Raw genomic sequence first — 142,300 nt, 5'->3', positions numbered from 1 at the left:
GTTGATGTTTTGGGTTTCATGCCCTGATGTCTCTCTCTCTCTGGGGTTGATGTTTTGGGGTTCATGCCCTGATGTCTCTCTCTCTCTCTGGGGTTGATGTTTTGGGGTTCATGCCCTGATCTCTCTCTCTGGGGTTGATGTTTTGGGGTTCATGCCCTGATGTCTCTCTCTGGGGTTGATGTTTTGGGGTTCACGCCCTGATCTCTCTCTCTGGGGCTGATGTTTTGGGGTTCATTCCCTGATGTCTCTCTCTTTGGGGTTGATGTTTTGGGGTTCATGCCCTGATGTCTCTCTCTTTGGGGTTGATGTTTTAGGGTTCATGCCCTGATGTCTCTCTCTCTGGGGTTGATGTTTTGGGGTTCATGCCCTGATGTCTCTCTCTTTGGGGTTGATGTTTTGGGGTTCAAGCCCTGATGTCTCTCTCTTTGGGGTTGATGTTTTGGGGTTTATGCCCTGATGTCTCTCTCTCTCTCTTTGGGGTTGATGTTTTGGGGTTCATGCCCTGATGTCTCTCTCTTTGGGGTTGATGTTTTGGGTTCATGCCCTGATGTCTCTCTCTGTGGGGTTGATGTTTTGGGGTTCATGCCCTGATGTCTCTCTCTTTGGGGTTGATGTTTCGGGGTTCATGCCCTGATGTCTCTCTCTTTGGGGTTGATGTTTTGGGGTTCATGCCCTGATCTCTCTCTCTCTGGGGTTGATGTTTTGGGTTCATGCCCTGATCTCTCTCTCTCTGGGGTTGATGTTTTGGGGTTCATGCCCTGATGTCTCTCTCTCTGTGGGGTTGATGTTTTGGGGTTCATGCCCTGATGTCTCTCTCTTTGGGGTTGATGTTTTGGGGTTCATGCCCTGATGTCTCTCTCTTTGGGTTGATGTTTTGGGGTTCATGCCCTGATGTCTCTCTCTTTGGGGTTGATGTTTTGGGGTTCATACCCTGATCTCTCTCTCTTTGGGGTTGATGTTTTGGGGTTCATGCCCTGATCTCTCTCTCTCTGGGGTTGATGTTTTGGGTTCATGCCCTGATCTCTCTCTCTGGGGTTGATGTTTTGGGGTTCATGCCCTGATGTCACTCTCTCGTTGGGGTTGATGTTTTGGGGTTCATGCCCTGATGTCTCTCTCTCTCTGGGGATGATGTTTTGGGGTTCATGCCCTGATGTCTCTCTCTCTCTCTCTGTGGGGTTGATGTTTTGGGGTTCATGCCCTGATGTCTCTCTCTCTCTGGGGTTGATGTTTTGGGGTTCATGCCCTGATGTCCCTCTCTTTGGGGTTGATGTTTTGGGGTTCATGCCCTGATGTCTCTCTCTTTGGGGTTGATGTTTTGGGGTTCATGCCCTGATGTCTCTCTCTTTGGGGTTGATGTTTTGGGGTTCATGCCCTGATCTCTCTCTCTTTGGGGTTGATGTTTTGGGGTTCATGCCCTGATCTCTCTCTCTCTGGGGTTGATGTTTTGGGTTCATGCCCTGATGTCTCTCTCTCTGGGGTTGATGTTTTGGGGTTCATGCCTTGATGTCTCTCTCTCGTTGGGGTTGATGTTTTGGGGTTCATGCCCTGATGTCTCTCTCTCTGTGGGGTTAATGTTTTGGGGTTCATGCCCTGATGTCTCTCTCTCTGGGGTTGATGTTTTGGGGTTCATGCCCTGATGTCTCTCTCTCTGTGGGGTTAATGTTTTGGGGTTCATGCCCTGATGTCTCTCTCTCTGGGGTTGATGTTTTGGGGTTCATGCCCTGATGTCTCTCTCTCTCTCTGGGGTTGATGTTTTGGGGTTCATGCCCTGATGTCTCTCTCTCTGGGGTTGATGTTTTGAGGTTCATGCCCTGATCTCCCTCTCTGTGGGGTTGATGTTTTGGGGTTCATGCCCTGATCTCTCTCTCTCTGTGGAGTTGATGTTTTGGGGTTCATGCCCTGATGTATCTCTCTTTCTCTGGGGCTGATGTTTTGGGGTTCATGCCCTGATGTCTCTCTCTCTCTGTGGGGTTGATGTTTTGGGGTTCATGCCCTGATCTCTCTCTCTGGGGTTGATGTTTTGGGGTTCATGCCCTGATGTCTCTCTCTCTGGGGTTGATGTTTTGAGGTTCATGCCCTGATGTCTCTCTCTCTCTGGGATTGATGTTTTGGGGTTCATGCCCTGATGTCTCTCTCTCTCTCTGGGGTTGATGTTTTGGGGTTCATGCCCTGATGTCTCTCTCTCTCTCTGGGGTTGATGTTTTGGGGTTCATGCCCTGATGTCTCTCTCTCTGGGGTTGATGTTTTGGGGTTCATGCCCTGATCTCTCTCTCTGTGGGGTTGATGTTTTGGGGTTCATGCCCTGATGTCTCTCTCTGGGGTTGATGTTTTGGGGTTCATGCCCTGATGTCTCTCTCTCTGGGGTTGATGTTTTGGGGTTCATGCCCTGATCTCTCTCTCTGTGGGGTTGATGTTTTGGGGTTCATGCTGTGATCTCTCTCTCTGGGGTTGATGTTTTGGTGTTCATGCCCTGATCTCTCTCTGTGGGGTTGATGTTTTGTGGTTCATGCCCTGATGTCTCTCTCTTTGGGGTTGATGTTTTGGGGTTCATGCCCTGATGTCTCTCTCTCTGGGGTTGATGTTTTGGGGTTCATGCCTTGATGTCTCTCTCTCGTTGGGGTTGATGTTTTGGGGTTCATGCCCTGATGTCTCTCTCTCTGTGGGGTTAATGTTTTGGGGTTCATGCCCTGATGTCTCTCTCTCTGGGGTTGATGTTTTGGGGTTCATGCCCTGATGTCTCTCTCTCTGTGGGGTTAATGTTTTGGGGTTCATGCCCTGATGTCTCTCTCTCTGGGGTTGATGTTTTGGGGTTCATGCCCTGATGTCTCTCTCTCTCTGGGGTTGATGTTTTGGGGTTCATGCCCTGATGTCTCTCTCTCTGGGGTTGATGTTTTGAGGTTCATGCCCTGATCTCCCTCTCTGTGGGGTTGATGTTTTGGGGTTCATGCCCTGATCTCTCTCTCTGTGGAGTTGATGTTTTGGGGTTCATGCCCTGATGTATCTCTCTTTCTCTGGGGTTGATGTTTTGGGGTTCATGCCCTGATGTCTCTCTCTCTCTGTGGGGTTGATGTTTTGGGGTTCATGCCCTGATCTCTCTCTCTGGGGTTGATGTTTTGGGGTTCATGCCCTGATGTCTCTCTCTCTGGGGTTGATGTTTTGAGGTTCATGCCCTGATGTCTCTCTCTCTCTGGGATTGATGTTTTGGGGTTCATGCCCTGATGTCTCTCTCTCTCTCTGGGGTTGATGTTTTGGGGTTCATGCCCTGATGTCTCTCTCTCTCTCTGGGGTTGATGTTTTGGGGTTCATGCCCTGATGCCTCTCTCTCTGGGGTTGATGTTTTGGGGTTCATGCCCTGATCTCTCTCTCTGTGGGGTTGATGTTTTGGGGTTCATGCCCTGATGTCTCTCTCTGGGGTTGATGTTTTGGGGTTCATGCCCTGATGTCTCTCTCTCTGGGGTTGATGTTTTGGGGTTCATGCCCTGATCTCTCTCTCTGTGGGGTTGATGTTTTGGGGTTCATGCTGTGATCTCTCTCTCTGGGGTTGATGTTTTGGTGTTCATGCCCTGATCTCTCTCTGTGGGGTTGATGTTTTGTGGTTCATGCCCTGATGTCTCTCTCTTTGGGGTTGATGTTTTGGGGTTCATGCCCTGATGTCTCTCTCTCTGGGGTTGATGTTTTGGGGTTCATGCCCTGATCTCTCTCTCTGTGGGGTTGATGTTTTGGGGTTCATGCCCTGATCTCTCTCTCTGTGGGGTTGATGTTTTGGGGTTCATGCCCTGATGTCCCTCTCTCTCTCTGGGGTTGATGTTTTGGGGTTCATGCCCTGATCTCTCTCTCTGTGGGGTTGATGTTTTGGGGTTCATGCCCTGATCTCTCTCTGTGGGGTTGATGTTTTGGGGTTCATGCCCTGATGTCTCTCTCTCTCAGGGGTTGATGTTTTGGGGTTCATGCCCTGATCTCTCTCTCTGTGGGGTTGATGTTTTGGGGTTCATGCCCTGATCTCTCTCTCTGTGGGGTTGATGTTTGGGGTTCATGCCCTGATGTCCCTCTCTCTGTCTGGGGTTGATGTTTTGGGGTTCATGCCCTGATCTCTCTCTCTGGGGTTGATGTTTCGGGGTTCATGCCCTGATCTCTCTCTCTCTCTGGTGTTGATGTTTTGGGGTTCATGCCCTGATCTCTATCTCTCTCTCTGGGGTTGATGTTTTGGGGTTCATGCCCTGATCTCTCTCTGTGGGGTTGATGTTTTGGGGTTCATGCCCTGATGTCCCTCTCTCTCTCTGGGGTTGATGTTTTGGGGTTCATGCCCTGATCTCTCTCTCTGTGGGGTTGATGTTTTGGTGTTCATGCCCTGATCTCTCTCTCTGTGGGGTTGATGTTTGGGGTTCATGCCCTGATGTCCCTCTCTCTCTCTCTGGGGTTGATGTTTTGGGGTTCATGCCCTGATCTCTCTCTCTGGGGTTGATGTTTCGGGGTTCATGCCCTGATCTCTCTCTCTCTCTGGGGTTGATGTTTTGGGGTTCATGCCCTGATCTCTATCTCTCTCTCTGGGGTTGATGTTTTGGGGTTCATGCCCTGATCTCTCTCTCTCTGGGGTTGATGTTTTGGGGTTCATGCCCTGATGTCTCTCTCTCTGGGGTTGATGTTTTGGGGTTCATGCCCTGATGTCTCTCTCTCTCTGGGATTGATGTTTTGGGGTTCATGCCCTGATGTCTCTCTCTCTCTGGGGTTGATGTTTTGGATTTCATGCCCTGATGTCTCTCTCTTTGGGGTTGATGTTTTGGGGTTCATGCCCTGATCTCTCTCTCTCTGGGGTTGATGTTTTGGGGTTCATGCCCTGATCTTTCTCTCTGTGGGGTTGATGTTTTGGGGTTCATGCCCTGATCTCTCTCTCTGTGGGGTTGATGTTTTGGGGTTCATGCCCTGATGTCCCTCTCTCTCCCTGGGGTTGATGTTTTGGGGTTCATGCCCTGATGTCTCTCTCTCTCTGGGGTTGATGTTTTGGGGTTCATGCCCTGATGTCTCTCTCTCTGTGGGGTTGATGTTTTGGGGTCCATGCCCTGATGTCTCTCTCTCTGGGGTTGATGTTTTGGGGTTCATGCCCTGATGTCTCTCTCTCTCTCTGGGGTTGATGTTTTGGGGTTCAAGCCCTGATGTCTCTCTCTTTGGGGTTGATGTTTTGGGGTTTATGCCCTGATGTCTCTCTCTCTCTCTTTGGGGTTGATGTTTTGGGGTTCATGCCCTGATGTCTCTCTCTTTGGGGTAGATGTTTCGGGGTTCATGCCCTGATGTCTCTCTCTTTGGGGTTGATGTTTCGGGGTTCATGCCCTGATGTCTCTCTCTTTGGGGTTGATGTTTTGGGGTTCATGCCCTGATCTCTCTCTCTCTCTGGGGTTGATGTTTTGGGTTCATGCCCTGATCTCTCTCTCTCTGGGGTTGATGTTTTGGGGTTCATGCCCTGATGTCTCTCTCTCTCTGGGGTTGATGTTTTGGGGTTCATGCCCTGATGTCTCTCTCTTTGGGGTTGATGTTTTGGGTTCATGCCCTGATGTCTCTCTCTGTGGGGTTGATGTTTTGGGGTTCATGCCCTGATGTCTCTCTCTTTGGGGTTGATGTTTCGGGGTTCATGCCCTGATGTCTCTCTCTTTGGGGTTGATGTTTTGGGGTTCATGCCCTGATCTCTCTCTCTCTGGGGTTGATGTTTTGGGTTCATGCCCTGATCTCTCTCTCTCTGGGGTTGATGTTTTGGGGTTCATGCCCTGATGTCTCTCTCTCTCTGGGGTTGATGTTTTGGGGTTCATGCCCTGATGTCTCTCTCTTTGGGGTTGATGTTTTGGGGTTCATGCCCTGATGTCTCTCTCTTTGGGTTGATGTTTTGGGGTTCATGCCCTGATGTCTCTCTCTTTGGGGTTGATGTTTTGGGGTTCATACCCTGATCTCTCTCTCTTTGGGGTTGATGTTTTGGGGTTCATGCCCTGATCTCTCTCTCTCTGGGGTTGATGTTTTGGGTTCATGCCCTGATCTCTCTCTCTGGGGTTGATGTTTTGGGGTTCATGCCCTGATGTCTCTCTCTCGTTGGGATTGATGTTTTGGGGTTCATGCCCTGATGTCTCTCTCTCTCTGGGGATGATGTTTTGGGGTTCATGCCCTGATGTCTCTCTCTCTCTCTGTGGGGTTGATGTTTTGGGGTTCATGCCCTGATGTCTCTCTCTCTCTGGGGTTGATGTTTTGGGGTTCATGCCCTGATGTCCCTCTCTTTGGGGTTGATGTTTTGGGGTTCATGCCCTGATGTCTCTCTCTTTGGGGTTGATGTTTTGGGGTTCATGCCCTGATCTCTCTCTCTTTGGGGTTGATGTTTTGGGGTTCATGCCCTGATCTCTCTCTCTCTCTGGGGTTGATGTTTTGGGGTTCATGCCCTGATGTCTCTCTCTTTGGGGTTGATGTTTTGGGGTTCATGCCCTGATCTCTCTCTCTTTGGGGTTGATGTTTTGGGGTTCATGCCCTGATCTCTCTCTCTTTGGGGTTGATGTTTTGGGGTTCATGCCCTGATCTCTCTCTCTCTGGGGTTGATGTTTTGGGTTCATGCCCTGATGTACCTCTCTTTGGGGTTGATGTTTTGGGGTTCATGCCTTGATGTCTCTCTCTCGTTGGGGTTGATGTTTTGGGGTTCATGCCCTGATGTCTCTCTCTTTGGGGTTGATGTTTTGGGGTTCATGCCCTGATGTCTCTCTCTTTGGGGTTGATGTTTTGGGGTTAATGCCCTGATCTCTCTCTCTTTGGGGTTGATGTTTTGGGGTTCATGCCCTGATGTCTCTCTCTCTGGGGTTGATGTTTTGGGTTCATGCCCTGATGTCTCTCTCTCTGGGGTTGATGTTTTGGTGTTCATGCCTTGATGTCTCTCTCTCGTTGGGGTTGATGTTTTGGGGTTCATGCACTGATGTCTCTCTCTCTGTGGGGTTAATGTTTTGGGGTTCATGCCCTGATGTCTCTCTCTCTGGGGTTGATGTTTTGGGGTTCATGCCCTGATGTCTCTCTCTCTGTGGGGTTAATGTTTTGGGGTTCATGCCCTGATGTCTCTCTCTCTGGGGTTGATGTTTTGGGGTTCATGCCCTGATGTCTCTCTCTCTCTCTGGGGTTGATGTTTTGGGGTTCATGCCCTGATGTCTCTCTCTCTGGGGTTGATGTTTTGAGGTTCATGCCCTGATCTCCCTCTCTGTGGGGTTGATGTTTTGGGGTTCATGCCCTGATCTCTCTCTCTGTGGAGTTGATGTTTTGGGGTTCATGCCCTGATGTATCTCTCTTTCTCTGGGGTTGACGTTTTGGGGTTCATGCCCTGATGTCTCTCTCTCTCTGTGGGTTTGATGTTTTGGGGTTCATGCCCTGATCTCTCTCTCTGGGGTTGATGTTTTGGGGTTCATGCCCTGATGTCTCTCTCTCTGGGGTTGATGTATTGAGGTTCATGCCCTGATGTCTCTCTCTCTCTGGGATTGATGTTTTGGGGTTCATGCCCTGATGTCTCTCTCTCTCTCTGGGGTTGATGTTTTGGGGTTCATGCCCTGATGTCTCTCTCTCTCTCTGGGGTTGATGTTTTGGGGTTCATGCCCTGATGTCTCTCTCTCTGGGGTTGATGTTTTGGGGTTCATGCCCTGATCTCTCTCTCTGTGGGGTTGATGTTTTGGGGTTCATGCCCTGATGTCTCTCTCTGGGGTTGATGTTTTGGGGTTCATGCCCTGATGTCTCTCTCTCTGGGGTTGATGTTTTGGGGTTCATGCCCTGATCTCTCTCTCTGTGGGGTTGATGTTTAGGGGTTCATGCTGTGATCTCTCTCTCTGGGGTTGATGTTTTGGTGTTCATGCCCTGATCTCTCTCTGTGGGGTTGATGTTTTGTGGTTCATGCCCTGATGTCTCTCTCTTTGGGGTTGATGTTTTGGGGTTCATGCCCTGATGTCTCTCTCTCTGGGGTTGATGTTTTGGGGTTCATGCCCTGATCTCTCTCTCTGTGGGGTTGATGTTTTGGGGTTCATGCCCTGATCTCTCTCTCTGTGGGTTGATGTTTTGGGGTTCATGCCCTGATGTCCCTCTCTCTCTCTGGGGTTGATGTTTTGGGGTTCATGCCCTGATCTCTCTCTCTGTGGGGTTGATGTTTTGGGGTTCATGCCCTGATCTCTCTCTCTGTGGGGTTGATGTTTTGGGGTTCATGCCCTGATGTCCCTCTCTCTCTCTGGGGTTGATGTTTTGGGGTTCATGCCCTGATCTCTCTCTCTGTGGGGTTGATGTTTTGGGGTTCATGCCCTGATCTCTCTCTCTGTGGGGTTGATGTTTGGGGTTCATGCCCTGATGTCCCTCTCTCTCTCTGGGGTTGATGTTTTGAGGTTCATGCACTGATCTCTCTCTCTGGGGTTGATGTTTCGGGGTTCATGCCCTGATCTCTCTCTCTCTCTGGGGTTGATGTTTTGGGGTTCATGCCCTGATCTCTCTCTCTCTCTGGGGTTGATGGTTCGGGGTTCATGCCCTGATCTCTCTCTCTCTCTGGGGTTGATGTTTTGGGGTTCATGCCCTGATCTCTCTCTCTCTGGGGTTGATGTTTTGGGGTTCATGCCCTGATCTCTCTCTCTCTGGGGTTGATGTTTTGGGGTTCATGCCCTGATGTCTCTCTCTCTGGGGTTGATGTTTTGGGGTTCATGCACTGATGTCTCTCTCTCTCTGGGATTGCTGTTTTGGGGTTCATGCCCTGATGTCTCTCTCTCTCTCTGGGGTTGATGTTTTGGGGTTCATGCCCTGATGTCTCTCTCTTTGGGGTTGATGTTTTGGGGTTCATGCCCTGATCTCTCTCTCTCTCTGGGGTTGAAGTTTTGGGGTTCATGCCCTGATCTCTCTCTCTGTGGGGTTGATGTTTTGGGGTTCATGCCCTGATCTCTCTCTCTGTGGGGTTGATATTTTGGGGTTCATGCCCTGATGTCTCTCTCTCTCTCTGGGGTTGATGTTTTGGGGTTCATGCCCTGATGTCTCTCTCTTTGGGGTTGATGTTTTGGGGTTCATGCCCTGATCTCTCTCTCTCTCTGGGGTTGAAGTTTTGGGGTTCATGCCCTGATCTCTCTCTCTGTGGGGTTGATGTTTTGGGGTTCATGCCCTGATCTCTCTCTCTGTGGGGTTGATGTTTTGGGGTTCATGCCCTGATGTCCCTCTCTCTCCCTGGGGTTGATGTTTTGGGGTTCATGCCCTGATGTCTCTCTCTCTCTGGGGTTGATGTTTTGGGGTTCATGCCCTGATGTCTCTCTCTCTGTGGGGTTGATGTTTTGGGGTTCATGCCCTGATGTCTCTCTCTCTGGGGTTGATGTTTTGGGGTTCATGCCCTGATGTCTCTCTCTCTCTCTGGGGTTGATGTTTTGGGGTTTATGCCCTGATGTCTCTCTCTTTGGGGTTGATGTTTTGGGGTTTATGCCCTGATGTCTCTCTCTCTGTCTTTGGGGTTGATGTTTTGGGGTTCATGCCCTGATGTCTCTCTCTTTGGGGTTGATGTTTTGGGTTCATGCCCTGATGTCTCTCTCTTTGGGGTTGATGTTTCGGGGTTCATGCCCTGATGTCTCTCTCTTTGGGGTTGATGTTTTGGGGTTCATGCCCTGATCTCTCTCTCTGTGGGGTTGATGTTTTGGGGTTCATGCCCTGATGTCTCTCTCTGGGGTTGATGTTTTGGGGTTCATGCCCTGATGTCTCTCTCTTTGGGGTTGATGTTTCGGGGTTCATGCCCTGATGTCTCTCTCTTTGGGGTTGATGTTTTGGGGTTCATGCCCTGATCTCTCTCTCTCTCTGGGGTTGATGTTTTGGGTTCATGCCCTGATCTCTCTCTCTCTGGGGTTGATGTTTTGGGGTTCATGCCCTGATGTCTCTCTCTCTCTGGAGTTGATGTTTTGGGGTTCATGCCCTGATGTCTCTCTCTCTGTGGGGTTAATGTTTTGGGGTTCATGCCCTGATCTCTCTCTCTCTGGGGTTGATGTTTTGGGGTTCATGCCCTGATGTCTCTCTCTCTGTGGGGTTAATGTTTTGGGGTTCATGCCCTGATCTCTCTCTCTCTGGGGTTGATGTTTTGGGGTTCATGCCCTGATGTCTCTCTCTCTCTCTGGGGTTGATGTTTTGGGGTTCATGCCCTGATGTCTCTCTCTCTGGGGTTGATGTTTTGAGGTTCATGCCCTGATCTCCCTCTCTGTGGGGTTGATGTTTTGGGGTTCATGCCCTGATCTCTCTCTCTGTGGAGTTGATGTTTTGGGGTTCATGCCCTGATGTATCTCTCTTTCTCTGGGGTTGATGTTTTGGGGTTCATGCCCTGATGTCTCTCTCTCTCTGTGGGGTTGATGTTTTGGGGTTCATGCCCTGATCTCTCTCTCTGGGGTTGATGTTTTGGGGTTCATGCCCTGATGTCTCTCTCTCTGGGGTTGATGTTTTGGGGTTCATGCCCTGATGTCTCTCTCTCTCTGGGATTGATGTTTTGGGGTTCATGCCCTGATGTCTCTCTCTCTCTCTGGGGTTGATGTTTTGGGGTTCATGCCCTGATGTCTCTCTCTCTCTCTGGGGTTGATGTTTTGGGGTTCATGCCCTGATGTCTCTCTCTCTGGGGTTGATGTTTTGGGGTTCATGCCCTGTTCTCTCTCTCTGTGGGGTTGATGTTTTGGGGTTCATGCCCTGATCTCTCTCTCTGGGGTTGATGTTTCGGGGTTCATGCCCTGATCTCTCTCTCTCTCTGGGGTTGATGTTTTGGGGTTCAAGCCCTGATGTCTCTCTCTTTGGGGTTGATGTTTTGGGGTTTATGCCCAGATGTCTCGCTCTCTCTCTTTGGGGTTGATGTTTTGGGGTTCATGCCCTGATGTCTCTCTCTTTGATGTTGATGTTTTGGGTTCATGCCCTGATGTCTCTCTCTGTGGGGTTGATGTTTTGGGGTTCATGCCCTGATGTCTCTCTCTTTGGGGTTGATGTTTCGGGGTTCATGCCCTGATGTCTCTCTCTTTGGGGTTGATGTTTTGGGGTTCATGCCCTGATCTCTCTCTCTCTGGGGTTGATGTTTTGGGTTCATGCCCTGATCTCTCTCTCTCTGGGGTTGATGTTTTGGGGTTCATGCCCTGATGTTTCTCTCTCTCTGGGGTTGATGTTTTGGGGTTCATGCCCTGATGTCTCTCTCTTTGGGGTTGATGTTTTGGGGTTCATGCCCTGATGTCTCTCTCTTTGGGTTGATGTTTTGGGGTTCATGCCCTGATGTCTCTCTCTTTGGGGTTGATGTTTTGGGGTTCATGCCCTGATCTCTCTCTCTTTGGGGTTGATGTTTTGGGGTTCATGCCCTGATCTCTCTCTCTCTGGGGTTGATGTTTTGGGTTCATGCCCTGATCTCTCTCTCTGGGGTTGATGTTTTGGGGTTCATGCCCTGATGTCTCTCTCTCGTTGGGGTTGATGTTTTGGGGTTCATGCCCTGATGTCTCTCTCTCTCTGGGGATGATGTTTTGGGGCTCATGCCCTGATGTCTCTCTCTCTCTCTCTGTGGGGTTGATGTTTTGGGGTTCATGCCCTGATGTCTCTCTCTTTGGGGTTGATGTTTTGGGGTTCATGCCCTGATCTCTCTCTCTTTGGGGTTGATGTTTTGGGGTTCATGCCCTGATCTCTCTCTCTCTGGGGTTGATGTTTTGGGTTCATGCCCTGATGTCTCTCTCTCTGGGGTTGATGTTTTGGGGTTCATGCCCTGATGTCTCTCTCTTGTTGGGGTTGATGTTTTGGGGTTCATGCCCTGATGTCTCTCTCTCTGTGGGGTTAATGTTTTGGGGTTCATGCCCTGATGTCTCTCTCTTTGGGTTGATGTTTTGGGGTTCATGCCCTGATGTCTCTCTCTCTGTGGGGTTACTGTTTTGGGGTTCATGCCCTGATGTCTCTCTCTGGGGTTGATGTTTTGGGGTTCATGCCCTGATGTCTCTCTCTCTCTCTGGGGTTGATGTTTTGGGGTTCATGCCCTGATGTCTCTCTCTCTGGGGTTGATGTTTTGAGGTTCATGCCCTGATCTCCCTCTCTGTGGGGTTGATGTTTTGGGGTTCATGCCCTGATCTCTGTCTCTGTGGAGTTGATGTTTTGGGGTTCATGCCCTGATGTATCTCTCTTTCTCTGGGGTTGATGTTTTGGGGTTCATGCCCTGATGTCTCTCTCTCTCTGTGGGGTTGATGTTTTGGGGTTCATGCCCTGATCTCTCTCGCTGGGGTTGATGTTTTGGGGTTCATGCCCTGATGTCTCTCTCTCTGGGGTTGATGTTTTGGGGTTCATGCCCTGATGTCTCTCTCTCTCTGGGATTGATGTTTTGGAGTTCATGCCCTGATGTCTCTCTCTGGGGTTGATGTTTTGGGGTTCATGCCCTGATCTCTCTCTCTGTGGGGTTGATGTTTTGGGGTTCATGCCCTGACGTCTCTCTCTGGGGTTGATGTTTTGGGGTTCATGCCCTGATGTCTCTCTCTCTGGGGTTGATGTTTTGGGGTTCATGCCCTGATCTCTCTCTCTGTGGGGTTGATGTTTTGGGGTTCATGCTGTGATCTCTCTCTCTGGGGTTGATGTTTTGGTGTTCATGCCCTGATCTCTCTCTGTGGGGTTGATGTTTTGTGGTTCATGCCCTGATGTCTCTCTCTTTGGGGTTGATGTTTTGGGGTTCATGCCCTGATGTCTCTCTCTCTGGGGTTGATGTTTTGGGGTTCATGCCCTGATCTCTCTCTCTGTGGGGTTGATGTTTTGGGGTTCATGCCCTGATGTCCCTCTCTCTCTCTGGGGTTGATGTTTTGGGGTTCATGCCCTGATCTCTCTCTCTGTGGGGTTGATGTTTTGGGGTTCATGCTCTGATGTCTCTCTCTCTGGGGTTGATGTTTTGGGGTTCATGCCCTGATCTCTCTCTCTGTGGGGTTGATGTTTTGGGGTTCATGCCCTGATCTCTCTCTCTGTGGGGTTGATGTTTTGGGGTTCATGCCCTGATCTCTCTCTCTGTGGGGTTGATGTTTTGGGGTTCATGCCCTGATGTCCCTCTCTCTCTCTGGGGTTGATGTTTTGGGGTTCATGCCCTGATCTCTCTCTCTGTGGGGTTGATGTTTTGGGGTTCATGCCCTGATCTCTCTCTCTGTGGGGTTGATGTTTGGGGTTCATGCCCTGATGTCCCTCTCTCTCTCTGGGGTTGATGTTTTGGGGTTCATGCCCTGATCTCTCTCTCTGGGGTTGATGTTTCGGGGTTCATGCCCTGATCTCTCTCTCTCTCTGGGGTTGATGTTTTGGGGTTCATGCCCTGATCTCTCTCTCTCTCTGGGGTTGATGGTTCGGGGTTCATGCCCTGATCTCTTTCTCTCTCTGGGGTTGATGTTTTGGGGTTCATGCCCTGATCTCTCTCTCTCTGGGGTTGATGTTTTGGGTTTCATGCCCTGATCTCTCTCTCTCTGGGGTTGATGTTTTGGGGTTCATGCCCTGATGTCTCTCTCTCTGGGGTTGATGTTTTGGGGTTCATGCCCTGATGTCTCTCTCTCTCTGGGGTTGATGTTTTGGGGTTCATGCCCTGATGTCTCTCTCTTTGGGGTTGATGTTTTGGGGTTCATGCCCTGATGTCTCTCTCTCTGGGGTTGATGTTTTGGGGTTCATGCCCTGATCTCTCTCTCTGTGGGGTTGATGTTTTGGGGTTCATGCCCTGATCTCTCTCTCTGTGGGGTTGATGTTTTGGGGTTGATGCCCTGATGTCCCTCTCTCTCTATGGGGTTGATGTCTTGGGGTTCATGCCCTGATCTCTCTCTCTGGGGTTGATGTTTCGGGGTTCATGCCCTGATCTCTCTCTCTGGGGTTGATTGTTCGGGGTTCATGCCCTGATCTCTCTAACTCTCTGGGGTTGATGTTTTGGGGTTCATGCCCTGATCTCTCTCTCTCTCTCTGGGTTTGATGTTTTGGGGTTCATGCCCTGATGTCTCTCTCTCTGGGGTTGATGTTTTGGGGTTCATGCCCTGATGTCTCTCTCTCTCTGGGATTGATGTTTTGGGGTTCATGCCCTGATGTCTCTCTCTCTCTGGGATTGATGTTTTGGGGTTCATGCCCTGATGTCTCTCTCTCTCTCTGGGGTTGATGTTTTGGGGTTCATGCCCTGATGTCTCTCTCTCTCTCTGGGGTTGATGTTTTGGGGTTCATGCCCTGATGTCTCTCTCTCTGGGGTTGATGTTTTGGGGTTCATGCCCTGATCTCTCTCTCTGTGGGGTTGATGTTTTGGGGTTCATGCCCTGATCTCTCTCTCTCTGGGGTTGATGTTTTGGGGTTCATGCCCTGATGTCTCTCTCTGGGGTTGATGTTTTGGGGTTCATGCCCTGATGTCTCTCTCTCTGGGGTTGATGTTTTGGGGTTCAAACCCTGATCTCTCTCTCTGTGGGGTTGATGTTTTGGGGTTCATGCTGTGATCTCTCTCTCTGGGGTTGATGTTTTGGTGTTCATGCCCTGATCTCTCTCTCTTTGGGGTTGATGTTTTGGGGTTCATGCCCTGATGTACCTCTCTCTCTCTGGGGTTGATGTTTTGGGGTTCATGCCCTGATCTCTCTCTCTGGGGTTGATGTTTTGGGGTTCATGCCCTGATCTCTCTCTCTGTGGGGTTGATGTTTTGGTGTTCATGCCCTGATGTCCCTCTCTCTCTCTGGGGTTGATGTTTTGGGGTTCATGCCCTGATCTCTCTCTGGGGTTGATGTTTTGGGGTTCATGCCCTGATCTCTCTCTCTCTCTGGGGTTGATGTTTTGGGGTTCATGCCCTGATCTCTCTCTCTCTGGGGTTGATGTTTCGGGGTTCATGCCCTGATCTCTCTCTCTCTCTGGGGTTGATGTTTTGGGGTTCATGCCCTGATCTCTCTCTCTCTCTGGGGTTGATGTTTCGGGGTTCATGCCCTGATCTCTCTCTCTCTGGGGTTGATGTTTTGGGGTTCATGCCCTGATCTCTCTCTCTCTGGGGTTGATGTTTTGGGGTTCATGCCCTGATGTCTCTCTCTGGGGTTGATGTTTTGGGGTTCATGCCCTGATGTCTCTCTCTGGGGTTGATGTTTTGGGGTTCATGCCCTGATCTCTCTCTCTGTGGGGTTGATGTTTTGGGGTTCATGCTGTGATCTCTCTCTCTGGGGTTGATGTTTTGGTGTTCATGCCCTGATCTCTCTCTCTTTGGGGTTGATGTTTTGGGGTTCATGCCCTGATGTACCCCTCTCTCTCTGGGGTTGATGTTTTGGGGTTCATGCCCTGATCTCTCTCTCTGAGGTTGATGTTTTGGGGTTCATGCCCTAATCTCTCTCTCTGTGGGGTTGATGTTTTGGGGTTCATGCCCTGATGTCCCTCTCTCTCTCTGGGGTTGATGTTTTGGGGTTCATGCCCTGATCTCTCTCTCTGGGGTTGATGATTCGGGGTTCATGCCCTGATCTCTCTCTCTCTCTGGGGTTGATGTTTTGGGGTTCATGCCCTGATCTCTCTCTCTCTCTGGGGTTGATGTTTCGGGGTTCATGCCCTGATCTCTCTCTCTCTCTGGGGTTGATGTTTTGGGGTTCATGCCCTGACCTCTCTCTCTCTCTGGGGTTGATGTTTCGGGGTTCATGCCCTGATCTCTCTCTCTCTGGGGTTGATGTTTTGGGGTTCATGCCCTGATGTCTGTCTCTTTGGGGTTGATGTTTTGGGGTTCATGCCCTGATATCTCTCTCTCTGGGGTTGATGTTTTTGGGTTCATGCCCTGATCTCTCTCTCTGTGGGGTTGATGTTTTGGGGTTCATGCCCTGATGTCTCTCTCTCTGGGGTTGATGTTTTGGGGTTCATGCCCTGATCTCTCTCTCTGTAGGGTTGATGTTTTGGGGTTCATGCCCTGATGTCTCTCTCTCTGGGGTTGATGTTTTGGGGTTCATGCCCTGATCTCTCTCTCTGGGGTTGATGTTTTGGGGTTCATGCCCTGATCTCTCTCTTTCTGGGGTTGATGTTTTGGGGTTCATGCCCTGATGTCTCTCTCTCTCGGGGATGATGTTTTGGGGTTCATGCCCTGATGTCTCTCTCTCTCTCTGTGGGGTTGATGTTTTGGGGTTCATGCCCTGATGTCTCTCTCTCTCTGGGGTTGATGTTTTGGGGTTCATGCCCTGATGTCTCTCTCTTTGGGGTTGATGTTTTGGGGTTCATGCCCTGATGTCTCTCTCTTTGGGGTTGATGTTTTGGGGTTCATGCCCTGATGTCTCTCTCTTTGGGGTTGATGTTTTGGGGTTCATGCCCTGATGTCTCTCTCTTTGGGGTTGATGTTTTGGGGTTCATGCCCTGATGTCTCTCTCTCGTTGGGGTTGATGTTTTGGGGTTCATGCCCTGATGTCTCTCTCTCTCTGGGGATGATGTTTTGGGGCTCATGCCCTGATGTCTCTCTCTCTCTCTCTGTGGGGTTGATGTTTTGGGGTTCATGCCCTGATGTCTCTCTCTTTGGGGTTGATGTTTTGGGGTTCATGCCCTGATGTCTCTCTCTCTGGGGTTGATGTTTTGGGGTTCATGCCCTGATGTCTCTCTCTCTCTGGGATTGATGTTTTGGGGTTCATGCCCTGATGTCTCTCTCTGGGGTTGATGTTTTGGGGTTCATGCCCTGATCTCTCTCTCTGTGGGGTTGATGTTTTGGGGTTCATGCCCTGATGTCTCTCTCTGGGGTTGATGTTTTGGGGTTCATGCCCTGATGTCTCTCTCTCTGGGGTTGATGTTTTGGGGTTCATGCCCTGATCTCTCTCTCTGTGGGGTTGATGTTTTGGGGTTCATGTGTGATCTCTCTCTCTGGGGTTGATGTTTTGGTGTTCATGCCCTGATCTCTCTCTGTGGGGTTGATGTTTTGTGGTTCATGCCCTGATGTCTCTCTCTTTGGGGTTGATGTTTTGGGGTTCATGCCCTGATGTCTCTCTCTCTGGGGTTGATGTTTTGGGGTTCATGCCCTGATCTCTCTCTCTGTGGGGTTGATGTTTTGGGGTTCATGCCCTGATGTCCCTCTCTCTATCTGGGGTTGATGTTTTGGGGTTCATGCCCTGATCTCTCTCTCTGTGGGGTTGATGTTTTGGGGTTCATGCTCTGATGTCTCTCTCTCTGGGGTTGATGTTTTGGGGTTCATGCCCTGATCTCTCTCTCTGTGGGGTTGATGTTTTGGGGTTCATGCCCTGATCTCTCTCTCTGTGGGGTTGATGTTTTGGGGTTCATGCCCTGATCTCTCTCTCTCTGTGGGGTTGATGTTTTGGGGTTCATGCCCTGATGTCCCTCTCTCTCTCTGGGGTTGAAGTTTTGGGGTTCATGCCCTGATCTCTCTCTCTGTGGGGTTGATGTTTTGGGGTTCATGCCCTGATCTCTCTCTCTGTGGGGTTGATGTTTGGGGTTCATGCCCTGATGTCCCTCTCTCTCTCTGGGGTTGATGTTTTGGGGTTCATGCCCTGATCTCTCTCTCTGGGGTTGATGTTTCGGGGTTCATGCCCTGATCTCTCTCTCTCTCTGGGGTTGATGTTTTGGGGTTCATGCCCTGATCTCTCTCTCTCTCTGGGGTTGATGGTTCGGGGTTCATGCCCTGATCTCTTTCTCTCTCTGGGGTTGATGTTTTGGGGTTCATGCCCTGATCTCTCTCTCTCTGGGGTTGATGTTTTGGGGTTCATGCCCTGATGTCTCTCTCTCTGGGGTTGATGTTTTGGGGTTCATGCCCTGATGTCTCTCTCTCTCTGGGGTTGATGTTTTGGGGTTCATGCCCTGATGTCTCTCTCTTTGGGGTTGATGTTTTGGGGTTCATGCCCTGATGTCTCTCTCTCTGGGGTTGATGTTTTGGGGTTCATGCCCTGATCTCTCTCTCTGTGGGGTTGATGTTTTGGGGTTCATGCCCTGATCTCTCTCTCTGTGGGGTTGATGTTTTGGGGTTCATGCCCTGATGTCCCTCTCTCTCTCTGGGGTTGATGTTTTGGGGTTCATGCCCTGATCTCTCTCTCTGGGGTTGATGTTTCGGGGTTCATGCCCTGATCTCTCTCTCTGGGGTTGATTGTTCGGGGTTCATGCCCTGATCTCTCTAACTCTCTGGGGTTGATGTTTTGGGGTTCATGCCCTGATCTCTCTCTCTCTCTCTGGGGTTGATGTTTTGGGGTTCATGCCCTGATGTCTCTCTCTCTGGGGTTGATGTTTTGGGGTTCATGCCCTGATGTCTCTCTCTCTCTGGGATTGATGTTTTGGGATTCATGCCCTGATGTCTCTCTCTCTCTGGGATTGATGTTTTGGGGTTCATGCCCTGATGTCTCTCTCTCTCTCTGGGGTTGATGTTTTGGGGTTCATGCCCTGATGTCTCTCTCTCTCTCTGGGGTTGATGTTTTGGGGTTCATGACCTGATGTCTCTCTCTCTGGGGTTGATGTTTTGGGGTTCATGCCCTGATCTCTCTCTCTGTGGGGTTGATGTTTTGGGGTTCATGCCCAGATCTCTCTCTCTCTGGGGTTGATGTTTTGGGGTTCATGCCCTGATGTCTCTCTCTGGGGTTGATGTTTTGGGGTTCATGCCCTGATGTCTCTCTCTCTGGGGTTGATGTTTTGGGGTTCATGCCCTGATCTCTCTCTCTGTGGGGTTGATGTTTTGGGGTTCATGCTGTGATCTCTCTCTCTGGGGTTGATGTTTTGGTGTTCATGCCCTGATCTCTCTCTCTTTGGGGTTGATGTTTTGGGGTTCATGCCCTGATGTACCTCTCTCTCTCTGGGGTTGATGTTTTGGGGTTCATGCCCTGATCTCTCTCTCTGGGGTTGATGTTTTGGGGTTCATGCCCTGATCTCTCTCTCTGTGGGGTTGATGTTTTGGTGTTAATGCCCTGATGTCCCTCTCTCTCTCTGGGGTTGTTGTTTTGGGGTTCATGCCCTGATCTCTCTCTGGGGTTGATGTTTTGGGGTTCATGCCCTGATCTCTCTCTCTCTCTGGGGTTGATGTTTTGGGGTTCATGCCCTGATCTCTCTCTCTCTCTGGGGTTGATGTTTCGGGGTTCATGCCCTGATCTCTCTCTCTCTCTGGGGTTGATGTTTTGGGGTTCATGCCCTGATGTCTCTCTCTCTGGGGTTGATGTTTCGGGGTTCATGCCCTGATCTCTCTCTCTCTGGGGTTGATGTTTTGGGGTTCATGCCCTGATCTCTCTCTCTCTGGGGTTGATGTTTTGGGGTTCATGCCCTGATGTCTCTCTCTGGGGTTGATGTTTTGGGGTTCATGCCCTGATGTCTCTCTCTGGTGTTGATGTTTTGGGGTTCATGCCCTGATCTCTCTCTCTGTGGGGTTGATGTTTTGGGGTTCATGCTGTGATCTCTCTCTCTGGGGTTGATGTTTTGGTGTTCATGCCCTGATCTCTCTCTCTTTGGGGTTGATGTTTTGGGGTTCATGCCCTGATGTACCCCTCTCTCTCTGGGGTTGATGTTTTGGGGTTCATGCCCTGATCTCTCTCTCTGAGGTTGATGTTTTGGGGTTCATGCCCTGATCTCTCTCTCTGTGGGGTTGATGTTTTGGGGTTCATGCCCTGATGTCCCTCTCTCTCTCTGGGGTTGATGTTTTGGGGTTCATGCCCTGATCTCTCTCTCTGGGGTTGATGTTTCGGGGTTCATGCCCTGATCTCTCTCTCTCTCTGGGGTTGATGTTTTGGGGTTCATGCCCTGATCTCTCTCTCTCTCTGGGGTTGATGTTTCGGGGTTCATGCCCTGATCTCTCTCTCTCTCTGGGGTTGATGTTTTGGGGTTCATGCCCTGATCTCTCTCTCTCTCTGGGGTTGATGTTTCGGGGTTCATGCCCTGATCTCTCTCTCTCTGGGGTTGATGTTTTGGGGTTCATGCCCTGATGTCTGTCTCTTTGGGGTTGATGTTTTGGGGTTCATGCCCTGATATCTCTCTCTCTGGGGTTGATGTTTTGGGGTTCATGCCCTGATCTCTCTCTCTGTGGGGTTGATGTTTTGGGGTTCATGCCCTGATGTCTCTCTCTCTGGGGTTGATGTTTTGGGGTTCATGCCCTGATCTCTCTCTCTGTAGGGTTGATGTTTTGGGGTTCATGCCCTGATGTCTCTCTCTCTGGGGTTGATGTTTTGGGGTTCATGCCCTGATCTCTCTCTCTGGGGTTGATGTTTCGGGGTTCATGCCCTGATCTCTCTCTTTCTGGGGTTGATGTTTTGGGGTTCATGCCCTGATGTCTCTCTCTCTCTGGGGATGATGTTTTGGGGTTCATGCCCTGATGTCTCTCTCTCTCTCTGTGGGGTTGATGTTTTGGGGTTCATGCCCTGATGTCTCTCTCTCTCTGGGGTTGATGTTTTGGGGTTCATGCCCTGATGTCTCTCTCTTTGGGGTTGATGTTTTGGGGTTCATGCCCTGATGTCTCTCTCTTTGGGGTTGATGTTTTGGGGTTCATGCCCTGATGTCTCTCTCTTTGGGGTTGATGTTTTGGGGTTCATGCCCTGATGTCTCTCTCTTTGGGGTTGATGTTTTGGGGTTCATGCCCTGATGTCTCTCTCTTTGGGGTTGATGTTTTGGGGTTCATGCCCTGATCTCTCTCTCTTTGGGGTTGATGTTTTGGGGTTCATGCCCTGATCTCTCTCTCTCTGGGGTTGATGTTTTGGGTTCATGCCCTGATGTCTCTCTCTCTGGGGTTGATGTTTTGGGGTTCATGCCCTGATCTCTCTCTCTGTAGTGTTGATGTTTTGGGGTTCATGCCCTGATGTCTCTCTCTCTGGGGTTGATGTTTTGGGGTTCATGCCCTGATCTCTCTCTCTGGGGTTGATGTTTTGGGGTTCATGCCCTGATCTCTCTCTTTCTGGGGTTGATGTTTTGGGGTTCATGCCCTGATGTCTCTCTCTCTCTGGGGATGATGTTTTGGGGTTCATGCCCTGATGTCTCTCTCTCTCTCTGTGGGGTTGATGTTTTGGGGTTCATGCCCTGATGTCTCTCTCTCTGGGGTGGATGTTTTGGGGTTCATGCCCTGATGTCTCTCTCTTTGGGGTTGATGTTTTGGGGTTCATGCCCTGATGTCTCTCTCTTTGGGGTTGATGTTTTGGGGTTCATGCCCTGATGTCTCTCTCTTTGGGGTTGATGTTTTGGGGTTCATGCCCTGATGTCTCTCTCTTTGGGGTTGATGTTTTGGGGTTCATGCCCTGATGTCTCTCTCTTTGGGGTTGATGTTTTGGGGTTCATGCCCTGATCTCTCTCTCTTTGGGGTTGATGTTTTGGGGTTCATGCCCTGATCTCTCTCTCTCTGGGGTTGATGTTTTGGGTTCATGCCCTGATGTCTCTCTCGTTGGGGTTGATGTTTTGGGGTTCATGCCCTGATGTCTCTCTCTCTGTGGGATTGATGTTTTTGGGTTCATGCCCTGATGTCTCTCTCTCTGTGGGGTTAATGTTTTGGGGTTCATGCCCTGATGTCTCTCTCTCTGTGGGGTTAATCTTTTGGGGTTCATGCCCTGATGTCTCTCTCTCTCTGTGGTGTTAATGTTTTGGGGTTCATGCCCTGATGTCTCTCTCTCTGTGGGGTTAATGTTTTGGGGTTCATGCCCTGATGTCTCTCTCTCTGGGGTTGATGTTTTGGGGTTCATGCCCTGATGTCTCTCTCTCTCTCTGGGGTTGATGTTTTGGGGTTCATGCCCTGATGTCTCTCTCTCTGGGGTTGATGTTTTGGGGTTCATGCCCTGATCTCTCTCTCTGTGGGGTTGATGTTTTGGGGTTCATGCCCAGATCTCTCTCTCTGTGGGGTTGATGTTTTGGGGTTCATGCCCTGATCTCTCTCTCTGGGGTTGATGTTTCGGGGTTCATGCCCTGATCTCTCTCTCTCTCTGGGGTTGATGTTTTGGGGTTCATGCCCTGATCTCTCTCTCTCTCTGGGGTTGATGGTTCGGGGTTCATGCCCTGATCTCTCTCTCTCTCTGGGGTTGATGTTTTGGGGTTCATGCCCTGATCTCTCTCTCTCTCTGGGGTTGATGTTTTGGGGTTCATGCCCTGATCTCTCTCTGTCTGGGGTTGATGTTTTGGGGTTCATGCCCTGATGTCTCTCTCTCTGGGGTTGATGTTTTGGGGTTCATGCCCTGATGTCTCTCTCTCTCTGGGATTGATGTTTTGGGGTTCATGCCCTGATGTCTCTCTCTCTCTGGGGTTGATGTTTTGGGGTTCATGCCCTGATGTCTCTCTCTTTGGGGTTGATGTTTTGGGGTTCATGCCCTGATGTCTCTCTCTCTGGGGTTGATGTTTTGGGGTTCATGCCCTGATCTCTCTCTCTGTGGGGTTGATGTTTCGGGGTTCATGCCCTGATCTCTCTCTCTGTGGGGTTGATGTTTTGGGGTTCATGCCCTGATGTCCCTCTCTCTCTCTGGGGTTGATGTTTTGGGGTACATGCCCTGATCTCTCTCTCTGGGGTTGATGTTTCGGGGTTCATGCCCTGATCTCTCTCTCTCTCTGGGGTTGATGTTTTGGGGTTCATGCCCTGATCTCTCTCTCTCTCTGGGGTTGATGGTTCGGGGTTCATGCCCTGATCTCTCTCTCTCTCTGGGGTTGATGTTTTGGGGTTCATGCCCTGATCTCTCTCTCTCTGGGGTTGATGTTTTGGGGTTCATGCCCTTATCTCTCTCTCTGTGGGGTTGATGTTTTGGGGTTCATGCCCTGATGTCTCTCTCTGGGGTTGATGTTTTGGGGTTCATGCCCTGATGTCTCTCTCTCTCTGGGATTGATGTTTTGGGGTTCATGCCCTGATGTCTCTCTCTCTCTGGGATTGATGTTTTGGGGTTCATGCCCTGATGTCTCTCTCTCTCTCTGGGGTTGATGTTTTGGGGTTCATGCCCGGATGTCTCTCTCTCTCTCTGGGGTTGATGTTTTGGGGTTCATGCCCTGATCTCTCTCTCTGTAGGGTTGATGTTTTGGGGTTCATGCCCTGATGTCTCTCTCTCTGGGGTTGATGTTTTGGGGTTCATGCCCTGATCTCTCTCTCTGGGGTTGATGTTTCGGGGTTCATGCCCTGATCTCTCTCTTTCTGGGGTTGATGTTTTGGGGTTCATGCCCTGATGTCTCTCTCTCTCTGGGGATGATGTTTTGGGGTTCATGCCCTGATGTCTCTCTCTCTCTCTGTGGGGTTGATGTTTTGGGGTTCATGCCCTGATGTCTCTCTCTCTCTGGGGTTGATGTTTTGGGGTTCATGCCCTGATGTCTCTCTCTTTGGGGTTGATGTTTTGGGGTTCATGCCCTGATGTCTCTCTCTTTGGGGTTGATGTTTTGGGGTTCATGCCCTGATGTCTCTCTCTTTGGGGTTGATGTTTTGGGGTTCATGCCCTGATGTCTCTCTCTTTGGGGTTGATGTTTTGGGGTTCATGCCCTGATGTCTCTCTCTTTGGGGTTGATGTTTTGGGGTTCATGCCCTGATCTCTCTCTCTTTGGGGTTGATGTTTTGGGGTTCATGCCCTGATCTCTCTCTCTCTGGGGTTGATGTTTTGGGTTCATGCCCTGATGTCTCTCTCTCTGGGGTTGATGTTTTGGGGTTCATGCCCTGATCTCTCTCTCTGTAGGGTTGATGTTTTGGGGTTCATGCCCTGATGTCTCTCTCTCTGGGGTTGATGTTTTGGGGTTCATGCCCTGATCTCTCTCTCTGGGGTTGATGTTTTGGGGTTCATGCCCTGATCTCTCTCTTTCTGGGGTTGATGTTTTGGGGTTCATGCCCTGATGTCTCTCTCTCTCTGGGGATGATGTTTTGGGGTTCATGCCCTGATGTCTCTCTCTCTCTCTGTGGGGTTGATGTTTTGGGGTTCATGCCCTGATGTCTCTCTCTCTGGGGTTGATGTTTTGGGGTTCATGCCCTGATGTCTCTCTCTTTGGGGTTGATGTTTTGGGGTTCATGCCCTGATGTCTCTCTCTTTGGGGTTGATGTTTTGGGGTTCATGCCCTGATGTCTCTCTCTTTGGGGTTGATGTTTTGGGGTTCATGCCCTGATGTCTCTCTCTTTGGGGTTGATGTTTTGGGGTTCATGCCCTGATGTCTCTCTCTTTGGGGTTGATGTTTTGGGGTTCATGCCCTGATCTCTCTCTCTTTGGGGTTGATGTTTTGGGGTTCATGCCCTGATCTCTCTCTCTCTGGGGTTGATGTTTTGGGTTCATGCCCTGATGTCTCTCTCGTTGGGGTTGATGTTTTGGGGTTCATGCCCTGATGTCTCTCTCTCTGTGGGATTGATGTTTTTGGGTTCATGCCCTGATGTCTCTCTCTCTGTGGGGTTAATGTTTTGGGGTTCATGCCCTGATGTCTCTCTCTCTGTGGGGTTAATGTTTTGGGGTTCATGCCCTGATGTCTCTCTCTCTGTGGTGTTAATGTTTTGGGGTTCATGCCCTGATGTCTCTCTCTCTGTGGGGTTAATGTTTTGGGGTTCATGCCCTGATGTCTCTCTCTCTGGGGTTGATGTTTTGGGGTTCATGCCCTGATGTCTCTCTCTCTCTCTGGGGTTGATGTTTTGGGGTTCATGCCCTGATGTCTCTCTCTCTGGGGTTGATGTTTTGGGGTTCATGCCCTGATCTCTCTCTCTGTGGGGTTGATGTTTTGGGGTTCATGCCCAGATCTCTCTCTCTGTGGGGTTGATGTTTTGGGGTTCATGCCCTGATCTCTCTCTCTGGGGTTGATGTTTCGGGGTTCATGCCCTGATCTCTCTCTCTCTCTGGGGTTGATGTTTTGGGGTTCATGCCCTGATCTCTCTCTCTCTCTGGGGTTGATGGTTCGGGGTTCATGCCCTGATATCTCTCTCTCTCTGGGGTTGATGTTTTGGGGTTCATGCCCTGATCTCTCTCTCTCTCTGGGGTTGATGTTTTGGGGTTCATGCCCTGATCTCTCTCTGTCTGGGGTTGATGTTTTGGGGTTCATGCCCTGATGTCTCTCTCTCTGGGGTTGATGTTTTGGGGTTCATGCCCTGATGTCTCTCTCTCTCTGGGATTGATGTTTTGGGGTTCATGCCCTGATGTCTCTCTCTCTCTGGGGTTGATGTTTTGGGGTTCATGCCCTGATGTCTCTCTCTTTGGGGTTGATGTTTTGGGGTTCATGCCCTGATGTCTCTCTCTCTGGGGTTGATGTTTTGGGGTTCATGCCCTGATCTCTCTCTCTGTGGGGTTGATGTTTCGGGGTTCATGCCCTGATCTCTCTCTCTGTGGGGTTGATGTTTTGGGGTTCATGCCCTGATGTCCCTCTCTCTCTCTGGGGTTGATGTTTTGGGGTTCATGCCCTGATCTCTCTCTCTGGGGTTGATGTTTCGGGGTTCATGCCCTGATCTCTCTCTCTCTCTGGGGTTGATGTTTTGGGGTTCATGCCCTGATCTCTCTCTCTCTCTGGGGTTGATGGTTCGGGGTTCATGCCCTGATCTCTCTCTCTCTCTGGGGTTGATGTTTTGGGGTTCATGCCCTGATCTCTCTCTCTCTGGGGTTGATGTTTTGGGGTTCATGCCCTTATCTCTCTCTCTGTGGGGTTGATGTTTTGGGGTTCATGCCCTGATGTCTCTCTCTCTGGGGTTGATGTTTTGGGGTTCATGCCCTGATGTCTCTCTCTCTCTGGGATTGATGTTTTGGGGTTCATGCCCTGATGTCTCTCTCTCTCTGGGATTGATGTTTTGGGGTTCATGCCCTGATGTCTCTCTCTCTCTCTCTGGGGTTGATGTTTTGGGGTTCATGCCCTGATGTCTCTCTCTCTCTCTGGGGTTGATGTTTTGGGGTTCATGCCCTGATGTCTCTCTCTCTGGGGTTGATGTTTTGGGGTTCATGCGCTGATCTCTCTCTCTGTGGGGTTGATGTTTTGGGGTTCATGCCCTGATCTCTCTCTCTCTGGGGTTGATGTTTTGGGGTTCATGCCCTGATGTCTCTCTCTGGGGTTGATGTTTTGGGGTTCATGCCCTGATGTCTCACTCTCTGGGGTTGATGTTTTGGGGTTCATGCCCTGATCTCTCTCTCTGTGGGGTTGATGTTTTGGGGTTCATGCTGTGATCTCTCTCTCTGGGGTTGATGTTTTGGTGTTCATGCCCTGATCTCTCTCTCTTTGGGGTTGATGTTTTGGGGTTCATGCCCTGATGTACCTCTCTCTCTCTGGGGTTGATGTTTTGGGGTTCATGCCCTGATCTCTCTCTCTGTGGGGTTGATGTTTTGGGGTTCATGCCCTGATGTCCCTCTCTCTCTCTGGGGTTGATGTTTTGGGGTTCATGCCCTGATCTCTCTCTCTGGGGTTGATGTTTTGGGGTTCATGCCCTGATCTCTCTCTCTGTGGGGTTGATGTTTTGGGGTTCATGCCCTGATGTCCCTCTCTCTCTCTGGGGTTGATGTTTAGGGGTTCATGCCCTGATCTCTCTCTCTGGGGTTGATGTTTCGGGGTTCATGCCCTGATCTCTCTCTCTCTCTGGGGTTGATGTTTTGGGGTTCATGCCCTGATCTCTCTCTCTCTGGGGTTGATGTTTCGGGGTTCATGCCCTGATCTCTCTCTCTTTCTGGGGTTGATGTTTTGGGGTTCATGCCCTGATCTCTCTCTCTCTCTGGGGTTGATGTTTCGGGGTTCATGCCCTGATCTCTCTCTCTCTGGGGTTGATGTTTTGGGGTTCATGGCCTGATGTCTGTCTCTTTGGGGTTGAAGTTTTGGGGTTCATGCCCTGATATCTCTCTCTCTGGGGTTGATGTTTTGGGGTTCATGCCCTGATCTCTCTCTCTGTGTGGTTGATGTTTTGGGGTTCATGCCCTGATGTCTCTCTCTCTGGGGTTGATGTTTTGGGGTTCATGCCCTGATCTCTCTCTCTGTAGGGTTGATGTTTTGGGGTTCATGCCCTGATGTCTCTCTCTCTGGGGTTGATGTTTTGGGGTTCATGCCCTGATCTCTCTCTCTGGGGTTGATGTTTTGGGGTTCATGCCCTGATCTCTCTCTTTCTGGGGTTGATGTTTTGGGGTTCATGCCCTGATGTCTCTCTCTCTCTGGGGATGATGTTTTGGGGTTCATGCCCTGATGTCTCTCTCTCTCTGTGGGGTTGATGTTTTGGGGTTCATGCCCTGATGTCTCTCTCTCTCTGGGGTTGATGTTTTAGGGTTCATGCCCTGATGTCTCTCTCTTTGGGGTTGATGTTTTGGGGTTCATGCCCTGATGTCTCTCTCTTTGGGGTTGATGTTTTGGGGTTCATGCCCTGATGTCTCTCTCTCTCTGGGGTTGATGTTTTGGGGTTCATGCCCTGATCTCTCTCTCTCTCTGGGGTTGATGTTTCGGTGTTCATGCCCTGATCTCTCTCTCTCTCTGGGGTTGATGTTTTGGGGTTCATGCCCTGATCTCTCTCTCTGGGGTTGATGTTTCGGGGTTCATGCCCTGATCTCTCTCTATCTCTGGGGTTGATGTTTTGGGGTTCATGCCCTGATCTCTCTCTCTCTCTGGGGTTGATGGTTCGGGGTTCATGCCCTGATCTCTCTCTCTCTCTGGGGTTGATGTTTTGGGGTTCATGCCCTGATCTCTCTCTCTCTGGGGTTGATGTTTTGGGGTTCATGCCCTGATCTCTCTCTCTCTGGGGTTGATGTTTTGGGGTTCATGCCCTGATGTCTCTCTCTCTGGGGTTGATGTTTTGGGGTACATGCCCTGATGTCTCTCTCTCTCTGGGATTGATGTTTTGGCGTTCATGCCCTGATGTCTCTCTCTCTCTGGGATTGATGTTTTGGGGTTCATGCCCTGATGTCTCTCTCTCTCTCTGGGGTTGATGTTTTGGGGTTCATGCCCTGATGTCTCTCTCTCTGGGGTTGATGTTTTGGGGTTCATGCCCTGATGTCTCTCTCTCTGGGGTTGATGTTTTGGGGTTCATGCCCTGATCTCTCTCTCTGTGGGGTTGATGTTTTGGGGTTCATGCCCTGATCTCTCTCTCTATGGGGTTGATGTTTTGGGGTTCATGCCCTGATGTCTCTCTCTGGGGTTGATGTTTTGGGGTTCATGCCCTGATGTCTCTCTCTCTGGGGTTGATGTTTTGGTGTTCATGCCCTGATCTCTCTCTCTGTGGGGTTGATGTTTTGGGGTTCATGCTGTGATCTCTCTCTCTGGGGTTGATGTTTTGGTGTTCATGCCCTGATCTCTCTCTCTTTGGGGTTGATGTTTTGGGGTTCATGCCCTGATGTACCTCTCTCTCTCTGGGGTTGATGTTTTGGGGTTCATGCCCTGATCTCTCTCCCTGTGGGGTTGATGTTTTGGGGTTCATGCCCTGATGTCCCTCTCTCTCTCTGGGGTTGATGTTTTGGGGTTCATGCCCTGATCTCTCTCTCTGGGGTTGATGTTTTGGGGTTCATGCCCTGATCTCTCTCTCTGTGGGGTTGATGTTTTGGCGTTCATGCCCTGATGTCCCTCTCTCTCTCTGGGGTTGATGTTTAGGGGTTCATGCCCTGATCTCTCTCTCTGGGGTTGATGTTTCGGGGTTCATGCCCTGATCTCTCTCTCTCTCTGGGGTTGATGTTTTGGGGTTCATGCCCTGATCTCTCTCTCTCTCTGGGGTTGATGTTTCGGGGTTCATGCCCTGATCTCTCTCTCTCTCTGGGGTTGATGTTTTGGGGTTCATGCCCTGATCTCTCTCTCTCTGGGGTTGATGTTTCGGGGTTCATGCCCTGATCTCTCTCTCTCTGGGGTTGATGTTTTGGGGTTCATGGCCTGATGTCTGCCTCTTTGGGGTTGATGTTTTGGGGTTCATGCCCTGATATCTCTCTCTCTGGGGTTGATGTTTTGGGGTTCATGCCCTGATCTCTCTCTCTGTGGGGTTGATGTTTTGGGGTTCATGCCCTGATGTCTCTCTCTCTGGGGTTGATGTTTTGGGGTTCATGCCCTGATCTCTCTCTCTGTAGGGTTTATATTTTGGGGTTCATGCCCTGATGTCTCTCTCTCTGGGGTTGATGTTTTGGGGTTCATGCCCTGATCTCTCTCTCTGGGGTTGATGTTTTGGGGTTCATGCCCTGATCTCTCTCTTTCTGGGGTTGATGTTTTGGGGTTCATGCCCTGATGTCTCTCTCTCTCTGGGGATGATGTTTTGGGGTTCATGCCCTGATGTCTCTCTCTCTCTGTGGGGTTGATGTTTTGGGGTTCATGCCCTGATGTCTCTCTCTCTCTGGGGTTGATGTTTTGGGGTTCATGCCCTGATGTCTCTCTCTTTGGGGTTGATGTTTTGGGGTTCATGCCCTGATGTCTCTCTCTTTGGGGTTGATGTTTTGGGGTTCATGCCCTGATGTCTCTCTCTCTCTGGGGTTGATGTTTTGGGGTTCATGCCCTGATCTCTCTCTCTCTCTGGGGTTGATGTTTCGGGGTTCATGCCCTGATCTCTCTCTTTCTCTGGGGTTGATGTTTTGGGGTTCATGACCTGATCTCTCTCTCTCTCTGGGGTTGATGTTTCGGGGTTCATGCCCTGATCTCTCTCTCTCTGGGCTTGATGTTTTGGGTTTCATGCCCTGATGTCTGTCTCTTTGGGGTTGATGTTTTGGGGTTCATGCCCTGATATCTCTCTCTCTGGGGTTGATGTTTTGGGGTTCATGCCCTGATCTCTCTCTCTGTGGGGTTGATGTTTTGGGGTTCATGCCCTGATGTCTCTCTCTCTGGGGTTGATGTTTCGGGGTTCATGCCCTGATCTCTCTCTCTGTAGGGTTGATGTTTTGGGGTTCATGCCCTGATGTCTCTCTCTCTGGGGTTGATGTTTTGGGGTTCATGCCCTGATCTCTCTCTCTGGGGTTGATGTTTTGGGGTTCATGCCCTGATCTCTCTCTTTCTGGGGTTGATGTTTTGGGGTTCATGCCCTGATGTCTCTCTCTCTCTGGGGATGATGTTTTGGGTTTCATGCCCTGATGTCTCTCTCTTTGGGGTTGATGTTTTGGGGTTCATGCCCTGATGTCTCTCTCTTTGGGGTTGATGTTTTGGGGTTCATGCCCTGATGTCTCTCTCTCTCTGGAGATGATGTTTTGGGGTTCATGCCCTGATGTCTCTCTCTCTCTCTGTGGGGTTGATGTTTTGGGGTTCATGCCCTGATGTCTCTCTCTCTCTGGGGTTGATGTTTTGGGGTTCATGCCCTGATGTCTCTCTCTTTGGGGTTGATGTTTTGGGGTTCATGCCCTGATGTCTCTCTCTTTGGGGTTGATGTTTTGGGGTTCATGCCCTGATGTCTCTCTCTTTGGGGTTGATGTTTTGGGGTTCTTGCCCTGATGTCTCTCTCTTTGGGGTTGATGTTTTGGGGTTCATGCCCTGATCTCTCTCTCTTTGGGGTTGATGTTTTGGGGTTCATGCCCTGATCTCTCTCTCTCTGGGGTTGATGTTTTGGGTTCATGCCCTGATGTCTCTCTCGTTGGGGTTGATGTTTTGGGGTTCATGCCCTGATGTCTCTCTCTCTGTGGGATTGATGTTTTTGGGTTCATGCCCTGATGTCTCTCTCTCTGTGGGGTTAATGTTTTGGGGTTCATGCCCTGATGTCTCTCTCTCTGTGGGGTTAATGTTTTGGGGTTCATGCCCTGATGTCTCTCTCTCTGTGGGGTTAATGTTTTGGGGTTCATGCCCTGATGTCTCTCTCTCTGTGGGGTTAATGTTTTGGGGTTCATGCCCTGATGTCTCTCTCTCTCTCTGGGGTTGATGTTTTGGGGTTCATGCCCTGATGTCTCTCTCTCTGGGGTTGATGTTTTGAGGTTCATGCCCTGATCTCTCTCTCTGTGGGGTTGATGTTTTGGGGTTCATGCACTGATCTCTCTCTCTGTGGGGTTGATGTTTTGGGGTTCATGCCCTGATCTCTCTCTCTGTGGGGTTGATGTTTGGGGTTCATCCCCTGATGTCCCTCTCTCTCTCTGGGGTTGATGTTTTGGGGTTCATGCCCTGATCTCTCTCTCTGGGGTTGATGTTTCGGGGTTCATGCCCTGATCTCTTTCTCTCTCTGGGGTTGATGTTTTGGGGTTCATGCCCTGATCTCTCTCTCTCTCTGGGGTTGATGGTTCGGGGTTCATGCCCTGATCTCTCTCTCTCTCTGGGGTTGATGTTTTGGGGTTCATGCCCTGATCTCTCTCTCTCTGGGGTTGATGTTTTGGGGTTCATGCCCTGATCTCTCTCTCTGTGGGGTTGATGTTTTGGGGTTCATGCTGTGATCTCTCTCTCTGGGGTTGATGTTTTGGTGTTCATGCCCTGATCTCTCTCTCTTTTGGGTTGATGTTTTGGGGTTCATGCCCTGATGTACCTCTCTCTCTCTGGGGTTGATGTTTTGGGGTTCATGCCCTGATCTCTCTCTCTGGGGTTGATGTTTTGGGGTTCATTCCCTGATCTCTCTCTCTGTGGGGTTGATGTTTTGGTGTTCATGCCCTGATGTCCCTCTCTCTCTCTGGGGTTGATGTTTTGGGGTTCATGCCCTGATCTCTCTCTCTGGGGTTGATGTTTTGGGGTTCATGCCCTGATCTCTCTCTCTCTCTGGGGTTGATGTTTTGGGGTTCATGCCCTGATCTCTCTCTCTCTCTGGGGTTGATGTTTCGGGGTTCATGCCCTGATCTCTCTCTCTCTCTGGGGTTGATGTTTTGGGGTTCATGCCCTGATCTCTCTCTCTCTCTGGGGTTGATGTTTTGGGGTTCATGCCCTGATCTCTCTCTCTCTGGGGTTGATGTTTTGGAGTTCATGCCCTGATCTCTCTCTCTCTGGGGTTGATGTTTTGGGGTTCATGCCCTGATGTCTCTCTCTGGGGTTGATGTTTTGGGGTTCATGCCCTGATGTCTCTCTCTGGGGTTGATGTTTTGGGGTTCATGCCCTGATCTCTCTCTCTGTGGGGTTGATGTTTTGGGGTTCATGCTGTGATCTCTCTCTCTGGGGTTGATGTTTTGGTGTTCATGCCCTGATCTCTCTCTCTTTGGGGTTGATGTTTTGGGGTTCATGCCCTGATGTACCCCTCTCTCTCTGGGGTTGATGTTTTGGGGTTCATGCCCTGATCTCTCTCTCTGGGGTTGATGTTTTGGGGTTCATGCCCTGATCTCTCTCTCTGTGGGGTTGATGTTTTGGGGTTCATGCCCTGATGTCCCTCTCTCTCTCTGGGGTTGATGTTTTGGGGTTCATGCCCTGATCTCTCTCTCTGGGGTTGATGTTTCGGGGTTCATGCCCTGATCTCTCTCTCTCTCTGGGGTTGATGTTTCGGGGTTCATGCCCTGATCTCTCTCTCTCTGGGGTTGATGTTTTGGGGTTCATGCCCTGATGTCTGTCTCTTTGGGGTTGATGTTTTGGGGTTCATGCCCTGATATCTCTCTCTCTGGGGTTGATGTTTTGGGGTTCATGCCCTGATCTCTCTCTCTGTGGGGTTGATGTTTTGGGGTTCATGCCCTGATGTCTCTCTCTCTGGGGTTGATGTTTTGGGGTTCATGCCCTGATCTCTCTCTCTGTAGGGTTGATGTTTTGGGGTTCATGCCCTGATGTCTCTCTCTCTGGGGTTGATGTTTTGGGGTTCATGCCCTGATCTCTCTCTCTGGGGTTGATGTTTTGGGGTTCATGCCCTGATCTCTCTCTTTCTGGGGTTGATGTTTTGGGGTTCATGCCCTGATGTCTCTCTCTCTCTCTGGGGATGATGTTTTGGGGTTCATGCCCTGATGTCTCTCTCTCTCTCTGTGGGGTTGATGTTTTGGGGTTCATGCCCTGATGTCTCTCTCTCTCTGGGGTTGATGTTTTGGGGTTCATGCCCTGATGTCTCTCTCTTTGGGGTTGATGTTTTGGGGTTCATGCCCTGATGTCTCTCTCTTTGGGGTTGATGTTTTGGGGTTCATGCCCTGATGTCTCTCTCTTTGGGGTTGATGTTTTGGGGTTCATGCCCTGATGTCTCTCTCTTTGGGGTTGATGTTTTGGGGTTCATGCCCTGATCTCTCTCTCTTTGGGGTTGATGTTTTGGGGTTCATGCCCTGATCTCACTCTCTCTCTGGGGTTGATGTTTTGGGTTCATGCCCTGATGTCTCTCTCGTTGGGGTTGATGTTTTGGGGTTCATGCCCTGATGTCTCTCTCTCTGTGGGATTGATGTTTTTGGGTTCATGCCCTGATGTCTCTCTCTCTGTGGGGTTAATGTTTTGGGGTTCATGCCCTGATGTCTCTCTCTCTGTGGGGTTAATGTTTTGGGGTTCATGCCCTGATGTCTCTCTCTCTCTGTGGTGTTAATGTTTTGGGGTTCATGCCCTGATGTCTCTCTCTCTGTGGGGTTAATGTTTTGGGGTTCATGCCCTGATGTCTCTCTCTCTGGGGTTGATGTTTTGGGGTTCATGCCCTGATGTCTCTCTCTCTCTCTGGGGTTGATGTTTTGGGGTTCATGCCCTGATGTCTCTCTCTCTGGGGTTGATGTTTTGGGGTTCATGCCCTGATCTCTCTCTCTGTGGGGTTGATGTTTTGGGGTTCATGCCCAGATCTCTCTCTCTGTGGGGTTGATGTTTTGGGGTTCATGCCCTGATCTCTCTCTCTGTGGGGTTGATGTTTGGGGTTCATGCCCTGATGTACCTCTCTCTCTCTGGGGTTGATGTTTTGGGGTTCATGCCCTGATCTCTCTCTCTGGGGTTGATGTTTCGGGGTTCATGCCCTGATCTCTCTCTCTCTCTTTGGGTTGATGTTTTGGGGTTCATGCCCTGATCTCTCTCTCTCTCTGGGGTTGATGGTTCGGGTTTCATGCCCTGATCTCTCTCTCTCTCTGGGGTTGATGTTTTGGGGTTCATGCCCTGATCTCTCTCTCTCTCTCTGGGGTTGATGTTTTGGGGTTCATGCCCTGATCTCTCTCTCTCTGGGGTTGATGTTTTGGGGTTCATGCCCTGATGTCTCTCTCTCTCTGGGGTTGATGTTTTGGGGTTCATGCCCTGATGTCTCTCTCTCTCTGGGATTGATGTTTTGGGGTTCATGCCCTGATGTCTCTCTCTCTCTGGGGTTGATGTTTTGGGGTTCATGCCCTGATGTCTCTCTCTTTGGGGTTGATGTTTTGGGGTTCATGCCCTGATGTCTCTCTCTCTGGGGTTGATGTTTTGGGGTTCATGCCCTGATCTCTCTCTCTGTGGGGTTGATGTTTCGGGGTTCATGCCCTGATCACTCTCTCTGTGGGGTTGATGTTTTGGGGTTCATGCCCTGATGTCCCTCTCTCTCTCTGGGGTTGATGTTTTGGGGTTCATGCCCTGATCTCTCTCTCTGGGGTTGATGTTTCGGGGTTCATGCCCTGATCTCTCTCTCTCTCTGGGGTTGATGTTTCGGGGTTCATGCCCTGATCTCTCTCTCTCTCTGGGGTTGATGGTTCGGGGTTCATGCCCTGATCTCTCTCTCTCTCTGGGGTTGATGTTTTGGGGTTCATGCCCTGATCTCTCTCTCTCTGGGGTTGATGTTTTGGGGTTCATGCCCTGATGTCTCTCTCTCTGGGGTTGATGTTTTGGCGTTCATGCCCTGATGTCTCTCTCTCTCTGGGATTGATGTTTTGGGGTTCATGCCCTGATGTCTCTCTCTCTCTCTGGGGTTGATGTTTTGGGGTTCATGCCCTGATGTCTCTCTCTCTCTCTGGGGTTGATGTTTTGGGGTTCATGCCCTGATGTCTCTCTCTCTGGGGTTGATGTTTTGGGGTTCATGCGCTGATCTCTCTCTCTGTGGGGTTCATGTTTTGGGGTTCATGCCCTGATCTCTCTCTCTCTGGGGTTGATGTTTTGGGGTTCATGCCCTGATGTCTCTCTCTGGGGTTGATGTTTTGGGGTTCATGCCCTGATGTCTCACTCTCTGGGGATGATGTTTTGGGGTTCATGCCCTGATCTCTCTCTCTGTGGGGTTGATGTTTTGGGGTTCATGCTGTGATCTCTCTCTCTGGGGTTGATGTTTTGGTGTTCATGCCCTGATCTCTCTCTCTTTGGGGTTGATGTTTTGGGGTTCATGCCCTGATGTACCTCTCTCTCTCTGGGGTTGATGTTTTGGGGTTCATGCCCTGATCTCTCTCTCTGTGGGGTTGATGTTTTGGGGTTCATGCCCTGATGTCCCTCTCTCTCTCTGGGGTTGATGTTTTGGGGTTCATGCCCTGATCTCTCTCTCTGGGGTTGATGTTTTGGGGTTCATGCCCTGATCTCTCTCTCTGTGGGGTTGATGTTTTGGGGTTCATGCCCTGATGTCCCTCTCTCTCTCTGGGGTTGATGTTTAGGGGTTCATGCGCTGATCTCTCTCTCTGGGGTTGATGTTTCAGGGTTCATGCCCTGATCTCTCTCTCTCTCTGGGGTTGATGTTTTGGGGTTCATGCCCTGATCTCTCTCTCTCTCTGGGGTTGATGTTTCGGGGTTCATGCCCTGATCTCTCTCTCTCTCTGGGGTTGATGTTTTGGGGTTCATGCCCTGATCTCTCTCTCTCTCTGGGGTTGATGTTTCGGCGTTCATGCCCTGATCTCTCTCTCTCTGGGGTTGATGTTTTGGGGTTCATGGCCTGATGTCTGTCTCTTTGGGGTTGATGTTTTGGGGTTCATGCCCTGATATCTCTCTCTCTGGGGTTGATGTTTTGGGGTTCATGCCCTGATGTCTCTCTCTCTGGGGTTGATGTTTTGGGGTTCATGCCCTGATCTCTCTCTCTGTAGGGTTGATGTTTTGGGGTTCATGCCCTGATGTCTCTGTCTCTGGGGTTGATGTTTTGGGGTTCATGCCCTGATCTCTCTCTCTGGGGTTGATGTTTTGGGGTTCATGCCCTGATGTCTCTCTCTTTCTGGGGTTGATGTTTTGGGGTTCATGCCCTGATGTCTCTCTCTCTCTGGGGATGATGTTTTGGGGTTCATGCCCTGATGTCTCTCTCTCTCTGTGGGGTTGATGTTTTGGGGTTCATGCCCTGATGTCTCTCTCTCTCTGGGGTTGATGTTTTAGGGTTCATGCCCTGATGCCTCTCTCTTTGGGGTTGATGTTTTGGGGTTCATGCCCTGATGTCTCTCTCTTTGGGGTTGATGTTTTGGGGTTCATGCCCTGATGTCTCTCTCTCTCTGGGGTTGATGTTTTGGGGTTCATGCCCTGATCTCTCTCTCTCTCTGGGGTTGATGTTTCGGTGTTCATGCCCTGATCTCTCTCTCTCTCTGGGGTTGATGTTTTGGGGTTCATGCCCTGATCTCTCTCTCTGGGGTTGATGTTTTGGGGTTCATGCCCTGATCTCTCTCTCTGTGGGGTTGATGTTTTGGGGTTCATGCCCTGATGTCTCTCTCTCTGGGGTTGATGTTTTGGGGTTCATGCCCTGATCTCTCTCTCTGTAGGGTTGATGTTTTGGGGTTCATGCCCTGATGTCTCTGTCTCTGGGGTTGATGTTTTGGGGTTCATGCCCTGATCTCTCTCTCTGGGGTTGATGTTTTGGGGTTCATGCCCTGATCTCTCTCTTTCTGGGGTTGATGTTTTGGGGTTCATGCCCTGATGTCTCTCTCTCTCTGGGGATGATGTTTTGGGGTTCATGCCCTGATGTCTCTCTCTCTCTGTGGGGTTGATGTTTTGGGGTTCATGCCCTGATGTCTCTCTCTCTCTGAGGTTGATGTTTTAGGGTTCATGCCCTGATGCCTCTCTCTTTGGGGTTGATGTTTTGGGGTTCATGCCCTGATGTCTCTCTCTTTGGGGTTGATGTTTTGGGGTTCATGCCCTGATGTCTCTCTCTCTCTCTGGGGTTGATGTTTTGGGGTTCATGCCCTGATCTCTCTCTCTCTCTGGGGTTGATGTTTCGGTGTTCATGCCCTGATCTCTCTCTCTCTCTGGGGTTGATGTTTTGGGGTTCATGCCCTGATCTCTCTCTCTGGGGTTGATGTTTCGGGGTTCATGCCCTGATCTCTCTCTATCTCTGGGGTTGATGTTTTGGGGTTCATGCCCTGATCTCTCTCTCTCTGGGGTTGATGGTTCGGGGTTCATGCCCTGATCTCTCTCTCTCTCTGGGGTTGATGTTTTGGGGTTCATGCCCTGATCTCTCTCTCTCTGGGGTTGATGTTTTGGGGTTCATGCCCTGATCTCTCTCTCTCTGGGGTTGATGTTTTGGGGTTCATGCCCTGATGTCTCTCTCTCTGGGGTTGATGTTTTGGGGTACATGCCCTGATGTCTCTCTCTCTCTGGGATTGATGTTTTGGCGTTCATGCCCTGATGTCTCTCTCTCTCTGGGATTGATGTTTTGGGGTTCATGCCCTGATGTCTCTCTCTCTCTCTGGGGTTGATGTTTTGGGGTTCATGCCCTGATGTCTCTCTCTCTCTCTGGGGTTGATGTTTTGGGGTTCATGCCCTGATGTCTCTCTCTCTGGGGTTGATGTTTTGGGGTTCATGCCCTGATCTCTCTCTCTGTGGGGTTGATGTTTTGGGGTTCATGCCCTGATGTCTCTCTCTGGGGTTGATGTTTTGGGGTTCATGCCCTGATGTCTCTCTCTCTGGGGTTGATGTTTTGGGGTTCATGCCCTGATCTCTCTCTCTGTGGGGTTGATGTTTTGGGGTTCATGCTGTGATCTCTCTCTCTGGGGTTGATGTTTTGGTGTTCATGCCCTGATCTCTCTCTCTTTGGGGTTGATGTTTTGGGGTTCATGCCCTGATGTACCTCTCTCTCTCTGGGGTTGATGTTTTGGGGTTCATGCCCTGATCTCTCTCTCTGTGGGGTTGATGTTTTGGGGTTCATGCACTGATGTCCCTCTCTCTCTCTCTGGGGTTGATGTTTTGGGGTTCATGCCCTGATCTCTCTCTCTGGGGTTGATGTTTTGGGGTTCATGCCCTGATCTCTCTCTCTGTGGGGTTGATGTTTTGGGGTTCATGCCCTGATGTCCCTCTCTCTCTCTGGGGTTGATGTTTAGGGGTTCATGCCCTGATCTCTCTCTCTGGGGTTGATGTTTCGGGGTTCATGCCCTGATCTCTCTCTCTCTCTGGGGTTGATGTTTTGGGGTTCATGCCCTGATCTCTCTCTCTCTCTGGGGTTGATGTTTCGGGGTTCATGCCCTGATCTCTCTCTCCCTCTGGGGTTGATGTTTTGGGGTTCATGCCCTGATCTCTCTCTCTCTCTGGGGTTGATGTTTCGGGGTTCATGCCCTGATCTCTCTCTCTCTGGGGTTGATGTTTTGGGGTTCATGGCCTGATGTCTGTCTCTTTGGGGTTGATGTTTTGGGGTTCATGCCCTGATATCTCTCTCTCTGGGGTTGATGTTTTGGGGTTCATGCCCTGATCTCTCTCTCTGTGGGGTTGATGTTTTGGGGTTCATGCCCTGATGTCTCTCTCTCTGGGGTTGATGTTTTGGGGTTCATGCCCTGATCTCTCTCTCTGTAGGGTTGATATTTTGGGGTTCATGCCCTGATGTCTCTCTCTCTGGGGTTGATGTTTTGGGGTTCATGCCCTGATCTCTCTCTCTGGGGTTGATGTTTTGGGGTTCATGCCCTGATCTCTCTCTTTCTGGGGTTGATGTTTTGGGGTTCATGCCCTGATGTCTCTCTCTCTCTGGGGATGATGTTTTGGGGTTCATGCCCTGATGTCTCTCTCTCTCTCTCTGTGGGGTTGATGTTTTGGGGTTCATGCCCTGATGTCTCTCTCTCTCTCTCTGTGGGGTTGATGTTTTGGGGTTCATGCCCTGATGTCTCTCTCTCTCTGGGGTTGATGTTTTGGGGTTCATGCCCTGATGTCTCTCTCTTTGGGGTTGATGTTTTGGGGTTCATGCCCTGATGTCTCTCTCTTTGGGGTTGATGTTTTGGGGTTCATGCCCTGATGTCTCTCTCTCTCTGGGGTTGATGTTTTGGGGTTCATGCCCTGATCTCTCTCTCTCTCTGGGGTTGATGTTTCGGGGTTCATGCCCTGATCTCTCTCTTTCTCTGGGGTTGATGTTTTGGGGTTCATGCCCTGATCTCTCTCTCTCTCTGGGGTTGATGTTTCGGGGTTCATGCCCTGATCTCTCTCTCTCTGGGCTTGATGTTTTGGGTTTCATGCCCTGATGTCTGTCTCTTTGGGGTTGATGTTTTGGGGTTCATGCCCTGATATCTCTCTCTCTGGGGTTGATGTTTTGGGGTTCATGCCCTGATGTCTCTCTCTCTGGGGTTGATGTTTCGGGGTTCATGCCCTGATCTCTCTCTCTGTAGGGTTGATGTTTTGGGGTTCATGCCCTGATGTCTCTCTCTTTCTGGGGTTGATGTTTTGGGGTTCATGCCCTGATCTCTCTCTCTGGGGTTGATGTTTTGGGGTTCATGCCCTGATCTCTCTCTTTCTGGGGTTGATGTTTTGGGGTTCATGCCCTGATGTCTCTCTCTCTCTGGGGATGATGTTTTGGGGTTCATGCCCTGATGTCTCTCTCTTTGGGGTTGATGTTTTGGGGTTCATGCCCTGATGTCTCTCTCTTTGGGGTTGATGTTTTGGGGTTCATGCCCTGATGTCTCTCTCTCTCTGGGGATGATGTTTTGGGGTTCATGCCCTGATGTCTCTCTCTCTCTCTGTGGGGTTGATGTTTTGGGGTTCATGCCCTGATGTCTCTCTCTCTCTGGGGTTGATGTTTTGGGGTTCATGCCCTGATGTCTCTCTCTTTGGGGTTGATGTTTTGGGGTTCATGCCCTGATGTCTCTCTCTTTGGGGTTGATGTTTTGGGGTTCATGCCCTGATGTCTCTCTCTTTCTGGGGTTGATGTTTTGGGGTTCATGCCCTGATCTCTCTCTCTGGGGTTGATGTTTTGGGGTTCATGCCCTGATGTCTCTCTCTCTGTGGGATTGATGTTTTTGGGTTCATGCCCTGATGTCTCTCTCTCTGTGGGGTTAATGTTTTGGGGTTCATGCCCTGATGTCTCTCTCTCTGTGGGGTTAATGTTTTGGGGTTCATGCCCTGATGTCTCTCTCTCTGTGGGGTTAATGTTTTGGGGTTCATGCCCTGATGTCTCTCTCTCTGTGGGGTTAATGTTTTGGGGTTCATGCCCTGATGTCTCTCTCTCTCTCTGGGGTTGATGTCTTGGGGTTCATGCCCTGATGTCTCTCTCTCTGGGGTTGATGTTTTGAGGTTCATGCCCTGATCTCTCTCTCTGTGGGGTTGATGTTTTGGGGTTCATGCACTGATCTCTCTCTCTGTGGGGTTGATGTTTTGGGGTTCATGCCCTGATCTCTCTCTCTGTGGGGTTGATGTTTAGGGTTCATGCCCTGATGTCCCACTCTCTCTCTGGGGTTGATGTTTTGGGGTTCATGCCCTGATCTCTCTCTCTGGGGTTGATGTTTCGGGGTTCATGCCCTGATCTCTTTCTCTCTCTGGGGTTGATGTTTTGGGGTTCATGCCCTGATCTCTCTCTCTCTCTGGGGTTGATGGTTCGGGGTTCATGCCCTGATCTCTCTCTCTCTCTGGGGTTGATGTTTTGGGGTTCATGCCCTGATCTCTCACTCTCTCTCTCTGGGGTTGATGTTTTGGGGTTCATGCCCTGATCTCTCTCTCTCTGGGGTTGATGTTTTGGGGTTCATGCCCTGATGTCTCTCTCTCTGGGGTTGATGTTTTGGGGTTCATGCCCTGATGTCACTCTCTCTCTGGGATTGATGTTTTGGGGTTCATGCCCTGATGTCTCTCTCTCTCTGGGGTTGATGTTTTGGGGTTCATGCCCTGATGTCTCTCTCTTTGGGGTTGATGTTTTGGGGTTCATGCCCTGATGTCTCTCTCTCTGGGGTTGATGTTTTGTGGTTCATGCCCTGATCTCTCTCTCTGTGGGGTTGATGTTTTGGGGTTCATGCCCTGATCTCTCTCTCTGTGGGGTTGATGTTTTGGGGTTCATGCCCTGATGTCCCTCTCTCTCTCTGGGGTTGATGTTTTGGGGTTCATGCCATGATCTCTCTCTCTGGGGTTGATGTTTCGGGGTTCAAGCCATGATCTCTCTCTCTCTCTGGGGTTGATGTTTTGGGGTTCATGCCCTGATCTCTCTCTCTCTCTGGGGTTGATGGTTCGGGGTTCATGCCCTGATCTCTCTCTCTCTCTGGGGTTGATGTTTTGGGGTTCATGCCCTGATCTCTCTCTCTCTGGGGTTGATGTTTTGGGGTTCATGCCCTGATCTCTCTCTCTCTGGGGTTGATGTTTTGGGGTTCATGCCCTGATGTCTCTCTCTCTGGGGTTGATGTTTTGGGGTTCATGCCCTGATGTCTCTCTCTCTCTGGGATTGATGTTTTGGGGTTCATGCCCTGATGTCTCTCTCTCTCTGGGATTGATGTTTTGGGGTTCATGCCCTGATGTCTCTCTCTCTCTCTGGGGTTGATGTTTTGGGGTTCATGCCCTGATGTCTCTCTCTCTCTCTGGGGTTGATGTTTTGGGGTTCATGCCCTGATGTCTCTCTCTCTGGGGTTGATGTTTTGGGGTTCATGCCCTGATCTCTCTCTCTGTGGGGTTGATGTTTTGGGGTTCATGCCCTGATCTCTCTCTCTCTGGGGTTGATGTTTTGGGGTTCATGCCCTGATGTCTCTCTCTGGGGTTGATGTTTTGGGGTTCATGCCCTGATGTCTCTCTCTCTGGGGTTGATGTTTTGGGGTTCATGCCCTGATCTCTCTCTCTGTGGGGTTGATGTTTTGGGGTTCATGCTGTGATCTCTCTCTCTCTCTGGGGTTGATGTTTTGGTGTTCATGCCCTGATCTCTCTCTCTTTGGGGTTGATGTTTTGGGGTTCATGCCCTGATGTACCTCTCTCTCTCTGGGGTTGATGTTTTGGGGTTCATGCCCTGATCTCTCTCTCTGGGGTTGATGTTTTGGGGTTCATGCCCTGATCTCTCTCTCTGTGGGGTTGCTGTTTTGGGGTTCATGCCCTGATGTCCCTCTCTCTCTCTGGGGTTGATGTTTTGGGGTTCATGCCCTGATCTCTCTCTCTGCGGTTGATGTTTCGGGGTTCATGCCCTGATGTCTCTCTCTCTCTGGGGTTGATGTTTTGGGGTTCATGCCCTGATCTCTCTCTCTCTCTGGGGTTGATGTTTCGGGGTTCATGCCCTGATCTCTCTCTCTCTCTCTGGGGTTGATGTTTTGGGGTTCATGCCCTGATCTCTCTCTCTCTCTGGGGTTGATGTTTCGGGGTTCATGCCCTGATCTCTCTCTCTCTGGGGTTGATGTTTTGGGGTTCATGCCCTGATGTCTGTCTCTTTGGGGTTGATGTTTTGGGGTTCATGCCCTGATATCTCTCTCTCTGGGGTTGATGTTTTGGGGTTCATGCCCTGATCTCTCTCTCTGTGGGGTTGATGTTTTGGGGTTCATGCCCTGATGTCTCTCTCTCTGGGGTTGATGTTTCGAGGTTCATGCCCTGATCTCTCTCTGTAGGGTTGATGTTTTGGGGTTCATGCCCTGATGTCTCTCTCTCTGGGGTTGATGTTTTGGGTTTCATGCCCTGATCTCTCTCTCTGGGGTTGATGTTTTGGGGTTCATGCCCTGATCTCTCTCTTTCTGGGGTTGATGTTTTGGGGTTCATGCCCTGATGTCTCTCTCTCTCTGGGGATGATGTTTTGGGGTTCATGCCCTGATGTCTCTCTCTCTCTCTGTGGGGTTGATGTTTTGGGGTTCATGCCCTGATGTCTCTCTCTCTCTGGGGTTGATGTTTTGGGGTTCATGCCCTGATGTCTCTCTCTTTGGGGTTGATGTTTTGGGGTTCATGCCCTGATGTCTCTCTCTTTGGGGTTGATGTTTTGGGGTTCATGCCCTGAAGTCTCTCTCTTTGGGGTTGATGTTTTGGGGTTCATGCCCTGATGTCTCTCTCTTTGGGGTTGATGTTTTGGGGTTCAGGCCCTGATCTCTCCTTCTTTGGGGTTGATGTTTTGGGGTTCATGCCCTGATCTCTCTCTCTCTGGGGTTGATGTTTTGGGTTCATGCCCTGATGTCTCTCTCGTTGGGGTTGATGTTTTGGGGTTCATGCCCTGATGTCTCTCTCTCTGTGGGATTGATGTTTTTGGGTTCATGCCCTGATGTCTCTCTCTCTGTGGGGTTAATGTTTTTGGGTTCATGCCCTGATGTCTCTCTCTGTGGGGTTAATGTTTTGGGGTTCATGCCCTGATCTCTCTCACTCTGTGGGGTTGATGGTTTGGGGTTCATGCCGTGATCTCTCTCTCTGGGGTTGATGTTTTGGTGTTCATGCCCTGATCTCTCTCTGTGGAGTTGATGTTTTGGGGTTCATGCCCTGATGTCTCTCTCTTTGGGGTTGATGTTTTGGGGTTCATGCCCTGATGTCTCTCTCTCTCTGGGGTTGATGTTTTGGGGTTCATGCCCTGATGTCTCTCTCTCTGGGGTTGATGTTTCGGGGTTCATGCCCTGATCTCTCTCTCTGTGGGGTTGATGTTTTGGGGTTCATGCCCTGATGTCTCTCTCTCTCTGGGGTTGATGTTTTGGTGTTCATGCCCTGATCTCTCTCTGTGGGGTTGATGTTTTGGGGTTCATGCCCTGATGTCTCTCTCTTTCGGGTTGATGTTTTGGGGTTCATGCCCTGATGTCTCTCTCTGGGGTTGATGTTTTGGGGTTCATGCCCTGATCTCTCTCTCTGTGGGGCTGATGTTTTGGGGTTCATGCCCTGATCTCTCTCTCTGTGGGGTTGATGTTTTGGGGTTCATGCCCTAATGTCTCTCTCTCTCTGGGGTTGATGTTTTGGGGTTCATGCCCTGATGTCTCTCACTCTGTGGGGTTGATGTTTTGGGGTTCATGCCCTGATGTCTCTCTCTTTGGGGTTGATGTTTTGGGGTTCATGCCCTGAAGTCTCTCTCTTTGGGGTTGATGTTTTGGGGTTCATGCCCTGATGTCTCTCTCTTTGGGGTTGATGTTTTGGGGTTCAGGCCCTGATCTCTCTCTCTTTGGGGTTGATGTTTTGGGGTTCATGCCCTGATCTCTCTCTCTCTGGGGTTGATGTTTTGGGTTCATGCCCTGATGTCTCTCTCGTTGGGGTTGATGTTTTGGGGTTCATGCCCTGATGTCTCTCTCTCTGTGGGATTGATGTTTTTGGGTTCATGCCCTGATGTCTCTCTCTCTGTGGGGTTAATGTTTTTGGGTTCATGCCCTGATGTCTCTCTCTGTGGGGTTAATGTTTTGGGGTTCATGCCCTGATGTCTCTCTCTCTGTGGGGTTAATGTTTTGGGGTTCATGCCCTGATGTCTCTCACTCTGTGGGGTTGATGGTTTGGGGTTCATGCCGTGATCTCTCTCTCTGGGGTTGATGTTTTGGTGTTCATGCCCTGATCTCTCTCTGTGGAGTTGATGTTTTGGGGTTCATGCCCTGATGTCTCTCTCTTTGGGGTTGATGTTTTGGGTTCATGCCCTGATGTCTCTCTCTCTCTGGGGTTGATGTTTTGGGGTTCATGCCCTGATGTCTCTCTCTTTGGGGTTGATGTTTTGGGGTTCATGCCCTGATGTCTCTCTCTTTGGGGTTGATGTTTTGGGGTTCATGCCCTGAAGTCTCTCTCTTTGGGGTTGATGTTTTGGGGTTCATGCCCTGATGTCTCTCTCTTTGGGGTTGATGTTTTGGGGTTCATGCCCTGATCTCTCTCTCTTTGGGGTTGATGTTTTGGGGTTCATGCCCTGATCTCTCTCTCTCTGGGGTTGATGTTTTGGGTTCATGCCCTGATGTCTCTCTCGTTGGGGTTGATGTTTTGGGGTTCATGCCCTGATGTCTCTCTCTCTGTGGGATTGATGTTTTTGGGTTCATGCCCTGATGTCTCTCTCTCTGTGGGGTTAATGTTTTGGGGTTCATGCCCTGATGTCTCTCTTTCTGTGGGGTTAATGTTTTGGGGTTCATGCCCTGATGTCTCTCTCTCTGTGGGGTTAATGTTTTGGGGTTCATGCCCTGATGTCTCTCTCTCTGTGGGGTTAATGTTTTGGGGTTCATGCCCTGATGTCTCTCTCTCTGTGGGGTTGATGGTTTGGGGTTCATGCCGTGATCTCTGTCTCTGGGGTTGATGTTTTGGTGTTCATGCCCTGATCTCTCTCTGTGGGGTTGATGTTTTGGGGTTCATGCCCTGATGTCTCTCTCTTTGGGGTTGATGTTTTGGGGTTCATGCCCTGATGTCTCTCTCTGGGGTTGATGTTTTGGGGTTCATGCCCTGATCTCTCTCTCTGTGGGGCTGATGTTTTGGGGTTCATGCCCTGATCTCTCTCTCTGTGGGGTTGATGTTTTGGGGTTCATGCCCTAATGTCTCTCTCTCTCTCTGGGGTTGATGTTTTGGGGTTCATGCCCTGATCTCTCTCTCTGGGGTTGATGTTTCGGGGTTCATGCTCTGATCGCTCTCTCTCTGGGGCTGATGTTTTGGGGTTCATGCCCTGATCTCTCTCTCTGGGGTTGATGTTTCGGGGTTCATGCCCAGATCTCTCTCTCTCTGGGGTTGATGTTTTGGGGTTCATGCCCTGATGTCTCTCTCTTTGGGGTTGATGTTTTGGGGTTCATGCCCTGATGTCTCTCTCTCTGGGGTTGATGTTTTGGGGTTCATGCCCTGATCTCTCTCTCTGTGGGGTTGATGTTTTGGGGTTCATGCCCTGATGTCTCTCTCTCTGGGGTTGATGTTTCGGGGTTCATGCCCTGATCTCTCTCTCTGTGGGGTTGATGTTTTGGGGTTCATGCCCTGATCTCTCTCTCTCTGGGGCTGATGTTTCGGGGTTCATGCCCTGATCTCTCTCTCTCTGGGGTTGATGTTTTGGGGTTCATGCCCTGATGTCTCTCTCTTTGGGGTTGATGTTTTGGGGTTCATGCCCTGATGTGTCTCTCTCTGGGGTTGATGTTTTGGGGTTCATGCCCTGATCTCTCTCTCTGTGGGGTTGATGTTTTGGGGTTCATGCCCTGATGTCTCTCTCTCTGGGGTTGATGTTTTTGGGTTCATGCCCTGATCTCTCTCTCTGGGGTTGATGTTTTGGGGTTCATGCCCTGATCTCTCTCTTTCTGGGGTTGATGTTTTGGGGTTCATGCCCTGATGTCTCTCTCTCTCTGGGGATGATGTTTTGGGGTTCATGCCCTGATGTCTCTCTCTCTCTCTGTGGGGTTGATGTTTTGGGGTTCATGCCCTGATGTCTCTCTCTCTCTGGGGTTGATGTTTTGGGGTTCATGCCCTGATGTCTCTCTCTCTCTGGGGTTGATGTTTTGGGGTTCATGCCCTGATGTCTCTCTCTTTGGGGTTGATGTTTTGGGGTTCATGTCCTGATGTCTCTCTCTTTGGGGTTGATGTTTTGGGGTTCATGCCCTGATGTCTCTCTCTTTGGGGTTGATGTTTTGGGGTTCATGCCCTGATGTCTCTCTCTTTGGGGTTGATGTTTCGGGGTTCATGCCCTGATCTCTCTCGCTGGGGTTGATGTTTTGGGTTCATGCCCTGATGTCTCTCTCGTTGGGGTTGATGTTTTGGGGTTCATGCCCTGATGTCTCTCTCTCTGTGGGATTGATGTTTTTGGGTTCATGCCCTGATGTCTCTCTCTCTGTGGGGTTAATGTTTTGGGGTTCATGCCCTGATGTCTCTCTCTCTGTGGGGTTAATGTTTTGGGGTTCATGCCCTGATGTCTCTCTCTCTGTGGGGTTAATGTTTTGGGGTTCATGCCCTGATGTCTCTCTCTCTGTGGGGTTAATGTTTTGGGGTTCATGCCCTGATGTCTCTCTCTCTGTGGGGTTGATGGTTTGGGGTTCATGCCGTGATCTCTGTCTCTGGGGTTGATGTTTTGGTGTTCATGCCCTGATCTCTCTCTGTGGGGTTGATGTTTTGGGGTTCATGCCCTGATGTCTCTCTCTTTGGGGTTGATGTTTTGGGGTTCATGCCCTGATGTCTCTCTCTGGGGTTGATGTTTTGGGGTTCATGCCCTGATCTCTCTCTCTGTGGGGCTGATGTTTTGGGGTTCATGCCCTGATCTCTCTCTCTGTGGGGTTGATGTTTTGGGGTTCATGCCCTAATGTCTCTCTCTCTCTCTGGGGTTGATGTTTTGGGGTTCATGCCCTGATCTCTCTCTCTGGGGTTGATGTTTCGGGGTTCATGCTCTGATCTCTCTCTCTCTGGGGCTGATGTTTTGGGGTTCATGCCCTGATCTCTCTCTCTGGGGTTGATGTTTCGGGGTTCATGCCCAGATCTCTCTCTCTCTGGGGTTGATGTTTTGGGGTTCATGCCCTGATGTCTCTCTCTTTGGGGTTGATGTTTTGGGGTTCATGCCCTGATGTCTCTCTCTCTGGGGTTGATGTTTTGGGGTTCATGCCCTGATCTCTCTCTCTGTGGGGTTGATGTTTTGGGGTTCATGCCCTGATGTCTCTCTCTCTGGGGTTGATGTTTCGGGGTTCATGCCCTGATCTCTCTCTCTGTGGGGTTGATGTTTTGGGGTTCATGCCCTGATGTCTCTCTCTCTGGGGCTGATGTTTCGGGGTTCATGCCCTGATCTCTCTCTCTCTGGGGTTGATGTTTTGGGGTTCATGCCCTGATGTCTCTCTCTTTGGGGTTGATGTTTTGGGGTTCATGCCCTGATGTCTCTCTCTCTGGGGTTGATGTTTTGGGGTTCATGCCCTGATCTCTCTCTCTGTGGGGTTGATGTTTTGGGGTTCATGCCCTGATGTCTCTCTCTCTGGGGTTGATGTTCTGGGGTTCATGCCCTGATCTCTCTCTCTGGGGTTGATGTTTTGGGGTTCATGCCCTGATCTCTCTCTTTCTGGGGTTGATGTTTTGGGGTTCATGCCCTGATGTCTCTCTCTCTCTGGGGATGATGTTTTGGGGTTCATGCCCTGATGTCTCTCTCTCTCTCTGTGGGGTTGATGTTTTGGGGTTCATGCCCTGATGTCTCTCTCTCTCTGGGGTTGATGTTTTGGGGTTCATGCCCTGATGTCTCTCTCTCTCTGGGGTTGATGTTTTGGGGTTCATGCCCTGATGTCTCTCTCTTTGGGGTTGATGTTTTGGGGTTCATGTCCTGATGTCTCTCTCTTTGGGGTTGATGTTTTGGGGTTCATGCCCTGATGTCTCTCTCTTTGGGGTTGATGTTTTGGGGTTCATGCCCTGATGTCTCTCTCTTTGGGGTTGATGTTTCGGGGTTCATGCCCTGATCTCTCTCTCTGGGGTTGATGTTTTGGGGTTCATGCCCTGATGTCTCTCTCTTTGGGGTTGATGTTTTGGGGTTCATGCCCTGATCTCTCTCTCTGGGGTTGATGTTTTGGGGTTCATGCCCTGATGTCTCTCTCTTTGGGGTTGATGTTTTGGGGTTCATGCCCTGATCTCTCCTACTCTCTGGGGTTGATGTTTTGGGGTTCATGCCCTGATCTCTCTCTCTCTGGGGTTTTTGTTTTGGGGTTCATGCCCTGATGTCTCTCTCTCGTTGGGGTTGATGTTTTGGGGTTCATGCCCTGATGTCTCTCTCTCTGTGGGATTGATGTTTTTGGGTTCATGCCCTGATGTCTCTCTCTCTGGGGTTGATGTTTTGGGGTTCATGCCCTGATGTCTCTCTCTCTCTCTGGGGTTGATGTTTTGGGGTTCATGCCCTGATGTCTCTCTCTCTCTGGGGTTGATGTTTTGGGGTTCATGCCCTGATCTCTCTCTCTGTGGGGTTGATGTTTTGGGGTTCATGCCCTGATCTCTCTCTCTGTGGGGTTGATGTTTTGGGGTTCATGCCCTGATGTCTCTCTCTCTCTGGGGTTGATGTTTTGGGGTTCATGCCCTGATCTCTCTCTCTGTGGGGTTGATGTTTTGGGGTTCATGCCCTGATCTCTCTCTCTGTGGGGTTGATGTTTTGGGGTTCATGCCCTGATGTATCTCTCTCTCTTTGGCGTTGATGTTTTGGGGTTCATGCCCTGATCTCTCTCTCTCTGGGGTTGATGTTTTGGGGTTCATGCCCTGATCTCTCTCTTTCTGGGGTTGATGTTTTGGGGTTCATGCCCTGATGTCTCTCTCTCTCTGGGGATGATGTTTTGGGGTTCATGCCCTGATGTCTCTCTCTCTCTCTGTGGGGTTGATGTTTTGGGGTTCATGCCCTGATGTCTCTCTCTCTCTGGGGTTGATGTTTTGGGGTTCATGCCCTGATGTCTCTCTCTCTCTGGGGTTGATGTTTTGGGGTTCATGCCCTGATGTCTCTCTCTTTGGGGTTGATGTTTTGGGGTTCATGTCCTGATGTCTCTCTCTTTGGGGTTGATGTTTTGGGGTTCATGCCCTGATGTCTCTCTCTTTGGGGTTGATGTTTTGGGGTTCATGCCCTGATGTCTCTCTCTTTGGGGTTGATGTTTCGGGGTTCATGCCCTGATCTCTCTCTCTGGGGTTGATGTTTTGGGGTTCATGCCCTGATGTCTCTCTCTTTGGGGTTGATGTTTTGGGGTTCATGCCCTGATCTCTCTCTCTGGGGTTGATGTTTTGGGGTTCATGCCCTGATGTCTCTCTCTTTGGGGTTGATGTTTTGGGGTTCATGCCCTGATCTCTCCTACTCTCTGGGGTTGATGTTTTGGGGTTCATGCCCTGATCTCTCTCTCTCTGGGGTTTTTGTTTTGGGGTTCATGCCCTGATGTCTCTCTCTCGTTGGGGTTGATGTTTTGGGGTTCATGCCCTGATGTCTCTCTCTCTGTGGGATTGATGTTTTTGGGTTCATGCCCTGATGTCTCTCTCTCTGGGGTTGATGTTTTGGGGTTCATGCCCTGATGTCTCTCTCTCTCTCTGGGGTTGATGTTTTGGGGTTCATGCCCTGATGTCTCTCTCTCTCTGGGGTTGATGTTTTGGGGTTCATGCCCTGATCTCTCTCTCTGTGGGGTTGATGTTTTGGGGTTCATGCCCTGATCTCTCTCTCTGTGGGGTTGATGTTTTGGGGTTCATGCCCTGATGTCTCTCTCTCTCTGGGGTTGATGTTTTGGGGTTCATGCCCTGATCTCTCTCTCTGTGGGGTTGATGTTTTGGGGTTCATGCCCTGATCTCTCTCTCTGTGGGGTTGATGTTTTGGGGTTCATGCCCTGATGTATCTCTCTCTCTTTGGCGTTGATGTTTTGGGGTTCATGCCCTGATCTCTCTCTCTCTGGGGTTGATGTTTTGGGTTCATGCCCTGATGTCTCTCTCGTTGGGGTTGATGTTTTGGGGTTCATGCCCTGATGTCTCTCTCTCTGTGGGATTGATGTTTTTGGGTTCATGCCCTGATGTCTCTCTCTCTGTGGGGTTAATGTTTTTGGGTTCATGCCCTGTTGTCTCTCTCTGTGGGGTTAATGTTTTGGGGTTCATGCCCTGATGTCTCTCTCTCTGTGGGGTTAATGTTTTGGGGTTCATGCCCTGATGTCTCTCACTCTGTGGGGTTGATGGTTTGGGGTTCATGCCGTGATCTCTCTCTCTGGGGTTGATGTTTTGGTGTTCATGCCCTGATCTCTCTCTGTGGAGTTGATGTTTTGGGGTTCATGCCCTGATGTCTCTCTCTTTGGGGTTGATGTTTTGGGGTTCATGCCCTGATGTCTCTCTCTCTCTGGGGTTGATGTTTTGGGGTTCATGCCCTGATGTCTCTCTCTTTGGGGTTGATGTTTTGGGGTTCATGCCCTGATGTCTCTCTCTTTGGGGTTGATGTTTTGGGGTTCATGCCCTGAAGTCTCTCTCTTTGGGGTTGATGTTTTGGGGTTCATGCCCTGATGTCTCTCTCTTTGGGGTTGATGTTTTGGGGTTCATGCCCTGATCTCTCTCTCTTTGGGGTTGATGTTTTGGGGTTCATGCCCTGATCTCTCTCTCTCTGGGGTTGATGTTTTGGGTTCATGCCCTGATGTCTCTCTCGTTGGGGTTGATGTTTTGGGGTTCATGCCCTGATGTCTCTCTCTCTGTGGGATTGATGTTTTTGGGTTCATGCCCTGATGTCTCTCTCTCTGTGGGGTTAATGTTTTGGGGTTCATGCCCTGATGTCTCTCTCTCTGTGGGGTTAATGTTTTGGGGTTCATGCCCTGATGTCTCTCTCTCTGTGGGGTTAATGTTTTGGGGTTCATGCCCTGATGTCTCTCTCTCTGTGGGGTTGATGGTTTGGGGTTCATGCCGTGATCTCTGTCTCTGGGGTTGATGTTTTGGTGTTCATGCCCTTATCTCTCTCTGTGGGGTTGATGTTTTGGGGTTCATGCCCTGATGTCTCTCTCTTTGGGGTTGATGTTTTGGGGTTCATGCCCTGATGTCTCTCTCTGGGGTTGATGTTTTGGGGTTCATGCCCTGATCTCTCTCTCTGTGGGGCTGATGTTTTGGGGTTCATGCCCTGATCTCTCTCTCTGTGGGGTTGATGTTTTGGGGTTCATGCCCTAATGTCTCTCTCTCTCTCTGGGGTTGATGTTTTGGGGTTCATGCCCTGATCTCTCTCTCTGGGGTTGATGTTTCGGGGTTCATGCTCTGATCTCTCTCTCTCTGGGGCTGATGCTTTGGGGTTCATGCCCTGATCTCTCTCTGGGGTTGATGTTTCGGGGTTCATGCCCAGATCTCTCTCTCTCTGGGGTTGATGTTTTGGGGTTCATGCCCTGATGTCTCTCTCTTTGGGGTTGATGTTTTGGGGTTCATGCCCTGATGTCTCTCTCTCTGGGGTTGATGTTTCGGGGTTCATGCCCTGATCTCTCTCTCTGTGGGGTTGATGTTTTGGGGTTCATGCCCTGATGTCTCTCTCTCTGGGGTTGATGTTTCGGGGTTCATGCCCTGATCTCTCTCTCTCTGGGGTTGATGTTTTGGGGTTCATGCCCTGATGTCTCTCTCTTTGGGGTTGATGTTTTGGGGTTCATGCCCTGATGTCTCTCTCTCTGGGGTTGATGTTTTGGGGTTCATGCCCTGATCTCTCTCTCTGTGGGGTTGATGTTTTGGGGTTCATGCCCTGATGTCTCTCTCTCTGGGGTTGATGTTCTGGGGTTCATGCCCTGATCTCTCTCTCTGGGGTTGATGTTTTGGGGTTCATGCCCTGATCTCTCTCTTTCTGGGGTTGATGTTTTGGGGTTCATGCCCTGATGTCTCTCTCTCTCTGGGGATGATGTTTTGGGGTTCATGCCCTGATGTCTCTCTCTCTCTCTGTGGGGTTGATGTTTTGGTGTTCATGCCCTGATGTCTCTCTCTCTCTGGGGTTGATGTTTTGGGGTTCATGCCCTGATGTCTCTCTCTCTCTGGGGTTGATGTTTTGGGGTTCATGCCCTGATGTCTCTCTCTTTGGGGTTGATGTTTTGGGGTTCATGTCCTGATGTCTCTCTCTTTGGGGTTGATGTTTTGGGGTTCATGCCCTGATGTCTCTCTCTTTGGGGTTGATGTTTTGGGGTTCATGCCCTGATGTCTCTCTCTTTGGGGTTGATGTTTCGGGGTTCATGCCCTGATCTCTCTCTCTGGGTTTGATGTTTTGGGGTTCATGCCCTGATGTCTCTCTCTTTGGGGTTGATGTTTTGGGGTTCATGCCCTGATCTCTCTCTCTGGGGTTGATGTTTTGGGGTTCATGCCCTGATGTCTCTCTCTTTGGGGTTGATGTTTTGAGGTTCATGCCCTGATCTCTCTCTCTCTCTGGGGTTGATGTTTTGGGGTTCATGCCCTGATCTCTCTCTCTCTGGGGTTTTTGTTTTGGGGTTCATGCCCTGATGTCTCTCTCTCGTTGGGGTTGATGTTTTGGGGTTCATGCCCTGATGTCTCTCTCTCTGTGGGATTGATGTTTTTGGGTTCATGCCCTGATGTCTCTCTCTCTGGGGTTGATGTTTTGGGGTTCATGCCCTGATGTCTCTCTCTCTCTCTGGGGTTGATGTTTTGGGGTTCATGCCCTGATGTCTCTCTCTCTCTGGGGTTGATGTTTTGGGGTTCATGCCCTGATCTCTCTCTCTGTGGGGTTGATGTTTTGGGGTTCATGCCCTGATCTCTCTCTCTGTGGGGTTGATGTTTTGGGGTTCATGCCCTGATGTATCTCTCTTTCTCTGGGGTTGATGTTTTGGGGTTCATGCCCTGATCTCTCTCTCTGGGGTTGATGTTTTGGGGTTCATGCCCTGATGTCTCTCTCTCTGGGGTTGATGTTTTGGGGTTCATGCCCTGATGTCTCTCTCTGGGATTGATGTTTTGGGGTTCATGCCCTGATGTCTCTCTCTGGGGTTGATGTTATGGGGTTCATGCCCTGATGTCTCTCTCTCTCTCTGGGGTTGATGTTTTGGGGTTCATGCCCTGATGTCTCTCTCTCTGGGGTTGATGTTTTGGGGTTCATGCCCTGATGTCTCTCTCTCTCTCTGGGGTTGATGTTTTGGGGTTCATGCCCTGATGTCTCTCTCTGGGGTTGATGTTATGGGGTTCATGCCCTGATGTCTCACTCTGGGGTTGATGTTATGGGGTTCATGCCCTGATGTCTCTCTCTCTCTCTATGGTTGATGTTTTGGGGTTCATGCCCTGATGTCTCTCTCTCTGGGGTTGATGTTTTGGGGTTCATGCCCTGATGTTTCTCTCTCTCTGGGATTGATGTTTTGGGGTTCATGCCCTGATGTCTCTCTCTGGGGTTGATGTTATGGGGTTCATGCCCTGATGTCTCTCTCTCTCTGGGGTTGATGTTTTGGGGTTCATGCCCTGATGTCTCTCTCTCTGGAGTTGATGTTTTGGGGTTCATGCCCTGATCTCTCTCTCTGTGGGGTTGATGTTTTGGGGTTCATGCCCTGATCTCTCTCTCTGTGGGGTTGATGTTTTGGGGTTCATGCCCTGATCTCTCTCTCTGTAGGGTTGATGTTTTGGGGTTCATGCCCTGATGTCTCTCTCTCTGGGGTTGATGTTCTGGGGTTCATGCCCTGATCTCTCTCTCTGGGGTTGATGTTTTGGGGTTCATGCCCTGATCTCTCTCTCTGGGGTTGATGTTTCGGGGTTCATGCTCTGATCTCTCTCTCTCTGGGGCTGATGTTTTGGGGTTCATGCCCTGATCTCTCTCTGGGGTTGATGTTTCGGGGTTCATGCCCAGATCTCTCTCTCTCTGGGGTTGATGTTTTGGGGTTCATGCCCTGATGTCTCTCTCTTTGGGGTTGATGTTTTGGGGTTCATGCCCTGATGTCTCTCTCTCTGGGGTTGATGTTTTGGGGTTCATGCCCTGATCTCTCTCTCTGTGGGGTTGATGTTTTGGGGTTCATGCCCTGATGTCTCTCTCTCTGAGGTTGATGTTTCGGGGTTCATGCCCTGATCTCTCTCTCTGTGGGGTTGATGTTTTGGGGTTCATGCCCTGATGTCTCTCTCTCTGGGGTTGATGTTTCGGGGTTCATGCCCTGATCTCTCTCTCTCTGGGGTTGATGTTTTGGGGTTCATGCCCTGATGTCTCTCTCTTTGTGGTTGATGTTTTGGGCTTCATGCCCTGATGTCTCTCTCTCTGGGGTTGATGTTTTGGGGTTCATGCCCTGATCTCTCTCTCTGTGGGGTTGATGTTTTGGGGTTCATGCCCTGATGTCTCTCTCTCTGGGGTTGATGTTCTGGGGTTCATGCCCTGATCTCTCTCTCTGGGGTTGATGTTTTGGGGTTCATGCCCTGATCTCTCTCTTTCTGGGGTTGATGTTTTGGGGTTCATGCCCTGATGTCTCTCTCTCTCTGGGGATGATGTTTTGGGGTTCATGCCCTGATGTCTCTCTCTCTCTCTGTGGGGTTGATGTTTTGGGGTTCATGCCCTGATGTCTCTCTCTCTCTGGGGTTGATGTTTTGGGGTTCATGCCCTGATGTCTCTCTCTCTCTGGGGTTGATGTTTTGGGGTTCATGCCCTGATGTCTCTCTCTTTGGGGTTGATGTTTTGGGGTTCATGTCCTGATGTCTCTCTCTTTGGGGTTGATGTTTTGGGGTTCATGCCCTGATGTCTCTCTCTTTGGGGTTGATGTTTTGGGGTTCATGCCCTGATGTCTCTCTCTTTGGGGTTGATGTTTCGGGGTTCATGCCCTGATCTCTCTCTCTGCGGTTGATGTTTTGGGGTTCATGCCCTGATGTCTCTCTCTTTGTGGTTGATGTTTTGGGGTTCATGCCCTGATCTCTCTCTCTGGGGTTGATGTTTTGGGGTTCATGCCCTGATGTCTCTCTCTTTGGGGTTGATGTTTTGGGGTTCATGCCCTGATCTCTCTCTCTCTCTGGGGTTGATGTTTTGGGGTTCATGCCCTGATCTCTCTCTCTCTGGGGTTTTTGTTTTGGGGTTCATGCCCTGATGTCTCTCTCTCGTTGGGGTTGATGTTTTGGGGTTCATGCCCTGATGTCTCTCTCTCTGTGGGATTGATGTTTTTGGGTTCATGCCCTGATGTGTCTCTCTCTGGGGTTGATGTTTTGGGGTTCATGCCCTGATGTCTCTCTCTCTCTCTGGGGTTGATGTTTTGGGGTTCATGCCCTGATGTCTCTCTCTCTCTGGGGTTGATGTTTTGGGGTTCATGCCCTGATCTCTCTCTCTGTGGGGTTGATGTTTTGGGGTTCATGCCCTGATCTCTCTCTCTGTGGGGTTGATGTTTTGGGGTTCATGCCCTGATGTATCTCTCTTTCTCTGGGGTTGATGTTTTGGGGTTCATGCCCTGATGTCTCTCTCTGTGGGGTTGATGTTTTGGGGTTCATGCCCTGATGTCTCTCTCTCTCTGGGATTGATGTTTTGGGGTTCATGCCCTGATGTCTCTCTCTGGGGTTGATGTTATGGGGTTCATGCCCTGATGTCTCTCTCTCTCTCTGGGGTTGATGTTTTGGGGTTCATGCCCTGATGTCTCTCTCTCTGGGGTTGATGTTTTGGGGTTCATGCCCTGATGTCTCTCTCTCTCTCTGGGGTTGATGTTTTGGGGTTCATGCCCTGATGTCTCTCTCTGGGGTTGATGTTATGGGGTTCATGCCCTGATGTCTCACTCTGGGGTTGATGTTATGGGGTTCATGCCCTGATGTCTCTCTCTCTCTCTATGGTTGATGTTTTGGGGTTCATGCCCTGATGTCTCTCTCTCTGGGGTTGATGTTTTGGGGTTCATGCCCTGATGTTTCTCTCTCTCTGGGATTGATGTTTTGGGGTTCATGCCCTGATGTCTCTCTCTGGGGTTGATGTTATGGGGTTCATGCCCTGATGTCTCTCTCTCTCTCTGGGGTTGATGTTTTGGGGTTCATGCCCTGCTGTCTCTCTCTCTGGAGTTGATGTTTTGGGGTTCATGCCCTGATCTCTCTCTCTGTGGGGTTGATGTTTTGGGGTTCATGCCCTGATCTCTCTCTCTGTGGGGTTGATGTTTTGGGGTTCATGCCCTGATCTCTCTCTCTGTAGGGTTGATGTTTTGGGGTTCATGCCCTGATGTCTCTCTCTCTGGGGTTGATGTTTTGGGGTTCATGCCCTGATGTCTCTCTCTTTGGGGTTGATGTTTTGGGGTTCATGCCCTGATGTCTCTCTCTTTGGGGTTGATGTTTTGGGGTTCATGCCCTGATGTCTCTCTCTTTGGGGTTGATGTTTTGGGGTTCATGCCCTGATCTCTCTCTCTCTGGGGTTGATGTTTTGGGGTTCATGCCCTGATCTCTCTCTCTCTGGGGTTTTTGTTTTGGGGTTCATCCCCTGATGTCTCTCTCTCGTTGGGGTTGATGTTTTGGGGTTCATGCCCTGATGTCTCTCTCTCTGTGGGATTGATGTTTTTGGGTTCATGCCCTGATGTCTCTCTCTCTCTGGGGTTGATGTTTTGGGGTTCATGCCCTGATGTCTCTCTCTCTGGGGTTGATGTTTTGGGGTTCATGCCCTGATGTATCTCTCTTTCTCTGGGGTTGATGTTTTGGGGTTCATGCCCTGATGTCTCTCTCTGTGGGGTTGATGTTTTGGGGTTCATGCCCTGATGTCTCTCTCTCTCTGGGGTTGATGTTTTGGGGTTCATGCCCTGATGTCTCTCTCTCTGGGGTTGATGTTTTGGGGTTCATGCCCTGATGTCTCTCTCTCTCTGGGATTGATGTTTTGGGGTTCATGCCCTGATGTCTCTCTCTGGGGTTGATGTTATGGGGTTCATGCCCTGATGTCTCTCTCTCTCTCTGGGGTTGATGTTTTGGGGTTCATGCCCTGATGTCTCTCTCTCTGGGGTTGATGTTTTGGGGTTCATGCCCTGATCTCTCTCTCTGTGGGGTTGATGTTTTGGGGTTCATGCCCTGATCTCTCTCTCTGTGGGGTTGATGTTTTGGGGTTCATGCCCTGATGTCTCTCTCTGGGGTTGATGTTTTGGGGTTCATGCCCTGATGTCTCTCTCTCTGGGGTTGATGTTTTGGGGTTCATGCCCTGATCTCTCTCTCTGTGGGGTTGATGGTTTGGGGTTCATGCCGTGATCTCTCTCTCTGGGGTTGATGTTTTGGTGTTCATGCCCTGATCTCTCTCTGTGGGGTTGATGTTTTGGGGTTCATGCCCAGATGTCTCTCTCTTTGGGGTTGATGTTTTGGGGATCATGCCCTGATGTCTCTCTCTGGGGTTGATGTTTTGGGGTTCATGCCCTGATCTCTCTCTCTGTGGGGCTGATGTTTTGGGGTTCATGCCCTGATCTCTCTCTCTGTGGGGTTGATGTTTTGGGGTTCATGCCCTGATGTCTCTCTCTCTCTGGGGTTGATGTTTTGGGGTTCATGCCCTGATCTCTCTCTCTGGGGTTGATGTTTCGGGGTTCATGCTCTGATCTCTCTCTCTCTGGGGTTGATGTTTTGGGGTTCATGCCCTGATCTCTCTCTCTCTGGGGTTGATGTTTCGGGGTTCATGCCCTGATCTCTCTCTGGGGTTGATGTTTTGGGGTTCATGCCCTGATGTCTCTCTCTTTGGGGTTGATGTTTTTGGGTTCATGCCCTGATGTCTCTCTCTCTGGGGTTGATGTTTTGGGGTTCATGCCCTGATCTCTCTCTGTGGGGTTGATGTTTTGGGGTTCATGCCCTGATGTCTCTCTCTCTGGGGTTGATGTTTCGGGGTTCATGCCCTGATGTCTCTCTCTCTGGGGTTGATGTTTCGGAGTTCATGCCCTGATCTCTCTCTCTGGGGTTGATGTTTTGGGGTTCATGCCCTGATCTCTCTCTCTGGGGTTGATGTTTCGGGGTTCATGCCCTGATCTCTCTCTCTCTGGGGTTGATGTTTCGGGGTTCATGCCCTGATCTCTCTCTCTGGGGTTGATGTTTTGGGGTTCATGCCCTGATGTCTCTCTCTCGGGTTGATGTTTTGGGGTTCTTGCCCTGATGTCTCTCTCTCTGGGGTTGATGTTTTGGGGTTCATGCCCTGCTCTCTCTCTCTGGGGTTGATGTTTCGGGGTTCATGCCCTGATGTCTCTCTCTCTGGGGTTGATGTTTTGGGGTTCATGCCCTGATGTCTCTCTCTCTCTGGGATTGATGTTTTGGGGTTCATGCCCTGATGTCTCTCTCTCGGGTTGATGTTTTGGGGTTCATGCCCTGATGTCTCTCTCTCTGGGGTTGATGTTTTGGGGTTCATGCCCTGATGTCTCTCTCTGTGGGGTTGATGTTTTGGGGTTCATGCCCTGATCTCTCTCTGTGGGGTTGTTGTTTTGGGGTTCATGCCCTGATCTCTCTCTCTTTGGGGTTGATGTTTTGGGGTTCATGCCCTGATCTCTCTCTCTGTGGGGTTGATGTTTTGGGGTTCATGCCCTGATCTCTCTCTCTTTGGGGTTGATGTTTTGGGGTTCATGCCCTGATGTCTCTCTCTCTCTGGGGTTGATGTTTTGGGGTTCATGCCCTGATCTCTCTCTCTGTGGGGTTGATGTTTTGGGGTTCATGCCCTGATCTCTCTCTCTGTGGGGTTGATGTTTTGGGGTTCATGCCCTGATGTCTCTCTCTCTCTCTGGGGTTGATGTTTTGGGGTTCATGCCCTGATCTCTCTCTCTCTGGGGTTGATGTTTCGGGGTTCATGCCCTGATCTCTCTCTCTCTGGGGTTGATGTTTCGGGGTTCATGCCCTGATGTCTCTCTCTTTGGGGTTGATGTTTCGGGGTTCATGCCCTGATCTCTCTCACTTTGGGTTTGATGTTTTGGGGTTCATGCCCTGATGTCTCTCTCTCTGGGGTTGATGTTTTGGGGTTCATGCCCTGATCTCTCTCTCTGTGGGGTTGATGTTTTGGGGTTCATGCCCTGATCTCACTCTCTCTGGGGTTGATGTTTCGGGGTTCATGCCCTGATCTCTCTCCCTCTGGGGTTGATGTTTTGGGGTTCATGCCCTGATCTCTCGCTTTCTGGGGTTGATGTTTCGGGGTTCATGCCCTGATCTCTCTCTCTGTGGGGTTGATGTTTTGGGGTTCATGCCCTGATGTCTCTCTCTTTGGGGTTGATGTTTTGGGGTTCATGCCCTGATCTCTCTCTCTGTGTGGTTGATGTTTTGGGGTTCATGCCCTGATCTCTCTCTGTGGGGTTGATGTTTTGGGGTTCATGCCCTGATCTCTCTCTCTCTGGGGTTGATGTTTCGGGGTTCATGCCCTGATCTCTCTCTGGGGTTGATGTTTTGGGGTTCATGCCCTGATGTCTCTCTCTTTGGGGTTGATGTTTTTGGGTTCATGCCCTGATGTCTCTCTCTCTGGGGTTGATGTTTTGGGGTTCATGCCCTGATCTCTCTCTCTGTGGGGTTGATGTTTTGGGGGTCATGCCCTGATGTCTCTCTCTCTGGGGTTGATGTTTCGGGGTTCATGCCCTGATGTCTCTCTCTCTGGGGTTGATGTTTCGGAGTTCATGCCCTGATCTCTCTCTCTGGGGTTGATGTTTTGGGGTTCATGCCCTGATCTCTCTCTCTGGGGTTGATGTTTCGGGGTTCATGCCCTGATCTCTCTCTCTCTGGGGTTGATGTTTTGGGGTTCATGCCCTGATCTCTCTCTCTGGGGTTGATGTTTTGGGGTTCATGCCCTGATGTCTCTCTCTCGGGTTGATGTTTTGGGGTTCTTGCCCTGATGTCTCTCTCTCTGGGGTTGATGTTTTGGGGTTCATGCCCTGCTCTCTCTCTCTGGGGTTGATGTTTCGGGGTTCATGCCCTGATGTCTCTCTCTCTGGGGTTGATGTTTTGGGGTTCATGCCCTGATCTCTCTCTCTCTCTGGGATTGATGTTTTGGGGTTCATGCCCTGATGTCTCTCTCTCGGGTTGATGTTTTGGGGTTGATGCCCTGATGTCTCTCTCTCTTTGGGTTTGATGTTTTGGGGTTCATGCCCTGATGTCTCTCTCTCTTTGGGGTTGATGTTTTGGGGTTCATGCCCTGATGTCTCTCTCTCTGGGGTTGATGTTTTGGGGTTCATGCCCTGATGTCTCTCTCTGTGGGGTTGATGTTTTGGGGTTCATGCCCTGATCTCTCTCTCTGTGGGGTTGATGTTTTCGGTTTCATGCCCTGATCTCTCTCTCTTTGGGGTTGATGTTTTGGGGTTCATGCCCTGATCTCTCTCTCTGTGGGGTTGACGTTTTGGGGTTCATGCCCTGATCTCTCTCTTTGCGGTTGATGTATTGGGGTTCATGCCCTGATGTCTCTCTCTCTCTCTGGGGTTGATGTTTTGGGGTTCATGCCCTGATCTCTCTCTCTCTGGGGTTGATGTTTCGGGGTTCATGCCCTGATGTCTCTCTCTTTGGGGTTCATGCCCTGATGTCTCTCTTTCTGGGGTTGATGTTTTGGGGTTCATGCCCTGATCTCTCTCTATGTGGGGTTGATGTTTTGGGGTTCATGCCCTGATGTCTCTCTCTCTCTCTGGGGTTGATGTTTTGGGGTTCATGCCCTGATGTCTCTCTCTCACTCTGGGGTTGATGTTTTGGGGTTCAGGCCCTGATGTCTCTCTCTCTGGGGTTGATGTTTTGGGGTTCATGCCCTGATCTCTCTCTCTGTGTGGTTGATGTTTTGGGGTTCATGCCCTGATCTCTCTCTCTGTGGGGTTGATGTTTTGGGGTTCATGCCCTGATGTCTCTCTCTCTGGTGTTGATGTTTTGGGGTTCATGCCCTGATGTCTCTCTCTCTGGGGTTGATGTTTTGGGGTTCATGCCCTGATCTCTCTCTCTGTGGGGTTGATGTTTTGGGGTTCATGCCCTGATCTCTCTCTGTGTGGTTGATGATTTGGGGTTCATGCCCTGATGTCTCACTTTGGGGTTGATGTTTTGGGGTTCATGCCCTGATGTCTCTCTCTCTCTCTATGGTTGATGTTTTGGGGTTCATGCCCTGATGTCTCTCTCTCTGGGGTTGATGTTTTGGGGTTCATGCCCTGATGTTTCTCTCTCTCTGGGATTGATGTTTTGGGGTTCATGCCCTGATGTCTCACTCTGGGGTTGATGTTATGGGGTTCATGCCCTGATGTCTCACTCTGGGGTTGATGTTATGGGGTTCATGCCCTGATGTCTCTCTCTCTCTCTATGGTTGATGTTTTGGGGTTCATGCCCTGATGTCTCTCTCTCTGGGGTTGATGTTTTGGGGTTCATGCCCTGATGTTTCTCTCTCTCTGGGATTGATGTTTTGGGGTTCATGCCCTGATGTCTCTCTCTGGGGTTGATGTTATGGGGTTCATGCCCTGATGTCTCTCTCTCTCTCTGGGGTTGATGTTTTGGGGTTCATGCCCTGATGTCTCTCTCTCTGGAGTTGATGTTTTGGGGTTCATGCCCTGATCTCTCTCTCTGTGGGGTTGATGTTTTGGGGTTCATGCCCTGATCTCTCTCTCTGTGGGGTTGATGTTTTGGGGTTCATGCCCTGATCTCTCTCTCTGTAGGGTTGATGTTTTGGGGTTCATGCCCTGATGTCTCTCTCTCTGGGGTTGATGTTCTGGGGTTCATGCCCTGATCTCTCTCTCTGGGGTTGATGTTTTGGGGTTCATGCCCTGATCTCTCTCTTTCTGGGGTTGATGTTTTGGGGTTCATGCCCTGATGTCTCTCTCTCTCTGGGGATGATGTTTTGGGGTTCATGCCCTGATGTCTCTCTCTCTCTCTGTGGGGTTGATGTTTTGGGGTTCATGCCCTGATGTCTCTCTCTCTCTGGGGTTGATGTTTTGGGGTTCATGCCCTGATGTCTCTCTCTCTCTGGGGTTGATGTTTTGGGGTTCATGCCCTGATGTCTCTCTCTTTGGGGTTGATGTTTTTGGGTTCATGTCCAGATGTCTCTCTCTTTGGGGTTGATGTTTTGGGATTCATGCCCTGATGTCTCTCTCTTTGGGGTTGATGTTTTGGGGTTCATGCCCTGATGTCTCTCTCTTTGGGGTTGATGTTTCGGGGTTCATGCCCTGATCTCTCTCTCTGGGGTTGATGTTTTGGGGTTCATGCCCTGATGTCTCTCTCTTTGGGGTTGATGATTTGGGGTTCATGCCCTGATCTCTCTCTCTCTGGGGTTGATGTTTTGGGGTTCATGCCCTGATGTCTCTCTCTTTGGGGTTGATGTTTTGGGGTTCATGCCCTGATCTCTCTCTCTCTGGGGTTGATGTTTTGGGGTTCATGCCCTGATCTCTCTCTCTCTGGGGTTTTTGTTTTGGGGTTCATCCCCTGATGTCTCTCTCTCGTTGGGGTTGATGTTTTGGGGTTCATGCCCTGATGTCTCTCTCTCTGTGGGATTGATGTTTTTGGGTTCATGCCCTGATGTCTCTCTCTCTCTGGGGTTGATGTTTTGGGGTTCATGCCCTGATGTCTCTCTCTCTGGGGTTGATGTTTTGGGGTTCATGCCCTGATGTATCTCTCTTTCTCTGGGGTTGATGTTTTGGGGTTCATGCCCTGATGTCTCTCTCTGTGGGGTTGATGTTTTGGGGTTCATGCCCTGATCTCTCTCTCTGGGGTTGATGTTTTGGGGTTCATGCCCTGATGTCTCTCTCTCTGGGGTTGATGTTTTGGGGTTCATGCCCTGATGTCTCTCTCTCTCTGGGATTGATGTTTTGGGGTTCATGCCCTGATGTCTCTCTCTGGGGTTGATGTTATGGGGTTCATGCCCTGATGTCTCTCTCTCTCTCTGGGGTTGATGTTTTGGGGTTCATGCCCTGATGTCTCTCTCTCTGGGGTTGATGTTTTGGGGTTCATGCCCTGATCTCTCTCTCTGTGGGGTTGATGTTTTGGGGTTCATGCCCTGATCTCTCTCTCTGTGGGGTTGATGTTTTGGGGTTCATGCCCTGATGTCTCTCTCTGGGGTTGATGTTTTGGGGTTCATGCCCAGATCTCTCTCTCTGTGGGGTTGATGGTTTGGGGTTCATGCCGTGATCTCTCTCTCTGGGGTTGATGTTTTGGTGTTCATGCCCTGATCTCTCTCTGTGGGGTTGATGTTTTGGGGTTCATGCCCTGATGTCTCTCTCTTTGGGGTTGATGTTTTGGGGATCATGCCCTGATGTCTCTCTCTGGGGTTGATGTTTTGGGGTTCATGCCCTGATCTCTCTCTCTGTGGGGTTGATGTTTTGGGGTTCATGCCCTGAGGTCTCTCTCTGGGGTTGATGTTTTGGGGTTCATGCCCTGATGTCTCTCTCTCTGTGGGGTTGATGTTTTGGGGTTCATGCCCTGATGTCTCTCTCTCTCTGTTGGGTTGATATTTTGGGGTTCATGCCCTGATGTCTCTCTCTCTCTGGGGTTGATGTTTTGGGGTTCATGCCCTGATCTCTCTCTCTGTGGGGTTGATGTTTTGGGGGTCATGCCCTGATGTCTCTCTCTCTGGGGTTGATGTTTCGGGGTTCATGCCCTGATGTCTCTCTCTCTGGGGTTGATGTTTCGGAGTTCATGCCCTGATCTCTCTCTCTGGGGTTGATGTTTTGGGGTTCATGCCCTGATCTCTCTCTCTGGGGTTGATGTTTCGGGGTTCATGCCCTGATCTCTCTCTCTCTGGGGTTGATGTTTTGGGGTTCATGCCCTGATCTCTCTCTCTGGGGTTGATGTTTTGGGGTTCATGCCCTGATGTCTCTCTCTCGGGTTGATATTTTGGGGTTCTTGCCCTGATGTCTCTCTCTCTGGGGTTGATGTTTTGGGGTTCATGCCCTGCTCTCTCTCTCTGGGGTTGATGTTTCGGGGTTCATGCCCTGATGTCTCTCTCTCTGGGGTTGATGTTTTGGGGTTCATGCCCTGATGTCTCTCTCTCTCTGGGATTGATGTTTTGGGGTTCATGCCCTGATGTCTCTCTCTCGGGTTGATGTTTTGGGGTTGATGCCCTGATGTCTCTCTCTCTTTGGGTTTGATGTTTTGGGGTTCATGCCCTGATGTCTCTCTCTCTTTGGGGTTGATGTTTTGGGGTTCATGCCCTGATGTCTCTCTCTCTGGGGTTGATGTTTTGGGGTTCATGCCCTGATGTCTCTCTCTGTGGGGTTGATGTTTTGGGGTTCATGCCCTGATCTCTCTCTCTGTGGGGTTGATGTTTTCGGTTTCATGCCCTGATCTCTCTCTCTTTGGGGTTGATGTTTTGGGGTTCATGCCCTGATCTCTCTCTCTGTGGGGTTGACGTTTTGGGGTTCATGCCCTGATCTCTCTCTTTGCGGTTGATGTATTGGGGTTCATGCCCTGATGTCTCTCTCTCTCTCTGGGGTTGATGTTTTGGGGTTCATGCCCTGATCTCTCTCTCTCTGGGGTTGATGTTTCGGGGTTCATGCCCTGATGTCTCTCTCTTTGGGGTTCATGCCCTGATGTCTCTCTTTCTGGGGTTGATGTTTTGGGGTTCATGCCCTGATCTCTCTCTATGTGGGGTTGATGTTTTGGGGTTCATGCCCTGATGTCTCTCTCTCTCTCTGGGGTTGATGTTTTGGGGTTCATGCCCTGATGTCTCTCTCTCACTCTGGGGTTGATGTTTTGGGGTTCAGGCCCTGATGTCTCTCTCTCTGGGGTTGATGTTTTGGGGTTCATGCCCTGATCTCTCTCTCTGTGTGGTTGATGTTTTGGGGTTCATGCCCTGATCTCTCTCTCTGTGGGGTTGATGTTTTGGGGTTCATGCCCTGATGTCTCTCTCTCTGGTGTTGATGTTTTGGGGTTCATGCCCTGATGTCTCTCTCTCTGGGGTTGATGTTTTGGGGTTCATGCCCTGATCTCTCTCTCTGTGGGGTTGATGTTTTGGGGTTCATGCCCTGATCTCTCTCTGTGTGGTTGATGATTTGGGGTTCATGCCCTGATGTCTCACTTTGGGGTTGATGTTTTGGGGTTCATGCCCTGATGTCTCTCTCTCTCTCTATGGTTGATGTTTTGGGGTTCATGCCCTGATGTCTCTCTCTCTGGGGTTGATGTTTTGGGGTTCATGCCCTGATGTTTCTCTCTCTCTGGGATTGATGTTTTGGGGTTCATGCCCTGATGTCTCACTCTGGGGTTGATGTTATGGGGTTCATGCCCTGATGTCTCACTCTGGGGTTGATGTTATGGGGTTCATGCCCTGATGTCTCTCTCTCTCTCTATGGTTGATGTTTTGGGGTTCATGCCCTGATGTCTCTCTCTCTGGGGTTGATGTTTTGGGGTTCATGCCCTGATGTTTCTCTCTCTCTGGGATTGATGTTTTGGGGTTCATGCCCTGATGTCTCTCTCTGGGGTTGATGTTATGGGGTTCATGCCCTGATGTCTCTCTCTCTCTGGGGTTGATGTTTTGGGGTTCATGCCCTGATGTCTCTCTCTCTGGAGTTGATGTTTTGGGGTTCATGCCCTGATCTCTCTCTCTGTGGGGTTGATGTTTTGGGGTTCATGCCCTGATCTCTCTCTCTGTGGGGTTGATGTTTTGGGGTTCATGCCCTGATCTCTCTCTCTGTAGGGTTGATGTTTTGGGGTTCATGCCCTGATGTCTCTCTCTCTGGGGTTGATGTTCTGGGGTTCATGCCCTGATCTCTCTCTCTGGGGTTGATGTTTTGGGGTTCATGCCCTGATCTCTCTCTTTCTGGGGTTGATGTTTTGGGGTTCATGCCCTGATGTCTCTCTCTCTCTGGGGATGATGTTTTGGGGTTCATGCCCTGATGTCTCTCTCTCTCTCTGTGGGGTTGATGTTTTGGGGTTCATGCCCTGATGTCTCTCTCTCTCTGGGGTTGATGTTTTGGGGTTCATGCCCTGATGTCTCTCTCTCTCTGGGGTTGATGTTTTGGGGTTCATGCCCTGATGTCTCTCTCTTTGGGGTTGATGTTTTTGGGTTCATGTCCAGATGTCTCTCTCTTTGGGGTTGATGTTTTGGGATTCATGCCCTGATGTCTCTCTCTTTGGGGTTGATGTTTTGGGGTTCATGCCCTGATGTCTCTCTCTTTGGGGTTGATGTTTCGGGGTTCATGCCCTGATCTCTCTCTCTGGGGTTGATGTTTTGGGGTTCATGCCCTGATGTCTCTCTCTTTGGGGTTGATGTTTTGGGGTTCATGCCCTGATCTCTCTCTCTCTGGGGTTGATGTTTTGGGGTTCATGCCCTGATGTCTCTCTCTTTGGGGTTGATGTTTTGGGGTTCATGCCCTGATCTCTCTCTCTCTGGGGTTGATGTTTTGGGGTTCATGCCCTGATCTCTCTCTCTCTGGGGTTTTTGTTTTGGGGTTCATCCCCTGATGTCTCTCTCTCGTTGGGGTTGATGTTTTGGGGTTCATGCCCTGATGTCTCTCTCTCTGTGGGATTGATGTTTTTGGGTTCATGCCCTGATGTCTCTCTCTCTCTGGGGTTGATGTTTTGGGGTTCATGCCCTGATGTCTCTCTCTCTGGGGTTGATGTTTTGGGGTTCATGCCCTGATGTATCTCTCTTTCTCTGGGGTTGATGTTTTGGGGTTCATGCCCTGATGTCTCTCTCTGTGGGGTTGATGTTTTGGGGTTCATGCCCTGATCTCTCTCTCTGGGGTTGATGTTTTGGGGTTCATGCCCTGATGTCTCTCTCTCTGGGGTTGATGTTTTGGGGTTCATGCCCTGATGTCTCTCTCTCTCTGGGATTGATGTTTTGGGGTTCATGCCCTGATGTCTCTCTCTGGGGTTGATGTTATGGGGTTCATGCCCTGATGTCTCTCTCTCTCTCTGGGGTTGATGTTTTGGGGTTCATGCCCTGATGTCTCTCTCTCTGGGGTTGATGTTTTGGGGTTCATGCCCTGATCTCTCTCTCTGTGGGGTTGATGTTTTGGGGTTCATGCCCTGATCTCTCTCTCTGTGGGGTTGATGTTTTGGGGTTCATGCCCTGATGTCTCTCTCTGGGGTTGATGTTTTGGGGTTCATGCCCTGATCTCTCTCTCTGTGGGGTTGATGGTTTGGGGTTCATGCCGTGATCTCTCTCTCTGGGGTTGATGTTTTGGTGTTCATGCCCTGATCTCTCTCTGTGGGGTTGATGTTTTGGGGTTCATGCCCTGATGTCTCTCTCTTTGGGGTTGATGTTTTGGGGATCATGCCCTGATGTCTCTCTCTGGGGTTGATGTTTTGGGGTTCATGCCCTGATCTCTCTCTCTGTGGGGCTGATGTTTTGGGGTTCATGCCCTGATCTCTCTCTCTGTGGGGTTGATGTTTTGGGGTTCATGCCCTGATGTCTCTCTCTCTCTGGGGTTGATGTTTTGGGGTTCATGCCCTGATCTCTCTCTCTGGGGTTGATGTTTCGGGGTTCATGCTCTGATCTCTCTCTCTGGGGTTGATGTTTTGGGGTTCATGCCCTGATCTCTCTCTCTCTGGGGTTGATGTTTCGGGGTTCATGCCCTGATCTCTCTCTGGGGTTGATGTTTTGGGGTTCATGCCCTGATGTCTCTCTCTTTGGGGTTGATGTTTTTGGGTTCATGCCCTGATGTCTCTCTCTCTGGGGTTGATGTTTTGGGGTTCATGCCCTGATCTCTCTCTCTGTGGGGTTGATGTTTTGGGGTTCATGCCCTGATGTCTCTCTCTCTGGGGTTGATGTTTCGGGGTTCATGCCCTGATGTCTCTCTCTCTGGGGTTGATGTTTCAGAGTTCATGCCCTGATCTCTCTCTCTGGGGTTGATGTTTTGGGGTTCATGCCCTGATGTCTCTCTCTCGGGTTGATGTTTTGGGGTTCTTGCCCTGATGTCTCTCTCTCTGGGGTTGATGTTTTGGGGTTCATGCCCTGCTCTCTCTCTCTGGGGTTGATGTTTCGGGGTTCATGCCCTGATGTCTCTCTCTCTGGGGTTGATGTTTTGGGGTTCATGCCCTGATGTCTCTCTCTCTCTGGGATTGATGTTTTGGGGTTCATGCCCTGATGTCTCTCTCTGTGGGGTTGATGTTTTGGGGTTCATGCCCTGATGTCTCTCTCTCTGGGGTTGATGTTTTGGGGTTCATGCCCTGATGTCTCTCTCTGTGGGGTTGATGTTTTGGGGTTCATGCCCTGATCTCTCTCTGTGGGGTTGATGTTTTGGGGTTCATGCCCTGATCTCTCCCTCTTTGGGGTTGATGTTTTGGGGTTCATGCCCTGATCTCTCTCTCTGTGGGGTTGATGTTTTGGGGTTCATGCCCTGATCTCTCTCTCTTTGGGGTTGATGTTTTGGGGTTCATGCCCTGATGTCTCTCTCTCTCTGGGGTTGATGTTTTGGGGTTCATGCCCTGATCTCTCTCTCTGTGGGGTTGATGTTTTGGGGTTCATGCCCTGATCTCTCTCTCTGTGGGGTTGATGTTTTGGGGTTCATGCCCTGATGTCTCTCTCTCTCTCTGGGGTTGATGTTTTGGGGTTCATGCCCTGATCTCTCTCTCTCTGGGGTTGATGTTTCGGGGTTCATGCCCTGATCTCTCTCTCTCTGGGGTTGATGTTTCGGGGTTCATGCCCTGATGTCTCTCTCTTTGGGGTTGATGTTTCGGGGTTCATGCCCTGATCTCTCTCACTTTGGGTTTGATGTTTTGGGGTTCATGCCCTGATGTCTCTCTCTCTGGGGTTGATGTTTTGGGGTTCATGCCCTGATCTCTCTCTCTGTGGGGTTGATGTTTTGGGGTTCATGCCCTGATCTCACTCTCTCTGGGGTTGATGTTTCGGGGTTCATGCCCTGATCACTCTCCCTCTGGGGTTGATGTTTTGGGGTTCATGCCCTGATCTCTCGCTTTCTGGGGTTGATGTTTCGGGGTTCATGCCCTGATCTCTCTCTCTGTGGGGTTGATGTTTTGGGGTTCATGCCCTGATGTCTCTCTCTTTGGGGTTGATGTTTTGGGGTTCATGCCCTGATCTCTCTCTCTGTGTGGTTGATGTTTTGGGGTTCATGCCCTGATCTCTCTCTGTGGGGTTGATGTTTTGGGGTTCATGCCCTGATCTCTCTCTCTCTGGGGTTGATGTTTCGGGGTTCATGCCCTGATCTCTCTCTGGGGTTGATGTTTTGGGGTTCATGCCCTGATGTCTCTCTCTTTGGGGTTGATGTTTTTGGGTTCATGCCCTGATGTCTCTCTCTCTGGGGTTGACGTTTTGGGGTTCATGCCGTGATCTCTCTCTCTGTGGGGTTGATGTTTTGGGGGTCATGCCCTGATGTCTCTCTCTCTGGGGTTGATGTTTCGGGGTTGATGCCCTGATGTCTCTCTCTCTGGGGTTGATGTTTCGGAGTTCATGCCCTGATCTCTCTCTCTGGGGTTGATGTTTTGGGGTTCATGCCCTGATCTCTCTCTCTGGGGTTGATGTTTCGGGGTTCATGCCCTGATCTCTCTCTCTCTGGGGTTGATGTTTTGGGGTTCATGCCCTGATCTCTCTCTCTGGGGTTGATGTTTTGGGGTTCATGCCCTGATGTCTCTCTCTCGGGTTGATGTTTTGGGGTTCTTGCCCTGATGTCTCTCTCTCTGGGGTTGATGTTTTGGGGTTCATGCCCTGCTCTCTCTCTCTGGGGTTGATGTTTCGGGGTTCATGCCCTGATGTCTCTCTCTCTGGGGTTGATGTTTTGGGGTTCATGCCCTGATGTCTCTCTCTCTCTGGGATTGATGTTTTGGGGTTCATGCCCTGATGTCTCTCTCTCGGGTTGATGTTTTGGGGTTGATGCCCTGATGTCTCTCTCTCTTTGGGTTTGATGTTTTGGGGTTCATGCCCTGATGTCTCTCTCTCTTTGGGGTTGATGTTTTGGGGTTCATGCCCTGATGTCTCTCTCTCTGGGGTTGATGTTTTGGGGTTCATGCCCTGATGTCTCTCTCTGTGGGGTTGATGTTTTGGGGTTCATGCCCTGATCTCTCTCTCTGTGGGGTTGATGTTTTCGGGTTCATGCCCTGATCTCTCTCAATTTGGGGTTGATGTTTTGGGGTTCATGCCCTGATCTCTCTCTCTGTGGGGTTGACGTTTTGGGGTTCATGCCCTGATCTCTCTCTTTGGGGTTGATGTATTGGGGTTCATGCCCTGATGTCTCTCTCTCTCTCTGGGGTTGATGTTTTGGGGTTCATGCCCTGATCTCTCTCTCTCTGGGGTTGATGTTTCGGGGTTCATGCCCTGATGTCTCTCTCTTTGGGGTTCATGCCCTGATGTCTCTCTTTCTGGGGTTGATGTTTTGGGGTTCATGCCCTGATCTCTCTCTATGTGGGGTTGATGTTTTGGGGTTCATGCCCTGATGTCTCTCTCTCTCTCTGGGGTTGATGTTTTGGGGTTCATGCCCTGATGTCTCTCTCTCTCACTCTGGGGTTGATGTTTTGGGGTTCAGGCCCTGATGTCTCTCTCTCTGGGGTTGATGTTTTGGGGTTCATGCCCTGATCTCTCTCTCTGTGTGGTTGATGTTTTGGGGTTCATGCCCTGATCTCTCTCTCTGTGGGGTTGATGTTTTGGGGTTCATGCCCTGATGTCTCTCTCTCTGGTGTTGATGTTTTGGGGTTCATGCCCTGATCTCTCTCTGTGTGGTTGATGATTTGGGGTTCATGCCCTGATGTCTCTCACTTTGGGGTTGATGTTTTGGGGTTCATGCCCTGATGTCTCTCTCTCTGGGGTTGATGTTTTGGGGTTCATGCCCTGATCTCTCTCTCTGTGGGGTTGATGTTTTGGGGTTCATGCCCTGATCTCTCTCTCTGTGGGGTTGATGTTTTGGGGTTCATGCCCTGATGTCTCTCTCTCTGGGGTTGATGTTTTGGGGTTCATGCCCTGATCTCTCTCTCTGTGGGGTTGATGTTTTGGGGTTCATGCCCTGATCTCTCTCTCTGTGGGGTTGATGTTTTGGGGTTCATGCCCTGATGTCTCTCTCTCTAGGGTTGATGTTTTGGGGTTCATGCCCTGATCTCTCTCTCTGTGGGGTTGATATTTTGGGGTTCATGCCCTGATCTCTCTCTCTGTGGGGTTGATGTTTTGGGGTTCATGCCCGGATGTCTCTCTCTCTGGGGTTGATGTTTTGGGGTTTATGCCCTGATCTCTCTCTCTGTGGGGTTGATGTTTTGGGGTTCATGCCCTGATGTCTCTCTCTCTCTCTGGGGTTGATGTTTTGGGGTTCATGCCCTGATCTCTCTCTCTGGGGTTGATGTTTCGGGGTTCATGCCCTGATCTCTCTCCCTCTGGGGTTGATGTTTTGGGTTTCATGCCCTGATCTCTCGCTCTCTGGTGTTGATGTTTCGGGGTTCATGCCCTGATCTCTCTCTCTGTGGGGTTGATGTTTTGGGGTTCATGCCCTGATCTCTCTCTCTGTGTGGTTGATGTTTTGGGGTTCATGCCCTGATCTCTCTCTCTGTGGGGTTGATGTTTTGGGGTTCATGCCCTGATGTCTCTCTCTCTGGTGTTGATGTTTTGGGGTTCATGCCCTGATGTCTCTCTCTCTGGGGTTGATGTTTTGGGGTTCATGCCCTGATCTCTCTCTCTGTGGGGTTGATGTTTTGGGGTTCATGCCCTGATCTCTTTTTTTGGGTTGATGTTTTGGGGTTCATGCCCTGATGTCTCTCTCTTTGGGGTTGATGTTTTGGGGTTCATGCCCTGATCTCTCTCTCTGTGGGGTTGATGTTTTGGGGTTCATGCCCTGATCTCTCTCTCTGTGGGGTTGATGTTTTGGGGTTCATGCCCTGATGTCTCTCTCTCTCTCTGGGGTTGATGTTTTGGGGTTCATGCCCTGATCTCTCTCTCTGTGGGGTTGATGTTTTGGGGTTCATGCCCTGATGTCTCTCTCTCTGGGGTTGATGTTTTGGGGTTCATGCCCTGATCTCTCTCTCTGTGGGGTTGATGTTTTGGGGTTCATGCCCTGATCTCTCTCTCTGTGGGGTTGATGTTTTGGGGTTCATGCCCTGATGTCTCTCTCTCTCTCTGGGGTTGATGTTTTGGGGTTCATGCCCTGATCTCTCTCTCTCTGGGGTTGATGTTTCGGGGTTCATGCCCTGATCTCTCTCTCTCTGGGGTTGATGTTTCGGGGTTCATGCCCTGATGTCTCTCTCTTTGGGGTTGATGTTTCGGGGTTCATGCCCTGATCTCTCTCACTTTGGGGTTGATGTTTTGGGGTTCATGCCCTGATGTCTCTCTCTCTGGGGTTGATGTTTTGGGGTTCATGCCCTGATCTCTCTCTCTGTGGGGTTGATGTTTTGGGGTTCATGCCCTGATCTCACTCTCTCTGGGGTTGATGTTTCGGGGTTCATGCCCTGATCTCTCTCCCTCTGGGGTTGATGTTTTGGGGTTCATGCCCTGATGTCTCTCTCTCTGGGGTTGATGTTTTGGGGTTCATGCCCTGATCTCTCTCTCTGTGGGGTTGATGTTTTGGGGTTCATGCCCTGATCTCTTTTTTTGGGTTGATGTTTTGGGGTTCATGCCCTGATGTCTCTCTCTTTGGGGTTGATGTTTTGGGGTTCATGCCCTGATCTCTCTCTCTGTGGGGTTGATGTTTTGGGGTTCATGCCCTGATCTCTCTCTCTGTGGGGTTGATGTTTTGGGGTTCATGCCCTGATGTCTCTCTCTCTCTCTGGGGTTGATGTTTTGGGGTTCATGCCCTGATCTCTCTCTCTGTGGGGTTGATGTTTTGGGGTTCATGCCCTGATGTCTCTCTCTCTGGGGTTGATGTTTTGGGGTTCATGCCCTGATCTCTCTCTCTGTGGGGTTGATGTTTTGGGGTTCATGCCCTGATCTCTCTCTCTGTGGGGTTGATGTTTTGGGGTTCATGCCCTGATGTCTCTCTCTCTCTCTGGGGTTGATGTTTTGGGGTTCATGCCCTGATCTCTCTCTCTCTGGGGTTGATGTTTCGGGGTTCATGCCCTGATCTCTCTCTCTCTGGGGTTGATGTTTCGGGGTTCATGCCCTGATTTCTCTCTCTTTGGGGTTGATGTTTCGGGGTTCATGCCCTGATCTCTCTCACTTTGGGGTTGATGTTTTGGGGTTCATGCCCTGATGTCTCTCTCTCTGGGGTTGATGTTTTGGGGTTCATGCCCTGATCTCTCTCTCTGTGGGGTTGATGTTTTGGGGTTCATGCCCTGATCTCACTCTCTCTGGGGTTGATGTTTCGGGGTTCATGCCCTGATCTCTCTCCCTCTGGGGTTGATGTTTTGGGGTTCATGCCCTGATCTCTCGCTTTCTGGGGTTGATGTTTCGGGGTTCATGCCCTGATCTCTCTCTCTGTGGGGTTGATGTTTTGGGGTTCATGCCCTGATGTCTCTCTCTTTGGGGTTGATGTTTTGGGGTTCATGCCCTGATCTCTCTCTCTGTGTGGTTGATGTTTTGGGGTTCATGCCCTGATCTCTCTCTCTGTGGGGTTGATGTTTTGGGGTTCATGCCCTGATGTCTCTCTCTCTGGTGTTGATGTTTTGGGGTTCATGCCCTGATGTCTCTCTCTCTGGGGTTGATGTTTTGGGGTTCATGCCCTGATCTCTCTCTCTGTGGGGTTGATGTTTTGGGGTTCATGCCCTGATCTCTTTTTTTGGGTTGATGTTTTGGGGTTCATGCCCTGATGTCTCTCTCTTTGGGGTTGATGTTTTGGGGTTCATGCCCTGATGTCTCTCTCTCTGTGGGGTTGATGTTTTGGGGTTCATGCCCTGATGTCTCTCTCTCTGGGGTTGATGTTTTGGGGTTCATGCCCTGATGTCTCTCTCGCTCTCTGGGGTTGATGTTTTGGGGTTCATGCCCTGATCTCTCTCTCTCTCTCTTTGGGGGTTGATGTTTTGGGGTTCATGCCCTGATCTCTCTCTCTCTGGGGTTAATGTTTTGGGGTTCATGCCCTGATCTCTCTCTCTCTCTTTGGGGGTTGATGTTTTGGGGTTCATGCCCTGATCTCTCTCTCTCTCTGGGGTTAATGTTTTTGGGTTCATGCCCTGATCTCTCTCTCTCTCTTTGGGGGTTAATGTTTTGGGGTTCATGCCCTGATCTCTCTCTCTCTCTTTGGGGGTTGATGTTTTGGGGTTCATGCCCTGATCTCTCTGGGGTTAATGTTTTTGGGTTCATGCCCTGATCTCTCTCTCTCTCTCTGGGGGTTAATGATTTGGGGTTCATGCCCTGATCTCTCTCTCTCTCTTTGGGGGTTGATGTTTTGGGGTTCATGCCCTGATCTCTCTCTCTCTGGGGTTAATGTTTTTGGGTTCATGCCCTGATCTCTCTCTCTCTCTTTGGGGGTGAATGATTTGGGGTTCATGCCCTGATCTCTCTCTCTCTCTTTGGGGGTTAATGATTTGGGGTTCATGCCCTGATCTCTCTCTCTCTCTTTGGGGGTTGATGTTTTGGGGTTCATGCCCTGATCTCTCTCTCTCTCTTTGGGGGTTAATGTTTTGGGGTTCATGCCCTGATGTCTCTCTCTCTGGGGTTGATGTTTTGGGGTTCATGCCCTGATCTCTCTCTCTCTCTTTGGGGGTTGATGTTTTGGGGTTCATGCCCTGATCTCTCTCTCTCTCTGGGGTTGATGTTTTGGGGTTCATGCCCTGATCTCTCTCTCTCTCTTTGGGGGTTAATGTTTTGGGGTTCATGCCCTGATGTCTCTCTCTCTCTGGGGTTGATGTTTTGTGGTTCATGCCCTGATCTCTCTCTCTTTGGGGGTTGATGTTTTGGGGTTCATACCCTGATGTCTCTCTCTCTCTGGGGTTGATGTTTTGTGGTTCATGCCCTGATCTCTCTCTCTTTGGGGGTTGATGTTTTGGGGTTCATGCCCTGATCTCTCTCTCTCTCTGGGGTTAATGTTTTGGGGTTCATGCCCTGATCTCTCTCTCTCTCTGGGGTTAATGTTTTGGGGTTCATGCCCTGATGTCTCTCTCTCTCTGGGGTTGATGTTTTGGGGTTCATGCCCTGATCTCTCTCTCTGGGGTTGATGTTTTGGGGTTCATGCCCTGATCTCTCTCTCTGGGGTTAATGTTTTGGGGTTCATGCCCTGATCTCTCTCTCTCTCTGGGGTTAATGTTTTGGGGTTCATGCCCTGATGTCTCTCTCTCTCTGGGGTTGATGTTTTGGGGTTCATGCCCTGATCTCTCTCTCTGGGGTTAATGTTTTGGGGTTCATGCCCTGATCTCTCTCTCTCTCTGGGGTTAATGTTTTGGGGTTCATGCCCTGATGTCTCTCTCTCTCTGGGGTTGATGTTTTGGGGTTCATGCCCTGATCTCTCTCTCTGGGGTTAATGTTTTGGGGTTCTTGCCCTGATCTCTCTCTCTTTCAGTTTCTCTCTGCCCGGGGCGGGTCTCCGGAGCCGGGACTGAAAGTGAAACTTGTCCCCGGTCCGCGGTCTCTCGGATCCAGTCAGTCCGCTGCTGTGGAGCCGGGATGAGCGACCCCGGAGCCTCCTCCTGCTGCGGTCCCCGGGCCCTGGCCCTCTGCCCGGCCCTGACCCACCTGCTGTTCGGCCCTCTGCTGCCCCCGCTCCTCGGCCCACTCCTCCCCCTGGGCCTGGCGCTGCTGCTCGCCCTGAGCCTGGGGCCCGGGTTCGGTCCTCGCCGGGCCCCGCTGCTCCGCTACACGGCCTGTGCCTGCCTGCTGCCGCCGCTCTACCTCCGCCTGCGGCCGGCACTGGGCTTGGAACCAGGCCTCGGCCTCTCCTGGCCGCTCCTCCTGCTCTCACACGCCGCCTCGGCGCTGGCTCACTGGGCCCTGGAGAGACCGGGGCCTCTGGTACCTCCCGGAGCCCGGCCTGAGAGCCCCGGGAACCCGGCACAGGCTCAGGTCCAAGTCTGGCGGCGCATCGCCCGACGCCTCCTCACCCTCTCCCGGCCAGACCTGCTGCCGCTCTCCGGGGCCTTCGTCTTCCTCACCCTGGCGGTGATCGGTGAGTGGAATCCGGAGTGGGAGTGGTTGGAGTGGGTGTGATCAGGAGTGTTGGGGGGAATCCGGAGTGAAGAGGGAGTGAGGGGAGCTCGGACCGTTTTGGGGGGAGGTGGGGTGGGGAGTACAGGGTGTGGACTGGAGTGAAGGCGGAGCAAGGGGATCCAGAAAAATGGGGCAGTGAACGGAGATCAGGAGTGATGGGGGAAATCCGGGGTGAAGGGAGATCAGGAGTGTTGGGGGGAATCTGGGGTGAAGGGCAGTGAAGGGAGATCAGGAGTGTTGGGGGAATCTGGAGTGAAGGGAGATCAGGAGTGTTGGGGGGAATCTGGGGTGAAGGGAGTTCAGGAGTGTTGGGGGGAATCTGGGGTGAAGGGGGAGTGAGGGGAGATCAGGAGTGTTGGGGGGAATCTGGGGTGAAGGGGGAGTGAAGGGAGATCAGGAGTGTTGGGGGAATCTGGGGTGAAGGGGCAGTGAAGGGAGATCAGGAGTGATGGGGGGAATCCGGGGTGAAGGGAGATCAGGTGTGTTGGGGGGAATCGGGGTTGAAGGGGGAGTAAAGGGAGATCAGGAGTGTTGAGGGGAATCGGGGTTGAAGGGGGAGTGAAGGGAGATCAGGAATGTTGGGGGGATTCCGGGGTGAAGGGGGAGTGAAGGGAGATCAGGAGTGTTGGGGGGATTCCGGGGTGAAGGGGGAGTGAAGGGAGATCAGGAGTGATGGGGGGAATCCGGGGTGAAGGGGGAGTGAAGGGAGATCAGGAGTGATGGGGGGAATCCAGGGTGAAGGGAGATCAGGAGTGTTGGGGGGATTCCGGGGTGAAGGGGGAGTGAAGGGAGATCAGGAGTGATGGGGGGAATCCAGGGTGAAGGGAGATCAGGAGTGTTGGGGGGAATCCGGAGTGAAGGGAGATCAGGAGTGTTGGGGGGAATCCAGGGTGAAGGGAGATCAGGAGTGTTGGGGGGATTCCTGGGTGAAGGGAGATCAGGAGTGTTGGGGGGATTCCGGGGTGAAGAGGGAGTGAAGGGAGATCAGGAGTGATGGGGGGAATCCGGGGTGAAGGGAGATCAGGAGTGTTGGGGGGAATCTGGGGTGAAGGGAGATCAGGAGTGTTGGGGGGAATCCGGGGTGAAGGGGGAGTGAAGGGAGATCAGGAGTGATGGGGGGAATCCAGGGTGAAGGGGGAGTGAAGGGAGATCAGGAGTGATGGGGGGAATCCGGGGTGAAGGGAGATCAGGATTGTTGGGGGGAATCCGGGGTGAAGGGGGAGTGAAGGGAGATCAGGAATGTTGGGGGCAATCCGGGGTGAAGGGGGAGTGAAAGGAGATCAGGAATGTTGGGGGGAATCCGGGGTGAAGGGGCAGTGAAGGGAGATCAGAAGTGTTGGGAATCTGGGGTAAAGGGAGATCAGGAGTGTTGGGGGGAATCCGGAGTGAAGGGAGATCAGGAGTGTTGGGGGGAATCTGGGGTAAAGGGAGATCAGGAGTGATGGGGAAATCGGGGTGAAGGGAGATCAGGAGTTTTGGGGGCAATCCGGGGTGAAGGGGGAGTGAAGGGAGATCAGGAATGTTGGGGGGAATCCGGGGTGAAGAGGGAGTGAAGGGAGATCAGGAGTGATGGGGGGAATTGGGTGAAGGGAGATCAGGAGTGTTGGGGGGAATCCGGGGTGAAGGGAGATCAGGAGTGATGGGGGGAATCCGGGGTAAAGTGAGTTCAGGAGTGATGGGGGGAATCCGGGGTGAAGGGAGATCAGGAGTTTTGGGGGAATCTGGGGTGAAGGGAGATCAGGAGTGTTGGGGGGAATCCGGGGTGAAGGGAGATCAGGAGTGTTGGGGGGAATCCGGGGTGAAGGGGGAGTGAAGGGAGATCAGGAGTGATGGGGGGAATCTGGAGTGAAGGGAGTTCAGGAGTGTTGGGGGAATCTGGGGTGAAGGGAGATCAGGAGTGTTGGGGGGAATCTGGGGTAAAGGGAGATCAGGAGTGATGGGGGAATTGGGGTGAAGGGAGATCAGGAGTGATGGGGGGAATCCGGGGTTAAGGGAGATCAGGAGTGTTGGGGGAAATCTGGGGTAAAGGGAGATCAGGAGTGATGGGGGAATCGGGGTGAAGGGAGATCAGGAGTTTTGGGGGCAATCCGGGGTGAAGGGGGAGTGAAGGGAGATCAGGAATGTTGGGGGGAATCCGGGGTGAAGAGGGAGTGAAGGGAGATCAGGAGTGATGGGGGGAATTGGGGTGAAGGGAGACCAGGAGTGTTGGGGGGAATCCGGGGTGAAGGGGGAGTGAAGGGAGATCAGGAGTGATGGGGGAATCCGGGGTGAAGGGGGAGTGAAGGGAGATCAGGAGTGATGGGGGGAATTCGGGGTGAAGGGAGATCAGGAGTGTTGGGGGGAATCCGGGGTGAAGGGGGAGTGAAGGGAGATCAGGAGTGATGGGGGAATCCGGGGTGAAGGGAGATCAGAAGTGATGGGGGGAATCCAGGGTGAAGGGGGAGTGAAGGGAGATCAGGAGTGATGGGGGGAATCCGGGGTGAAGGGGGAGTGAAGGGAGATCAGGAGTGATGGGGGAATCTGGGGTGAAGGGAGATCAGGAGTGATGGGGGAATCCGGGGTGAAGGGAGATCAGGAGTGTTGGGGGGAATCCGGGGTGAAGGGGCAGTGAAGGGAGATCAGGAATGTTGGGGGCAATCCGGGGTGAAGGGGCAGTGAAGGGAGATCAGAAGTGTTGGGGGAAATCGGGGTTGAAGGGGGAGTGAAGGGAGATCAGGAGTGTTGGGGGGAATCCGGAGTGAAGGGAGATCAGGAGTGTTGGGGGGAATCCAGGGTGAAGGGAAATCTGGAATGATAGAGGGAATCGGGGTGAAGGGAGATCAGGAGTTTTGGGGGGAATCTGGGGTGAAGGGGGAGTGAAGGGAGATCAGGAGTGATAGAGGGAATCGGGATGAAGGGAGATCAGGAGTTTTGGGGGCAATCCGGGGTGAAGGGGGAGTGAAGGGAGATCAGGAATGTTGGGGGGAATCTGGGGTGAAGGGGGAGTGAAGGGAGATCAGGAATGTTGGGGGGAATCCGGGGTGTAGGGGCAGTGAAGGGAGATCAGGAATGTTGGGGGGAATCCGGGGGGAAGGGGGAGTGAAGGGAGATCAGGAATGTTGGGGACAATCTGGGGTGAAGGGGGTGTGAAGGGAGATCAGGAGTGTTGGGGGGAATCTGGGGTGAAGGGGCAGTGAAGGGAGATCAGGAATGTTGGGGACAATCCGGGGGGAAGGGGGTGTGAAGGGAGATCAGGAATGTTGGGGGGAATCCGGGGTTAAGGGGCAGTGAAGGGAGATCAGGATTGTTGGGGGGAATCTGGGGTGAAGGGGCAGTGAAGGGAGATCAGGAGTGATGGGGGGAATCCGGGATGAAGGGGGAGTGAAGGGAGATCAGGATTGTTGGGGGGAATCCGGGGTGAAGGGGGAGTGAAGGGAGATCAGGAGTGATGGGGGGAATCCGGGGTGTAGGGGCAGTGAAGGGAGATCAGGAATGTTGGGGACAATCCGGGGTGAAGGGGCAGTGAAGGGAGATCAGGAATGTTGGGGGCAATCCGGGGTGAAGGGGCAGTGAAGGGAGATCAGAAGTGTTGGGGGAAATCGGGGTTGAAGGGGGAGTGAAGGGAGATCAGGAGTGTTGGGGGGAATCCGGAGTGAAGGGAGATCAGGAGTGTTGGGGGGAATCCAGGGTGAAGGGAAATCTGGAATGATAGAGGGAATCGGGGTGAAGGGAGATCAGGAGTTTTGGGGGGAATCTGGGGTGAAGGGGGAGTGAAGGGAGATCAGGAGTGATAGAGGGAATCGTGGTGAAGGGAGATCAGGAGTTTTGGGGGCAATCCGGGGTGAAGGGGGAGTGAAGGGAGATCAGGAATGTTGGGGGGAATCTGGGGTGAAGGGGGAGTGAAGGGAGATCAGGAATGTTGGGGGGAATCCGGGGTGTAGGGGCAGTGAAGGGAGATCAGGAATGTTGGGGGGAATCCGGGGTGAAGGGGCAGTGAAGGGAGATCAGGATTGTTGGGGACAATCCGGGGGGAAGGGGGAGTGAAGGGAGATCAGGAATGTTGGGGGCAATCCGGGATGAAGGGGGAGTGAAGGGAGATCAGGAGTGTTGGGGGGAATCTGGGGTGAAGGGGCAGTGAAGGGAGATCAGGAATGTTGGGGACAATCCGGGGGGAAGGGGGTGTGAAGGGAGATCAGGAATGTTGGGGGGAATCCGGGGTTAAGGGGCAGTGAAGGGAGATCAGGATTGTTGGGGGGAATCTGGGGTGAAGGGGCAGTGAAGGGAGATCAGGAGTGATGGGGGGAATCCGGGATGAAGGGGGAGTGAAGGGAGATCAGGATTGTTGGGGGGAATCCGGGGTGAAGGGGGAGTGAAGGGAGATCAGGAGTGATGGGGGGAATCCGGGGTGTAGGGGCAGTGAAGGGAGATCAGGAATGTTGGGGACAATCCGGGGGGAAAGGGGAGTGAAGGGAGATCAGGAATGTTGGGGACAATCCGGGGGGAAAGGGGAGTGAAGGGAGATCAGGAATGTTGGGGACAATCCGGGGTGAAGGGGGTGTGAAGGGAGATCAGGAATGTTGGGGGGAATCTGGGGTGAAGGGGCAGTGAAGGGAGATCAGGATTGTTGGGGACAATCCGGGGTGAAGGGGGTGTGAAGGGAGATCAGGAATGTTGGGGGGAGTCCGGGGTGAAGGGGGAGTGAAGGGAGATCAGGAATGTTGGGGGGAATCCGGGGTTCAGGGTCAGTGAAGGGAGATCAGGAGTGTTGGGGGAAATCTGGGGTGAAGGGTCAGTGAAGGGAGATCAGGAGTGTTGGGGGGAATCCGGGGTTAAGGGTCAGTGAAGGGAGATCAGGAGTGTTGGGGGCAATCCGGGATGAAGGGGGAGTGAAGGGAGATCAGGAGTGTTGGGGGGAATCCGTGGTGAAGGGGGAATCCGTGGTGAAGGGGGAGTGAAGGGAGATCAGGAGTGTTGGGGGGAATCCGTGGTGAAGGGGGAGTGAAGGGAGATCAGGAGTGTTGGGGGCAATCCGTGGTGAAGGGGGAGTGAAGGGAGATCAGGAGTGTTGGGGGCAATCCGGGATGAAGGGGGAGTGAAGGGAGATCAGGGGTGTTGGGGGGAATCTGGGGTGAAGGGATATCAGGAGTGCTGGAAGGAATCCGGGGTGAAGGGGGAGTCAAGGGAGATCAGGAATGTTGGGGGCAATCCGGGGTGAAGGGGGAGTGAAGGGAGATCAGGAGTATTGGGGGGAATCCGGGGTGAAGGAGGAGTGAAGGGAGATCAGGAATTTTGGGGCAATCCGGGATGAAGGGGGAGTGAAGGGAGATCAGGAGTGTTGGGGGGAATCGGGGGTAAAGGGAGATCAGGAGTGTTGGGGGGAATCGTGGGTGAAGGGAGACCAGGAGTGTTGGGGGGAATCGTGGGTGAAGGGAGACCAGGAGTGCTGGAAGGAATCCGGGGTGAAGGGGGAGTGAAGGGAGATCAGGAATGTTGGCGGCAATCCGGGGTGAAGGGTGAGTGAAGGGAGTTCAGGAATGTTGGGGGCAATCCGGAGTGATGGGGGAGTGAGGGGAGATCAGGAGTGTTGGGGAGAATCCGGGGTGAAGGGTGAGTGAGTGAATCTGGAGTGAAGGGGGAGTGATGGGAGATCAGGAGCTTTGTTGGTAATCCGGAGTGAAAGGGGAGTGAGGGGATCCAGGGTGATGAAATCTGGAGAAAATGGAGGGAGATATCTGAACTAAATTGGAATCTATAGAGAAGGAATTATAATTCTGAAATAATGGCAACAGTTGGATTTCAGAGTTGATTAGTAGATTCAGATCAAGATTAGGGCATCAGGACTAATGGAGGATCTGGAAAATCTGGATTGCATCAGAGCAGGATAATTGGCAATTTTGGAATCTGGGGTCAGTTCGGAGTAGTTGATCCATGTTAGTGGGGGGCAGGTGAATCCAGATTGTATGTGGATATTTAGAGTCAAGTGAAGTCAGAGAATGGAGGATGTCTCGCTAATACAACCAGGTTAATCTGGATTTAAGGAGGAGTGGTTGGACCCAGAGTTAATAGGGAGTGGGTGACTGGGGGTTCATAGAGAATGGGTGAATTTGGTGTCTTTATTTGTATGTTTGTGATTTTGTTTGTGTTAGTCTCCAGTGGTGTGTCTGGATCTCTCCCTCTATCATCATCTCAAATGCTCCAGTTCTCTCTACACCCTTGTGTGTCTCTCAATCTCTCACCAGACTGGTTCTCTGTCTCCCTTCTTCCTCTCTCTCTTTCCTCCTCCGTCTTTCTCTTTGCTTCCCCCCTCTCTTTCCTCCTCTGTCCTCTCTCTCTCCCGCTCACTTCTTTTCTTACACTGCCACTGACCTCCTTCTCACTTACTTCTTTCCTACTACTCCATCTCCTTTCTTCACTCACACTTGCTTGCTCATCTCTCTTTCACTCCCGCTCCTCTCCAACTACACCCTCCCCCTTTCCTCCCCACCCCTGCCCTTGCCACCCCCAATTTGGCGCCCCCTTCTCTTGTGTCCCCGCCCTCTTTTCTCTTGCCCACCTCCCCATTTCCCCTTGCCACTCTCTCACCCCACAACCCTACCTCCCCCTCTCTCGATCCCCCCCACTGCCACCTCCCCCCTCACAACCCCCTCCCCCTCTCGCCCCCCCCCACCCTCACTTCCCCATTTCTCGACCCTCCGCCGCCTCTATCGACCCACCCCCCCACCTCCTCCTCTCTCTCTCTCTCCCTCCGCCCCCCCACCTTGTGGCTTGCTGTCTCTCTGTCCACAGCGATATTGTTCCATCTCCCTCTCTCTCCTTCATGCCCTGTCTTGTCCCCTTGTCTCCCCCGGCCCTTTACTCTCCCTGACACTCCCTGTCCTTTCCACCCTGCGCCACCCATTGCCCCCCCTCCCTGCTCACTGCCCCCCCTCCACTGCCCGGGGAGTTTTGATATAATTGGTGTATTTGTTTCTTTTCAGCGGAAATGTTTCTTCCCTATTACATGGGGAAAGTGATTGATTTGCTGGGCTCCCGTTATGATCACCAGGCCTTCCTCATTGCCATATTCCTCATGTTTGTGACGTCCATGGGAAGGTAAGGATTAGTGACAGTCTGATAGTTGGTATTGGGATTGATGAGGATTGCACTGGCCTGATGAGGACACAGATTCAGGTCTTAATGGACCAGTCCTAAACACAAAGTGACGAGTGGGTTAGATTCTGCTTCTTAGATGGGACGGAGAGAGGGAGCAAGACAGAGAGACAGTTCCACCATGACCCATCTGAACATCTGAGATTAAATATCAATACTGTCCCAGGTACAGACCGATCGGACCCGGTGATCGATACCGCACCGGACTGTCCCGGGTACAGACCGATCGGACCCGGTGATGGACACTGCACCGGACTGTCCCGGGTACAGACCGATCGGACCCGGTGATCGATACCGAATCGGACTGTCCTGGGTACAGACCGATCGGACCCGGTGATGGACACCGAACCGGGCTGTCCCGGGTACAGACCGATCGGACCCGGTGATCGATACCGCACCGGACTGTCCCGGGTACAGACCGATCGGACCCGGTGATGGACACTGCACCGGACTGTCCCGGGTACAGACCGATCGGACCCGGTGATCGATACCGAATCGGACTGTCCTGGGTACAGACCGATCGGACCCGGTGATGGACACCGAACCGGGCTGTCCCGGGTACAGACCGATCGGACCCGGTGATCGATACCGAATCGGACTGTCCTGGGTACAGACCGATCGGACCCGGTGATGGACACCGAACCGGGCTGTCCCGGGTACAGACCGATCGGACCCGGTGATCGATACCGCACCGGACTGTCCCGGGTACAGACCGATCGGACCCGGTGATGGACACCGAACCGGGCTGTCCCGGGTACAGACCGATCGGACCCGGTGATGGACACTGCACCGGACTGTCCCGGGTACAGACCGATCGGACCCGGTGATCGATACCGAATCGGACTGTCCCGTGTACAGACCGATCGGACCCGGTGATGGACACCGAACCGGGCTGTCCCGGGTACAGACCGATCGGACCCGGTGATGGACACTGCACCGGACTGTCCCGGGTACAGACCGATCAGACCCGGTGATCGACACCGAACCGGGCTGTCCCGTGTACAGACCGATCGGACCCGGTGATGGACACCGAACCGGACTATCCCGGGTACAGACCGATCAGACCCGGTGATCGACACCGAACCGGGCTGTCCTGGGTACAGACCGATCGGACCCGGTGATGGACACCGAACCGGGCTGTCCCGGGTACAGACCGATCGGACCCGGTGATGGACACTGCACCGGACTGTCCTGGGTACAGACCGATCGGACCCGGTGATCGATACCGAATCGGACTGTCCTGGGTACAGACCGATCAGACCCGGTGATCGACACCGAACCGGGCTGTCCTGGGTACAGACCGATCGGACCCGGTGATCGATACCGAACCGGGCTGTCCCGGGTACAGACCGATCGGACCCGGTGATGGACACCGAACCGGGCTGTCCCGGGTACAGACCGATCGGACCCGGTGATGGACACCGAACCGGGCTGTCCTGGGTACAGACCGATCGGACCCGGTGATCGATACCGAACCGGGCTGTCCCGGGTACAGACCGATCGGACCCGGTGATGGACACTGCACCGGACTGTCCTGGGTACTGACCGATCGGACCCGGTGATCGATACCGAATCGGACTGTCCCGGGTACAGACCGATCAGACCCGGTGATCGACACCGAACCGGGCTGTCCTGGGTACAGACCGATCGGACCCGGTGATCGATACCGAACCGGGCTGTCCCGGGTACAGACCGATCGGACCCGGTGATGGACACCGAACCGGGCTGTCCCGGGTACAGACCGATCGGACCCGGTGATGGACACCGAACCGGGCTGTCCTGGGTACAGACCGATCGGACCCGGTGATCGATACCGAACCGGGCTGTCCCGGGTACAGACCGATCGGACCCGGTGATCGATACCGAACCGGGCTGTCCTGGGTACAGACCGATCGGACCCGGTGATCGATACCGAACCGGGCTGTCCCGGGTACAGACCGATCGGACCCGGTGATGGACACCGAACCGGGCTGTCCCGGGTACAGACCGATCGGACCCGGTGATGGACACCGAACCGGGCTGTCCCGGGTACAGACCGATCGGACCCGGTGATCGATACCGAATCGGACTGTCCTGGGTACAGACCGATCGGACCCGGTGATCGATACCGAATCGGACTGTCCCGTGTACAGACCGATCGGACCCGGTGATCGATACCGAATCGGACTGTCCCGTGTACAGACCGATCGGACCCGGTGATCGATACCGAATCGGACTGTCCCGTGTACAGACCGATCGGACCCGGTGATCGATACCGAATCGGACTGTCCTGGGTACAGACCGATCGGACCCGGTGATCGATACCGAATCGGACTGTCCCGTGTACAGACCGATCACACCCGGTGATCGATACCGAATCGGACTGTCCTGGGTACAGACCGATCGGACCCGGTGATCGATACCGAATCGGACTGTCCCGTGTACAGACCGATCACACCCGGTGATGGACACCGAACCGGGCTGTCCCGGGTACAGACCGATCGGACCCGGTGATGGACACCGAACCGGGCTGTCCCGGGTACAGACCGATCAGACCCGGTGATCGACACCGAACCGGGCTGTCCCGGGTACAGACCGATCGGACCCGGTGATCGATACCGCATCGGACTGTCCTGGGTACAGACCGATCGGACCCGGTGATGGACACTGCACCGGGCTGTCCTGGGTACAGACCGATCGGACCCGGTGATCGATACCGAACCGGGCTGTCCCGGGTACAGACCGATCGGACCCGGTGATGGACACTGCACCGGACTGTCCTGGGTACTGACCGATCGGACCCGGTGATCGATACCGAATCGGACTGTCCCGGGTACAGACCGATCAGACCCGGTGATCGACACCGAACCGGGCTGTCCTGGGTACAGACCGATCGGACCCGGTGATCGATACCGAACCGGGCTGTCCCGGGTACAGACCGATCGGACCCGGTGATGGACACCGAACCGGGCTGTCCCGGGTACAGACCGATCGGACCCGGTGATGGACACCGAACCGGGCTGTCCTGGGTACAGACCGATCGGACCCGGTGATCGATACCGAACCGGGCTGTCCCGGGTACAGACCGATCGGACCCGGTGATCGATACCGAACCGGGCTGTCCTGGGTACAGACCGATCGGACCCGGTGATCGATACCGAACCGGGCTGTCCCGGGTACAGACCGATCGGACCCGGTGATGGACACCGAACCGGGCTGTCCCGGGTACAGACCGATCGGACCCGGTGATGGACACCGAACCGGGCTGTCCCGGGTACAGACCGATCGGACCCGGTGATCGATACCGAATCGGACTGTCCTGGGTACAGACCGATCGGACCCGGTGATCGATACCGAATCGGACTGTCCCGTGTACAGACCGATCGGACCCGGTGATCGATACCGAATCGGACTGTCCCGTGTACAGACCGATCGGACCCGGTGATCGATACCGAATCGGACTGTCCCGTGTACAGACCGATCGGACCCGGTGATCGATACCGAATCGGACTGTCCTGGGTACAGACCGATCGGACCCGGTGATCGATACCGAATCGGACTGTCCCGTGTACAGACCGATCACACCCGGTGATCGATACCGAATCGGACTGTCCTGGGTACAGACCGATCGGACCCGGTGATCGATACCGAATCGGACTGTCCCGTGTACAGACCGATCACACCCGGTGATGGACACCGAACCGGGCTGTCCCGGGTACAGACCGATCGGACCCGGTGATGGACACCGAACCGGGCTGTCCCGGGTACAGACCGATCAGACCCGGTGATCGACACCGAACCGGGCTGTCCCGGGTACAGACCGATCGGACCCGGTGATCGATACCGCATCGGACTGTCCTGGGTACAGACCGATCGGACCCGGTGATGGACACCGAACCGGGCTGTCCCGGGTACTGACTGATCGGACTCGGTGATCGATACCGAACCGAGCTGTCCCGGGTACAGACCGATCGGACCCGGTGATCGATACCGCATCGGACTGTCCTGGGTACAGACCGATCGGACCCGTTGATCTATACCGAACCGGAATTTCCCGGGTACAGACCGATCGGACCCGGTGATCGATACCGCATCGGACTGTCCTGGGTACAGACCGATCGGACCCGGTGATGGACACCGAACCGGGCTGTCCCGGGTACAGACCGATCGGACCCGGTGATCGATACCGCATCGGACTGTCCTGGGTACAGACCGATCGGACCCGGTGATGGACACCGAACCGGGCTGTCCCGGGTACAGACCGATCGGACCCGGTGATCGATACCGAATCGGACTGTCCTGGGTACAGACCGATCGGACCCGGTGATCGATACCGAATCGGACTGTCCTGGGTACAGACCGATCGGACCCGGTGATCGATACCGCATCGGACTGTCCTGGGTACAGACCGATCGGACCCGGTGATCGATACCGCATCGGACTGTCCCGGGTACAGACCGATCGGACCCGGTGATCGATACCGCATCGGACTGTCCTGGGTACAGACCGATCGGACCCGTTGATCTATACCGAACCGGAATTTCCCGGGTACAGACCGATCGGACCCGGTGATCGATACCGCATCGGACTGTCCTGGGTACAGACCGATCGGACCCGTTGATCTATACCGAACCGGAATTTCCCGGGTACAGACCGATCGGACCCGGTGATCGATACCGAACCGGACAGACAGATCAGATCCGATAATCAATATTGAACAAGATAGACTGATTGGACCCGGTGCTCCATGCTGAAGCAGTGAAGTGGTAATGTACCATAGAAAGATAGGAAATAGGAGCAGGAGTAGAACATTTGGCCCTTTGGGCCTGCTCTTGCATTCAAAAAAGATCATGGCTGATCATCTAATTCTGTACCCCGTTCCAGCTTTCTCCCCATATCCCTTGAACACTTTGGCGTCCAGCTGGTAGGATTCAAACAGTAGCCCCTGCATAAAACATCTGACGCCATGGAGGCCTGTACCCAAACCTATTGTCCTTGGGAAAGTGTGTGTCCTTCCGTGAGAGCGTGTCCCCATATCAGAGACTGTCCCTATGTTTCTGTATTAGAGACCCTCCCTGTGTGGGCTCTGTCCCTGTATCAGAGACTCTCCCCGTGTCCCTATATCAGAGACTCTCCCCGTGTCCCTGTATCAGAGACCCTCCCTGTGTGGGCTCTGTCCCTGTATGAGAGACTGGCCCTGTTATCAGTGACTCTCCCTGTGTGGGCAGTGTCCCTGTATCAGAGACTCTCCCTGTGTCCCTGTATCAGAGACTCTCCCTGTGTGGGCAGTGTCCCTGTATCAGAGACTCTCCCCGTGTCCCTGTATCAGAGACCCTCCCTGTGTGGGCTCTGTCCCTGTATGAGAGACTGGCCCTGTTATCAGTGACTCTCCCTGTGTGGACTGTGTCTCTGTATCAGAGACTCTCCCCGTGTCCCTATATCAGAGACTCTCCCCGTGTCCCTGTATCAGAGACCCTCCCTGTGTTCCTATATATGAGACTAGCTCTGTGTGGGCAGTGTCCCTGTATCAGAGACTCTCCCCGTGTCCCTGTTTCAGAGACTCTCCCCGTGTCCCTGCATCAGAGACTCTCCCCGTGTCCCTGTATTAGAGACTCTCCCTGTGTCTCTGTATCAGAGACAATCCCTGTGTGGGCAGTGTCCCTGTATCAGAGACTCTCCCGGTGTGGGCAGTGTCCCTGTATCGGAGACTCACCCTGTGTGGGCAGTGTCCCTGTATCAGAGACTCTCCCTGTGTGGGCAGTGACCCTGTATCAGAGACTCTGCCTGCGTGGGCAGTGTCCCTGTATCAGAGACTCTCCCTGTGTGGGCAGTGTCCCTGTATCGGAGACTCTCCCTGTGTGGGCAGTGACCCTGTATCAGAGACTCTCCCTGTGTGGGTAGTGTCCCTGTATCAGAGACTCTCCCGGTGTGGGCAGTGTCCCTGTATCGGAGACTCTCCCTGTGTGGGCAGTGTCCCTGTATCAGAGACTCTCCCTGTGTGGGCAGTGTCCCTGTATCGGAGACTCTCCCTGTGTGGGCAGAGTCCCTGTATCGGAGACTCTCCCTGTGTGGGCAGTGTCCCTGTATCCGAGACTCTCCCTGTGTGGGCAGTGTCCCTGTATCAGAGACTCTCCCTGTGTGGGCAGTGACCCTGTATCAGAGACTCTCCCCGTGACCCTGTATCAGAGACTCTCCCTGTGTGGGCAGTGTCCCTGTATCAGAGACTCTCCCTGTGTGGGCAGTGACCCTGTATCAGAGACTCTGCCTGCGTGGGCAGTGTCCCTGTATCAGAGACTCTCCCTGTGTGGGCAGTGTCCCTGTATCGGAGACTCTCCCTGTGTGGGCAGTGACCCTGTATCAGAGACTCTCCCTGTGTGGGTAGTGTCCCTGTATCGGAGACTCTCCCGGTGTGGGCAGTGTCCCTGTATCGGAGACTCTCCCTGTGTGGGCAGTGTCCCTGTATCGGAGACTCTCCCTGTGTGGGCAGTGTCCCTGTATCAGAGACTCTCCCTGTGTGGGCAGTGTCCCTGTATCGGAGACTCTCCCTGTGTGGGCAGAGTCCCTGTATCAGAGACTCTCCCTGTGTGGGCAGTGTCCCTGTATCAGAGACTCTCCCTGTGTGGGCAGTGTCCCTGTATCGGAGACTCTCCCTGTGTGAGCAGTGTCCCTGTATCGGAGACTCTCCCTGTGTGGGCAGTGTCCCTGTATCAGAGACTCTCCCTGTGTGGGCAGTGTCCCTGTATCTGAGACTGTCCCTGTGTGGGCAGTGTCCCTGTATCAGAGTCTCTCCCTGTGTGGGCAGTGTCCCTGTATCAGAGACTCTGCCTGTGTGGTCAGTGTACCTGTATCACAGACTCTCCCTGTGTGGGCAGTGTCCCTGTATCAGAGACTCTCCCTGTGTGGGCAGTGACCCTGTATCAGAGACTCTCCCTGTGTGGGCAGTGTCCCTGTATCGGAGACTCTCCCTGTGTGGGCAGTGTCCCTGTATCGGAGACTCTCCCTGTGTGGGCAGTGTCCCTGTATCAGAGACTCTCCCTGTGTGGGCAGTGTCCCTGTATCAGAGGCTCTGCCTGTGTGGGCAGTGTCCCTGTATCAGAGACTCTCCCTGTGTGGGCAGTGTCCCTGCATCAGAGACTCTCCCTGTGTGGGCAGTGTCCCTGTATCGGAGACTCTCCCTGTGTGGGCAGTGTCCCTGTATCAGACACTCTCCCCGTGACCCTGTATCAGAGACTCTCCCTGTGTGGGCAGTGTCCCTGTATCAGAGACTCTCCCTGTGTGGGCAGTGTCCCTGTATCGGAGATTCTCCCTGTGTGGGCAGTGTCCCTGTATCGGAGACTCTCCCTGTGTGGGCAGTGTCCCTGTATCGCAGACTCTGCCTGTGTGGGCAGTGTCCCTGTATCGGAGACTCTCCCTGTGTGGGCAGTGTCCCTGTATCAGAGACTCTCCCTGTGTGGGCAGTGTCCCTGTATCAGAGACTCTCCCTGTGTGGGCAATGTCCCTGTATCAGAGACTCTCCCTGTGTGGGCAGTGTCCCTGTATCAGAGGCTCTCCCCGTGTCCCTGTTTCAGAGACTCTCCCTGTGTGGGCAGTGTCCCTGTATCGGAGACTCTCCCTGTGTGAGCAGTGTCCCTGTATCGGAGACTCTCCCTGTGTGGGCAGTGTCCCTGTATCAGAGACTCTGCCTGTGTGGGCAGTGTCCCTGTATCAGAGACTCTCCCTGTGTGGGCAGTGTCCCTGTATCAGAGACTCTCCCTGTGTGGGCAGTGTCCCTGTATCAGAGACTCTCCCTGTGTGGGCAGTGTCCCTGTATCAGAGACTCTCCCTGTGTGGGCAGTGTCCCTGTATCAGAGACTCTCCCTGTGTGGGCAGTGTCCCTGTATCAGAGACTCTCCCTGTGTGGGCAGTGTCCCTGTATCAGAGACTCTCCCTGTGTGGGCAGTGTCCCTGTATCAGAGACTCTCCCTGTGTGGGCAGTGTCCCTGTATCGGAGACCCTCCCCGTGTCCCTGCATGGGAGACCCCCCCCCCGTGTCCCTGCATCGGAGACCCTCCGCGTGTTCCTGCATCGGAGGCCCTTCTTATGTGGAATGTGTCTGTGTATCAGAGGTTCTCCCTGTTCCCTGTATCAGCGACTCTCCCTGTGTCAGAGACTCTCCCTGTGTGGGCAGTGTCCCTGTATCAGAGACTCTGCCTGTGTGGGCAGTGTTCCTGTATCAGAGACTCTCCCTGTGTGGGCAGTGTCCCTGTATCTGAGACTCTCCCTGTGTGGGCAGTGTCCCTGTATCAGAGGCTCTCCCTGTGTGGGTAGTGTCCCTGTATCAGAGACTCTGCCTGTGTGGTCAGTGTCCCTGTATCAGAGACTCTCCCTGTGTGGGCAGTGTCCCTGTATCAGAGACTCTCCCTGTGTGGTCAGTGTCCCTGTATCAGAGACTCTCCCTGTGTGGGCAGTGTCCCTGTATCGGAGACTCTGCCTGTGTGGGCAGTGTCCCTGTATCAGAGACTCTCCCTGTGTGGGCAGTGTCCCTGTATCAGAGACTCTCCCAGTGTGGGTAGTGTCCCTGTATCAGAGACTCTCCCTGTGTGGGCAGTGTCCCTGTATCAGAGACTCTCCCTGTGTGGGCAGTGTCCCTGTGTCGGAAACTCTCCCTGTGTGGGCAGTGACCCTGTATCGGAGACTCTCCCTGTGTGGGCAGTGTCCCTGTATCAGAGAATCTGCCTGTGTGGGCAGTGTCCCTGCATCAGAATCTCTCCCTGTGTGGGCAATGTCCCTGTATCAGAGACTCTCCCCGTGACCCTGTATCAGAGACTCTCCCTGTGTGGGCACTGTCCCTGTATCAGAGACTCTCCCTGTGTGGGCAGTGTCCCTGTATCGGAGACTCTCCCTGTGTGGGCAGTGTCCCTGTATCGGAGACTCTCACTGTGTGGGCAGTGTCTCTGTATCGCAGACTCTGCCTGTGTGGGCTGTGTCCCTGTATCAGAGACTCTCCCTGTGTGGGCAGTGTCCCTGTATCAGAGACTCTCCCTGTGTGGGCGGAGTCCCTGTATCAGAGATTCTCCCTGTGTGGGCAGTGTCCCTGTATCCGAGACTCTCCCTTTGTGGGCAGTGTCCCTGTATCAGAGACTCTCCCTGTGTGGGCAGTGTCCCTGTATCAGAGACTCTCCCCGTGTCCCTGTATCGGAGACTCTCCCTGTGTGGGCAGTGTCCCTGTATCGGAGACTCTCCCTGTGTGAGCAGTGTCCCTGTATCGGAGACTGTCCCTGTGTGGGCAGTGTCCCTGTATCAGAGACTCTCCCTGTGTGGGCAGTGACCCTGTATCAGAGACTCTGCCTGTGTGGGCAGTGTTCCTGTATCAGAGACTCTCCCTGTGTGGGCAGTGTCCCTGTATCAGAGACTCTGCCTGTGTGGGCAGTGTTCCTGTATCAGAGACTCTCCCTGTGTGGGCAGTGTCCCTGTATCTGAGACTCTCCCTGTGTGGGCCGTGTCCCTGTATCAGAGGCTCTCCCCGTGTCCCTGTATCAGAGGCTCTCCCTGTGTGGGTAGTGTCCCTGTATCAGAGACTCTGCCTGTGTGGTCAGTGTCCCTGTATCAGAGACTCTCCCGGTGTGGTCAGTGTCCCTGTATCAGAGACTCTCCCTGTGTGGGCAGTGTCCCTGTATCGGAGACTCTGCCTGTGTGGGCAGTGTCCCTGTATCACAGACTCTCCCTGTGTGGGCAGTGTCCCTGTATCAGAGACTCTCCCAGTGTGGGTAGTGTCCCTGTATCAGAGACTCTCCCTGTGTGGGCAGTGTCCCTGTATCAGAGACTCTCCCTGTGTGGGCAGTGTCCCTGTGTCGGAAACTCTCCCTGTGTGGGCAGTGACCCTGTATCGGAGACTCTCCCTGTGTGGGCAGTGTCCCTGTATCAGAGAATCTGCCTGTGTGGGCAGTGTCCCTGCATCAGAATCTCTCCCTGTGTGGGCAATGTCCCTGTATCAGAGACTCTCCCCGTGACCCTGTATCAGAGACTCTCCCTGTGTGGGCACTGTCCCTGTATCAGAGACTCTCCCTGTGTGGGCAGTGTCCCTGTATCGGAGACTCTCCCTGTGTGGGCAGTGTCCCTGTATCGGAGACTCTCACTGTGTGGGCAGTGTCTCTGTATCGCAGACTCTGCCTGTGTGGGCTGTGTCCCTGTATCAGAGACTCTCCCTGTGTGGGCAGTGTCCCTGTATCAGAGACTCTCCCTGTGTGGGCGGAGTCCCTGTATCAGAGATTCTCCCTGTGTGGGCAGTGTCCCTGTATCCGAGACTCTCCCTTTGTGGGCAGTGTCCCTGTATCAGAGACTCTCCCTGTGTGGGCAGTGTCCCTGTATCAGAGACTCTCCCCGTGTCCCTGTATCGGAGACTCTCCCTGTGTGGGCAGTGTCCCTGTATCGGAGACTCTCCCTGTGTGAGCAGTGTCCCTGTATCGGAGACTGTCCCTGTGTGGGCAGTGTCCCTGTATCAGAGACTCTCCCTGTGTGGGCAGTGTCCCTGTATCGGAGACTCTCCCTGTGTGGGCAGTGTCCCTGTATCGGAGACTCTCCCTGTGTGGGCAGTGTCCCTGTATCAGAGACTCTCCCTGTGTGGGCAGTGTCCCTGTATCGGAGACCCTCCCCGTGTCCCTGCATGGGAGACCCCCCCGTGGATCTGCATCGGAGACCCTCCCCGTTTTCCTGCATCGGAGGCCCTCCTTGTGTGGAATGTGTCTGTGTATCAGAGACTCTCCCTGTTCCCTGTATCAGCGACTCTCCCTGTGTCAGAGACTCTCCCTGTGTGGGCAGTGTCCCTGTATCAGAGACTCTCCCTGTGTGGGCAGTGACCCTGTATCAGAGACTCTCCCTGTGTGGGCCGTGTCCCTGTATCAGAGACTCTGCCTGTGTGGGCAGTGTCCCTGTATCAGAGACTCTCCCTGTGTGGGCAGTGTCCCTTTATCAGAGACTCTCCCTGTGTGGGCAGTGTCCCTGTATCAGATACTCTGCCTGTGTGGGCAGTGTCCCTGTATCAGAGACTCTCCCTGTGTGGGCAATGTCCCTGTATCAGAGACTCTGCCTGTGTGGGCAGTGTCCCTGTATCAGAGACTCTCCCTGTGTGGGCAGTGTCCCTGTATCGCAAACTCTCCCTGTGTGAGCAGTGTCCCTGTATCAGAGACTCTCCCTGTGTGGGCAGTGTCCCTGTATCGGAGACCCTCCCCGTGTCCCTGCATGGGAGACCCTCCCTGTGTCCCTGCATTGGAGACCCTCCCCGTGTTCCTGCATCGGAGGCCCTCCTTGTGTGGAATGTGTCTGTGTATCAGAGACTCTCCCTGTTCCCTGTATCAGCGACTCTCCCTGTGTCAGAGACTCTCCCTGTGTGGGCAGTGTCCCTGCATCGGAGACCCTCTCCGTGTTCCTGCATTGGAGGCCCTCCTTGTGTTGAATGTGTCTGTGTGTCAGAGACTCTCCCTGTGTCAGAGACCCTCCCTGTTTGAGCTGTGTCTCTATAGAGAGAGTGTGTCTCTGTATCAGATAGAGGCTCTCCCTGTGTGGAGTAGGTTTGGGTGGAGGTTGGTTTAAGCTTGGTTCAGGTGGGCTAGTGTTGTAGTTGGAATGGAATGGGTTGGGTTAGGGTAAATGAGGGCATGGTCAGGGTCTAATTAGATGTGAGGCTGGGTTGTGGCATGGTGTGTCTGCTTGTCGGGTGGAGTTAGGGTGACGATGCGTAAGGTGGGATTGACCTGGAGTGCACTTGGGATGGGGTTAGGGTAGGGTTGAGATGGGGGAGGGGTTGTGTGGTGGGGCCAGTGGTCGTGTTATGGTGAGCTATTCAGGTAGGGGGAGATGAGTGTCAGGTGAGCTCAGCATTATCCTGTTCCAGACTGTGAGCGGGGTTCCACTTTCACCTGGTTGAGATGCCGAGATACCAGCTCGGTGACAACTGTGTGAGCACTTGTTCATGTTGCTGGCCTTGGACAGTATAAAGCCAACAGCCGTGCCCTTCAACCCAGAGCAGGGTACCACAGACTGCCCAGAACCAGAGCTGTGTGGCGATTAGATTCACCTTCGGGGTAAAGACACTGGAGGGACAGTGTGGAATGGCTGAGGTGTACGTCCTGGTTAACAGACTGTGCCAGTCTTGGGATGAGAGCCCTCGTTCTTGAATACATGGGACTGACAGAGAAAGTCCAAGGCCAGCACAATAACTCCCTTTCTACTCCGATTAAACCGTTCTGACTGAAGGAATTGTTTTTTTTCCAGCTCTATTTCAGCTGGTCTCCGGGGCGGACTCTTCATGTTCACTATGTCCCGACTCAACAAACGGGTTCGGAATCAACTCTTCACTTCCGTGGTACACCAGGAAATCGGCTTCTTTGAGGCCACTCGGACGGGTAAGGACAAAAAAAGAAGCTCCTTCTTATTAATACAGCTGTTAGTAATGAAATCTCACTGCTGGTAGTTACTAATGAACAAACAAATTTAATGCTGGTAACGAACACTCCAACATTACCGTCGGTGATGGGTACTCTAACTTTTCCGTTGGTCATTACAGTCTCTAATATTATGGTTCGCAGCAAACAATCTTGTATTACTGTTATATTAATGTGTAGCCAATGCTGACAATCACATTAATGCTGATATAACTAGTGCTCTTTTGTCCTCTAGGTGATATCAGTTCCCGCCTTTCCACTGACACCACACTCATGAGTCGCTCCATCGGACTGAATGTGAACGTCTTCCTGCGTAGTTTGGTGAAGACGGTCGGGATGCTCATTTTCATGTTCTCCCTCTCCTGGCAGCTCACCTTGCTGATGTTTATTGAGTCTCCCCTCACCATAGTGATTCAGAAGCTTTATAATAAGTATCACATGGTAGGTTTACATCCACCATACAACAGAGTACAGTTGCACACTCTTGTCATTTGGACCCAGGTGCTTTATTTATATCATTGTCAATTTGTCTCCACTTTTAAAGATTTGTGTATCTGGACCTCAAAGTGTTCCTTTTAAATTTTTACCATGTAGTGTTTATTTCCTCTTATTTGCTCTCTCAAAATGTATCACTTCACATTTCACTCCATAAAATTTCAACTGATATCTTTCTGCCAATATCTACGGCTCTGTGCTTGTGTATCCCTGATAACTGATCATTCCCTGCAGTTGTCACATGCTCCCTATTTGACTTATTTGATATTATACCCTCTGAGCTGAGTCTGGATTGAGAAGTGCAGTGGTCCCGTCAGTGACCCTTGAGGGATATTACTATTTACATTGCTCCAGTAACCCAACACTGTTGGTTTACCAACTTGCTATTCATGCTGCCTCACTCCCCTTAACACCATTCTATTGTCATGCGCACACAATACGAACTTATGAGCTATAAAATGAACTTATGAAATCTTTTTTTATTCATTTCACCGGATGTGGGCATCGCTGGCCAGGCCAGCATTTATTGCCCATCCCTAATTGGCCTTGAGAAGATGGTGGTGAGCTGCTTCTTGAACCGCTGCAGTCCATGTGGTACCTGACTTGTGCCTTGTAGATGGTGGACAGGCTTTGGGGAGTCAGGAGGTGAGTTACTCACCACAGGATTCCTAACCTCTGACCTGCTCTTGTCACCACAGTATTTATATGGCTACTCCAGTTGCGTTTCTGGTCACTGGTAATCCCCCAGGATGTTGCTAGTGGGGGATTCAGTGATCGTAAATGTCGTTCAATGTCAAGGGGAGATGGTTAAATTCTCTCTTGTTGGAGATGGTCATTGCCTGGCACTTGTGTGGCATGAATGTTACTTTTAAACAAACCCAAAACAGACATTTTTCCTATAAGATCAAATGGAGTTGAGGTCAGGTACCCTTTTTTGTTCCTGCCGATATACATGGAACTGCTAGAACCCTGAGCTAGTTGTCATGTCTGGACAAGTCTTGGCAAAGCCATTAAAATGCAAACCACCTTTTCGGACATATCTTTTGAAAAGTCTTAAAATACAAATGACACTTTCTGTGGTAATGGCTATATTTCTCCAACCGAATGGGTTAACAATATTGTTGCAGACTTTTTGACTCCAAACTTGAACTCCACAGAATGGGTGTGAAAAGCTCTACTTTATCAAGATGGTATGTGATTTAGTGACACCTGAACTCCATTGTCTGACAATGGCCTAACCATCAGAAATTATTTATGAATTCAATGGAAGAGAAACTCTGGTCACATGACAGAAACTAGGTTTCTGATAAGGAGTTTTCATCAATGTATATTCTGGGCACGCAAGGACACAGAATAACATCTATGCCATTGAAGAAGAAGGAGCCTGCCAGTTTTTAAGCCACATGTAGGCTGAGACTGGAGCTGGCCTCCTGAGAAATTGTACCTGGCTTTTGCCACAGAACTTTGACTGGAATATAATGAGAAATCTGCAAAAGTGCATCTGTCCCCCTAAACTTCCCAAGTTATTTTCGTTAGTGAACAAGGAAAAGATGACAGGCCTGCACCATTTCAAGTCTTCACCCTGGGGAAAAATCATAAGACCTAAATACGTGTTCCTTTAATAATCTCTATCTTTCCTTGAATTTGTAAGAGTGTGAGAGTGGGCGTCCTTGCGCTCACTTTGGATGTTGTACAATAACCATTTATTTATCTTTTAAAAACTCAGGAGAAAACCTGTCGCTTGTTTATTCTTGACAATTAGAGCACTCTGGTTAAATCACTTTTTTAAAACACGCTGTCTTCGGTCAGTCGAGAGGTGGAAAAGGGGGAGCCATCCCTATCATCTCTCATCTGTCCGTAGCACTATCAATAAGATTCCTATGCAGCACCTTTATTGAAAATCCATATGTAAAGCATCAACTGCATTCCTTTATCAATACTTGCATAGAATGACATAGATTTAAGGCAATTTAAGGTGATTGACAAAAGAAGCAACTGTGACATTTTTACACAGCGAGTGGTTGGGATCTGGAGTGCACTGTCTGTGAGTGTGGTGGAGGCAGATTCAATCGAGGCTTTCAAAAGAGAACTGGATAAATATCTAAAGGGAAAAAAAGTTGTAGGGGCATGGGGAAAGGGCGGGGCAGTGGGATGAGGTTAGTCGCTCTTGTAAAGTGCCAGCACAGACAGTTCGGGCCAAATTACCTCCTTCTGTGCTGTTACCATTCTGTGCTGGTGTTTGTGCTCCACAGAAGCCTCCTTTCACCCTCCATCATCTAACCCCACCAACATATCCTCCTCCCCTTACATATATCTATACGATTCACTTTGGCGGCTCTTTGTGGTAGCGAGTTCCACATATTCCCTATTGGATTTATTAGTGACTATCTTATATTCATGACCCCTAATTTCAGACTCAAATGGAAACCTCTACTTATACTCTATCAAATCCTTTTCGGAATCTTAAAGGCCTCCATTTGACCACCCCTCAGCCTTATCCTTTCCCCAGCCTGTGCAGTCTTTTCTGAGGTATAACACCACAGTCCTGGTATCAGTCATCAGTATGATTTTCACTTTCTCCAATGCCTCTATGTCCTTCTTTATAATATGGAGACCAGAATTGTTCACAGTCCTCCCAAGTGTGCTCTAACATTCAGTACAAGTATAACATAACTTCCATTCTTTTCAATTCTTCCCTCCAGAAATGAACTTTAGTGCTTTGTTTGTGGCTTGATTACCTGCGTTGCTACATATAGTGGTTTGTGTATCTGTAGCCCCAGATCCCTCGGGGTTCTCTACCCCATTGAGATGCTGATTATCCAAGCAGCATGTGGCCTCCTTATTCTTCCTACCAAATTGTAACACTTCACATTTAGCTAGATTGAAATTCATTTGCCATTTACATGCCCGATTTTACCTCACTTTCACCAAGAAATGTTATTGTGACTGAAGTTTGTGTTTTGTTTTGGGCAGAAACTGGTACAGGAGGTGCAAGATTCCATCGCCAAGTCAAACCAACTGACGGGTGAGATCATTTCCGCAATAAGAACAGTCAGGAGCTTCGCGACTGAAGACAAGGAGTCAGAACTGTACGAGGAAAAACTACAAGAGACACACGAACTTAAAAACAAACGGGATATTGTCAGAGCGGTGTATCTAGTGTGTCACAGGGTAGGTAGACAGAGCAATCCTCATCCCCAGCATTGGGACGGCTTCTCTGAGCTCACAGTCAGTCCCTTCCCTGAGTATCAATCCCACCTCTTCATATCTGCACATTGTCAGGCAGTGTACAACTCCACAACTTAGGCAGCCTCGCACAAAGTCAGACCTAATGCATAGTGCTGTGTTCCTCACTTTGTGTGTACAGGATTAGGACTCTCTCTCTCTCTCTCTTTGTGTGTGTGTGTCCCTCTCTTTGTGTGTGTGTGTGTCCCTCTCTTTGTGTGTGTGTGTGTCCCTCTCTTTGTGTGTGTCTCTCTCTGTGTGTGTCTCTGTGTGTGTGACTCTCTCTTTGTGTGTGTGGCTGTGTGGGTCTCTCTCTTCGTGTGGGTCTCTCTCTTCGTGTGTGTCTCTGTCTTTGTATGTGTCTCTCTGCGTGTGTGTCTCTCTCTTTGTGTGTGTGTCTCTCTCTCTTTGTGTGTGTGTGCGTGTGTGTGTCTCGCTCTTCGTGTGTGTCTCTGCCTTTGTATGTGTCTCTCTGCGTGTGTGTCTCTCTCTTTGTGTGTGTGTGTGTCTCTCTCTTTGTGTGTGTCTGTGTGTGTGTCTGTCTCTTTGTGTGTGTGTGTGGGTCTCGCTCTTCGTGTGTGTCTCTCTGCGTGTGTGTCTCTCTCTCTTGTGTGTGTGTCTCTCTCTTTGTGTGTGTCTCTGTGTCTGTCTATCTGTCTCTCTCTGTGTCCCTGTCTCTCAGTCTGTGTGTCTCTTTCAGTCTCTCTATCTGTGTCTGTGTCTCTTTCTCTCTCTCTCTGTCTCTTTCTGTCTCGCTTTCGCTCTCGCTCTTGCTCTCTCTCTCTCTCTGTCTCTGGCCGGAATTTTTCATTGGGCAGGAGGCCCCATCCACTGGCTGAAAAGTTGGTGGCAAGCCCACTTCTGCTGTGCCTGGGGAGCCAGGCTGGGATTTTTCACTCCCCAGGCCCTGAATTGATCTTGGGTGTGACTTCCACCTCCTTGAGGCAGGAAGTCCCACCTAATGAACCTGCTGGCAGTCAGAAGACCTGCAGCTCTTCGTCCCAGCACAGCCTACCGGGAGTGGTGGTCACTGCTGAGGCTACACCCAGCTTCAGGATGAAGATGACGGATGGCCTCGGAAAAGAGTAAGTGTCCCCAGCGAGGCCCTTGTTTGGGGGGACGTAAAATTCCGCCCTCTGTGTGTGTGTGTGTCTCTCTGTGTCTCTGTGTCTCTGTCTGTGTCTCTCTCTGTCTGTGTGTGTGTGTGTCTCTGTGTCTCTGTCTGTGTCTCTCTCTGTCTGTGTGTGTGTGTGTCTCTGTCTCTCTCTCTGTGTCTCTCTCTGTCTGTGTGTGTGTGTGTCTCTGTGTCTCTCTCTGTGTCTCTGTCTGTGTCTCTCTCTGTCTGTGTGTGTGTGTGTCTCTGTCTCTGTCTGTCTGTGTGTCTCTGTGTCTCTCTCTGTGTCTCTCTCTGTCTGTGTGTGTCTCTGTGTCTCTCTCTGTGTCTCTGTCTGTGTCTCTCTCTGTCTGTGTGTGTCTCTGTGTCTCTCTCTCTGTCTGTGTGTGTGTGTCTCTGTGTCTCTGTCTGTGTCTGTGTGTGTGTGTGTGTCTCTGTGTCTCCCTCTGTGTCTCTGTCTGTGTCTCTCTCTGTCTGTGTGTGTCTCTGTGTCTCTGTCTGTGTCTCTCTCTGTCTGTGTGTGTGTGTGTCTCTGTGTGTGTCTCTCTCTCTGTCTGTGTGTGTGTGTCTCTGTGTCTGTGTGTGTGTGTGTGTGTGTGTGTGTGTGTGTATCTGTGTCTCTCTCTGTGTCTCTCTCTGTGTATGTGTGTGTGTGTCTCTGTGTCTCTGTCTGTGTCTCTGTGTGTGTGTGTGTGTGTGTGTCTCTGTGTCTCTCTTTGTGTCTCTGTCTGTGTGTGTGTGTGTGTGTCTCTGTGTCTCTGTGTCTCTGTCTGTGTGTCTGTGTGTGTGTGTGTGTGTGTGTCTCTGTGTCTCTGTGTGTGTGTGTGTCTCTGTGTCTCTCTCTGTGTCTGTCTGTGTGTCTCTCTCTGTGTGTGTGTGTCTCTGTCTCTCTCTGTCTGTGTGTGTGTGTGTGTCTCTGTGTCTCTGTCTGTGTGTCTCTCTCTGTCTGTGTGTGTGTGTGTCTCTGTGTCTCTGTCTGTGTGTGTGTGTGTGTGTGTCTCTGTGTCTCTCTGTTGTCTCTGTGATGATTGACCTCCAACAACCACAACTGTCTGTGTCTCTCTCCATTCCCTAATTAGTTCCTCTCCTGTGTTTTACAGCATATCCAACTTTTCATGCAGATAATCATGTTGTACTGTGGACAGTACCTGATACAGACAGGTCAGATGAGCATTGGGAACCTTGTCGCTTTCATCCTGTACCAGATGAACTTTGGAGGTTACGTGCGGGTAAGTTTAAGGCCCTCCTCTTCCCTCCTGGCGTTATTCAGGTCTCCCAATTGAAATGTTCATTTTCTGCAGAGGAGGCTCAGGTAGTTCCACAGGCTGTGTAGCTTTTCCATTCTCTTCTCTAAGTTCAGGCATGTTCAGCATGGTTTGGAAACCTGAATTATAAGTTGGAAGGAAATTAATTTTAGGTGATTTTATGTGGTGGCATCTGGCCTCATTCCCATCTGATCCTTCTACATTCCTGTCCAATCCCTGAACATTTTTTAATTCTTTTGATAGGATATGGACATCGCTGCCCATCCCTAATTGCCCTGGAGAAGGTGGTGGTGAGCTGCCTTCTTGAACAGCTGCAGCCCTTGGTGTGTAGGTACACCCACAGAGCTGTTAGCAAGGGAGTTCCAGGATTTTGACCCAGCGACAGTGAAGGAACGGCGATATAGTTCCCAGTCAGGATGGTGTGTGACTTGGAAGGGAACTTGGAGAGTGGTGTTCCCATGCATCTGCTGCCCTTGTCCTTCTAGTTGGTAGAGGTCGCAGGTTTGGAAGGTGTTGTCGAAGGAGACTTGGTGCATTGCTGCAGTGCATCTTGTAGATGGTACACACTGCTGCTACTGTGCGTCGGTGGTGGAGGGAGTGAATGTTTGTAGATGGGGTGCCCATCAAGCGGGCTGCTTTGTCCTGAATGGTGTTGAGCTTCTTGAGTGTTGTTGGAGCTGCACCCATCCAGGCAAGTGGAGAGTATTCCATCACACTCCTGACTTGTGCCTTGTAGGTGTTTTGACAAGCTTTGGGGAGTCAGGAGGTGAGTTACTCGACGCAGAATTTTCAGCCTCTGACCTGCTCTTCTAGCCACAGTATTCATATGGTTGATCCAGTTCAGTTTCTGGTCAATGATAACCCCAGAATGTTGATAGTGGGGGATTCAGCGATGGTAATGCCATTGAATGTCAAGGGGAGATGGTTAGATTCTCTCTTGTTGGAGATGGTCATTGCCTGGTACTTGTGTGGCGCGAATGTTACTTGCCACTCATCAGCCCAAGCCTGGATATTGTCCAAGTCTTGCTGCATCTGGACACGAACAACTTCAGTATCTGAGGAGTCGTGAATGGTGCTGAACATTGTGCAATCATCAGCGAACATCCCCACTTCTGACCTTATGATTGAAGGAAGGCCATTGATAAAGCAGCTGAAGATGGTTGGGCCTAGGACACTACCCTGAGGAACTCCTGCAGTGATGTCCTGGAGCTCAGATGATTGACCTCCAAACCACAACCATCTTCCTTTGTGCTAGGTACGATTCCAACCAGCAGAGAGTTTTCCCCTGATTTCCATTGACTCCAGTTTTGCCAGGCCTCCTGATGCCATACGCAGTGTCATGCAGGCCCCCACCTGCCAAGAATGAGGAATATTAATTTCACCACATGAGTATTAATTTTAAACTGTTACTGGAGTGAAGAAAGAACTGGTTAAAAAACCCACAGTAGATCCTTGGCGGGAGAGACATTTTTACTTATTAACAGACAGTACTTGGAAAGGACAAAGGGTTTACTCCCTGCTCCAATTTAATCCACAGTGGACTTTTGATTAGCAGACATTGAGGGTGGAGGAGCTCGCATTCCAGGTTAACTAAGATGGCCAAATACACAAACGGACGTGGTCAGACCAGCTAGTCACATGACTAACCGGCTGGGCCATCCGAGTTTTTTTTTATTTGAACTTGCCACAGAGTTTTGAACTGGCAGAAAGGTGTTTGCTCCAAGACTGAAAAGACCCCTAGTGGCTGGCTCACCGCAGCCTCTCCTGTATGCTTCCATCTCTGTCTTGGAACTGAAACTCACTGAAGATACATGAACCCCAATAGAGAAAAGTCTCCAACAATAGTCAAGGTTTAAGAAGAATACTGGGCCCCGACGAAAAGCAAGATCTACCTACAAAAGGATTGCAGTGAGCTCGAAGCACAGTAGCAAAAAAATCCTCCTCAGACATTGCCTCAAACTTTTCAACTTTATCTTTGCTTCTGTTCTTTTCTGTGTCTATTTGCATTTGGGTATCACGTATGCATGCTAGCATGGGGTGCGGTGTGTATCTGTAGGCGTTAACCAAATTAGAGTTTGTAGTTTAAGTTTTAATAAAATTTCACCTTTCTTCTTTAAACCGAAGAAACCTGTTTGTGCCGGTTTCTTTGCCTTATAATTGGAAAGTGTGTTTAAAAATAAAACCCTGTTACAGTAAGACCAGATGAAGACTGAAAGGGACCCCTAGACCTCTTTCTCACCTGGTCGTAACATTGGTTAAATGCTGCCTTGATGTCCAGGGCAGTCACTCTCACCTCACCTCTTGAGTTCAGCTCTTTTGTCCATGTTTGAACCAAGGCTGTAATGAGGTCAGGAGCTGAGTGGCCCTGGCGGAACCCAAACTGAGCGTCACTGAGCAGGTTATTGCTGAGTATGTGCTGCTTGATAGCACTGTTGATGACAGCTTCCATCACTTTGCTCATGATCGAGAGTCGACTGATCGGGCGGTAATTGGCTGGGTTGGACTTGTCCTGTTTTTTGTGTACAGGACATACCTGGGCAATTTTCCACATTGCAGGGTAGATGCCAGTGTTGTCGCTGTACTGGAACACCTTGGCTAGGGGCGCAGCAAGTTCTGGAGAACAAGTCTTCAGTACTATTGCAGGAATGTTGTCGGGACCCAGAGCCTTTGCAGTATCCAGTGCCTTCAGTTGTTTCTTGATAACACATGGAGTGAATCGAATTGACTATGAACATTTCAGCCTTATCTTTTGCACTATGTACTGGTCTCCCCCATCATTGAGGATGGGGATATTTGTGCAGCCACCTCCTCCAGTAGTTGTTTAATTGTCCACCACCATTCAACGAGTGGATGTGGCAGAACTGCAGAGCTTCGGTCTGATCCGTTGGTTGTGGGATCGCTTGGCTCTGTCTATCACATCTGCTTATGCTGTTTGGCACGCAAGTAGTCCTGTGTTGTAGCTTCAGCAGGATGACACCTCATTTTGAGGTATGCTGGTGCTGCTCCTGGCATGCCCTCCTGCACTCTTCATTGAACCAGGGTTGATCCTCAGGCTTGGTGGTAATGGCGAGAATATGCCAGGCCATAAGATTACAGGTTGTGATTGAACACAATTATACTGCTGTTGATGGTCAACAGTGCCTCATGGATTTCTAGTTTTGAGCTGCTAGATCTGTTCTAAGTCTATCCCGTTTAGTACTGTGGTAGTGCACATATTACGATGGACATTGTCCTCCGTGTGAAGATAGGATTTTGTCTCCAAGAACTGTGCAGTGGTCACTGCCACCAGTACTGTGTTGGGCAACAGTTAGATTGGTGAGGATGAGTTAAGTAGGTTTTTTGCCTCTTGGTTCTCTCATGATCTGTTGCAGGCCCAGTTCTAAGTTTCTATGTGGTGTTGTATGTCACTGTGGTTCCATGTGTTGCGGTATGTGTGTGTGTGTGTTTGTGTTTTTGCTGGGGTTCTGTGTGTTGCTGGTGTGTGTGGCTGTGTTTCCATGTGTTTTGTGTGTGTCTGTGTGCGGTGCCTGCGCTTCAGTCTTCCAGTGAAGAAGTACATGGATACATTCAGTATAATGCTGATCTATCTCCATTTGACAGACGTTGGTTCACATCTACTCAGAGATGACTCATTCAGTGGGAGCAGCAGCGAAAGTCTTTGAATATCTGGATCGGAAGCCCAGTGTTCACACTGATGGGAAACTGGTAGCCGAGACTCTGAAAGGCCATGTGATGTTCCAGAATGTGTCCTTCTCCTACCCAACGAGGCCCGAGATCCAGGTCTTAAAGGTAACATTATAATAGATTCATATCCTGTACAACCCGAGATTGCGTATTGAAGGTAATGCTCTAGTGGATCCCAGTGAGTTGTGAGATCCGGTATTAAAGGTAATGTTACAGTGGATCCCAGTGAGATCTGAGATCAGATATAGAGGCAATTACAGGGGATTTCAATGCAATCTGAATTAAGGTATTGAAGATAATGTTACAGTGAATCCCAATGAGGTCTGAGAACAGGAATGAGGAAGTAGATTCATTCTGGGTAGAGATTAGGAATAACAAGGGTCAGAAAATGCTGGTGCAAGTAGCTTATAGGCTCCCTAACAGTAGTTATACTGTTGAACAGAGCATTAAGCAAGAAATTATTGGAGCTTGTAACAAAGATAATGTAATAGTTGTGGGGACTTTAATCTTCATATAGACTGGACTGATCAAATTGGCAATTATGGTCTAGAAGATGAGTTAACAGAATGCTTTCGTGACAGTTTCCAGTAACAATACGTTGTGGAACCAACTAGGGGTAAAGCTATTTTAGATCTAGTATTGTGTAATGAGGCAGGATTAATTAGTAATCTCATGGTAAAAGATCCTCTGGGAAAGAGTGAATTCCATATTAAGTTTGAAAGTGGCATACTCCAGTCCCCAACAAGAATCTTAAACAAAGCCAATGACATTGTATGAGAGGAGACCAGCTAAGATTGATTGGGTGAATAGACTAAAAGGTGTGGCAGTAAATAAACCATGGGAAACATTTAAAGAAACAAATCAAAATATTCAACAAATATTTCCATTAAAAAGCAAAAACAAATAGACTAAAAGAAGAAGCGTATAGTATGACAAAGAATAAAAATGAGTCTGAGGATTGGGAGAGTTTTAAAAACCAGCGAAGGGCCACCAAAAAAGTTGATAAAAGGGGAAAGATAGAATATTAGAGTAAACTAGCCAGGAATATAAAAACAGATTGTAGGAGTTTTTACAAGTGTATAAAAAAGAGAGTAGCTAAAGTAAACATTGGTCCCTTCAAGGCAGAGACAGGAGAAATTATCATGGGGAATGAGGAAATGCAAAGACATTGAACAAACATTTTGTGTCTGTCTTCACAGTAGAAGACATAAATTACACACCAGAAATAGAGGGTAATCTTGAGGCTAACAAGAGTGAGGAACTTAATGTACTGAATATCAGCAGAGATAAAGTACTGGAGAAACATAAGGGACTAAAAGCTGACAAATCCCCAGGACCTAATGACCTACATCTTAGGGTTCTAAAAGAGGCAGCTGCAGAGATAGTGGATGCACTGGTTATGATTTTCCAAAATTCCCTAGATTCTAGAATCATCCCAGTGGATTGAAAGTTAGCAAGTGGGTTGGCACAGTGGCGTGGTGGTTAGCACCGCAGCCTCACAGCTCCAGCGACCCGGGTTCGGTTACTGCCTGTGTGGAGTTTGCAAGTTCTCCCTGTGTCTGCGTGGGTTTCCTCCGGGTGCTCCGTTTCCTCCCACAGCCAAAGACTTGCAGGTTGATAGGTAAATTGGCCAGTTAATTGCCCCTAGTTAGGTAGGTAGAAGGAAAATTGAGGGAAGATGGGGATGTGGTAGGGAATATGGGATTAATATAGGATTAGTATAAATGGGTGGCTGTTGGTCGGCACAGATTTGGTGGGCCAAAGGGCCTGTTTCAGTGCTGTATCTCTAAATAAATAAATGTAACACTGCTATTCAAGAAAGGAGGGAGAGAAAACAGGGAACTACAGACCAGTTAGCCTGAAATCAGTCATCAGGAAAATGCTGGAATCTATTATTAAGGATATCTTAGCAATGCACTTTGAAAATCATGGTATGATCAGACAAAGTCAACATGGTTTTACGAGAGGTGAATTGTGTTTGACAAATATTAGATTTTTATGAGGATATAACTAGTAGGGCAGATATAGAGGAACCAGTAGATGTCGTAAACTTGGACTTCCAAAAGCCATTTAAGAAGGTGCCACACAAGATAAGGGCTCATGGAGATGGGATAATAAATTAGCATGAATAGAGGGTTGGTTCATGGACAGAAAACAGAGAGTAGGGTGGATGAAGAGACCAGTAGTAATGTATCTAAGTTTACAGACGATACAAAGCTAGGTGGGAAGGTAAGCTGTGAGGAGGACAGAGAAAGGCTGCAAAGAGATATAAATAGGCTGAGTGAGTGGGCAACAAGGTCCCAGAGGGAGTGTAATGTGGGGAAGTGTGAGGTTATTCACTTTGGTCGAATAGAAAACCAGAATTTTTTTTAAAAGGCGTGAAAGTTGCCCATATTAATGTATTGACATGACAATTGTGAAACGGAAGGGTTGGGAAGAAACTCATGACAGTATTGAAGGAAACTGATCTCCCTTGCAATGTTTGTATTTTTTGGTGCTGTTTGGAAACTGTTTGGCAATGTAATTTTTACAGATTTTTATGAATAAAGTATATTTTGGAAATAAAAAAAAAAATGTATTGAAGGAAACTGATTTCTTTTACACTTTCTGGAATGTTAAATTGGAACTGGGTTGTAATGTGTTTTTTTTTACAGATTTTTATAAATAAAATATATTTTTGGATAAAAAACAGGTGAAATAAAGATTGATTAAAAAGAGAAAAAAAATGTTCCGAGAGACCTGGATGGTCCAAGGAACACAGAAAGTTAATATGCAGGCACAGCAAGCAATTAGGAAGGCGAATGACATGTTGACATTTATTGCAAGTGGATTGGAGATCAGGAGTAAAGAAGTCTTGCTACAATTGCTTGGGGCTTTGGTGAGACCACATCTGGAACACTGTGTGTAGTTTTGGTCTCCACATTTAAGAAAGGATATACTTGCACTGGAGGCAGTGCAGCGAAGATTTACTGAATTGGTCTCTGGGATGAGGGGGCTGTCCTGTGATGAGAGGCTGAGTAAATTGGGCCTGTATTCTCTGGAGTTTAGAAGAATGAGAGGTGATCTATTTGAGACACACAAGATCTTGAAAGGGCTTGATAGAGTCGACACTGAGAGATTGTTTCCGCTGGTCAGAGAATCTAAAACACGGGGGCACAGTCTCAGGATAAGGGACCAATCATTTAGGACAGATGAGGAGAAATTACTTCACTCAAAGGGTTGCAAATCTTTGGAATTCTCTGCTGCAGAGGGTTGTGCATGCTCCATTGTTGAATACATTTCAGGCTGGGATAGACAGATTTCTCGTGTCTCGGGGAATCAAGGGATATGGAGAGTGGGCAGGAAAGTGGAATTGAAGCCCAAGATCAGCCATGGATTGAATGGTGGAGCAGGCTCGATGGGCCGTATGGTCTACTTCTACTCCTATTTCTTGTGTTCTTATGAATTGAAGGTGACGTTATGGAGAGGCCCGAATGATTTGTTTTAACTATCCACCCTTTTCACCTCACTGAGATGTTCACCATATCAGACCTATATCCATTCTGTGCTCTTATTTCTGAAGTCTACCCTTTCATGTTTCTGTGTTAAACTGTTGTTGACTACCTGTCAATCTGTGCTGTTAGCCTGTTTAGATCCTCCTGTAGTCTCCTCCATTATTCCTGACTCTCTAGCTTGGTATCAGGAATGGAGACAGGCCTGAGCAGTGACAAGCAATTTTGCTTTCTTTTCCTGATTTCACCATCACATTTGCTGTCTCCAAAACTATTCCATTGTTGATTTTCTTCTCATGACTATTCTGCTTGTTTCCAGAATGTGTCCTTTGAGCTGAAGTGTGGGGAGATCACGGCCCTGGTGGGTCCCTCTGGAGGGGGTAAGACAACCTGTGTGTCTCTGCTGGAGCGGTTTTATCAACCTCAATCAGGGCAGATACTCCTGGATGGGAAACCGATCGAGGAATATGAACACAAATATTATCATAACAAGGTGAGTATAATATACCTGGGAAAGTGACGCAGTGTAATATACCTGGGAAAGTGACGCAGTGTAATATACCCGGGAAAGTGATGCAGTGTAATATACCTGGGAAAGTGACGCAGTGTGATATACCCGGGAAAGTGATGCAGTGTAATATACCTGGGAAAGTGACGCAGTGTAATATACCCGGGAAAGTGATGCAGTGTAATATACCTGGGAAAGTGACGCAGTGTGATATACCTGGGAAAGTGATGCAGTGTAATATACCTGGGAAAGTGATGCAGTGTAATATACCTGGGAAAGTGACGCAGTGTGATATGCCAGGGAAAGTGATGCAGTGTAATATACCTGGGAAAGTGCCGCAGTGTAATATACCTGGGAAAGTGACGCAGTGTAATATACCTGGGAAAGTGACGCAGTGTAATATACCCGGGAAAGTGATGCAGTGTAATATACCTGGGAAAGTGACGCAGTGTGATATACCTGGGAAAGTGATGCAGTGTAATATACCTGGGAAAGTGATGCAGTGTAATATACCTGGGAAAGTGACGCAGTGTGATATGCCAGGGAAAGTGATGCAGTGTAATATACCTGGGAAAGTGCCGCAGTGTAATATACCTGGGAAAGTGACGCAGTGTAATATACCTGGGAAAGTGACGCAGTGTAATATACCCGGGAAAGTGATGCAGTGTAATATACCTGGGAAAGTGACGCAGTGTGATATACCTGGGAAAGTGATGCAGTGTAATATACCTGGGAAAGTGATGCAGTGTAATATACCTGGGAAAGTGACGCAGTGTGATATGCCAGGGAAAGTGATGCAGTGTAATATACCTGGGAAAGTGCCGCAGTGTAATATACCTGGGAAAGTGACGCAGTGTAATATACCTGGGAAAGTGACGGAGTGTGATGTACCCAGGGACAGTGATGGAGTGTGATATATCCTGGTACAGTGAAGGAGTGTGATATACCCTGGTACAGTGACGGAGTGTGTGATATACCCGGGGACAGTGACGGATTGTGTGATATACCCGGGGACAGTGACGGAGTCTGATATACCCGGGTACAGTGACGGAGTGTGTGATATACCCGGGTACAGTGACGGAGTGTGTGATATACCCGGGGACAGTGACGGAGTGTGATATACCCTGGTACAGTGACGGAGTGTGAGATATACCCGGGGACAGTGACGGAGTGTGATATACCCTGGTACAGTGACGGAGTGTGTGATATACCTAGGGACAGTGACGGAGTGTGATATACCTAGGGACAGTGACGGAGTGTGATATACCTAGGGACAGTGACGGAGTGTGATATACCCGGGGACAGTGGCGAAGTGTGATATACCCGGGTACAGTGACGGAGTGTGATATACCCGGGGACAGTGACGGAGTGTGATATACCCGGGGACAGTGACGGAGTGTGATATACCCTGGTACAGTGAAGGAGTGTGTGATATACCTGGGGACAGTGACGGAGTGTGTGATATACCCGGGTACAGTGACGGAGTGTGATATACCTGGGGACAGTGACGGACTATGTGATATACCCGGGTACAGTGACGGAGTATGTGATATACCTGGGTACAGTGACGGAGTGTGTGATATACCTGGGGACAGTGACGGAGTATGTGATATACCCGGGTACAGTGACGGAGTATGTGATATACCCGGGTACAGTGACGGAGTGTGATATACCCGGGTACAGTGACGGAGTATGTGATATACCCGGGTACAGTGACGGAGTGTGATATACCCGGGTACAGTGACGGAGTATGTGATATACCTGGGGACAGTGACGGAGTATGTGATATACCCGGGTACAGTGACGGAGTGTGTGATATACCTGGGGACAGTGACGGAGTATGTGATATACCCGGGTACAGTGACGGAGTGTGTGATATACCCGGGTACAGTGACGGAGCGTGATATACCCGGGTACAGTGACGGAGTGTGATATACCCGGGTACAGTGACGGAGTGTGATATACCCTGGTACAGTGACGGAGTGTGTGATATACCTGGGGACAGTGACGGAGTATGTGATAGACCCGGGGACAGTGACGGAGTGTGTGATATACCTGGGGACAGTGATGGAGTGTGTGATATACCTGGGTACAGTGACGGAGTGTGTGATATACCCGGGTACAGTGACGGAGTGTGATATACCCGGGTACAGTGACGGAGTGTGATATACCCGGGTACAGTGACAGAGTGTGATATACCCTGGTACAGTGACGGAGTGTGTGATATACCTGGGGACAGTGACGGAGTATGTGATATACCCGGGTACAGTGACGGAGTGTGATATACCCTGGTACAGTGACGGAGTGTGTGATATACCTGGGGACAGTGACGGAGTATGTGATATACCCGGGTACAGTGACGGAGTGTGTGATATACCTGGGGACAGTGACGGAGTATGTGATATACCCGGGTACAGTGACGGAGTGTGATATACCCGGGTACAGTGACGGAGTGTGATATACCCGGGTACAGTGACGGAGTGTGATATACCCTGGTACAGTGACGGAGTGTGTGATATACCTGGGGACAGTGACGGAGTATGTGATATACCCGGGTACAGTGACGGAGTGTGTGATATACCTGGGTACAGTGACGGAGTGTGATATACCCGGGTACAGTGATGGAGTGTGATATACCCTGGTACAGTGACGGAGTGTGTGATATACCTGGGTACAGTGACGGAGTATGTGATATACCCGGGTACAGTGACGGAGTATGGTATACCCGGGGTCAGTGGCGGAGTGTGATATACCTGGGGACAGTGACGGAGTATGTGATATACCCGGGTACAGTGACGGAGTATGTGATATACCCGGGTACAGTGACGGAGTATGGTATACCCGGGGTCAGTGACGGAGTGTGATATACCTGGGGACAGTGACGGAGTGTGATATACCCGGGTACAGTGGCGGAGTGTGTGATATACCTGGGGACAGTGATGGAGTGTGATATACCCGGGGACAGTGACGGAGTATGTGATATACCCGGGTACAGTGACGGAGTATGGTATACCCGGGGTCAGTGGCGGAGTGTGATATACCCGGGTACAGTGACGGAGTGTGTGATATACCTGGGGACAGTGACGGAGTGTGATATACCCGGGTACAGTGACGGAGTGTGTGATATACCCGGGTACAGTGACGGAGTGTGATATACCCTGGTACAGTGACGGAGTGTGTGATATACCTGGGTACAGTGACGGAGTATGTGATATACCCGGGTACAGTGACGGAGTATGTGATATACCCTGGTACAGTGACGGAGTGTGATATACCCGGGGTCAGTGACGGAGTGTGATATACCCGGGTACAGTGACGGAGTGTGTGATATACCTGGGGACAGTGACGGAGTGTGATATACCCGGGTACAGTGACGGAGTGTGTGATATACCCGGGTACAGTGACGGAGTATGGTATACCCGGGGTCAGTGGCGGAGTGTGATATACCTGGGGACAGTGACGGAGTATGTGATATACCCGGGTACAGTGACGGAGTATGTGATATACCCGGGTACAGTGACGGAGTATGTGATATACCCTGGTACAGTGACGGAGTGTGATATACCCGGGGTCAGTGGCGGAGTGTGATATCCCTGGGGACAGTGACGGAGTGTGATATACCCGGGTACAGTGACGGAGTGTGTGATATACCCGGGGACAGTGACGGAGTGTGTGATATACCCGGGTACAGTGACGGAGTATGTGATATACCCGGGTACAGTGACGGAGTATGGTATACCCGGGGTCAGTGGCGGACTGTGATATACCTGGGGACAGTGACGGAGTGTGATATACCCGGGTACAGTGACGGAGTGTGTGATATACCCGGGTACAGTGACGGAGTGTGATATACCCTGGTACAGTGACGGAGTGTGATATACCCGGGTACAGTGACGGAGTGTGTGATATACCCGGGGACAGTGACGGAGTATGTGATATACCCGGGGACAGTGACGGAGTGTGTGATACCCGGGTACAGTGACGGAGTGTGTGATATACCCGGGTACAGTGACGGAGTATGTGATATACCCGGGTACAGTGACGGAGTATGGTATACCCGGGGTCAGTGGCGGAGTGTGATATACCCGGGGAAAGTGGCGGAGTGTGATATACCCGGGGACAGTGGCGGAGTGTGATATACCCGGGGAAAGTAGTGGAGTGTGATATACCCGGGGACAGTGATGGAGTATGTGATGTACCCAGGTACAGTGACGGAGTATGGTATACCCGGGGACAGTGGCGGAGTGTGATATACCCAGGGAAAGTGGCGGAGTGTGATATACCCGGGGACAGTGGCGGAGTATGATATACCCGGGGACAGTGTAATATACCTGGGGACAGTAATGCAGTGTAATCTACCCGGGGACAGTGTAATATACCTGGTGACAGTGTAATATACCTGGTGACTGTGTAATATACCCGGGGACAGTAATGCAGTGTAATATACCGGGGACAGTGTAATATAACTGGTGACAGTGTAATATACCCGGGGACAGTAATGCAGTGTAATATACCCGGGGACAGTGCAATATACCCAAGGACAATAACACAGTGTAATATACCCGGCGACAGTATTATATCCCCGGGGACAGTAACACAGTGTAATATACCCAGGGACAGTGTTATATACCCGGGGATAGTAACACAGTGTAATATACCTGGGGACAGTGTAATATACCCAGGGACAGTAATGCAGTGTAATATACCCGGGGATAGTGTAATATACCCAGGGACAATAACACAGTGTAATTTACCCGGAAACAGTGTAATTTTCCCGGTCAGTGTAATATAGCTGGGTACAGTGATGCAGTGTAATATCTCTGGGAACAGGGTAATATACCTGGGGACAGTGGTGCAGTGTCATATGTCCGGGGACAGTGTAATATACCCAGTGACAGCAACACAGTCTAATATAGCTGGGTACAGTGATGCAGTGTAATATCTATGGGAACAGTGTAATATACCTGGGGACAGTGGTGCAGTGTCATATGCCCGGGGACAGTGTAATATACCCAGTGACAGCAACACAGTCTAATATAGCTGGATACAGTGATGCAGTGTAATATCTCTGGGAACAGTGTAATATACCTGGGGACAGTGGTGCAGTGTCATATGCCCGGGGACAGTGTAATATACCCAGTGACAGCAACACAGTCTAATATACCTGGGGACAGTGACGCAGTGTAATATACCCAGGGACAGTAATGCAGTGTAATATACCTGGGGATAGTGTAATATACCCAGTGACAGCAACACAGTCTAATATACCTGGGGACAGTGACGCAGTGTAATATACCCAGGGACAATGACACAGTCTAATATACCTGGGGACAGTGACGCAGTGTAATATACCTGGGGACAGTGACGCAGTGTAATATACCCAGGGACAATGACACAGTGTAATATACCCAGTGACAGCAACACAGTCTAATATACCTGGGGACAGTGACGCAGTGTAATATACCCAGGGACAATGACACAGTCTAATATACCTGGGGACAGTGACGCAGTGTAATATACCCAGGGACAATGACACAGTCTAATATACCTGGGGACAGTGACGCAGTGTAATATACCCAGGGACAATGACACAGTCTAATATACCTGGGGACAGTGACGCAGTGTAATATACCCAGGGACAATGACACAGTGCAATATACCCAGTGACAGCAACACAGTCTAATATACCTGGGGACAGTGACGCAGTGTAATATACCCAGGGACAATGACACAGTGTAATATACCCAGTGACAGCAACACAGTCTAATATACCTGGGGACAGTGACACAGTGTAATATACCCAGTGACAGCAACACAGTCTAATATACCTGTGGACAGTGACGCAGTGTAATATACCCAGGGACAATGACACAGTCTAATATACCTGGGGACAGTGACACAGTGTAATATACCCAGTGACAGCAACACAGTCTAATATACCTGGGGACAGTGACGCAGTGTAATATACCCAGGGACAATGACACAGTGTAATATACCCAGTGACAGCAACACAGTCTAATATACCTGGGGACAGTGACACAGTGTAATATACCCAGTGACAGCAACACAGTCTAATATACCTGGGGACAGTGACACAGTGTAATATAGCCAGTGACAGCAACACAGTCTAATATACCTGGGGACAGTGACGCAGTGTAATATACCCAGGGACAATGACACAGTGTAATATACCCAGTGACAGCAACACAGTTTAATATACCTGGGGACAGTGACACAGTGTTATATACCCAGTGACAGCAACACAGTCTAATATACCTGGGGACAGTGACACAGTGTAATATACCCAGTGACAGCAACACAGTCTAATATACCTGGGGACAGTGACACAGTGTAATATACCCAGTGACAGCAACACAGTCTAATATACCTGGGGACAGTGACACAGTGTAATATACCCAGTGACAGCAACACAGTCTAATATACCTGGGGACAGTGATGGAGTGTGATATACCCGGGTACAGTGACGGAGTGTGTGATATACCCGGGGACAGTGACGGAGTATGTGATATACCCTGGTACAGTGGCGGAGTGTGTGATATACCTGGGGACAGTGATGGAGTGTGATATACCCGGGTACAGTGACGGAGTGTGTGATATACCCGGGGACAGTGACGGAGTATGTGATATACCCGGGTACAGTGACGGAGTATGTGATATACCCGGGGACAGTGACGGAGTATGTGATATACCCTGGTACAGTGGCGGAGTGTGTGATATACCTGGGGACAGTGATGGAGTGTGATATACCCGGGTACAGTGACGGAGTGTGTGATATACCCGGGGACAGTGACGGAGTATGTGATATACCCAGGTACAGTGACGGAGTATGTGATATACCCGGGGACAGTGACGGAGTATGTGATATACCCTGGTACAGTGGCGGAGAGTGTGGTATACCTGGGGACAGTGATGGAGTGTGATATACCCGGGTACAGTGACGGAGTGTGTGATATACCCGGGGACAGTGACGGAGTATGTGATATACCCTGGTACAGTGGCGGAGTGTGTGATATACCTGGGGACAGTGATGGAGTGTGATATACCCGGGTACAGTGACGGAGTGTGTGATATACCCGGGGACAGTGACGGAGTATGTGATATACCCGGGTACAGTGACGGAGTATGTGATATACCCGGGTACAGTGACGGAGTATGGTATACCCGGGGTCAGTGGCGGAGTGTGATATACCCGGGTACAGTGACGGAGTGTGTGATATACCTGGGGACAGTGACGGAGTGTGATATACCCGGGTACAGTGACGGAGTGTGTGATATACCCGGGTACAGTGACGGAGTGTGTGATATACCTGGGTACAGTGACGGAGTATGTGATATACCCGGGTACAGTGACGGAGTATGTGATATACCCTGGTACAGTGACGGAGTGTGATATACCCGGGGTCAGTGGCGGAGTGTGATATACCTGGGGACAGTGACGGAGTGTGATATACCCGGGTACAGTGACGGAGTGTGTGATATACCCGGGTACAGTGACGGATTATGGTATACCCGGTGTCAGTGGCGGAGTGTGTGATGTACCTGGGTACAGTGACGGAGTATGTGATATACCCGGGTACAGTGACGGAGTATGTGATATACCCTGGTACAGTGACGGAGTGTGATATACCCGGGGTCAGTGGCGGAGTGTGATATACCTGGGGACAGTGACGGAGTGTGTGATATACCCGGGTACAGTGACGGAGTATGGTATACCCGGGGTCAGTGGCGGAGTGTGATATACCTGGGGACAGTGACGGAATATGTGATATACCCGGGTACAGTGACGGAGTATGTGATATACCCGGGTACAGTGACGGAGTGTGATATACCCGGGGTCAGTGGCGGAGTGTGATATACCTGGGGACAGTGACGGAGTGTGATATACCCGGATACAGTGACGGAGTGTGTGATATACCCGGGGACAGTGACGGAGTGTGTGATATACCCGGGTACAGTGACGGAGTGTGTGATATACCTGGGGACAGTGACGGAGTATGTGATATACCCGGGTACAGTGACGGAGTGTGTGATATACCCGGGTACAGTGACGGAGTGTGATATACCCGGGTACAGTGACGGAGTGTGATATACCCTGGTACAGTGACGGAGTGTGTGATATACCTGGGGACAGTGACGGAGTATGTGATATACCCGGGTACAGTGACGGAGTGTGTGATATACCTGGGTACAGTGACGGAGTGTGATGTACCCGGGTACAGTGACGGAGTGTGATATACCCTGGTACAGTGACGGAGTGTGTGATATACCTGGGTACAGTGACGGAGTATGTGATATAACCGGTTACAGTGACGGAGTATGGTATACCCGGGGTCAGTGGCGGAGTGTGATATACCTGGGGACAGTGACGGAGTATGTGATATACCCGGGTACAGTGACGGAGTATGTGATATACCCGGGTACAGTGACGGAGTATGGTATACCCGGGGTCAGTGGCGGAGTGTGATATACCTGGGGACAGTGACGGAGTGTGATATACCCGGGTACAGTGACGGAGTGTGTGATATACCCGGGGACAGTGACGGAGTGTGATATACCCTGGTACAGTGGCGGAGTGTGATATACCCGGGTACAGTGGCGGAGTGTGTGATATACCTGGGGACAGTGATGGAGTGTGATATACCCGGGGACAGTGACGGAGTATGTGATATACCCGGGTACAGTGACGGAGTATGGTATACCCGGGGTCAGTGGCGGAGTGTGATATACCCGGGTACAGTGACGGAGTGTGTGATATACCTGGGGACAGTGACGGAGTGTGATATACCCGGGTACAGTGACGGAGTGTGTGATATACCCGGGTACAGTGACGGAGTGTGATATACCCTGGTACAGTGACGGAGTGTGTGATATACCTGGGTACAGTGACGGAGTATGTGATATACCCGGGTACAGTGACGGAGTATGTGATATACCCTGGTACAGTGACGGAGTGTGATATACCCGGGGTCAGTGGCGGAGTGTGATATACCCGGGTACAGTGACGGAGTGTGTGATATACCTGGGGACAGTGACGGAGTGTGATATACCCGGGTACAGTGACGGAGTGTGTGATATACCCGGGTACAGTGACGGAGTATGGTATACCCGGGGTCAGTGGCGGAGTGTGATATACCTGGGGACAGTGACGGAGTATGTGATATACCCGGGTACAGTGACGGAGTATGTGATATACCCGGGTACAGTGACGGAGTATGTGATATACCCTGGTACAGTGACGGAGTGTGATATACCCGGGGTCAGTGGCGGAGTGTGATATCCCTGGGGACAGTGACGGAGTGTGATATACCCGGGTACAGTGACGGAGTGTGTGATATACCCGGGGACAGTGACGGAGTGTGTGATATACCCGGGTACAGTGACGGAGTATGTGATATACCCGGGTACAGTGACGGAGTATGGTATACCCGGGGTCAGTGGCGGAGTGTGATATACCTGGGGACAGTGACGGAGTGTGATATACCCGGGTACAGTGACGGAGTGTGTGATATACCCGGGTACAGTGACGGAGTGTGATATACCCTGGTACAGTGACGGAGTGTGATATACCCGGGTACAGTGACGGAGTGTGTGATATACCCGGGGACAGTGACGGATTATGTGATATACCCGGGGACAGTGACGGAGTGTGTGATACCCGGGTACAGTGACGGAGTGTGTGATATACCCGGGTACAGTGACGGAGTATGTGATATACCCGGGTACAGTGACGGAGTATGGTATACCCGGGGTCAGTGGCGGAGTGTGATATACCCGGGGAAAGTGGCGGAGTGTGATATACCCGGGGACAGTGGCGGAGTGTGATATACCCGGGGAAAGTAGTGGAGTGTGATATACCCGGGGACAGTGATGGAGTATGTGATGTACCCAGGTACAGTGACGGAGTATGGTATACCCGGGGACAGTGGCGGAGTGTGATATACCCAGGGAAAGTGGCGGAGTGTGATATACCCGGGGACAGTGGCGGAGTATGATATACCCGGGGACAGTGTAATATACCTGGGGACAGTAATGCAGTGTAATCTACCCGGGGACAGTGTAATATACCTGGTGACAGTGTAATATACCTGGTGACTGTGTAATATACCCGGGGACAGTAATGCAGTGTAATATACCGGGGACAGTGTAATATAACTGGTGACAGTGTAATATACCCGGGGACAGTAATGCAGTGTAATATACCCGGGGACAGTGCAATATACCCAAGGACAATAACACAGTGTAATATACCCGGCGACAGTATTATATACCCGGGGACAGTAACACAGTGTAATATACCCAGGGACAGTGTTATATACCCGGGGATAGTAACACAGTGTAATATACCTGGGGACAGTGTAATATACCCAGGGACAGTAATGCAGTGTAATATACCCGGGGATAGTGTAATATACCCAGGGACAATAACACAGTGTAATTTACCCGGAAACAGTGTAATTTTCCCGGTCAGTGTAATATAGCTGGGTACAGTGATGCAGTGTAATATCTCTGGGAACAGGGTAATATACCTGGGGACAGTGGTGCAGTGTCATATGTCCGGGGACAGTGTAATATACCCAGTGACAGCAACACAGTCTAATATAGCTGGGTACAGTGATGCAGTGTAATATCTATGGGAACAGTGTAATATACCTGGGGACAGTGGTGCAGTGTCATATGCCCGGGGACAGTGTAATATACCCAGTGACAGCAACACAGTCTAATATAGCTGGATACAGTGATGCAGTGTAATATCTCTGGGAACAGTGTAATATACCTGGGGACAGTGGTGCAGTGTCATATGCCCGGGGACAGTGTAATATACCCAGTGACAGCAACACAGTCTAATATACCTGGGGACAGTGACGCAGTGTAATATACCCAGGGACAGTAATGCAGTGTAATATACCCGGGGATAGTGTAATATACCCAGTGACAGCAACACAGTCTAATATACCTGGGGACAGTGACGCAGTGTAATATACCCAGGGACAATGACACAGTCTAATATACCTGGGGACAGTGACGCAGTGTAATATACCTGGGGACAGTGACGCAGTGTAATATACCCAGGGACAATGACACAGTGTAATATACCCAGTGACAGCAACACAGTCTAATATACCTGGGGACAGTGACGCAGTGTAATATACCCAGGGACAATGACACAGTCTAATATACCTGGGGACAGTGACGCAGTGTAATATACCCAGGGACAATGACACAGTCTAATATACCTGGGGACAGTGACGCAGTGTAATATACCCAGGGACAATGACACAGTCTAATATACCTGGGGACAGTGACGCAGTGTAATATACCTGGGGACACTGACGCAGTGTAATATACCCAGGGACAATGACACAGTGCAATATACCCAGTGACAGCAACACAGTCTAATATACCTGGGGACAGTGACGCAGTGTAATATACCCAGGGACAATGACACAGTGTAATATACCCAGTGACAGCAACACAGTCTAATATACCTGGGGACAGTGACACAGTGTAATATACCCAGTGACAGCAACACAGTCTAATATACCTGTGGACAGTGACGCAGTGTAATATACCCAGGGACAATGACACAGTCTAATATACCTGGGGACAGTGACACAGTGTAATATACCCAGTGACAGCAACACAGTCTAATATACCTGGGGACAGTGACGCAGTGTAATATACCCAGGGACAATGACACAGTGTAATATACCCAGTGACAGCAACACAGTCTAATATACCTGGGGACAGTGACACAGTGTAATATACCCAGTGACAGCAACACAGTCTAATATACCTGGGGACAGTGACACAGTGTAATATAGCCAGTGACAGCAACACAGTCTAATATACCTGGGGACAGTGACGCAGTGTAATATACCCAGGGACAATGACACAGTGTAATATACCCAGTGACAGCAACACAGTTTAATATACCTGGGGACAGTGACACAGTGTTATATACCCAGTGACAGCAACACAGTCTAATATACCTGGGGACAGTGACACAGTGTAATATACCCAGTGACAGCAACACAGTCTAATATACCTGGGGACAGTGACACAGTGTAATATACCCAGTGACAGCAACACAGTCTAATATACCTGGGGACAGTGACACAGTGTAATATACCCAGTGACAGCAACACAGTCTAATATACCTGGGGACAGTGATGGAGTGTGATATACCCGGGTACAGTGACGGAGTGTGTGATATACCCGGGGACAGTGACGGAGTATGTGATATACCCTGGTACAGTGGCGGAGTGTGTGATATACCTGGGGACAGTGATGGAGTGTGATATACCCGGGTACAGTGACGGAGTGTGTGATATACCCGGGGACAGTGACGGAGTATGTGATATACCCGGGTACAGTGACGGAGTATGTGATATACCCGGGGACAGTGACGGAGTATGTGATATACCCTGGTACAGTGGCGGAGTGTGTGATATACCTGGGGACAGTGATGGAGTGTGATATACCCGGGTACAGTGACGGAGTGTGTGATATACCCGGGGACAGTGACGGAGTATGTGATATACCCAGGTACAGTGACGGAGTATGTGATATACCCGGGGACAGTGACGGAGTATGTGATATACCCTGGTACAGTGGCGGAGTGTGTGGTATACCTGGGGACAGTGATGGAGTGTGATATACCCGGGTACAGTGACGGAGTGTGTGATATACCCGGGGACAGTGACGGAGTATGTGATATACCCTGGTACAGTGGCGGAGTGTGTGATATACCTGGGGACAGTGATGGAGTGTGATATACCCGGGTACAGTGACGGAGTGTGTGATATACCCGGGGACAGTGACGGAGTATGTGATATACCCGGGTACAGTGACGGAGTATGTGATATACCCGGGTACAGTGACGGAGTATGGTATACCCGGGGTCAGTGGCGGAGTGTGATATACCCGGGTACAGTGACGGAGTGTGTGATATACCTGGGGACAGTGACGGAGTGTGATATACCCGGGTACAGTGACGGAGTGTGTGATATACCCGGGTACAGTGACGGAGTGTGTGATATACCTGGGTACAGTGACGGAGTATGTGATATACCCGGGTACAGTGACGGAGTATGTGATATACCCTGGTACAGTGACGGAGTGTGATATACCCGGGGTCAGTGGCGGAGTGTGATATACCTGGGGACAGTGACGGAGTGTGATATACCCGGGTACAGTGACGGAGTGTGTGATATACCCGGGTACAGTGACGGATTATGGTATACCCGGTGTCAGTGGCGGAGTGTGTGATGTACCTGGGTACAGTGACGGAGTATGTGATATACCCGGGTACAGTGACGGAGTATGTGATATACCCTGGTACAGTGACGGAGTGTGATATACCCGGGTACAGTGACGGAGTGTGTGATATACCCGGGTACAGTGACGGAGTGTGTGATATACCCGGGTACAGTGACGGAGTGTGTGATATACCTGGGTACAGTGACGGAGTATGTGATATACCCGGGTACAGTGACGGAGTATGTGATATACCCTGGTACAGTGACGGAGTGTGATATACCCGGGGTCAGTGGCGGAGTGTGATATACCTGGGGACAGTGACGGAGTGTGATATACCCGGGTACAGTGACGGAGTGTGTGATATACCCGGGTACAGTGACGGATTATGGTATACCCGGTGTCAGTGGCGGAGTGTGTGATGTACCTGGGTACAGTGACGGAGTATGTGATATACCCGGGTACAGTGACGGAGTATGTGATATACCCTGGTACAGTGACGGAGTGTGATATACCCGGGGTCAGTGGCGGAGTGTGATATACCTGGGGACAGTGACGGAGTGTGTGATATACCCGGGTACAGTGACGGAGTATGGTATACCCGGGGTCAGTGGCGGAGTGTGATATACCTGGGGACAGTGACGGAATATGTGATATACCCGGGTACAGTGACGGAGTATGTGATATACCCGGGTACAGTGACGGAGTGTGATATACCCGGGGTCAGTGGCGGAGTGTGATATACCTGGGGACAGTGACGGAGTGTGATATACCCGGATACAGTGACGGAGTGTGTGATATACCCGGGGACAGTGACGGAGTGTGTGATATACCCGGGTACAGTGACGGAGTGTGTGATATACCTGGGGACAGTGACGGAGTATGTGATATACCCGGGTACAGTGACGGAGTGTGTGATATACCCGGGTACAGTGACGGAGTGTGATATACCCGGGTACAGTGACGGAGTGTGATATACCCTGGTACAGTGACGGAGTGTGTGATATACCTGGGGACAGTGACGGAGTATGTGATATACCCGGGTACAGTGACGGAGTGTGTGATATACCTGGGTACAGTGACGGAGTGTGATGTACCCGGGTACAGTGACGGAGTGTGATATACCCTGGTACAGTGACGGAGTGTGTGATATACCTGGGTACAGTGACGGAGTATGTGATATAACCGGTTACAGTGACGGAGTATGGTATACCCGGGGTCAGTGGCGGAGTGTGATATACCTGGGGACAGTGACGGAGTATGTGATATACCCGGGTACAGTGACGGAGTATGTGATATACCCGGGTACAGTGACGGAGTATGGTATACCCGGGGTCAGTGGCGGAGTGTGATATACCTGGGGACAGTGACGGAGTGTGATATACCCGGGTACAGTGACGGAGTGTGTGATATACCCGGGGACAGTGACGGAGTGTGATATACCCTGGTACAGTGGCGGAGTGTGATATACCCGGGTACAGTGGCGGAGTGTGTGATATACCTGGGGACAGTGATGGAGTGTGATGTACCCGGGGACAGTGACGGAGTATGTGATATACCCGGGTACAGTGACGGAGTATGGTATACCCGGGGTCAGTGGCGGAGTGTGATATACCCGGGTACAGTGACGGAGTGTGTGATATACCTGGGGACAGTGACGGAGTGTGATATACCCGGGTACAGTGACGGAGTGTGTGATATACCCGGGTACAGTGACGGAGTGTGATATACCCTGGTACAGTGACGGAGTGTGTGATATACCTGGGTACAGTGACGGAGTATGTGATATACCCGGGTACAGTGACGGAGTATGTGATATACCCTGGTACAGTGACGGAGTGTGATATACCCGGGGTCAGTGGCGGAGTGTGATATACCCGGGTACAGTGACGGAGTGTGTGATATACCTGGGGACAGTGACGGAGTGTGATATACCCGGGTACAGTGACGGAGTGTGTGATATACCCGGGTACAGTGACGGAGTATGGTATACCCGGGGTCAGTGGCGGAGTGTGATATACCTGGGGACAGTGACGGAGTATGTGATATACCCGGGTACAGTGACGGAGTATGTGATATACCCGGGTACAGTGACGGAGTATGTGATATACCCTGGTACAGTGACGGAGTGTGATATACCCGGGGTCAGTGGCGGAGTGTGATATCCCTGGGGACAGTGACGGAGTGTGATATACCCGGGTACAGTGACGGAGTGTGTGATATACCCGGGGACAGTGACGGAGTGTGTGATATACCCGGGTACAGTGACGGAGTATGTGATATACCCGGGTACAGTGACGGAGTATGGTATACCTGGGGTCAGTGGCGGAGTGTGATATACCTGGGGACAGTGACGGAGTGTGATATACCCGGGTACAGTGACGGAGTGTGTGATATACCCGGGTACAGTGACGGAGTGTGATATACCCTGGTACAGTGACGGAGTGTGATATACCCGGGTACAGTGACGGAGTGTGTGATATACCCGGGGACAGTGACGGAGTATGTGATATACCCGGGGACAGTGACGGAGTGTGTGATACCCGGGTACAGTGACGGAGTGTGTGATATACCCGGGTACAGTGACGGAGTATGTGATATACCCGGGTACAGTGACGGAGTATGGTATACCCGGGGTCAGTGGCGGAGTGTGATATACCCGGGGAAAGTGGCGGAGTGTGATATACCCGGGGACAGTGGCGGAGTGTGATATACCCGGGGAAAGTAGTGGAGTGTGATATACCCGGGGACAGTGATGGAGTATGTGATGTACCCAGGTACAGTGACGGAGTATGGTATACCCGGGGACAGTGGCGGAGTGTGATATACCCAGGGAAAGTGGCGGAGTGTGATATACCCGGGGACAGTGGCGGAGTATGATATACCCGGGGACAGTGTAATATACCTGGGGACAGTAATGCAGTGTAATCTACCCGGGGACAGTGTAATATACCTGGTGACAGTGTAATATACCTGGTGACTGTGTAATATACCCGGGGACAGTAATGCAGTGTAATATACCGGGGACAGTGTAATATAACTGGTGACAGTGTAATATACCCGGGGACAGTAATGCAGTGTAATATACCCGGGGACAGTGCAATATACCCAAGGACAATAACACAGTGTAATATACCCGGCGACAGTATTATATACCCGGGGACAGTAACACAGTGTAATATACCCAGGGACAGTGTTATATACCCGGGGATAGTAACACAGTGTAATATACCTGGGGACAGTGTAATATACCCAGGGACAGTAATGCAGTGTAATATACCCGGGGATAGTGTAATATACCCAGGGACAATAACACAGTGTAATTTACCCGGAAACAGTGTAATTTTCCCGGTCAGTGTAATATAGCTGGGTACAGTGATGCAGTGTAATATCTCTGGGAACAGGGTAATATACCTGGGGACAGTGGTGCAGTGTCATATGTCCGGGGACAGTGTAATATACCCAGTGACAGCAACACAGTCTAATATAGCTGGGTACAGTGATGCAGTGTAATATCTATGGGAACAGTGTAATATACCTGGGGACAGTAATGCAGTGTCATATGCCCGGGGACAGTGTAATATACCCAGTGACAGCAACACAGTCTAATATACCTGGGGACAGTGACGCAGTGTAATATACCCAGGGACAGTAATGCAGTGTAATATACCCGGGGATAGTGTAATATACCCAGTGACAGCAACACAGTCTAATATACCTGGGGACAGTGACGCAGTGTAATATACCCAGGGACAATGACACAGTCTAATATACCTGGGGACAGTGACGCAGTGTAATATACCTGGGGACAGTGACGCAGTGTAATATACCCAGGGACAATGACACAGTGTAATATACCCAGTGACAGCAACACAGTCTAATATACCTGGGGACAGTGACGCAGTGTAATATACCCAGGGACAATGACACAGTCTAATATACCTGGGGACAGTGACGCAGTGTAATATACCTGGGGACAGTGACACAGTCTAATATACCTGGGGACAGTGACGCAGTGTAATATACCTGGGGACAGTGACGCAGTGTAATATACCCAGGGACAATGACACAGTCTAATATACCTGGGGACAGTGACGCAGTGTAATATACCCAGGGACAATGACACAGTCTAATATACCTGGGGACAGTGACGCAGTGTAATATACCTGGGGACAGTGACGCAGTGTAATATACCCAGGGACAATGACACAGTGCAATATACCCAGTGACAGCAACACAGTCTAATATACCTGGGGACAGTGACGCAGTGTAATATACCCAGGGACAATGACACAGTGTAATATACCCAGTGACAGCAACACAGTCTAATATACCTGGGGACAGTGACACAGTGTAATATACCCAGTGACAGCAACACAGTCTAATATACCTGTGGACAGTGACGCAGTGTAATATACCCAGGGACAATGACACAGTCTAATATACCTGGGGACAGTGACACAGTGTAATATACCCAGTGACAGCAACACAGTCTAATATACCTGGGGACAGTGACGCAGTGTAATATACCCAGGGACAATGACACAGTGTAATATACCCAGTGACAGCAACACAGTCTAATATACCTGGGGACAGTGACACAGTGTAATATACCCAGTGACAGCAACACAGTCTAATATACCTGGGGACAGTGACACAGTGTAATATAGCCAGTGACAGCAACACAGTCTAATATACCTGGGGACAGTGACGCAGTGTAATATACCCAGGGACAATGACACAGTGTAATATACCCAGTGACAGCAACACAGTTTAATATACCTGGGGACAGTGACACAGTGTTATATACCCAGTGACAGCAACACAGTCTAATATACCTGGGGACAGTGACACAGTGTAATATACCCAGTGACAGCAACACAGTCTAATATACCTGGGGACAGTGACACAGTGTAATATACCCAGTGACAGCAACACAGTCTAATATACCTGGGGACAGTGACACAGTGTAATATACCCAGTGACAGCAACACAGTCTAATATACCTGGGGACAGTGACGCAGTGTAATATACCTGGGGACAGTGACGCAGTGTAATATACCCAGTGACAGCAACACAGTCTAATATACCTGGGGACAGTGACACAGTGTAATATACCCAGTGACAGCAACACAGTCTAATATACCCGGGGACAGTAACACAGTGTAATACTCCCAGCCCAGTGTAGAGCAGTTTGTGCAGGACTCACTATTCCTCCCTGGTATACTCACATTTACACACTTACACTGTCCTGTAAATCTGTTGCATTCTGTGTATCTGCCAGTGATTTTGAACTAAGCTGTTGTATTTTTGCTTCTCATTCCACAGTTGGGCCTAGTGGGACAGGAGCCAGTTCTGTTTGCACTCTCGGTCCAGGACAATATCTGCTATGGCCTGCAGAACTGTCCAATGACAGCCATCACTGCAGCTGCTCAGAGAGCCAATGCCCGTGGATTCATCGAGAGAATGGAGCACGGATACAACACAGGTATTGTTACAAACACAACACAAGATCCATGGGGACTGCTAGTGACCCCGGCACTGGGAGTGACGGCTAGTGACCCCGGCACTCGGAGTGACCGCTAGTGACCCCGGCACTGGGAGTGACGGCTAGTGACCCCGGCACTGGGAGTGACGGCTAGTGACCCCGGCACGGGGAGTGACGGCTAGTGACCCCGGCACTGGCAGTGACCGCTAGTGACCCCGGCACTGGGAGTGACGGCTAGTGACCCCGGCACTGGGAGTGACCGCTAGTGACCCCGGCACTGGCAGTGACCGCTAGTAACCCCGGCACTGGGAGTGACCTCTAGTGACCCCGGCACTGGCAGTGACCGCTAGTGACCCCGGCACTGGGAGTGACCGCTAGTGACCCCGGCACTGGGAGTGGCGGCTAGTGACCCCGGCACTGGGAGTGACCGCTAGTGACCCCGGCACTGGGAGTGACCGCTAGTGACCCCGGCACTGGGAGTGACTGCGAGTGACCCCGGCATTGTACGTTGCGCCAGCACTGAGAATGACCATGAGTGACCCCAACACTGAGAGTGACTGTGAGTGACCTGAGCACTGGAAGTGATCGTGGCACCACGAGCAGCCACTCGTGACCCCAACACCGCGGGTAACCGCTCATGACCCAGGCACCAGGAGCAACCGCGAACAACCTCAGCCTACGGCACTGGAAGTGACAGGGATTATTCCCAATTAGAATAGTAACTCTGAGTGACTGAGGAACTGAGAGAAGCCATTATTGGTCCTGATACCAGAAGTGACTGATGGTGACCTCAACACTCAGAGTGATCGGGTGTTATGTCCAATAACAATAGGACTGAAAGTTGTCTTCAGTGGCCCGGCTTTGGGAGATGCCATTAGTGACCCCAGCAGCAGCAGTGACCGCCAGGCACACAGGCACTGACCACAACAGGGGGATCGGCCCCAGGAGTGACCAGCATTCACCTCAGTTCGTGGCAGAGCGCCTGATCATGAATAACCCCGGGTGCAGGGGGCAATAACAGTGGGGGTTTCTGGAGATTGAGTGTGAGAGTATATTCCAGTAATTTTCTGGGTGGGGATGACGGTGAGTTACTGTGTGGGGGGATGACGGTGAGTTACTGTGTGTGGGGATGGCGGTGAGTTACTGTGTGGGGGGATGGCGGTGTGTATTACATGTCCTCGACAGTAATCACTGCATCCCTTATATGCCCTGTCTTCTGTTCAGATGTGGGAGAGGCGGGAGGCCAACTCTCTGCGGGACAGAAACAGAGAATAGCCATTGCCCGGGCTCTGGTCCGACAGCCACAGATACTGATCCTGGATGAGGCCACCAGTTCACTGGACGTGGAGAGCGAACACACGGTAAGAACATTCTACATGAATAATAGGGTTTATTATTACTGGTATAACAGCACAGTGTCCTCAGTACCTTGCTCTACGGCAGCGAGGCCTGGACAACGTATGCCAGCCAAGAGCGACGTCTCAATTCATTCCACCTTCGCTGCCTTCGGAGAATACTTGGCATCAGGTGGCAGGACTATATCTCCAACACAGAAGTCCTTGAAGCGGCCAACACCCCCAGCTTATACACACTACTGAGTCAGCGGCGCTTGAGATGGCTTGGCCATGTGAGCCGCATGGAAGATGGCAGGATCCCCAAAGACACATTGTACAGCGAGCTCGCCACTGGTATCAGACCCACCGGCCGTCCATGTCTCCGTTATAAAGATGTCTGCAAACGCGACATGAAATCGTGTGACATTGATCACAAGTCGTGGGAATCAGTTGCCAGCATTCGCCAGAGCTGGCGGGCAGCCATAAAGATAGGGCTAAATTGTGGCGAGTCGAAGAGATTTAGTAGTTGGCAGGAAAAAAGACAGAGGCGCAAGGGGAGAGCCAACTGTGCAACAGCCCCGACAAACAAATTTCTCTGCAGCACCTGTGGAAGAGCCTGTCACTCCAGAATTGGCCTTTATAGCCACTCCAGGCGCTGCTTCACAAACCACTGACCACCTCCAGGCGCGTATCCATTGTCTCTCGAGATAAGGAGGCCCAAAAGAAAGAAAGAAAGAATAACAGCATTAACACAGTGTAATATAGTGTAAATGTATAGGGTTTATGACTGGTATAACAGCATTAACACAGTGTAATAGAGTGTAGATGAATCGTGTTTATTACTGGTATAACAGCATTAACACAGTGTAATAGAGTGTAGATGAATAGGGTTTATTGCTGGTATAACAGCATTAACACAGTGTAATAGAGTGTAGATGAATAGGATTTATTACTGGTATAACAGCATTAACACGGTGTAATAGAGTGTAGGTGAATAGGGTTTATTACTGGTATAACCGCATTAACACAGTGTAATAGAGTGCAGATGAATAGGGTTTATTACTGGTATAACAGCATTAACACAGTGTAATAGAGTGTAGATGAATAGGATTTATTACTGGTATAACAGCATTAACACAGTGTAATAGAGTGTAGATGAATAGGGTTTATTACTGGTATAACAGCATTAACACAGTGTAATAGAGTGTAGGTGAATAGTGTTTATTACTGGTATAACAGCATTAACACAGTGTAATAGAGTGCAGATGAATAGGGTTTATTACTGGTATAACAGCATTAACACAGTGTAATAGAGTGTAGATGAATAGGGTTTATTACTGGTATAACAGCATTCACACAGTGTAATAGAGTGTAGATGAATAGGGTTTATTACTGGTATAACAGCATTCACACAGTGTAATAGAGTGTAGATGAATAGGGTTTATTACTGGTATAACAGTATTAACACAGTGTAATATAATGTAGATGAATAGGGTTTATTACTGGTATAACAGCATTAACACAATGTAATAGAGTGTAGATGAATAGGGTTTATTACTGGTATAACACTGCATTAACACAATGTAATAGAGTGTAGATGAATAGGGTTTATTACTGGTATAACAGCATTAACACAGTGTAATAGAGTGTAGGTGAATAGGGTTTATTACTGGTATAACAGCATTAACACAGTGTAATAGAGTGTAGGTGAATAGGGTTTATTACTGGTATAACAGCATTCACACAGTGTAATAGAGTGTAGATGAATCGTGTTTATTACTGGTATAACAGCATTAACACAGTGTAATAGAGTGTAGATGAATAGGGTTTATTACTGGTATAACAGCATTAACACAGAGTAATAGAGTGTAGATGAATAGGGTTTATTACTGGTATAACAGCATTCACACAGTGTAATAGAGTGCAGATGAATAGGGTTTATTACTGGTATAACAGCATTAACACAGAGTAATAGAGTGTAGATGAATAGGGTTTATTACTGGTATAACAGCATTAACACAGTGTAATAGAGTGTAGATGAATAGGGTTTATTACTGGTATAACAGCATTAACACGGTGTAATAGAGTGTCGATGAATAGGGTTTATTACTGGTATAACACTGCATTAACACAGTGTAATAGAGTGTAGATGAATAGGGTTTATTACTGGTATAACAGCATTAACTCGGTGTAATAGAGTGTAGATGAATAGGGTTTATTACTGGTATAACAGCATTAACACAGTGTAATAGAGTGTCGATGAATAGGGTTTATTACTGGTATAACACTGCATTAACACAGTGTAATAGAGTGTAGATGAATAGGGTTTATTACTGGTATAACAGTGCATTAACACAGTGTAATAGAGTGTCGATGAATAGGGTTTATTACTGGTATAACACTGCATTAACACAGTGTAATAGAGTGTAAGTGAATAGTGTTTATTACTGGTATAACAGCATTAACACAGTGTAATAGAGTGTAGATGAATAGGGTTTATTACTGGTATAACAGCATTAACACGGTGTAATAGAGTGTAGATGAATCGGGTTTATTACTGGTATAACAGCATTAACACAGTGTAATAGAGTGTAGATGAATAGGGTTTATTACTGGTATAACAGCATTAACATGGTGTAATAGAGTGTAGATGAATAGGGTTTATTACTGGTATAACAGCATTAACACGGTGTAATAGAGTGTAGATGAATAGGGTTTATTACTGGTATAACAGCATTAACACGGTGTAATAGAGTGTAGATGAATAGGGTTTATTACTGGTATAACAGCATTAACACGGTGTAATAGAGTGTAGATGAATAGGGTTTATTACTGGTATAACAGCATTAACACAGTGTAATAGAGTGTAGATGAATAGGGTTTATTACTGGTATAACAGCATTAACACGGTGTAATAGAGTGGAGATGAATTGGGTTTATTACTGGTATAACAGCATTAACACAGTGTAATAGAGTGTAGATGAATAGGGTTTATTACTGGTATAACAGCATTAACACGGTGTAATAGAGTGGAGATGAATTGGGTTTATTACTGGTATAACAGCATGAACACAGTGTAATAGAGTGGAGATGAATTGGGTTTATTACTGGTATAACAGCATTAACACAGTGTAATAGAGTGTAGATGAATAGGGTTTATTACTGGTATAACAGCATTAACACAGTGTAATAGAGTGTAGATGAATAGGGTTTATTACTGGTATAACAGCATTAACACAGTGTAATAGAGTGTAGGTGAATAGGGTTTATTACTGGTATAACAGCATTAACAGTGTAATGGAGTGGAGATGAATCGTGTTTATTACTGGTATAACAGCATTAACACAGTGTAATAGAGTGTAGCTGAATAGGGTTTATTACTGGTATAACAGTATTAACACAGTGTAATAGAGTGTAGCTGAATAGGGTTTATTACTGGAATAACAGTATTAACACAGTGTAATAGAGTGTAGCTGAATAGGGTTTATTACTGGTATAACAGCATTAACACAGTGTAATAGAGTGCAGATGAATAGGGTTTATTACTGGTATAACAGCATTAACACAGTGTAATAGAGTGTAGATGAATAGGGTTTATTACTGGTATAACAGCATTAACACAGTGTAATAGAGTGTAGCTGAATAGGGTTTATTACTGGTATAACAGCATTAACAGTGTAATGGAGTGGAGATGAATCGTGTTTATTACTGGTATAACAACATTAACACAGTGTAATATAGTGTAGATGAATAGGGTTTATTACTGGTATAACAGCATTAACACAGTGTAATATAGTGTAGATGAATAGGGTTTATTACTGGTATAACAGCATTAACACAGTGTAATATAGTGTAGCTGAATAGGGTTTATTACTGGTATAACAGCATTAACACAGTGTAATAGAGTGTAGATGAATTGGGTTTATTACTGGTATAACAGTATTAACACAGTGTAATAGAGTGTAGCTGAATAGGGTTTATTACTGGTATAACAGCATTAACACAGTGTAATAGAGTGTAGCTGAATAGGGTTTATTACTGGTATAACAGCATTAACACAGTGTAATAGAGTGTAGCTGAATAGGGTTTATTACTGATATAACAGCATTAACAGTGTAATGGAGTGGAGATGAATCGTGTTTATTACTGGTATAACAGCATTGACACAATCTAATAGAGTGTAGCTGAATAGGGTTTATTACTGGTATAATCGTGTTTTAACACAGTGTAATATAGTGTAGATAACTCGGGTTTATTACTGCTGTAATCGTGCTTTAACACAGTGTTGTCGAGTTGGTTTGGAGGCTCGTCCACCACTGTCACCCATACTAAACACTGGGTAATTTGAACCTCACTAGATTGGTGGGTATCCCTTGAGATCAGGTTGATTCAGTTTTACACCTACCCCAGATCACTGAGCACTGACATCACTGGGCATGGAATGTGTCTTGATGTAAACAGCGTTTGCACTCGCTCCTGTTACTTTCCCCAGGGCGCGGTGGGGTTAAAGTTAACATTGTCCCTGTCTATGGACAAGCTACAGTATTACACCACACACTGATTGGTCAGCCTGATGGCATGCTCTTCTCTTTCCCCAGATCCAGCAGGCATTATCGAGGGACATGGGGAAAACAATCCTGGTTATTGCCCATCGTCTGAAGACTGTGGAAAAGGCTGATAAGATCATTGTGATTGAAAATGGGAGTGTGATGGAGCAGGGAAGCCATCAGGAATTAATGCAGCAAGAAGGCTGCTACTTCCGACTGGTACAAAGACTGTTTACTAACGGAGAGCAGGACAGCACTGAGAGTGAGGGATTGAGGGAAAGGGACTGAGTGCAGGGTGGGGGAGCTGGGTGGGGTGATGGGGTGTGTTTATCACCCAAATCCCCACTCTCTGAAATGCTTACTGCATTTAATTTTTTGACTATTTTAGTGTTTTGCTATTTTAATTTGTTGCTGTACATATTGAACTGAACGTCACCTGTAGTTACTCTGTAATGCGGCACTGTAAATGTTTGTAATTAGTAATCGGCACTTAAACTGCTTTTCAATTAAAGCACTTTGTATTTTCACTTCATTTTCTTCTCTCATTCTTGACAAAAAGAAGAAGACTTTCTGCTGAGCCTTTCATAACCTCAGCATGTCCCAAAGCATTTTTCAGCTACTTTATAGGGGCTGAATTTTATAAGCCACACCCCTCCCCTCACCTCCCCTCCCCTCCCCCCGATGTGGCAGAGAGGCCCACTACGGACCTCGATGCTGGGAAGACCCCGCCCCATTTTTACCAGCTGTGGTAAGGCTGCGTGTCATCTTCCCGCTGCACGGTAACAGAGACTTTATTTTAATATGTTAATTACATTGAGATGAATGAATAATGACTCTCCTTGTAGTGACGACAGCCCCACGCCGATATTCTGGCTGGTTGCTGGAAGTCCCGTGCCTTCAGATCTCCATTCGGAGATTCGAGGCGTAACACTGTTGGGGAGGGGGGAGGAGTGAAGTTTTCAGGGCGGGATGGTGGGTAGCGGGAAAAACTGCTACAATTGACTGTAGGGATGGTGGGAAGGGGTTGAAGGGAAAAGATAATAAAGTTTGAGGGTGAAAATGTTTTCTCGGCAGGGAGAGGGAAATAAATATCATGTTTGGTCATGGGGGAGGTGGAAGAGGGGTTTCGATCTTCCATAGACTGTTTAAATTTAAATTAAACGTGCAATTGTCTTTAAAAATTGAAATTACCTGTCACGGTGGTGCCGAACGCCATTGCCGGGGACCAAGTGCCCATCCCCTCTCCGTCATTGGGGGCGTGCGACCCGTCCCCTCAATGTTCATGAGCCGCCGCACAAAATATTACGGCGACTCTGCGGCACACATCTCGCGTGTGCGCCGCGCACTTTCTGATGCTCGCCGCTGAGATTTTACACACACACACTCTGCACACAGTCAGACATGCTGAGTATTTCCGGCACTTTCTGTTCTGACTTCAGCTCTTTAGGTGTGATTGGATCTGTCAAAGGGGTCGCCCGTGTGGTGAAGTCTGTGATAAATCAGTGATTCTACCAAACTAGGAGCAGGAGAGTTCTTACTTGTGTTTTTAATCATGGGTTTGACCCATTTCTCAAGAGCCTCTCCTATGGCGAGTCGGGGGTTAACTAATCCACTCCTGACCACACTCCAGTTAATGCACCTCCAACAAACCCACATGGCAATCACCTGGGTTTCCTGTCAAACCTGCCTTCTGTAAGTTATCCAGCACCACTTCTAATTTAAATTGATGGGCCTCCTAATCACCATTGTCGTTTACAGTATCATTTAGGTATGTAACAGCGTATTGAGCACAAGGTCTCAACATCCCATCCATTAGCCATTGCAAAGTTCAAATAACATCACTCAGTCCTGGTCCAGACCTCTCACTGTTATAAAGGCTGGGTTTATTTGGCAGAATCTGCTGACAGTATCAGTCAATACTCTTTCATAAGGTCCAGGATTGTTCAATCAGCTCGTCCACACTGGGCACAGAGTAAACAACAAACTTAGAGACGCCATTTAATATTCTAGAATTGTCACAGAATCTCCTGATCCATTGGGTTTCTCCGAGACTGTTATCCCAGAGATGTTACAATGGCATGTTTAATACCCCGGGTTTTCCCAGGTAGAGACATTATTGCTGTGCCATTAGTTCCTCAGCCAGGTGAACGTCACTGGCTTTTCAAGTCCTAGCTTCCAAAAGGGGCTGTGACTCGGACACAAGGATCTTCTGACCTCTCCAGGGCTTTAGCAGATTACGCTGATGGATCTGCTCCATCCGTCTTCTCCCAAGTTGTCTAATGTTGTAGATTACAGGCTCTACTTGTTCTACAGTCCCCTATGGGCCCTGGAGTTGATCCACCAGTTTATTCTCAGCTGTGGGAAGCAGAAACAAAACGCAGTCACCCAGACGGAACTATCTCCCCTGACCTGCTTATTAGAGTCGACCCAGTGATTTTCCTGGGCCTTTTCCAGGTGTTCCCTGACTCTCGGAGTGACTGCTTCCACACACTCTCGTTTTCAGGATATGCTCTTTCACATTCTGTGAAGGGCTAATCTGTTCCTCTCATTCTCCTTTAATAATATCGAGAATCCCACAGGGTTACTCCTCGAGAAGCTCAGTTAGTGAAAATTCTGTAGAAACTTAGGGAAGTTTTCAAATTGCCAGCATTAAATACGGTAACAAGACATCCCAGTTCCTGCCATCCCTGGATTTGGGGACGCAGAGAATACATGAGAGGGGGGGAAATAAATCCAGACAGCAACAAGACAGGAGGGCCCAATGGGTGGAGAGAAAAGAGAAAAGGCGATTGAAATGCAGGGCTCAGGACTGGTGCAATAGCTAAAATGCACAGACGAACAGACACAAAGAAACTCAGAGGCACAGAATGGCACAGGATTGTGAGCTGGGTGTGGAGTGTGAGCTGGGTGAGGGTTGTGATCTTGACATCAATCGTGAGCTGAATGTAGTTTATATGCTGGCTATGACCAGCCTTGGTGTCATTTTAACCCCAAGATGAGCTTCCGACCACATATCCACACCATTGCTTAGACCATCTATTTCCACCTCCATAACATTGTCCAACTCGACCTCTGCCTCAGCTCATCCACTGCTCAAACCCTCATCCATGCCTTTGTTACCTCTGGACCAAAGCACTCCTCTCTGGTCTCCATAAACTTGAGGTCATCCAAAACTATGCTTCCTGCTGGAAGTCCATCGCAAACAATCTCTCCAGGCAAGACTTAACCAATTAAGGTCAACAGGATATTTTATTAACAAGTCCAGAAAATATATTGAGAGTAAATCAATACTTAACAATTAAAAGTCGAATTATACTTAACAAACTTGGGAATATAATGTTACAGCTCTTGCCTGTGTGCTTCCTGGTCGAGTATTGGTCACAGAATGATGTCATCCTCTTTTCTCAGTCTTGATCCCCCATCAGGTGGAGAATTTAGCTGATGATCTGTGCTTCTACCTCACTGATCTTCTACTGTCTCTGTGCAACAAAACCTTACAAGACGCCTGGCCATCACATCGCCTCCGAGTCATGGTCTTTTTGATTTAATAATTGGTTTTACTAGGTAATTGTTTTTGGTTTTTAATTGTTTCTTCCACTAACAGCCACCTGTGCTCAGTAGAGTACAATGGATTGGTTTCACACTGTCCCTTAATCTGATCTTAAAGAACTTCAGTATTCATTAAACCCAGACTCTTGAAGACCATGATGTAAGATTTTTGTGTGTATCTTGGGGGCCATTGATGAGCCTTTGACCCCCAAGATACAGACTCTGGTGTTCTTAAATCAAGATAGAGAGTTTATTAAGTACAACAAGAATATACAAGCAAAACTTAACCAATGGCAGTAGTTATACAGCAGAGTGTCCTCGGTTCTTGCTTCCTGAGCTGCTGTGGTGCACTCTTCTCTCTAAGTGTTCGATTGACTGTACTATTGTCTCTTCTTCAAATCTGTGCACGCCGATGTCTCGAAGCACATTTCCTTTCTTCCTTCCTCTGAGGGTTTCTTCGTTCCCTCTTCGGTCATATTCCAACTTAATCCTTTCGATTGGTCAGGTTTGACCTCACCGTCCATGCATTGTCTCTACAGATGGTTTGATGACCTTAGCCATTGTCACACAGTGGGGAATATTTGCAATCCCCATCTCTAGTCAATAACTTCTGAATACCTTTATTTGCACTTCCATCCCCATGAGGCCTGCTTCTTGTGACTTTGAGTGTCCTTCATTGAAATGGAGAGTGGAGATCATTAGACATCCTGCCTTATCTCAAAAGCCACTTCTGCTATTGTTGCTACAGTCGACACCCTGACTTTCACATCTTTCCAGTACGAATATACATTTCACAAAGTGACATAATTCCAGACATGAAAGTACACTACTTAATCCTAATATAATGCATTGATGAGCATGTAACGTACAAGTATTCCTGAGCATAACTGTATCATTTCTTAAAAGCGTTCTACTTTAAAAACACTGGCGCATCTGATGTAAACTGCAGCAAGCCATAACCTGCACAGTTCCATTCAAGCAGTACAGTAACAACAGATTAAACATGGCAGTTGTTAACCCCTTAGTTCCTGCAACAGTGTACCATCCCATGGACTTTATCAGGGATCTCAAAGGTTCCATTGTTTGAACACATTTAGCTGAAACTGTGCTTTCTCACACACAAACTGAAACTTAGTTATTAAATTTAACAAGCTCTAAATGAAAACCCAATCTTTCCAAAATGGTTATTGATTCATTAATTATAATTCAATCAAGTTTCATTACTTTTACAATCGTTTGTTTCAAAATAGATGATTAGTTAATAGTTAATACAGGATACGCAAGTTAATGTATACAAGATGGCTTCCTTGGTCATGTGTTGGTGTTAAAATGGCCTCCTTGACCTTGTTAGTTATTGCAGTGGATACAGTACAAAAATGGTCAAGTTAAACTAAATTCTAACTACCCAAATCTACCTACATTGCGACTAACTTGCACCAACATAAAAGAATAAGAATTAGTCGTGGGGTCATTACGGTTCAGAAGGAGGCAATTCAACCTGCTGAGTCCATGCTGATTCTCTACATAGCTATCCAATCAGTCCCATTACTCTGCTCTATCCCTGGAGACCTGCAGGTTTAATTCCCTCAAGTGCTCATCCAATTTCTTTTTGAAATCATTCATCATCTCCACTTCCACCACCCTCGTAGGCAACAAGGTCCAGGTGTGGGTGTGAGCTGGGTGTGGGTGTGAATGGGTGTGGGTGTGGGTGTGAGCTGGGTCTGGGTGTGAGCAGGGTCTGGGTCTGGGTGTGAGCTGGGTCTGAATGTGTGTGTGCTGGGTCTGGATGTGAGCTGGGTGTGAGTGAGAACTGGGTCTGGGTGTGGGTGTGAGCTGGGTGTGGGTGTGAGCTGGGCCTGGGTCTGGGTGTGAGCTGGATGTGGGTGTGAGCCAGGTCTGGGTCTGGGTGTGAGTGTGAACTGGGTCTGGATGTGAGCTGGGTCTGGGTATGAGTGTGAGCTGGGTCTGTGTCTGGGTGTGAGCTGGGTGTGGGTGTGAGCTGAGTGTGGGTGTGAGCTGGGTGTGGGTGTGAGCTGGGCCTGGGTCTGTGTGTGAGCTGGATGTGGGTGTGAGCCAGGTCTGGGTCTGGGTGTGAGTGTGAACTGGGTCTGGATGTGAGCTGGGTCTGGGTATGAGTGTGAGCTGGGTCTGTGTCTGGGTGTGAGCTGGATGTGGGTGTGAGCCAGGTCTGGGTCTGGGTGTGAGTGTGAGCTGGGTGTGGGTGTGAGCTGGGCCTGGGTCTGGGTGTGAGCTGGATGTGGGTGTGAGCCAGGTCTGGGTCTGGGTGTGAGTGTGAACTGGGTCTGGATGTGAGCTGGGTCTGGGTATGAGTGTGAGCTGGGTCTGTGTCTGGGTGTGAGCTGGGTGTGGGTGTGAGCTGAGTGTGGGTGTGAGCTGGGTGTGGGTGTGAGCTGGGTCTGGGTCTGGGTGTGAGCTGGGTCTGGGTGTGAGCTGGGTCTGAGTGTGTGTGTGCTGGGTCTGGATGTGAGCTCGGTCTGAGTGTGTGTGTGCTGGGTCTGGATGTGAGCTGGGTGTGGGTGTGAGCTGGGTGTGGGTGTGAGCTGGGTCTGGGTGTAGGTGTGAGCTGGGTCTGAATGTGTGTGTGCTGGGTCTGGGTGTGAGCTGGGTCTGGGTGTGGGTGCGAGCTGGGTCTGAATGTGTGTGTGCTGGGTCTGGATGTGAGCTGGGTGTGAGTGAGAACTGGGTCTGGGTTTGGGTGTGAGCTGGGTCTGGATGTGAGCTGGGTGTGGGTGTGAGCTGGGGCTGGGTATGGGTGAGAGCTGGGTCTGGGTGTGAGCTGATCTGGGTCTGGGTCTGGGTGAGAGCTGATCTGGGTCTGGGTCTGGGTATGAGTGTGAGCTGGGTCTGAATGTGTGTGTGCTGGGTGTGGGTGTGAGCTGGGTCTGGGTGTGGGTGTGAGCTGGGTCTGAATGTGTGTGTGCTGGGTCTGGATGTGAGCTGGGTGTGAGTGAGAACTGGGTCTGGGTTTGGGTGTGAGCTGGGTCTAGGTTTGAGTGTGAATTGGGTCTGGATGTGAGCTGGGTGTGGGTGTGAGCTGGGGCTGGGTATGGGTGAGAGCTGGGTCTGGGTGTGAGCTGATCTGGGTCTGGGTCTGGGTATGAGTATGAGCTGGGTCTGGATGTGAGTGTGCTGGGTCTGGATGTGAGCTGGGTGTGAGTGAGAACTGGGTCTGGGTGTGGGTGTGAGCTGGGTGTGGGTGTGAGCTGGGCCTGGGTCTGGGTGTGAGCTGGATGTGGGTGTGAGTCTGGGTCTGGGTGTGAGCCGGGTCTGGGTGTGAGTGTGAACTGGGTCTGGATGTGAGCTGGGTGTGGGTGTGAGCTGGATCTGGGTCTGGGTCTGGGTATGAGTATGAGCTGGGTCTGGATGTGAGCTGGGTGTGGGTGTGAGCTGGCTGTTGGTGTGAGCTGGGTCTGGGTATGAGTGTGAGCTGGATCTGGGTCTGGTTGTCACTATGAGCTGGGACTGGGTGTGAGCTGGGTCTGGATCTGCGTATGAGTGTGAGCTGGGTCTGGGTATGGGTGTGAGCTGGGTCTGAGTGTGAGCTGGTTCTGGATGTGAGTGTGAGCTGGGTCTGGGTGTGAGTGTGAGTGTGAGCTGGGTCTGGGTGTGAGTGTGAGCTGGGTGTGGGTGTGGGTGTGAGTGTGAGCTGGGTCTGGGTGTGAGTGTGAGCTGGGTGTGGGTGTGAGTGTGGGGATCTCTGGACCCACCCCCATGCACTGAGATCTCTCTCTCTCTCTCTCCCACTATCAGCCCTGCACTGCCTCCCCATTATCCCCCAATGAATAAAGGACACACTGCAGATCCTCCTTTGTCCACAGGGGGAGCCAGAGGCCGTTCCTCTGCTCGTGTGTCTGGAACAAACCTGAATTCCCACACTCTGCCCAGCAACAGATGATTACAGTCAGATCATTATTCTGATTGGTCTCTCTCCACTCAGGGCTGTATTGAGCTGCAGTAACAGACTGAGTGTGTCAGGGTGGGTGTGAGCTGCTCACACTGTGGGAGTGACAGTGTCGTGTGTCAGGGTGGGTGTGAGCTGCTCGCACTGTGGGAGTGACGGTGTCGTGTGTCAGGGTGGGTGTGAGCTGCTCGCACTGTGGGAGTGACGGTGTCGTGTGTCAGGGTGGGTGTGAGCTGCTCACACTGTGGGAGTGACAGTGTCGTGTGCCAGGGTGGGTGTGAGCGGCTCGCACTGTGGGAGTGACGGTGTCGTGTGTCAGGGTGGGTGTGAGCTGCTCGCACTGTGGGAGTGACGGTGTCGTGTGTCAGGGTGGGTGTGAGCGGCTCGCACTGTGGGAGTGACGGTGTCGTGTGTCAGGGTGGGTGTGAGCCGCTCACACTGTGGGAGTGACGGTGTCGTGTGTCAGGGTGGGTGTGAGCCGCTCACACTGTGGGAGTGACGGTGTCGTGTGTCAGAGTGGGTGTGAGCCGCTCACACTGTGGGAGTGACGGTGTCGTGTGTCAGGGTGGGTGTGAGCCGCTCACACTGTGGGAGTGACGGTTTCGTGTGTCAGGGTGGGTGTGAGCTGCTCACACTGTGGGAGTGACAGTGTCATGTGTCAGGGTGGGTGTGAGCCGCTCACACTGTGGCAGTGACAGTGTCGTGTGTCAGGGTGGGTGTGAGCCGCTCACACTGTGGGAGTGACAGTGTCGTGTGTCAGGGTGGGTGTGAGCCGCTCACACTGTGGGAGTGACAGTGTCATGTTTCAGGGTGGGTGTGAGCCGCTCACACTGTGAGATTTACAGTGTCGTGTGTCAGGGTGGGTGTGAGCCGCTCACACTGTGGGAGTGACAGTGTCGTGTGTCAGGGTGGGTGTGAGCTGCTCACACTGTGGGAGTGACAGTGTCGTGTGTCAGGGTGAGTGTGAGCCGCTCACACGGTGGGATTTACAGTGTCGTGTGTCAGGGTGGGTGTGAGCCGCTCACACTGTGGGATTTACAGTGTCGTGTGTCAGGGTGGGTGTGAGCCGTTCACACTGTGGGAGTGACGGTGTCGTGTGTCAGGGTGGGTGTGAGCCGCTCACACTGTGGGAGTGACGGTGTCGTGTGTCAGGGTGGATGTGAGCCGCTCACACTGTGGAAGTGACAGTGTCGTGTGT

The 142,300-nt window shown here is 50.6% G+C and overlaps 1 protein-coding gene across 1 annotated transcript; it reads left to right on the top strand.

Annotated features, from left to right (window-relative positions):
- The first annotated feature begins 75,037 nt into the window (after positions 1-75,037).
- On the top strand, positions 75,038-134,158 carry LOC137345666 (antigen peptide transporter 2-like). Its single transcript, XM_068008927.1, has 11 exons — positions 75,038-75,635; positions 82,633-82,747; positions 95,033-95,163; positions 95,438-95,643; positions 98,671-98,868; positions 101,137-101,265; positions 104,902-105,090; positions 108,796-108,969; positions 127,591-127,750; positions 128,975-129,111; positions 133,683-134,158. Exons 1-11 carry the CDS (start codon positions 75,137-75,139, stop codon positions 133,917-133,919), a joined length of 2,175 nt encoding a protein of 724 aa, XP_067865028.1. The 5' UTR covers positions 75,038-75,136; the 3' UTR covers positions 133,920-134,158.
- The last annotated feature ends 8,142 nt before the right edge of the window (positions 134,159-142,300 follow it).

The sequence above is a fragment of the Heterodontus francisci genome, chromosome 29, assembly GCF_036365525.1.
Source record: "Heterodontus francisci isolate sHetFra1 chromosome 29, sHetFra1.hap1, whole genome shotgun sequence".
Taxonomy (NCBI): domain Eukaryota; kingdom Metazoa; phylum Chordata; class Chondrichthyes; order Heterodontiformes; family Heterodontidae; genus Heterodontus; species Heterodontus francisci.
Note: the sequence above shows the minus strand (reverse complement) of the source record. Positions and strands in the feature narration are given on the sequence as shown.

Coding starts and splice junctions, on each gene's coding strand:
- LOC137345666 (XM_068008927.1), top strand. CDS start 75,137: ATGAGCGACCCCGGAGCCTCCTCCTGCTGCGGTCCCCGGGCCCTGGCC. Junction 101,266..104,901: donor ACTTTGGAGGTTACGTGCGG/GTAAGTTTAAGG, acceptor TCCATTTGACAG/ACGTTGGTTCACATCTACTC. Junction 105,091..108,795: donor CCGAGATCCAGGTCTTAAAG/GTAACATTATAA, acceptor GCTTGTTTCCAG/AATGTGTCCTTTGAGCTGAA.